At 41.8% G+C, this 144,179-nt stretch overlaps 2 protein-coding genes across 7 annotated transcripts; one reads left to right on the forward strand and one right to left on the reverse strand.

Annotated features, from left to right (window-relative positions):
- The first annotated feature begins 17,511 nt into the window (after window positions 1–17,511).
- On the forward strand, window positions 17,512–18,866 carry POU3F2 (POU class 3 homeobox 2). Its single transcript, XM_065632340.1, has one exon. The coding sequence runs from the start codon at window positions 17,512–17,514 to the stop codon at window positions 18,820–18,822; it is 1,311 nt and encodes a 436-aa protein (XP_065488412.1). The 3' UTR covers window positions 18,823–18,866.
- A 3,332-nt stretch (window positions 18,867–22,198) lies between these two features.
- FBXL4 (F-box and leucine rich repeat protein 4) lies at window positions 22,199–104,909 on the reverse strand. Of its 6 annotated transcripts, none has more exons than XM_065631351.1 (9): window positions 104,839–104,909; window positions 98,684–98,928; window positions 97,298–97,887; window positions 87,502–87,847; window positions 79,562–79,806; window positions 68,973–69,186; window positions 54,678–54,749; window positions 53,164–53,476; window positions 22,199–22,286 (listed from the first exon to the last, which is right to left on the reverse strand). In XM_065631351.1, the coding sequence occupies exons 3-9, from the start codon at window positions 97,804–97,806 to the stop codon at window positions 22,273–22,275; spliced, it is 1,713 nt and encodes a 570-aa protein (XP_065487423.1). In that variant the 5' UTR covers window positions 97,807–97,887; window positions 98,684–98,928; window positions 104,839–104,909; the 3' UTR covers window positions 22,199–22,272. The 6 variants fall into 6 exon arrangements, with proteins under 6 accessions (XP_065487423.1, XP_065487422.1, XP_065487417.1 ...); XM_065631350.1 differs by lacking the exon at window positions 22,199–22,286 and adding an exon at window positions 34,094–35,893; XM_065631345.1 differs by lacking the exon at window positions 22,199–22,286 and adding an exon at window positions 42,137–45,036.
- Between the last annotated feature and the right edge of the window lie 39,270 nt (window positions 104,910–144,179).

The raw sequence follows: 144,179 nt of genomic DNA on the forward strand, positions 1-144,179 counted from the left end.
TTCATACCCCTCAGACAGATGGAATTCAGGAGGAGGAAAACTTTATTACTTGTTTTAAAATAAATGTATCACTGGGTAGAAGAATTCAGTCCTCCACTCACAATTAGCTCTGAGGCACTATTCCTTGCTTGAAATAATGGCAATAACAGGATGATGTCTTTAATGTGGTGCTCAGCAGAGACATATGAGAGCGTATGCAAGACTAGTGTGCCCAATGTGACTTGCAAGCCAGAACAGGAATGCTGAGAGGTGGCACTCTTGGATCCTGCCCCGGGTCCCTTAGAGAGCTACAAGCCCTTTGGCCTCTCTCCCTCTATTCCCTTTCAACCTCAAGTTCTGTCCTACTTTTGGCCCTGATGCTTCCCTCATCCTCTTGATCTCACACCATTCCCGCTCTGCTTTCCCCTTTCTCCTCTTTTCTCTTGTCTGAATATCCCTCCTCCCTCCATCTTTCCACACATCTTCTAGTTTCCACCCCTCCATACTCCAGCCTCATCCTGTAAGACGAAACACATGAGATCACAAGAGGTTGATCTTTACTGACAGTTCCCCTACCCAGAAATTACAGAAAGATAAAGTAACCATGAAGAGGGGTTGCAGGCAAATCTTCCTTCAACCCACTCACTTGTGATCTCCTTCTCCATCCATGACCTGGTCCTGACTGAGTCTTGGGAGAAGTTGAAGCATGTTAAATGCATATGGAACCTGCAAGGGCTGTGCCTAGACAAGGCTAAAAAAGCTTCTGTAAACTGACATTTTCAGAAATATTAGAGTTTGGTTAAAGGCACTTCCCTGCCCTACATGATTTTAAATTTCTGTACCAAAGCATGTTGCGCTAGATCTGCCCAATGAAATAATTGTAGTAATTTTTTAGGATATTCAAATATATCATTTTCCCCTCATTTCATTCACTGAAATGAATGAACCACAAAACCGACTTGCTTCCAGGATAGTTTGCTTTGAGTCAGAGACTAGCATGAAAAAAAGCTCTTTCATTGTTAAAAGTTTGGCAAAACTGTAAACAATACTGCCAGTCCTGAGCATTAAGAAACTACAAATCAGGCCATGCACAAAAAACCTCACAGATTAGCTGTAAAACTGTAATTTTCTTCAAACAGCAGTAAAAGCGGGCACCTGCAGTTGAGGTGGTTTAGCTTTCTCATTGCATTTGCAAGACTTCCCTTGCAAACTTTGCAACTTTGCAAACTTGAGAAGCTTTTTGTTTGAAATGAAAGATGGGCTGCTTATATTTTCACTTGTCTCCTAGATCTTGATCTGGATGAAAACATCAAGCACTGAAACACTCAAATCAAGACAGATGGCAAAACTACATAAGCAAGAGGAAGCAGCATCTTATGATGAAAAGCATGAAGGAATGCATCTATAGGTGACAGCACCAGTGTGTCTATCACACTCCTCGTATCTCTAACAATAAAATTCCAGCCAATGAATCTTGACTCCGTGGTTAGTCATGCGCTCCATTCCACCACTTCGGATAAGATTCCATGGCATGACAAAGCACATGGTTTAGGTGTAGCAGTACTCAGAAGAGCGAGAATAGAGTTTAGCTTCTTGACCTGATCTTTTTCCTACCTTGCAGCATGTCTATTTTCTTACCTAAAGCTATGATTAAAAAGCCATAATATTTGTAAACAGGCAGCTCCCCTAACAATTCCCCGTGAAGTCTATAGGAGAACACGTAAACAAGGGCATCAAGTCTGGGCCAGCAGCTTACATGAGAGGGGTCACATCTTTTTGGGCCCAGGTTCTGTGGAGATGCATACAGCAGCAAGCACACCTATGTGCAGCTCCAAGCATGCCAGGGGCTCTCTGGTGGCTCCAGGCTGCAGCAGGGACAAGAAGAGCACTCCTGTCTGCCATGATGATCAATGACCTTGAGGGTGTCTTCCAACCAAAATGATCCCATGGCTCTATGTTTGCAAGAAAGGGCACTGAGGATCTCACCAGATGAGCTGCTTCCAGCAATGCTGTACCTGGCTGCCCAGGGGAGTGGAGTGATGCTCCCTGGAAAAGGGACCGCGAAGGGAGGTCTCCTGGGTATGCTCCGCTCCAGTCCCACCCTCCTGCTCTCCAGGGCCATCACACCAGCTGCTAAGGGCACTTTTTCCTCTGCTGGCTATTTTCCCAGAAAGTCAACCTATGCATAACACAGTATGTGCCGACTTGATATCCAGAGGAGTTGCTAAGAAAGAAAAGACAATTAGATGGACGTTTGATATTCCTGAAGCTGACAGAAGAGTTTCCTGAATATGTGCCTAATGCCTTCCCAGCCCACTTTTTAAACAGCCCATTGACTTTGGCAACTGCAAGGTTCCTATTGCATCTGAAAATTCCCAAGGCATATATGGTATGGAACTGATATCACTGCCAGCAAGATATGGGCCAGCAGTCGGATAATAATAAACTGAGCTATATGGGCATAGAGATGGAAAGAGAGATGCAAAATGTACAGGGCAAGAATCCCAAGTCTTCTTTCTTAAAAAAGGGGAACATTTCAAAGTGAGTATCAGGCACCTGTTGTTGTGTGCTGAAGGGGAAATCTTTCCACTGGATCCACAGGGCAGGTCTGAGATAAGCAGCTGGAATGATAAGTTATCTCTGTTGCAATTCAGGAAATATAGATGCTTCAGATGCTAATGGTGTGTCAGCAGGGAAACAGACACACAGCAGACTCGTGTTAAGTAAGCCTAGGAAGGTGTTTATTCATGTATAACATTTGCAGAGAAGGTGACTCCCTACCTCGCTCCTGGCTGCCCAGAGGAACTGCTTATAACCAAAAATATGCCTAGAGAAGTCGAGCAGAAAGGTCAGGCGGGACGGGGGGCGAATCCCAGCCGTGACAGCCCTACCATCAGTGCTGGAGGTCCCAGCAGCTGCATGTATCCTGGGAAGGACGGCAGCCTGTCCATCTGTCCCTGCCGACTGCAGAGCCTCGGTATAACCCGGCTGCTGGTGAGGGCGGAGGGCGACCACGGCCAGCTTTTGGAGAGCTTAACCTGCTGCAGCTTGGAAGAATTAGAGGTCACTTGTGCATCCTTTTGCACTGGACTGGATTGACTGTAGCTGAACCATTCCCCGCAGACATTTGTCCAATCTATTTTCAAAATCCTCCCACTGCCACTCTAGGCAATCTATTCTTGTGCTTTCCAACTGAAAGTTAGAAAGCTGTTCTTAATGTCTAATCTAAATCATAAGTCAACTTTAAAAATGACAAGTACGGTTAAAAGTTTCAAGATTTTTCCTAATAATAAATGTGGTTTTCGTTTTATTTCTCTGTTGGTTGCTGCACACTCAGGGTACCTTCAAATCATTTTTTAAAGCATCCCTCTAGAATCATGATGTATAGAAACCATATTTTTTACTTTTCACAAGAGCTGAGATTGTCATTTAATTACATAAATCCAGGAGTAGGAGATTTAAGGAGCAAAAAAATTGTGATAAAGTCTTGTGAGAGATGCCAACACTTAATTTAGCTGTAAAAGGCGCTTTTTTTTATCCTTATGCCTTGCAGACCCATTGCCCAAAAATGTTCTGAAGTGACAGCAATGTCAAGCAGAAAATACATCTCACCCATAACTAATAGTGTAAAATATCTCAGGTGTGGGAAAGACGTATTCCTATGTATATGCATACATATTCCTTCATTTATGTCTCATCAAAATCCACTTTAACTATCCCAATCATGTGAACATTGCCTTTCAGTAGACATTTTGCAAGATCCCATTCAAATAAGTTAATAGCAAGAGAGGCAGTTTCCTCCTGCCTCACCAAAGACGAACCTATAGAAAACTGCTACTCTGTTCTGGTGCTTGAATTCAAAAATATTATTCAAAAATAACTGAACTCACTTTCACCATCAAGGTTTTTGAAAGAGCAGCCTAGAGCTGCTTACCAACCACAATGCAAATGCAGAAACACAATGAAAGCACAAATAGGAGCTCTGATATTTTATGTCAACAGAACCAGATACGAAGGAAAACTACACCACCACAACCTTTTAGATTCACATGGCTGGGCACTGAAATGTCCCTGGAGATGACCATATTCAAAATTTACATCCTCAAAGCTTGTTATTTATCGTTGGAAATGCCTAGCTTTTTAACTAGAGTGTCACGATTATTTTGCTTAACTTCAGCATCCACGGCGTAGTCAGCTATATCTGAGTTACTTACCCCAGATACTGCATTACATCCCAGAGCAGACACTTGAACACAGCAGATGAACTGTGTCTCCCGATGACTGCAAACGGCCTCTGCATTGCAGACATCTGAAGTTAGGCGACACGATCCTCACCCTCTCTGCCTGCCTCCTTCTCTCCAAAACTACCCAGGGAAGACAAGAAAACAACTCTGGATAAGAGAAGTGCAACTGCCTCTGCTTACCATTTTCTATCAGCAGGTTTAGGTCAGCCTACGTGCCTCTTCCCAGGTGCCCACTTATCAGGATTGCAATTACGATAACCTGGAGTCCAGTCCCAGGCTGAGGATTCCCTTGGAAAGCAGAGTATCTAAAAATTAGGCATTGCAACACTGAGCTTCAGGCCTCTTCTGGGTATCTGGCCTAAACTGCGTTTCTAGGCTCTTTTCTATACTTTCAGCAAACACAAGGGAGGGAAAAGGGTCTGTGGCTATCCTAAGCAGTTTAACTAGTATGTTTTGCCACACCACATATAACACCTGGTATGCAGCTACCATCTTTGCATGTCTGAATAAAGAAATATATATATTTAGATATGTGTAACATGTGCCTTTTTCTTTATGGACATAATAGCAAGTTACACTTAAATCAAAAAGCCCTATCTATGGTCTTGTCTTTTGCAGCCTAACCTAAGACAATAAATACAGTCCAATGTGAGGTTCAGGAGAGTTACCTTTCCAGAAAAGAGGGACCATTCCATTTCCATTCATTGCACAGACAATGCACTTACAATCTGAAGTTGTGTAATTTCCAAATGGCCCCGATTTCCACTCTCAGCATGTCTGCAGGACATAGAGCATCATGCTGAGAGACCTGAGCTATGTCTGGAAGAGCTAACTCTGCCATGGTACTTGCTCCATCTGAAGCCAGTCCTTCTCAATCCATTCCCCGCTCCTTGGACTTTTCTCTTTGCTCTCCCATAGATGAAAATTTTGCCTATGCCTGCTTTCATACCATGCCCCAGTCCCCCGCTGCATAGCTTAAGAAGTCCAAGACTCTTTTACCCACCCAGCCCTAGGCACTCCAGCTCTCCACACAGCTTCTTGCTTACTCAGAGTGCCCTCAGTAAGCTTTTCTTTTGTCTTTCAGACAGCAGGATCCTCCTCCCAGTCCTCAGACCCAGATCCCTTCTTCACCCAGCTGTAGTTTCTTTGCCAACTCATTCCTACCCCACATTTCTCATTTTCAGCTCTCACTCCTAATCTGAAATCCAAGTCATAGTTTCTCTCCCCCTATCCAACTTCCAGAAGTGCACCTGAGTCTGTGTCTCCATTTTCTCTTCTCCTTCCCTTTTCACCCCATTCCTTCCCCTCCATTTCCATGCCAGGGAGCTTTGCTGCCTGGCCCCGGTGACTGACAGTAATGAGTCTCAGGAAGCAGCACAGAGCAGCCAGGAGGGGAAGATGCAGGCTGGGTGCATCTCCAGCAATGTTGCACTCAGTTACTGCTTGTGAATGGTGCATTCATGCATGCATTCAGAGGGCTGGGCAAATTAAGTTTTTGTAGCGAGGAGAGAACCTTCAAAGATACTGCTGCTGCTTTGCTGCATACATACAACCTATTTGGTTGGGGTTTTTCACAAACTGTTTTTAAGTAGACCACATTGGCATAATGGCTTTTCTTTGTGGTCTGGAACCACAGTGCCATGATCTTTGCTCTCATTACTGAAACACTGGGTGACAACAGAAAAAAGTAACCTTGTTGATACAACACTAAAACCACAATTTTTTTAACTGAAAGTATCAAGCACCTATAACAAGAGGCAGCCCTCCCATTCCCATCTGTAATGACCAGAATGGATTCAGATAGGAGGCAAATTAAGAAGTGAGGTCTTCATCTCTTACCCATAAAACTAAAGCATGCAGATTTTTAAGTTTTTTCAGCAGTCATGGATATGGACCACTTCCAAAATAATGTATGAACACTGAATATTGAGCAGATTTTTCTGGATGTTTACTGGATAAATATGTTGGGTTAGTGTAAAAGATGGCTGTAAGAAAAAGGAAGAAAGGAAATAATGTGGGAGAAGCACAAGAAGCCCTACAAGAAACATTTGAGGACTGGTAGAAGACACTAAAGCCACTGAATCGTCCTTGAGTTGTCCAGCCAAAGTGTGATGCACCAACCCAAGAGATTTGAACCAACAATGCCAAAACTCTGGAGTGAAGGACTAACTCAGAGACTCTTTTGGCTGCATAAAGACCTCTTTCAAAAGGAGAGTGAGTTGACAGGAAGCCATGGCAGGGAAAGCAGACTGACACAGGGTCTCCCAGGATTATCGGTGCCAAATGCAAAAGCTACTGTCAGCTCAGAGAATGCTTTACTGACACACAGAAGAAAAAAATTCTGTATTGCCAACCACCCTCACCACACATCCCAAAATGTGCCATATGGCCAAAAGTACTACAACTGATTTTGCTGTTCCTCAGGTTCTGGTGTGAAATGACAATGAGTCTAACATATAAATTACATCATCTTTTAACTTTTTGTGATGTATAACATCAGACAGCTTTGTCTGGGACAATCCATCATGAACTAGTCTTGTTGACATTTTGGATTCTCTCTTCTGACCTTGTCCTTTCAGCACAGGCATAATTGTGCTTATGATAATTTTATTCCCAGTTAGGCAGTGATTTTGCACACCTTTGAGTTACAGAATAACTAAGAAGCCAGTTCTCTGTACAACTGCTGAAACAAGGCACCTTGAACCAATTTATGCTGAAGCTCAGCCCGGTGGTGTAGCAGTAAATAAAAGTAGGTAAACTCACTTCTCTCAGTGTGCATAAGTAGGTTAACTCTCTTTAGTCATGTTTACTGTTGACTGTACCACAGGTGCAATCTCAGCTGGGGGCTCTCTACTGAGGAAACACCAACCATATATTAGCTCAGCAGACAACAGAGTGTGGGGAGGAGTGGATTGTACAACCCAGTCCTCAAGATGTGAAGGATCTAGTAGGCAAAGGAGAGGGACCCAGGCTCATTTCTGCCGCCCAGCTCACGTGCAGAGAGCCTTCAATTTCAGTTGGGATGCTCTAGGTTCAGGAAACTATTACTGGTTTGTCCATACCTACATAACATCATGGGGGTTTAGGGATGTTTAAAGATATGTAGCAATTGTCTGGGGTGATGGGCAAATCTTTCTTCTTGAAGAATCGACTGTTCAGTGTCACTTTAGTGGGAATATACAATTATTATGGTACATGAATTATTTGAGCTGTTCCCTAAAAGACTGATTACCTTTCACAGGCTGTGTGTGGGAGCAGCAGAGAAATCTCTGCTGTTCTAACTGGTGTTGGCACCCCCAGACAGTCAAGCACAGCTGCAGAAGTGCGACTATCATTTCACCTGTAGCACTGCTCGCACCAAGGTCTCTGCCTGTCCTGCTCTCAAAACAAGAGGCTGATTTAGCTCATTTCAAACCACTGCATTTTCACAAATGTGAGAAAATCTGCTGGACCACAAATCTTGAAAAACAAACTTTGAGCTGTCACTCACCACACCAAAGAGAAAGGGACATCACACCACTTCCATGTCTGCATTTTCAGGGAAGAAACAGCTACATTAACTGTAGCCTGTTTTCAATACAAAACTAGTACACAGATTGTTAGATTGTCATGACAAACAGACTGTTACACTCCCAGTGTGACGACTGGGTAACCAGATGAGTGCAGGGTGCATTTTAGTTGAAGACCACAACTTCCCAACATCAGTCGCTTCTGCCCTCTTCAACACATTTTTAAGCCCCTTTCATTTCTGCCACTAAAGCCCATCTGAGCAGTTGGAGGGACAGATCTTGATTTGACCAGGGGGGGAAAAGTAACCTTCTATAGAAACAGTTGTTGTAAAGCTGGAAGAAGTAGCGAACAGCGGGAGCTTTGTGGGCTGCTACATTTTTTTGCTGCTTGCCACAATATTATTTTGTGTTGTTTCTGGATCTGCTTCCTTTACACATGTTTTTCAACTGTTTTCGAATGGAGGTTGTTGTTACTGGAGCATGGATATGTTGCTGGAGATGCTATTCAAGTTCACAGACTTCTTGCATGCTGCTAACTTCCACTGTCCTCAGAGCTCTTGCTTCCCTTTATTGCCATCAAATTTAAAATAAAAGGTAGCTGTTATTTAAAATAAAAAGTACCTGCTACTTAACAGAAAGACTAGCTCCCTAGGGAATAGTGACTTGGTTTTAGCATTGGTCTTGCTGCCTGGGTTAGGCTTCATACCTGAAGGACAGATGCTTCTGGAGCTCAGGGAGGAAGCCCAAGAACAAGACAATTTCCTCTTATCTCCTCCACAGCCTCCTCACCTACTCCATTTCTGGAAGCTGTTATTATACTTAATATAGCATTAAATGTAAATGGTTATCACTCCAGTCCAGAAAGTGAGCAAGAGACACTAATAGATGAGACATGGATGTTTTAGATGAATGCTGAAACTCGTGGAGGAGCAGTAACCTCACAATAACAGAAACTGAGTTTCAATTGAGTTGAAAAAGCAATTATCTTGTACTATGGAATGAAGTGAGAACAAGGTAACATTTTGTGATGCTAGGATTCCTCTTTTCCACAGCTTTCTCGAGATGTAGAGGGGGCTGCCATGACTTTCGCGTGTAACCATGAGGCCACCAAAGGCCACCCCAGCTCTGTTGCGCTTCTCCACTCACAAAACAGACTCTGAATAGTAACATTTGGTTTAGCCCTGGCTTACGAAGACCTTTTTTCGTGTGGAGGCGCGGCACAGACGTAGACCTGGAGAAGGACCGTTCGCGGGCCCCCAGCATCCCCCCCACAGGCCGGGTATGCTGCAGGGAGGACGGGGCTGCCGGGTCCACCTCAAGCAGGGACGTCCCCACCTGAGGTGACCCCGGTGGCCGGCAACCCTCTTCACCCTCCGCCCATGGGTGCGCTGCCACATAACCCCCTTCCCGCACATGCTACCGCTTCTTCTTCTTTTTTCTTTTTCTTTTTTTTTTTTTTTTAATTTATTTTTCCCCTGCAGAAGTCGAGGTTAAAACCCTGAAACTCGACGCTCTGAAACCGAGCTGTTTGGCCCCGCCGGTGGCACAGCCCCCGCCACTCACACTCGTGTCCGCTCCGCGGCCCGGCCGCCGCTGGTGTGTGTGTAGGGGGGGGCGCTTCGGGCGAGCACAAGCAGCAGGCGGCTGCCTGGGGTGACCGTGCCCCGCGGGTTACGCGTGGGTGACCGCGGAGATGCAGGAGTGAAGGAGAGGGGGTTTCTCAGCGATTTCCGTCTCTCCCACGAGCAGAAACCCGCGTGGGGGAACAGCTGAGGTTCTATTCTAGAGAGAAGCAATTAAATACAAATTAGTTTCACTAGTGCGGAGGGAAGATAGCCCCGTCTCTCCATCCTTACTCCTTCGGGGAGGCCGGCGGGGCCAGCGTGGATTCCCAGGCACCCCCTCGGAGCGGCCCCAGGCGGCGGGCAAGGCTGTCCCGCATCCCCCTCCGCACCCGCGCACCCTCCGCGTTCTCCTGCCCCGAACGCCCTCGCCGCCACGTCCGGGGCGCTGCGTGAGAGAAATTCAAGTTAAAGAAGCTGTTGACCCGGCGCTGCTTCCTGGCCGCGCTCCCAGCCCCCGGTGAGCCCCGGGGGCCGGAGGGAGCGGGACGGGGTCGGGAGCGCTCGGGGAGGCCGGCGGGCGCCGGCAACCGAACAAGCCTGGTCTCCCCAGTCTGCATTTTAATCCTGAAATCTGGAAATGGAAATTGTTTGATGTATGAGGAGACGTTATCTAATTAGGGCGTAAGAAATTTAATCTTTCCAGCAGGCAGGTCATATAATTAATGTTAATTTAACGCTCAAATTCTCAGTCATTAATTTTTATTCTCTTAAATGTAGTTTGGCAGGGCCCCCTGATCCATGGCAATGGATTTTACTGGATGTAAGAGCACACTTGGTCTTTGGAGTGAATTACTGCAGCCCTTCCTATCCCAATAACAAGATCACATCATGTATGCATTATTAAGCCATGTAATTGAATGGTCCATAGTTTGCATATCAGACTATTAAAATAATGTGTTTTGCTTTTCTTCCAACACGTAATGTTAAAGCCTTTGCGGATATTTGGTGATTCTGATAATTATCACCAAATTACTACAAATGTTCTCTTCATTAAGGTGATTTCTTTCAAGCATTTTTTAAAAATGTGAATAATGCATTAAGTGGTGGCTTGTAAAGTGTTTTTAAATAAAACTTGTCAACTACAATTCGAAAATGAGAGAGAAGAAAATAAAAAGAGAGAAAATTAACAGTTGCACGGGAAGAGAAAAATTCTCCTGTAAAACTGGAAAAGACGACTTGCCTTTTTTCCCTATTTCAGATAAGCGACTGTACGTCTTTAAAGTTACACTTCATCGGGAGTAAAAGTGCATACAGTCTAAAGAACTGTCGATTGCAGATGATACAGAACAGATGGAGGAACAAAGTTGGAGTTTTTCCCTTTGCAGGGAATAGATGGGGACACAGGCAGACAGACAGAGAGATTGATTTGAAAAGATACTGACCTCTCTCCTCCAACTGCAATTTAACTTGTCCTGGAAAGAAAAACCGAGTGAAATCTGCCTCCTCCCCTGCCTGCCTCCTGCCACCCCCCGCCCCAAGTTCGCACTGTCATCTGAACAAACCGCTGCGCCGATCTCAGAAGGTGAATAATTCTCAATTAACTAAGTAACTAACTTTCTTCTTGCCATCTTGAATCACTCATTTAACTAAATCTTAAGCCTTCGAGATCCTTCATTATTGCCTTCCCCTGCCACACTATTTTCAAAGTTCAATAGCAAGGCAACAAAAAACACTGCTGCAAAATAAGAGTCTCTTTTAAAATTAAAGAGCTGTTCATTTGCATCCGAAGAAGGTATTTTCTCGCCCTCCTTTAAATTATTTAGGCACTAAAAAAAAAAAAAAACACCACCAAACGACCCCCAAAACCCCACGCAGCTCGTGTCAGGATCAGTGTCATGGATGCTCTGCAGGGTGCGAAGCCACCGTGACCAAGTGAGTAGGCGCTGGATCAGGTGTGGTGTTGGGCTGTGTGACTCGGGGCATCCCGCAGCGCTACGTGTTTGCTGCTCTGCAGCCAGAAGCGCCCGGATCCCGCCGGGCCGACCCCGCTGCTCCCCGCGGGCGGCCGGCGGAGGATGCGCGCCGGCGTTCGCGGGGCGGAGCGGCCGGCACGGCTGTTCCGCGGGGCCGGGGCCGCCGGGGCTCCTCGCCCCGCCAGGAGCCCGGGACAGCCCGCCGGGCGCTCTTATTTTGGTTGGGAGCGGGCAGCGCTGCCGGCTGGAGCCGGGAGAGCGGAGGGAGGCGAACTGTGCTCCTCTGTTTGGTTTAGGGTTGGTTGTTTTTTTCTTTCCCTTTCCCTCCTCTCTCTCTCCCCTTCCCTCCTCACTATAGCAACCAACGCCAGCCTGACAAAAATGCACCCTCTGTGGACAATGGCCCGGCCTTTCTGCTCGCCTCGCTCCTCTGCTCTTTCGCTGAGCGAAAGAAAGTTTCCAGCCCCCCTCCCTTCTCTCCTCCTTCCCCCGGGGCAGGCTCCTGCGCAAATCCCGGCGTGGGGCGACCGGGCCGCGCTCAGCCCAGCCGGGATCGGGTCGTGCCCCACGTGGGGGCCAGGGGGGACACGCACAAGTCGCCCCCCAGCCGGGGGCCCCGCTTCCCCAGCCGCCCTGCCATCGGAACGGGCCATTTCTGCCCTGCCGACGGGGGGCCGGAGGGGGCTACCCCCTTTGCATTGGGCTGGAAGGAGTTGGGGGGCGGGGGGGTGATGCGGGAAGGGGGGGCGCTGGCAGGACGCCCCTGGACCGGCCCCAACCCCGTGTCCATGTGCGGGGCAGCCCTGCGCGGCCGGGGGGCCGAAGCGGTGCCGCCCGCAGCCGCCGCGGTGCTCAGCCCGGCCGGCTCCCAGCTGCCGGGCTCGCCTCTTGGGTGGCGAAAAATAGCATCTCCCGCCTGGAACCGCTTCTGTTTCCCACTGCGAGTGCCTGAGTGGGGCAGTGGCCACCGAGAGCCCTTTGGAAAGACGGTTTCAGGAGAGGAGTGGGAGTTGTTCCCAAAAGTGCCCTGAAAGCTGGAAGGGGGGAGGGATGATCACGTCCCCCGATGAAGCAGGGACATGATATTATCCCGGGGTGTCTGCTTGTCTCCAGCAGACGTGATCACTGAACGAAACAAACAAACAAAAAAGCAACCGTTAGGTTTGTCAGAGAAGGGTGGGCACTTTCGTCTCCCCTTATTTTGTCCTCTTTTTATTTTTTTCCTTTTTAATATCTATTGCTGGTTTTCTTCCTGCACAATTCTCGGGACAGTGCAGGCTTTGGAAAGACCCGGTTGAAACCGCTTTCCCGTGCCGGAGATGCTGGATCGCCTCCCCTCTCCCACCGATTCACCTGCTTTTCAAGCCAGCAGAAACGCCCTTCCAGCCCCATCGCGGGGCGGTCAGTTCCCAGCCAGGCTTTCGAACACTAAATTGCAAACTCCGCAGCACCAATCGCATCTGGTTCTGTCTCCGAGAGTTCAATAAACAAGCTGTATTAAGTACAACCAGAATTTATCTCTTCGACTGATGGAATTTGTCTTTTTTTCTTCTGCTTCTTCTGCTTCTTTTCCCCCCAAGGCCTCATATTCACCACTCAAAATTTAGCAGCCTGCCTTTGATAAATTACTCAAAGTAATCCCTGCAACAGCTAAGTCTGACTGGTTGACGTTGTGTTAGAAGTCTTCATAGCGGTATCTGTCTATAAAATATTCACTTGCGGACTACAAAGGGTGGATCATTTTTAATGACAAGATTCAGTACTGGAGGATGAAGGGAAAAGATTAATATCCGTGAATTCAAATAATTTAATTTCAAATACTGAACTTAGAACATTATATCCGACTAGTTTAAACAGCGATGCAGATAAAATAGCAGAGTCTCAGATGAATGAAGTGGCCGGAAGAATAGAGTTGTGGGGAATGTTGGAAATGAACGTTAATACAAACTTTACAGGAACTCTTTTTTTTTTTTTTTTAATTCTACACCTTTCTCTCTTCTGGGATAATCTGTATTGTGGCAGGGCAAAAATGTATATGATATTACACGCATGTGTGTGTATATCTAAATATACAGGGAGCAAGATTTTCTTTCCACTGGAGATAGTTGCAGAAAACTATTTAGACGGCGGATTTTAATTTCAATAGGTAATGTGAGCCTGTGCAACCAAAGTTATCAATTTCTGTCCTTTTTGTTTAGATTTCTTAGTTAAATGTGTTTGTTATATCTACCCCGAGGAGAAGCAACTTGAAAGTGTAGCTTTTGAGTCATCTTATAAATACATCCCTGAGGCTGCCGTTCTTGCAGCTTTAAGCAGTTTTCATTAAAGCAGCCAGCTGCCTCTTTGTGTAGATTGGATTTTTTTAAAGCAATCACTTGTGAAGCCCCGGCCTCAGTTTTGTCTCTCCGCAGGCCCTTAAAGTTGAAGTTTCATTCATGTCTTCGGTCTCTCCACCGAATCAGAGTCTCCTTGGAGCAACACTGGAAAGAGCTACACGAAAGTGCAGGCTTGAATACCTCATAGAGAAAGGTTAAAAAGGAAGCAGAGATCAAAACAATCCCATCTCACAAAAGGTGCATTAAATGCGCCCCAGCAATAAGCACAAATCTTCCAAGCTGGCCTTTAAAGGGAGCACTAGGAGCCTCACGTTTATTGCACCCAGCAATTCTCTGAGCAACTCGGCGCGTCTTTGCACTCCTGGCGCATTTCCTCCTAAAACAACATCTAATGGGAAGATAATAGAGACACAGAAACGAGGTGTGGGGATTCCTTCCCCCCTCCTTTCTTTTTAGCTGCGTGAGTCTATCTCGAGGCTTTGAGACCAGAGTTCAAAATAAGCTTTCCACCTCTAAACAGAACAGGTATATGCAATATATATTACCCATCCTACAAGCGCACGCACCCAAACGCAGGCAAGAGCGTGTGTTTGAAGAGCGCTCCCCCGGCCCCCAGAGCCGGGGAGCCTGATGAGCAGCGGCAGGGAACCGAGGCTCGCTAGGAATGAGCTCGGTTTTTGCTGCTGGAAAAGCGTTCTTTCTCTACGGCATGCACGGAGTTGAAACGCCGAGAGAGCCCAAGGTTTTGCAAGCCGGAGCCCGCTGCGGTAGCCCAAAGAGGGTGGTGGGCAGGAGACCCCCGGGCGAGGGAGTGGCCGGGCAGGGGCTGGACAGAGGGCTCCCGGAGCCCGGCAGCGTCCCTCTGCATGCACCTGATGTGTATGCAGCACCTCGCCTCCCAGCCAGAAGAGAGCTCCAGTTAAGTGGCGCTCTATGTATTTTATAGCGAATATTCTCGAGTAGCTGCACTGCAATGAAGGAGATATCAAGGAGGCCTGTCAGTTCAAAGCTTTTGGGGTTGTTTGAAAATCTTCTTCACGTCAAAGTAAGCAGCCCTAGTATTTGAACAGCTGCTTTGAACAGTGAAAAGGGCTGAGCTGAATCAAAACACTGCAGTGTCTGCCCAAGACACCGCATCACCTTCAACCTGCTTTTATACGAGCAGAGAAAAGGAAAGAAAGGCTGGTGAGACCTCTAATCCCGCGGGGTCAGCTCCGCCAGAAAGGGGGCACATGACTGTCTCTTTCACATCCCGAACACCTCGGACCCGAGCGGGTCCCCGAGCGGCGGCCGGAGCCGGAGCCCGCGGCGGGCAGCGGAGCGCGGCGGTCGGGTGCTCGCTCCCCGCTCTCCGGCGCTCCCCTCCACGGGGGAAGACGGGAACGAAGGATGCTTAAGGAGCGGTATTAATGACAGGGCTGACAATGATGGGGAGGACGAGGAGGTGGAGTCTGCGGCGGCTCTGAATGCACCGGCCGCGCTCCTCGCTGCTCCCAGCTGCGACTCCATAGGCGTGCGCTCAGCCGGGGAGGGGGCAGGAGGGACGGCGAGGGGCTTTGCTATGGGGGTCGCGTTTTGTCCGCCTCCTAATGGCCGTGTTGCTACTTCGGTAATTGTGTGATTACCGTTAGCCTTTGAGATCTGCCGCCGCGGCGGCGGGGTAAGAGGCACGCTGGACGGTGACCGCTGGCATCACCTGCCGGGAGCCCGGGCAGGACGGAGGGCGGGGGAGGGAGGGGAGAGATGCACGACCTGGGCAGGGCTGGAGGAGTTTTCCCCCAAAAAAAGAGATGGCTGGAGCTCTCTGACCCCCGCGTCCCGTCTCCTCGTCGCGGCGACTTGCGGAAAGCGCGGCGTTGCCGACACCCCACGGAGACCAGCTGTCCGCGGGGCGCGCATACGCCGTGGGGTGGGGGCACAATGGAGTTCCCTCGGACGGTCACCGGGGTAGCTCCGTGCTGGCCGAGCACCGCACGCTTGGAGGAACCCGCGTGAAAATCCAGCCCCTATAATGACGCGTGGCGTGGCCCCTCGTGTCGCGTCCACGCACGAACTTCTGGCAGCGGATCTGAAGGCGGGCTGGCGGGAAAGCCGACCCCGACAGAGCTTCGGCGGCCCCGGGAGCGGGGCGGGAGGGCTGGCCCGGGCGCGGAGAGCAGGGCGGCTCTCCCAAGACGGCCCCCACGATGCTTTGGTGGAAGCCTGCTGAGGGCTTGTTCTGTTGTTTTGTCTCAACTCACTGGTCTACACCTAATTGGGAGGAGAGACAAGAGAAAATGAGCATCAAATTATAAAAATTCCTGGGTGCCCAGTTGTTTCCACACGGGAAACACAAGGCAGTGCTTCACTTCAGAGGCACTGACTTCCCTCCCCGCGGCACTCTCAGAACAGGCTGTATTGTTCTTCCCTTCGCCTGCACGTCGAAGAGAGGGGGGAAAAAAAACCCTTAGGAAGAATCTCCATTCTTTCATGGACAAAGTTTGTTTCCCCCCGCTCCTCCTCCTCCTCCTCTCTCCCTCCTTCCCCACCCCCCGGCAGAAGGAGCTCTTGATACGCCGCTAAACTAACGAAACGAGGTAACTCCTGCTGCGCCCCTTGTCTCAGGGCACTGGATATCCTGTTTATGCTGCTTCTGTGTATATGTTTATGTGTAGCAGCCCATCCCCCCGCTCCTCCACACCCCCACGCAGAGGAATATTTCCAGGCGAGGAGCCTTTCCAGTGCTCACGTTAAATACGATGATTTATAAACAACTCGCAGAAGAAAGCTGTTTCTTGTTAGTAGTAATAAATTCCGCGGTCCGCCCTATTGTATTATTTCGATGAAGATAGCGGGAGCCTGCGACGCGCACCTACCCCCGTGAGCAGTTTATTTTCGAGACAAAGCTATGGCTTCCAGCTCAAAATCGGGCAGCGAACTCTTTTCGCGGCGGCCAGCCCGGGCGCTGCTCATTCCTAGGAAATCCGGATCCAGTTCCAGGCTCTCCTTCCTTCCTGTCCGGGCCGCAACTTCTCTTCTTTTCCTTTTTTTTTTTTTTTTCCCTATCCCTCTCCTTTTTCTTTTTTTTTGTTTTTCTTCTCAATCATCATTCCCGCCCCCCCGCCCCGAAATCTTCCGTTTCGATGCAGCGCCGCTCAAGCGGATCCGCAGGCACCCCGTTCCCCCGAGACGGGACAAGTGGAACAACACCACCTCCGCAGTGCCGAGGTGCGAAGCCCCGACATCCCCGGCGGAGCGGCGCGCTCCGGGGAGCACCGGGTGCCGGGAGGCCGGGGCCGGCGGGCAGGGAAGGGGCTGCCCGCTCCCCGCTCCCGGGGACGCGGCGCTCCCTGGTCCCGCCGGCGGGCGCGGGTGTGGGGTGGCGCTGCGTGCGCTCGGCCCGGCGGAGAAAGTTGGTGGCGGGCGGACGGGCGCCCCCCGCCCCGGGGCAGCACGGCCGGGCTCCGCGCGGAGACCCGCGGCGGGGAGGGGGGCTGCGGCTGGGCGCGAGCAACAGGAGCGGGCGGGCGCAGCGGCGGCGGCAGCCTCCCGCCGGCGGCGCGATGCGGCGCTGGCCCGGCGGGGCGGGGCTGGCGGCGGAGCTCCCCCCCGCGCCCCGCGCCCCGTTCTCCCTCGGAGTTGGGTTCCAGAGGGCGGGCGGGGGCGGGGCGGGGGGCGGGGCGCCGCCGGCGGGGCGCGCCAATGGTGGGCGGTGGCGGCGGCGGTTGCCAGGGGCAGCCGCGTCCGTCAGGGCGCGGGGAGCCAATGGCGTTCGGCGGCGGGGCGGGGCGGCCGCGCGTGCCTTCGCAGTGGGCCCCGCCGCGCGGGCCGGGGGGGCGCGGGCGCCGCGCGGCGCCCGAGGCGAAAAAGTAGCTGTCAAATGCGCGGCGCCTTTAACCGGCGCGATCAGTGCGGCTCGGCGAGTCATGGCGACCGCAGCCTCCAACCACTACAGCCTGCTCGCCTCCGGCTCCCCCATGGTGCACGCCGAGCCGCCCGGCGGCATGCAGCCCGGCGGCGGCTACCGCGACGCCGGCGCCCTGGTGCAGGCGGACTACGCGCTGCAGAGCAACGGGCACCCGCTGAGCCACGCTCACCAGTGGATCGCGGCGCTGTCCCACGGCGGCCCCGGCGGCGGCGGCGGCGGCGGCGGTGGCGGGGGCGGCGGCGGCGGCGGCGGCGGCGAGGCGCCCTGGTCAGCGGGCGCGCTGGGCCAGCCCGACATCAAGCCGGCGGTGGTGCAGGCGGGCGGGCGCGGCGACGAGCTGCCGCCGCCGCCGCAGCACCCGCCGCCGGGGCGGGCGCCGCACCTGGTGCACCACGGCGGCGGCGGCGGGCACCACGCGGCGGCGGCGGCGGCCGCGGCGGCGGCGGCGTGGCGGGCGGGCGGCGCGGCGCACCTGCCGCCCGGCATGGCCGCGGCCAACGGCGCGCAGGCGGGGCTGCTCTACTCCCAGCCGCCCGGCTTCACCGTCAACGGCATGCTGGGCGCCGCGCAGCCGGCGCTGCACCACCACGGCCTGCGCGACGCCCACGAGGAGCCGCCGCCGGGGCCCCCCGGACCGCCGCACCACGGCGCCGAGCACCCGCCGCCGCCCCACGGCCCCCACCCCGGGGCGGCCGGGCCGGCACCCACCGCCGCCGCCGCGCCCCCCGGGCCGCCGCCGCACCACGACCCGCACTCGGACGAGGACACGCCGACCTCGGACGACCTGGAGCAGTTCGCCAAGCAGTTCAAGCAGCGCCGCATCAAACTGGGATTTACCCAAGCGGACGTGGGGCTGGCGCTGGGCACCCTCTACGGCAACGTCTTCTCGCAGACCACCATCTGCCGCTTCGAGGCCCTGCAGCTCAGCTTCAAGAACATGTGCAAGCTGAAGCCTTTGTTGAACAAGTGGTTGGAGGAGGCGGACTCCTCCTCGGGCAGCCCCACCAGCATAGACAAGATCGCGGCGCAGGGCCGCAAGCGGAAAAAGCGCACCTCCATCGAGGTGAGCGTCAAGGGCGCGCTGGAGAGCCACTTCCTCAAGTGCCCCAAGCCCTCCGCCCAGGAGATCACCTCGCTCGCGGACAGCCTACAGCTGGAGAAGGAGGTGGTGAGAGTGTGGTTTTGTAACAGGAGACAGAAAGAGAAGCGCATGACTCCCCCGGGAGGGACGCTGCCGGGCGCCGAGGACGTGTACGGGCCCAGCAGGGACACGCCGCCGCACCACGGGGTGCAGACCCCCGTGCAGTGAACTCGCGGCGGGGGCGCCCGGCCCCTCCTCCTCCTCTTATGCTCCTTCCCCCAACTTTTGATTGTCCTCCTTTTTTTCTTACTTGTTTTTCTTTTTTTTTTTTAATTATTATTTTCTCCCATCTTAACAAAAAAAGGACAAAAAAAAAAACCGCGAAAAAGAAAAAAAAAGAAAACAAAACAAAAAACGAGCGAGCGAGAGGGCGAGCGCGAATCACAGCAGACAGACAGACAGACAAAGCACCTGCACCGGACTGTCCCTTAGACGGTAGCAGGTGCGATGCTGTATTTTGACCTTTCCAGGCGAGTGCCCGTGCACCGGAGTGGAGTGAGTACCGCGCACAGGCAGGCAGGCAGCGGCACCGGCAGGGGAGGCGCAGGGCGAAGCAGTTCGCACAAAACTCCTTGGCTCGCTGGCGAAAAAAATACGGCGCTGCCCGGCCGGGGAGGGGGCGGGAAGGGAAGAGGAGGGCGCAGCCACCTCGGGTCCCCCTCCGCATCCCCCTTCTGCCACAAAAAGGGAAGATTGCATTGTGGAATGTCGCTCGGTGTTGGCACATGCTGCTGTGTTTATTTTCTGTGGATCCCCTGTAGGAATATATGGAAAAAAAAAAAAAAAAAGAGAAAGGAAAAGCTCTCCCTTTTGATGTAGACAGTATTTAACCGTACCAATTTGCACTGCAAGAAAATTGAAGTTTACATAAACAATTCTTTTTTTCTTTTCCCCCCCACCTTCCTTTCCGACCTTAATTTTGCAAACGACTTGCATTTTCCACGGTGAGCGTTAGTCAAACAGTGACCGGTCTATAATATGTTACTGTGGTTTAGCATTTGCTTTATGTGTATATGTGAACTTTTGTTATAAACAAGTCTTCTTAAATATGTGTAACGCTTATTTTCTCCTTTTACCGTAGCAAAAAGAATGCGTATATCTGTATGTATGTATACATATGCATGCGTGCATAGACGTACATATATACACATATATAATCTCTCTATATACACATATATATGCACCGCCAGCTTCCATTCTCTAGAGACGTGACTCTCGTAATTGCTTAATATACGCCTTCAACGGCAAGAATGGAGTTTGGAGAAGGGAGAATAATGCAAATCGACAAAGTAAACTTCATTTTCAGGCAGTGTGTCCGAGGGCCGAGGCGCAGCCAAAGTGGGAGGAAAAAAATATTTGTAGCCCTTCCAAGGTTGTGTCCGTGCGGACGAACAAGGCCCGCTGTGGGAAAGGCAGAGACGAAACAACGTGTTTCCAGAGTTTTGCCGGAGAAACTGGCACTTCCTTAAGAGGGAAAGGGGATTATTTAGCTTCGCCCCCACCCCTCCCAGCCCCCTTCCCTTCCCCTCCTCCCCCGGGGGCTCCCCGTGCTTTTTGGCATGCCCGGTCCCACTGCCTGGGCCGATGTCAGCCTCCAAACTTTCTTTTATTGGGCAGTTTCGCAGTGAGGCAGAGCCAGGGAGAGCCCGAGGAGCTGCTGGGCCCGAGTGGGGGGGTGTCCGGGTGCTTACACCTGCGTGTAAACACACGCTGCACCCCCTCTCCGTAGAGACATTGTGCGTTTCTTTTTCGCTTTTGTTTTTCGTTCTTTTTTTTTTTTTTTTTTCATATCTGCCCCCCCAACCCCCCACGTCCTTTGGTCAGATTGCGGTATAATTTATTGAAAGAAAGGACCAGTTTTAATTTGGGCAGCCTTGTGTCTTTCACTGGGGAATGAAATGAAGCGGGAAAAAAAATATGCCATTTTTCAATTCGTCTTTTTTTCCCCCTTTCGTTAATAGTTTTAAAGTGCATTTCGTGACATTATCTCGATCGAAAACGTTTAACTTCCAAAAAAAAAAAAAAAAGAGAAAAACCCACGGGGACCAAAAAAAAAAGTTAAAAAAAAATGCAAAACAAAAAGCTCTGAAGGGAAGCAGAGGAGCGGGACCTCGGAGCAGCGCATGTATATGCGTTTGTCTGTGTGCGTGTGTTTGTGTACTTATGCACACACACAGCTATGCATATACATTAGAGGAACTTTAAACTATGGTAGTTATAAATTCATAAAGGGATCATTTAGTCAGCACAAACGGGTGCTATAGAGACAAAGCATTTTTATAATCTAAAAGTTTACTTAGTTGAGTGTTGGACTGGAGAAAAAACAGTGAAGCACTCTCTCGCAGAACTCTCCTATAAATATTGCATTCAGTAGCTAAGGCTTTAGAGTATGTTTCTCATTGTCTTTTAAAGCGCCTGTGACATTGGGTTTTCTTTCCTTCTTTCTTTCTTTCTCCCTTTCTTTCTTTCTTTCTTTCTTCTTGGTAAGACAGATGATGATTTCTAAGAGGCACATGCATTAGCCCTTTTCCTAGTTTTCCAACAATTGTTACGAAGATACGGGCACCAAGCTTTTCTCTTTTTCTTTTTTTTTCTTTTTTTTTTTTTTGATATGTATTGAGCTGCTTGTTATTTAAAGTGTTGAGGACTAGCGCCTAGTGAAGTGAATCAGATCAGGGCAGATCCAGTGGTAAAGGGAGGAAATGAACTTTCAGACACTTATTAATATGTGTGTAAGGTCAGAAAACGGAGTCGAAAGGATGTTTGAGAAAAACCTCAAACTCCAAATACGTTTACTAAAAAAAAAGTTACCACACAAACCTTACCACTATGTATATATGTTTAATATTTGTCATTTGAAATGCAGAAATAGTTTCAATGTTTTCTTTGTCTATTTTTCTTTTCTTTTTTTTTAATGCTACCCAGGGAAATATTTTCATATCATTTTTAAGTGGCCTGCCTCAATGTATATTTATTTCTTTTAAAGCAAACAGGTTCTGGAAACTGTTTTTCTGTAGCTTTAAATGAATAGGTGAACAAAATCTATATGGGATGTAATTTTTTTTTTGTTCAGTCTCTTTAAAAATACTTCGTTTTGGTACATTTGGATGTGCTTGTGGGGAAAAATAAAAACGCAGAGATCCTTATATATTTATGTTAAAGTAATATTTTATTATCTACATAAAACAGAAATGCACAATACCTTCATAGTTTGTTCTAATTATTGAAATATCTTTATTTTATTTTTAAAGACAGCACAGATTTGCATAGTTCTTAAGATTTGGAGGGAGAACACCCCAGTACTTATACTGAGTTGAGTTCTGTGTAAAAGCACCGCCATTCCTTTATATTTAATGGAAATTTTGGAATAAATTTGATGCCTATACCGAGAGGTTCCACGTTCCTAACTTCCGGGGTCTTGAAGGAGAGCCCCAGGAGCTGCGTTCATTGTGTCTCTCCGCAGATGAACGGCAGTCCTGAGTTTTGAAGCATTGACTTCTGTGCGAGTAGGGGCGTCCTACCTTTGATGCTGGTGGGGAGATCTGCTCCTCAAGCTGGTGGCGTGTTCTGGCGAAAGGCATGGGGGACAAGAGACTCTCCTCCTTCCCTTTTGATAATTTAAGGCCTGACTCCTAAAAAGAAAAAAAAAAAAAAAAGAAAAAAAAAAGGCAAAACAAAAAGGCGGGGCTTAATTACAAGGAGTTCTGCTTAAAAGAGAGAGGAAGGATGCGGCTGCTGGCGGGGGTGCGGTCCCGGCTGGGGCCCACAGGGCTGCGCATCCCCGGGCCGGGCCGGGTCCCGGGCCCCGCGGCGGCGGCACCGAGCGGGCAGGGTCGAGGTTTTCACGTTCGGCGTCTGCGGCTGCGTGTGTGTAGCGACCCGGTCGGTTTTACCCGTAGGGGTCCCCGCTGGGGACCAGCGGGGCTGGCGGACGACAGTGCTCGCTCATGCGGCGGTGTGTTCAAGTCCTTTTTGGCCGGCTGGGTTTCCTAAGTGCAATATCCTGCTCTCCTCCCCCCTCTCCTTCACCATAGTTTCTAGGCTTATTAGATTTAATCATCTTTTCTAACTCCTAGTCAATATTACACTCATCCCGAACAGATTCAGCTAAATGATCTTATCAATAGTTTCGAAGAGAAGTGACAGAAAGAAGAAGTGTTTTGTGACCGCAGACGTGCTGACGGGTAAAATGTTGAAGCCGGGTATGGATTCAAAAGTCCTTGGTCAATAGCCCGCGGAGCCGGCTGCCGAAAGCGGGCAGCCTCTGCCCTCTGCAGGACACTCGGCTGGGCTCCGAGGGAATATTCTGCCTTTGACGACAGGGCCCCGCTGTCGGCGAGCGCTACCGTGTCGGGTGGGCAGGAGGTGACTTGGAGAGATGGTGCCTTGCTCGGCGGGGCAGGCCCGGCGCCGCGGGGATGGCCGCCGAGAGCCGGTGCTCCAGGCCCGGCCGCTCGCTGTGGTGGCCCCAGGGCTGCTCCTCCGGGGCTCTTTGCCCAGTGAGAGGCTGACCAGACGGGAGCGGCTTTTCTCGTCCTTCCCGGCTAATTGCGGGAAGGCCGGCCGGTTGGGAGGTCCTTTCCCTGTTTCCTTCTATCTCTCTTTTAAGAAAAAGAAGAGGGGTAAATGGAGTAGCCGTAGGATGCACCTTCTGCAGGTGGATGTCAGGGTGTGAGGCAGCTCCCTGGATTCCCCCACCCTCATTCCCAGCAAGGACTCTCTGCCGTAGATCAGATGTCAACAAAAAAAAAAGCCCTATTTCCTTGGCTCGCTCCCTCTGATGGAGGCCGAAACTGGAAGGCGGGAGGAGATTGTCCATCCCGAAACCCTTGAGTGGTGATTGCTTCCCCCTGTGTCCCCGGCTCCGCGGATGTGAGAGGAGCGGTCGGTGCCGTCCGCCCAGGGGATCTCCTGCCAGGGATGCTCTCGGTTTGGGAGACTTGTGAGAGCTCCGACGGGGCAGAGGCTGCGGTCGCCTCCGGCTCCGCCCCGTCGTCTCTTTCTGTCCCTCAGGTTTTGCTGGCGAGAGCTCAGGGTTCCCCCCCGCCATGACCCCGTCTCCAGTGCCTGGTCCCCTAGGCGGGGTTCCGGGCCGCACCGCGCCGCGGGCGTTCGGCGGGATGGGCCCGGCTGCCTGCGCCTTCCCGACCTCCTGCCCCCGGCCTCGGCCCCGACCCCCAGCCTGGGGTGCCCCCACCGCAACCCTTCCAGCTGCTCAGCTGGGGGAAACCCTCCTCTCTCCTCTGCCTGCCCCAGCCCGCCGGGGCGGCACCAGGCCCCTGACTTGTCCCCAAGCCGCGCTGTCGGGGGTTTGATGGCTCTTTTTTTTCCGGTGCCGTCGGTGCGGGGTTTCTCCGGTGCGGGAAGAGGAGTGACCCACTCGGGGAGAGGAAGCGACGGCGCCGGCTGGGTGACGGGGGAGAAAGAGGCCAGAGGCGGGCGGGGACACTGGGCTTCGTCCTGTTTAAATCCCTGGGTTTAGATAAAGCCATCGGGAGGGACGCATACAGGGAGTGTTCCCCCCGGCCCAGGCCCGAGAAGCGCCTTGCGGGCCAGGAGGGTGAGAGCAAGGGGTGGAAGATACCCGCCGCTTCTTTGTAGGGCAGCGGCGGCCTTCTGCTGCCTCGAAAAAGGAGGTTGGGCGTTGTGGTCTGTCTTGCAAAACGTGGTGTCCCACGTCCTCTACTCCTTCGGGGCTTATCTCGTTATTTGGTGTTTCGGAAGGGGCGGGGGCCTGGGCTGCCCCTCCGGCTTTAATCTCGATATAGAAAAGAGATAACTATTTTTCAGAGTTGCAGGCTTTTAGTTGGTACTTTGTGCTCGGTGCATGGCCAGGTTGTCGTCGGGGATGCCCCCAACAAAATGAATTTCACCCTGGCTCGGCGGGACTGTCGTGGTACCGGGCGGTTACTTGGAGGAGCGGGTACTTCTCCGGGGGAAATTAGATCAAAATCAAAGAGTGCTCTAACAGAAGTGTTAAGATGAAAAGCAAGAACTCCTTCCCAGACCCGACTTTTCATCAAATTATTAAACCAAACAAGTGGGCTTTTCGGCAAGCGACTCCGAATCACAGTGCTTGGATTCCCACGCCGCACCCGGTCTCATCTCGTGGCCTGATCCACGCTGCAAGTCCCTTTCCTCGAACGGCAATGCCTCACTGCAAAGTCTGCGTAAATACCGCCCCCCGAAACTCGACCGAGTGTTCCGAGTGTGTAGGGGTTTCGCTCAGCGGCCTCGGGGCCGGGGAGGCCGCCGGTGCGGGCACGGAGCTCCTTCCCCTCGCACCCCCTTCCTCCCCCGGCCCCCAAAGCCCCGCGAGGCCCCGGCCTCCCCGCAGGGGTGGGATCCTGCCCTCCCGTCGGCAGCAACCGAGAGGGACGGGGCGAGGGCAGCGGCGAAGGAGCGGCGGAAACTCCCTTGCCGGCGCTGCCGGGAGTCGCGGCGGGCGGCGGGGAGCGGGGCCCCCGGATCCCTTCGCCCTGGGAAGGGGGTGAATTTGGGCGGTGTCTGCCCGGCCCCGTCCGTGCACAAGGATCAGTGTCCCGCCAGGGCAGAGCCGCTGCAGCCAGGCTGCCTCCACCCAGCGAGGGTTACTGGGCGTGGGGGGCGAGGCGGCCGGGGCGGTGCGGGCTGTCCCGGGGAACCGCCGGGGCGGAATGTGTCCCCGGCGCTGGGCCCCGGCTCCGACCCGCTTGCGGCTCTCCCGGCGGCCCCGCAGCGTGCGGCCCCGCCGGGCTCAGCGGTACTGCCCCGTTTAGCTCCGGGAACGTCCCCGCAGATGTCACTTTTAAGGCTTAAAAAGCGAATAGGCCGGCAGAAAGTTGGCGGCCGGTGTTTCTTCCCCTCCTTCTCTCAGGGCGGTAAATCCTGGCAGGAAAACCCGGGCAGGGGCAGCTCGTAAAAGTGCTGGCGAGACCGCTCTCTCCCTACTCTTCCCCGTCCTGTCCCGGGACTTGTAAGAAGCTCTCGTCTAGAAGTTAGGACTTGTTTTTAGCCAGCCTGACTCATTCATTAATTCCCTTTCCCTCCTTGGTTCATTCATGTCTACAGTCATTCATTGCCAAGTCCATGGAGGCATCAGCTCCTTGGTCAGTAGGGGAGACGTACAAACAAGGATGGTGCTATTTATTTCCCTCTGCCTGTGGATTTCTAAGACATTCAAGCAGGCACAATCATTAAACTAATTTGTATTTGATTGTTTGGGCGGACGGGGGTGAATTTTATTGCACTAAGCATTCAAGCACGCACGCATCGCTGATTACCAGTATACATTAAATAAAGTTGTTTGTACACATTGTCTTACCACATATAGGCAGTCTTATTATTCTAATTACTCTAATTAGTGCATTGAAATGTTTTCTACTTGATTTGAGGAGACAGTGATTAGTTCTATTACTTCTTTTAACTCTTATTTCATGGAAAACTGTTGATGCATGTTCCAATTACCTTGTTTTTCTCTTTAATACAGCGTGGGCCAAAAATATGATGAATTGACACCGTTGGAGAGCGGAAACTTTCATCTATTTTCCCTTTTTTAAAAAAATACTTAATTTTTTTAATATATCCCCCCCACCAGACAGACACTTTCCTCCCCCCCGCAAGCGATCACAAATAATTATTTCTAGCCAAAGCATCACGTTCTTTCTTTATAATTTCTTCTGTTAGTTATGGTGGCATTTACTTTTTTTTTTTCCTCTCAAAAAAGGGGAATCTGAGGTATATTTTCTGCGTAACTATTTTATAAGTTTTAAATTAAGATTACTATTAATCGATAAGATCAGTTCATCAAACGCGTTACTTCGATAGGGAACTGTAATTAAAACCTTAATCTCGTTTGAGACTTATTTTTTTCCTCAACACTTTCTTGAGGGATTTTTTTTCCCCCGTTTCTGTGGCGGTTGCCGTTTTAAACACGGCGGAGGTACGAACCGGAGCCCAGACCCCACCAGAGCAGGAAGGTTATTTCGTTATCAAAATACCCATCTTCACTATTGAGCCAATACAGGTTTTGTGTCGGGTTTTGGGATGTGTATGTGTGTGTGTGTTTGCCTTTTGTGTTGATGTGCCGGCCACTTCAGCCCAGCCGGTGACAAAGCAGGCGGCGGGGACAGAATCTCGCCTTCCTCTCACGTTACAGACAGGGAGACTGGCTACTTCTCGGCCATAAAAACACTGCTTTTATTGTTGGTGTCTTCCCCCGCCTCCCCTTCCCGCTAGTTTGTTCAATAAATATGAATGGGTGAGGAAAAAAAATACAAAAAAAAAAAAAGGAAAAAACGAAACGCAAACCGTCCCGTAAATTCTTAGAAGTCCAGGTCTGGAGGGAAATCTATGGAGTTACATAGGTAAATACTGGGCCCAGGCCGCTTATACTCTTAATATTTAAAGTGGGATTATAGGGGATCTACAGACGCCTTCCTAACCTTTGCCAATTGCCTATGCAAGGAGAAATCCCGCAAGATGCACGAAGGGGAGAGTCAGCTTCCCACTGCCTCTGACAAACGGTTCCGCGGTTGGAGACCGAGTGTCCCCAAGGGTCGAGGTGGTGGGGGGACATGGGAACAGAGGGGGGAGGGTGGTGTCCTGTTTCTCCTTCCCGCAGAGCCTCGCCTCGCCCCGCTCCGTGGACCGGGTCCCAGCGCCGGCAGCGCTTCGGCCCACGGAACACGCCATCGGCCCCAGCTCCTGGCTTCGGGTCCGGCCCCGTGCCGTGGGTCGGGGCCGGAGCCCGGGCCACGCGTGGAGTGCTGGCGCCCCCCAGCGGCCACCGCCGCCACCGCCACGGGGACTCCCCGGGGAAGGGCAGAGGCGCAAACCCTCCCACCGCTCCGAGACCACTCTCTCTCCTTGGACGCAAGGACGACGGGGCCTCCAAAAAAAAAAAAAAAAAAAAAAAAAGCTCCTACCCCTTTGGGTGAAACCCCCATTTCCCAGGAGTAGAGAACCAGAGACAGCCCTGGTCTCCCGTGGGTTATTTGGTGCTGGCTGGGTGCTCTCTCCTTTCGCCCAACACCACCTCAGCCTCACAGCACAACTGCGACACCTTCCTCACGCTGATTGACAGCTGTCAGGGGTTCATCTCTTTACCGGACCCAGACCCCAGCAGCAGCACTGGCTGGTCAGACCGTACAGGTTTACATCTTGTGTTTATTTCGGTGCTACCGGTTTCGTAACTACAACTTGCCGCGCTGTATAAGTAGGTGCTGAAAATGTTAAAATATTGTGAATATCAAGAAGTCAAGCCATTCAGACATTCTGCTACAGCAGACTTTAGTGCACTGAAAACAGATAAGTGACATATCACGATCTCAGTCTTGCTAACTCAACAAGCAAATTGAGCTGAAACAAACCAAACCAAAACAAAACAAACCCAATAAAGGTTAAGTTTTAGAAAGAAATGAGTGTTCTGTGCAGAACTACTCAAACTACAGACAGCTGATACTGTAGCACGGAGCACACATGGGTAGAAAATAACCTGTTTTCCAGCTGAACATCAATTGTGGGCCTGTTCAGATAACTGAAATAAGATGCTATGCACATGGCTGGAACAGGAAAAGTAAGCAGTGGCTACACCTTCCACTACAGAGGGAGCCTGTGTCAGTCTTAGCAGTGGAGATAGTTCTGTTCACAGTAGGCAGAAAGCCACGACAAAGGTTCAGCTTCTAAAGGGAAAAGCTGGCTTTGTTTCAAACACCCTTCCTAAACCAGCAGAGAAGTAAGGATGAATTTATTTGTTAATTGGGCTGGGGAGCTGGATAACACTGACTTTTTGCATACTAATTTTGCTGAACACCTTCAGCGTATAAACCATATCCCAAACCAGACAGTTTTAATTTTGGGTGGAATCTAGGCCCTTAAATCAAGCAGTCCCTTATTAAAATTAGGAATGTCTGGCCCTTTGAATTGGGCAAGAAAGAGGCTGGAGAACCCAGCCTGCCTCCGTGCCTTGTTTGACCGCCTAAGGGAGGGAGGTGTTTCGGAGGACCTGCAGAGGGGCAGTCAGTCCATTCGGCTTTGGTGCTGCCACCTCTCCAGCTGACCATTCCAAAATACAGGCCCACCGGCCACAGGGGTCAGCCCACTTCAAGTTACATATCTATAAGTGTAGGTTAGATTTCACTTCTCTCCTGCCTGTGGGCCTTATGCACAAGACTGAAATCAATCTCCCTCTTCCTGCCTGGCCCAGCACTGTGACTCTTGCACTCCTGCCTCTGCATCTCCAGTGAAAGGGCAGAAGGGAGATCACCCCGAGTATCGCTGTGTAACCCAGTGGCTAAGCCTCAGCCGCATCTTCAGTTCCCCTTGGCCTGAAGCCAAGGCTTCCCACAGCATAGAATCATAGAATAGTTTAGGTTGGAAGGGACCTTCAAAGGTCATTTACTCCGACCGCCCTGCAATGAGCAGGGACATCTTCATCTAGATCAGGTTGCTCAGAGCCCCGTCCAGCTTGGCCTTGAATGTTTCCAGGGATGGGGCATCTACCACCTCTCTGGGCAACTTGTGCCAGTGTTTCACCACACTCATAAAAAATTTCTTCCTCACATCTAGCCTGAATCTGACCTCTTCTAGTTTAAAACCATTAGCCCTTGTCCCGTCACACAACCTTCTAAAAAGTCTGTCCCCATCCTTCTTATAGGCTCCTTTTAAGTTCTGAAAGGCTGCTCTACTACCAGATTAGGACCTAATACTTACCTGGTCAGCTAAGGTTAGCTGGAGTCTAGACCAAATCTAACTTTGGGGTTCTTGCTGGGGAAGCTCTGCAGAGTCCAGATTTTGTTCACCTGAAGCGGGATTGCAGCAAAGCAATAGGTCAGAAGCCAGTGTTAGAGCATCCAGAGAACCTTTACACAAAGCAATGTAATCAGCCGATTTAGGAGCCCTCTGAGTGAGGTAGTGCTAATTGCAATAAAGCAGAGGGAGACACAGGGACTTCCACATGTGCAGCTTTCCCAGCCAACACCTCAGGAGCACTTGGAGCCCTGACCTCAGGCTAAGGCTGCTGTTTCACCAAGTGATGCTGCGTTCTCAAGTGTTCAGCACCTACTAGTCCCAAACACACAGCCACAGGCTGTGGGAAGCCCTGTCGTTTAGACGTCCCAAACATTTTCTATTTAAGATTGAATTCAGCAGAGTCCAGAGAATCTGGGGTAAAAATGACACGCTGTGGAGTTTGCAGGAGTCCTTAGAGGCAGCAGCTGCGACAGCAGCACATGTCAAACATGAGTAACAGCCTCATCGAAATGCCACAATCCTAACCCATTACCCAATACAAAAGAGCATCCCAAGTGAATACGGTCCATTTTTTCATTCCTGTTAGTTTTGAGACAAAAGATAGCATTGCTGTTTCTCGACCAAAGGGAACAGCCTCCCTGGCTTCCCTGGACAGGTCCTGCTCTTCTGTGTGAGCAGGCCCACGACAGGTACCAACTGTCCGGCAGAGGGAAAGGTGCAAGAAGGAGCTGGAGGTCCCTCACTCTTCCAAATTTAAACTCATTATGTGTAGGAGACTTCTGGGAAAGTGTTTTTATAAGGAAACAGTGTTGTTCTGAGATATCAAAAATAGCTAGGGAGCAAGGTAGTACACTTTCTTGCAAAGAGGAGAGTGTACATTTTCATGCAGTCTCTTACACTGCTTAAGGAAAAAAATCTGGTTTTATTAATAAACTGCATTAAACATTTTTAGATTATAAATTGTGGTAACAGTGAAAGTACAGTATGATACTTGCCACAGATGAAGGTGCTTCATATACTGATGTGCGGCACTAAAATGCTCCAGTTCGGAGCCACAGCTGAATACGGCAGCTCCAGCTGCCAGAGCTCAGGTTCAGTTCCTGTCAACTGGAAGACGTAGAAACCACCTCAGGACTGTGTATTTAGGAAAACGCAAAAAGGTGGGTTGTGACCCTACCCCCTCGCAACTGCCTTCTTGCTATCAGGTGGCAGATAGCACCTGATCATTAGCTGGAGATGATTGATCTCGATCCATGCCTCCTTTCTGAAGATCTGCCACTTTGAGTGGTGGAGGCACAGATGTGAAAGCCTTTGCGCCTTTTGGAGAGCACCAGCACACCCATGGATCAATACTTTAACTTGAAAGCTGCTGCCATTCTCTGAAGAGAATGAATTATTTAAAAATATATATTAAAAAAATTAGAGCGGTATTGTAGATCTCTAGGTTTGATCGGTACCCACTGTATTTCGCTCTTACAAATCCTTTCTCTTAGCCAACTAAAAGATAACGATTTACTCTTGCATAATGTTTGTTTTCCATGAATCTCATTAGTACGTGATACAGTAAATATTACCTGATCACACACAGATGGAAAGTGATTTACAAGACTAGTACCTTGTCCTCAGGTCAACCGGCAGGCACAGCACTGACAATGACACAGTTCAGGGTGCCCACCTGCAGGCTCTGTACCCACCCATCACTTTTTTTCCCTCCCCCCATCTCTTTAAAAGATTAGTATCTTATACTCAACCCTAGGTAGCATTTGCAGACCTCAAAGTAAAGATGTCTGCTGGAGGAATAAAAGTTACTGCAAAGCATCCTATTGAGTCTATCAATGCATTGCAAAGAAAAAAAAATGCTGAAAATAGCATGTCATCGCCTTCAACAAACTCTCCATATGATGGTCAGACCATTTTGCACGCAAACACTTTGCAATTACTAAACAGAAGTGACTGCAAAAACACAGTAAAGATTTCTCTAAACAGAGATACCATATAGTAAGTTCTCTAAAGTTCATCCAAAAGCACATGCATTTTACATATTTTCAAAATGCCCAATTAAGCAGTTTAGCACTCTGACATTTTACCACAGTGACTGCAAGGGAACAGCTGCTCCCAGCAGCAGCAGCCCAGGAACAGGTGTTGGGAAGCGACAGCAGACACCAAATCCAACCATCTTCAGCAGGATCTTGAGGCAAGAATGAGAATTGCTTGCATCAATCACACGTTTTTAGATGTAATGCAACTTTTTATTTTAATTCCTGTTCCAGTTTTCATTAACTCTGAGCTGCCTTGGATACTTTTTAGCAACTGTTAAAATGACTAACTTAGACAAGGCGCTCTTGATCCCTCTATGAGGTGTCTCCTGTGCTAAACCAACAGGTCCCCAAATGGTTACATTTACTATTGGATACAGGTACTAGAAAAAATAACCGAAGTGGATTGCCAATTGCATCTTTCTGTCACATTCAGTATAGTTTTTAAATGCAAGCTCTTTAATGTCATTATTTTTCTTTTTTTTTTTAAACTTTTTTTTCACCTGTGGTGGACTTGGAGCCCTGAGCTTGTAGCCAGTTAAAAGCCTAATTCTAAGCACAATTTATCCTTTTCACAAAGGAACTATGCGGACTCCATCAGTGGGCTCCAATCGCACTTGGAGACCTATTGGCATAAAGTTTAAACTTAAATTGTTTGTGCATTTGCATCCAGAGAGATGGACATGATTACAAAAATGCTGCTGCACTTATTTTTAACTCCTAAATATATTTAGCAGTTAAAAACCACCTGGTCACAGCATCAGAGCATTTTTATTGCTAGTTCTTCAAAACTGCGAGGGAAAGTGTTACGTTAAAATCTGTTTGTAAAAATAAATGCCTACATTGTATGTGATGCCATTTGATTTTACAAGTGAATAAAAACAATTGCAGCAGGCATGGTATCAGATCTACAGTGTTCTGTTTAAATTCCATGAAGATGGCCAATTGCATGTTAAAGTAACAGAGACAAGTTCTCATTTTTGAATGTTTTTGTGCAACACTACTTTCCTCCCTTCCTCCGTCTGGACATTACATTACATCACGTAAAATTACGTGAGTACAGAGAACATGTAACTGTTTTCACTTCCCCGAATAATAATGCACTCCTGCCAAATAATAATGTAATAAAATGTCTTACAGGCTCTCAGGTATTAGTGTCTCGAAATCCTGAAATATTTTGTAATCTGTCTTTATCTGTGTGCTTTTTAAACCGTTCGCATGATCAGAAGTGGCACACAGAGGAACAGAGACATCTAACGATTTTCAGTTACATGTGTGAATTTTTGATACTGCGAAAGCAGCGCTGAGAAACAGGCACCTGTCAGGAACAGGACAGTCAGAAGCAACATCTGAAACTGCACTTAGCACGTGTCAAAAGGCAGCAACGTTTTATCCAAGAGGCACAGAAGCCAGGTCCAGTCTCGTTCCTTCTCAATAATCGGAAGCATCAGCAGCTCTAAGTTGGGGCTAGAAGAAGGTTTTGGTTCGTCTGAAACGATACTGGCCTGAGGCAAAGTTGTGATACAAAAGCTGAACACTTTGGTAGGTGCTGGAGATTAAAAGTCTTAGCAAAAGCTTTCTTAGAGATGCAAGAAAACAACTCAAAGCTTTGTATTTGTTTTAGTAGCAGCGTTGTCTCGAACAATTCACACCATCAGGTGAATTTAACACTGAACTTTGTTTAGAAGAAAACGGGCATTGATCAGATCAACATCGATTTCTGAACCAATAAACTTTTTAGGTAATTCATGGGAAAAAAGGGACAAAGCAGTTACTCCTTTCCAATTTAATACGTGGGTTGTTCTGGACAAGTCAAGTCCAACCGATCACCTGTCTCCTTCTGGTTCCCACTTTCAAAGCTGTAGAACCCTGTAACATTTTTGCTAAATTTAGAGTTTATCATACTACCTAAGTTCCACAGCATTTAAACACAACTATATCACTACCTATATAATTAAAGGGATTAAGAAACACATTATTGTGACTTAAGTTCTGCTGGAGTAGGAAATTATTCTTGAAAGAAATTCAACAATTATTTTTTTTCTTGGAGGTCTCTCTTGGTAAATTGTAATCTCCATATTCTGCTTATGTCCCATCTGTCTATACACATCTGTTGTCTCTTGCCCTGTACCTAGATCACAAACCATTTCAGGCAGCGAAGCATCTGTTCTGTGTAAGGCACCTAGTTCCATGTGCTCTCACAGGGCTACGGTCAGCTAAATATCAGACAATAATACACTTCCTTAAAAAAAAAAAAAAAATGAGCTCACAAATTTGTATCTCAAAACATCCAGGGTAGCTTATTTCAAAATGAACAGTGATAAAAATATGACCAAACTGTTCCTCTGAATGCATCATATTTTGTGTTTTATTTCACTGTTTTTTAAAATGAATGCATAAAAGGTCAATGAATGTAGACAAATAATTTATTTTTGTTTTATTTATTCATTATTTTATGTACACTTGGTATTTTTCAACACAGTCAAAGGGAAACAAATTAAGTGCAAAGCAAGATAAATATTATAGGTTGAATATATTTTAACACATTTCTGTCATCTCTGAATTAGCAGACACTGACAACTCAGTGAGGACATTAATTTCTACTTCTTTATACTGGCAGTAACAGAATAAAACTGTACAACACAGTATTATGACACTTTAAATGATCCAACATGTCAGAATAAAACAGGCTTAATTTACTAAATAAAAATAATTGGTGTGTAAATATGTCATTAACTTTTTAAGGTAAAAAGAAACTATCTTTTAGTTAGCAATATAAGGCATTAGATGATTTCTCTAGAATAAATTCAGTTGTTTATAAATATAGGGCTATCATCTCTGGTTTGTGCGTGTTCAAGTAATCCCGTACCTTATACCACAAATACATATTTAGTGGCACGAGTCAAAGGTGTTCAAATGAGGAGGAGCCGGGTATCTGTGCCTGAGCTGTGTCTGCACATGCACAGAGACCTTTGGTTTACACAGAGAGAGAAGACGCCGTAGTCAAATCTGAACAGAATACACTAATAACATATCTTCCATTTCCTATTGGTCAAGCAGAATGTTGAGAGGGAAAAAAAATTAAAACATAATCAAGTACTTGCATAAGTATAAAAAATGCGCAAGCCTCAGAGGAGAATATTAAAAACAAATATGCAGAAGATGCTAAGGCAAACACTATTAGTATACCAAGAGGAGCACAAAACAAAAAATGAGGTTAATGCTGAATGTGTACGACTTACTGAATGACAGCACAGAGAACAGGTTTGGGATCTAAGATTGCACAAACAGACACAGCTCTTGGAATATTGACTATATTTAGGACTGCAATGGTGCAAAGTAGTGGATGTCAGCATTGTGGGCCCATGTAGCTTAACATCAGGAAACAGCCCTGAAAAACACATCCAATAACTGCTGCCCCTGCCTCCCACTTTCGGCTTTGCTAACCAATGCCTTCCTCATGCTTTAAATATGCCCTTATTAGCCTTTCTAATCTAAACCTTCCAACCTCTGTTTCTCAAAGGATCTTAGTTAGGAAACTTATTGGAGCCAGTTAGGACTTGCATGTTCTCCTACGTTCACAGAAGCATTTTATACTTTATTGCTTAAAGCACCATTATGAGGTGAAATAAACAACCTTGTTTTGGACATCTTTGTGACACAGTACTGAGATGAACTAGCTAAAAGTTAAGGAGCCTTGGAACATCATCAAGTGTAGATATCCTCATTTATGCTAATCGAAGTAAAACAGTCGTACAACCAATGTGCTCCCACCTGCTGCTCATTATTCAGTGATGTATTAAAGGAAGAGAGAAAATTCAACCTTATTGATTTCAGTGGGCCTCAGGATTCAGCTGCTGTAATCCCCGCTAGTAAGTGTGTATTAAAGTTTCCCTTTACTTCCTTTAAGATGCTGAGGAGGCGAAGTACAGAAGAGGCCTTCTAGGTCTTAACCACACATCCTGTGCATGACGAATGAGCAGCATTTATGTTGTTTCCATTTAGTCTGGACTCCTGTCCTGCACCCGTGCAAATGATAGCTCGGGAGGTGGATCCAGAGTAGTGCACTGGCTCAGCATGTGGCAGTGAATCAGGTTGGCATTAGTACAACTGCATGTCTGGATGCTTCGCAGCACTTTTGTCTGCCCTCGTGCTTCAGTTTAGAGATAGCAGTTCAAATTCTTTTCAGCGCTGAAAAGCTTTAAGGGCGAGGAAGGTTTTGAGTAGTCCTGAGGGGCCATATTGACTCCATGTATGTGACTCTCATACAATGAAAGGTTTAATAGAGTTTAATAATAAAGCCCACAGCGTGAATCACTAATGCCGTTGCTGAGTGGCTGGGATCCAGGCACAACTCCTGCATTTCTTGAATGTCGCTACTACATCAGCTTCTCAGGACATTTTGTCCAAACACTGGGAGGTTGACAGACAGAAATAAATGCCCTCTTCCTTCTGCTGGCTTAAATATCTGACTTGGGAGGGTAAGAAAAATTAAAAAATTGAAAAAGAAAAAAAAAATAATAGAAACAACCCTCCCTCCCCCAAAAAACGCTAAACCAAACAAAACAACACAACAACAAAAATACTTCACTCAACTATGAGAAAACAGAATCATAGAATCATAGTATACCAGGTTGGCAGTGACTTCAAGGATCATCTGGTCCAATGTTTCTTGGCAAAAGCAAGAAAGGTTTTCTAGATTTAGCCAAGATATTTTGTAGGGAGCAATCAGATACCATTCAATCAACAGAGCAAAGAAAGTGGTAGCCTTTGGTAGAGCAAGAGAAGCCCAGGGGCTAATAGGGAGCAGCACGGGGTACGGAACCTCTTACTCTGAATCCACACATGCTAGGATAGCACACATAGCTCAGGAAGCTGGTTTCCACTATAAGTTTTACGTGCTCTACATGGACCTCAGCTTCTCCAGAGGTCAATTCAAGATCTCAATTTAAAACTGATCTCCTGATCTGAACTAGCCCATGGACGAACCTATTAGAGTGAAGGTACCCTAGAAGACTAGTTTCCTAACCTGAGTACCTATCCTAGATACTTATAATTAGACTATACAAATATGCTCTAGCTACAGAAAATGTGCTTAGAGGCAATTATCCCTTCTGTCCTTCTTGACTTGTTATTAAAAAAAGGCATAACTTGCTTCTGGTGCTTACTGGCTTAGCATGCACAGCAAAGTGATTTACAGATAGTGTCAGAACTGTTTCCTCTATTGCTGCTCTTCCACCTTTTATAGAAATTAGTCCCTTTAAAAGGTAACACGGTAGGAGTTTGTTGCAACATTGCTCAGACTCCTCTTGTTGCAGCAGAAAATGAAGCATATTATTCAATAAAAAATACAGCAAGGGGGGTGTCAGTCTCTTCTCCCAAGTAGCAAGCAATAGGACAAGTGGAAATGGCCTCAAGTTGCCCCAGGGGAGGTTTAGATTGGATATTAGGTAAAACCTCTTCACAGAACGGGTTGTCAGGCATTGGAACAGGCTGCCCAAGGAAGTGGTTGAGTCACCATCCCTGGAGGTGTTTAAAAGACATGCAGATGTGGTGCTTAGGGACATGGTTTAGATGTGGACTTGGCAGTGCTAAGTTCATGGTTGGACTCGATGATCTTAAAGGTCTTTTCCAGCCAAAATGATTCTGTGATTCTATGATTTTGCTGCTAGTTATTTGAGGGGGGGATGGGGGCAGAGAAAGAGCTATTGTTTTTAAATGAATCCAGGTGCTGGGTTCAGGGATTTAAATTTGAAGGTCTGGAGAGGCCTCATTCACACATAAGAATAAATGTGGGCAGGACATTTCCCCGGACAATTCCCACACCTCACTTGCAAAGATCCAGCCAATTTGGACACACCTTAACTCCACCATCTCCCTGGTAAGGAGATTAATGCAAAATGCCAGAAGATGCTCAAGAGCTATAGTGGCTTTATCCTCATTAGGAAGAACTAGAATGAGACCATCACATTGATTTTGCTAAGACGACTCAAGGGACAGCTGGTAATTAGGATTTGTCTGTATGCAAAAGTTAAATCAGAAAGTGCAAGGACCCCCTGCAAACACACCAATTCCTGGTTATTTTAATTCACTTTCAATAACTCTTCCAAAATACCTCCAAGCATAGACTAACCCTTAGTTTCCAAATCACAACCAAATGAGCTGGTTTTAATTTGTCTCTATTACTTTCAGGATAGTGTATATGTGCAGAAATCTGTGGCACTGCCCTGAAGAAAATAAATCTAAGGAGATTAAGGTCCAACAGACAGAACCCATCTCCTGATGGTGAGTAGAGGACTGTACTCCCAACAGCTCTTGACAATGGTATAATAGTAAATAAATACAAAAAAGATAAGAATTCGCTACAGTTATACACAGTATCTCACTAAGAATGCTCAGACAGATTCAGTGTTTCATAAACTTTGTCCTCTTTTTCACCTGAATTCAAATTTTCATGTTTTGACACTACGAACAGTTAACCACTATACTCAATTTCCAATAGAATAAGCAGAAACAATTGGCCCCTGAGCCATAGTAATCCAAATTTATTATAAGATCTATGTAAACAAATACTAAAAATATACAAACTAAGATGTTCCTAATGTATTACAGACAACTCATTTTCTAAACAGAAACTATTGTCAGTAACCAAGAACAGGGATATTTATCTTAGTTTAACTTGCAGACTTCAGACTGACAATATTAGTCCTGTAAACTAATCATGTATGTTTTGTACATCACGGAACTGCATGTCAAAAACATTACCAAAATTTTATTTTAGTAAGTTACATTTAGATTTTCCTACTAACCTAAACCAGGAAAAAAAATTACTTTCCTTAAAAAAAAAAAAATGAGAAAGAACAAATGAACTGTTCTTGACACTGCAAGTTTCTTAAGATAGGTATTATTTCTCCCCTCTGTCATCTTCAGCCATCAGAACACTGAAACAAACAGAACAAGCAAAGGGCAAGTCTCAGATCACAGAAACACAGCATGGTTGAGGCTGGAAGAGACCTCTGCAGATGTCCTGGTTTCAGTTGGGATAGAGTTAATTTTATTCCTAGTAACTGCTATAGTGCTGTGTTTTGGATTTAGGATGAGAATAATGTTGATTATACTCTGATGTTTTAGTTGCTGCTGAGCAGGGCTCACACTAGGTCAAGGACTTTTCAGCTTCTCATGTCCTGTCAGTGTGGAGGCTGGAGATGCACAAGAAGCTGGGAGGGGGCACAGCAAGGACAGCTGACCAAAGGGATATTCCACACCATATGACATCATGCTCAGTATTATAAACTAGGGAAAAATTAGTCATCAAGCCACTGCTCACGAACTGGCTGGGTATCAGTCAGCAGGTGGTAAGCAATTGAATTGTGCACCACTTGTTTTATATATTCTATTATTATTTTCCCCTTCTGTCCTATTAAACTGTCTTTACCTTCACCCACAAGGTTTACCTTCTTTTCTAATTCTATCCCTTATAACTCTGCGGGGGGAGGATGTGCAAATGGCTGTGTGTGGTGTTTAGCTGCCTGCTAGGTTAAACCACAACAGGAGGTCATCTGGCCCAGCCCTCCCCAGCTCAAGCAGGGCCACCTAGAGCTGGTTGCCCAGGACCATGTTCATGTGGCTTTTTAATATCTCCAAGGATGGAGACTCCACAGCTTCTGTGGGTAACCTGTGCCAGGGCTTGGTCACCCTCACCATAAAATGTGTCATCTTGTGTTCAGATGGAGTCTCCCATGTTTCAGATTCTTGCCTCAAACCTGCAGTTTATTTGTCCTCAAAAAAGGACCAATTACAAAAATCCTAAGCAATTAAGTCTTACATGCATCTGCGTGTCCATGCACTAAACCATCTGCAAAAATGCAGATGGGCAGTGGTAGGTGAAGAAGAAATAGTTTTATGTAGTTCATAAAAATGAAACAAGGAGACATCAGGAATTACCACACAGGCATGTATATGAAAGGTCAACATTAAGAGCATCTAAATGCTAAATCTTGACTTAGAGCTACTAGCATGTGAAATTATATGGGAAACTATTTTCTGGGAAAGATAACAGCTGACCTAGAACAATGGAATCACTTTTGTCATGTCTGTAAAAAGCTATGGCCACCCTTTCATGAGTTTCCAGATAAATTTGGCTAAGTCCTCTTTGCTTCTTTTCTCAACTTTTTTGACATTTGCATTTCTTTAGCACCCAAGGAAAAAGAGAGAGCTTTCAAATGGTTGAGCGTTATTTATTTGTTTTTAGAAAAGGGGAACAAAACACACAGGAGAAAAACTTCATTCGTCACAAAGGATCCTCTCCAACTCATGATGTCTGTCCTAACTGTGCCATCATTTATCATTATTGAATGAAAACAAGACAGGGAGAAACCAGTACTTAGTCCATTACCTAAAAAGGAAAATCTCACCATTTTCTGCTATTACTGAGGTTGAATCTTCTTAAAAAGAGACACCTCTTGCTGTGGCCCTTCTTTGAAGATCATGAGGGTCTGTAACACACAAGACTCATGCCTCAGCCCTTCCTAATGTCTATTGTCACAACTTGTCCCATGCCTGGTAATATTTAATTAAGAGCCCTTCTTGGATTTCAAGTCAGAAATCTAAAAATCACAGAAATCATCATCTCAGTGAAGGAAAAATGCCTTAATTTGGGAAAAATGTTGACTGTGTCTAGCACAGCATGTACAGATGCATTAAACTAGGAATTTCTACCCTAGTAATTTCAAAAGCTACAACTTAGGGAACCATTGCAAAACAGTAATAATGAACAAGTAAATCAATATATAAAGTCACCCCCATACTCCACATAATAAAATGCTACATTTTATCTAGTTTTTGTAAATTTAGTAGTCCTGCAGATGTGATGTGGGAAACATATCCCATAAGATGCAATACGTACACACAGTAAGAACCAGGACTAAACACACATTTTTTGCAGATGCACAGTGGGTAACATTTCTGATGACAGGAGAGCAGTTAAACTAGTCATAGTCTTAATTATAGCAATATGAAAGATTATCAAAATAGCTGCAATACATTAATTACATTTTCCCATTAATTTCATGCATTTACAGAACTATACATACAGCCAGTCAGGTGCATGAGATTTCAGAACAGGGAAAGGGGAAGCATTTCCACAAAAAAAAACCCAAAACAAAACAAACAAAAAAACCCAATCAAAACCACCACAGGCACTGGCAAGGGACTCAAGGGCAGAAGTAGATCTTGGCATTTAAAACACTGACTTTTCAAGGTGTCAGCATCTCTGTAATTTGATTTTTTTTTTTTTTGATAGATTTTGGAGAGTTCTGAAGTTTGGGGATTGATGTTGTTCCAGTCTTGGTTTTTGCTATTCCAAAACAGGTACTGCAATGCTGGATGGAATGAATCTCAGTTTAGTATTCTGAAGCCAAGCATCTAACTTGAGCTAAATCACAGCTTCCACAGTCACCAGAGAAGCTCTCCAGAAAATTATTCATTCTAGTCTCCTTAAATATGTATCTTAAGAGGAGGTCAATAGCTCTCTAGAGGTGCCCAGATTCCTCTCTTGTAACTAGATGTCTAACTTTCACAGAGCTATCAGAGAGATGAATTCTACTCACTGTGCTCCGTGATTACTGGACATCTTGTATCTGGAAAAGTTGACATGAAAGCCACACGGAAAGGATCAGGCAGGAAGTAGAAGGGTTTGCTTGTTTATTTGTTGGTTTTGTGGTTTTTTTTTTTCCTTCAGACTGAAATTTGGACCTCTACGTACATGGGGATTATAAGGTCCAACCTCCTATGCAAAAATGTTCTTCCATGTAAGTCCTGCTCTCTATGGTACTTAATCATGTGCACAATTTAAACATCAGAAACCTCATCTATTTTCATAGAGCTATCTAGCCAGAAAGCTCAGGATTATGAATACATGTAAGTACACTATTGAACTGAAGTCTTCAAGAGTTGAGAAGAGGCTTTAAATAGTAAAATTATCATACTAGTTTTTAAAATGACCGAAAGAATGACATATCTACCCACATGCCATCCCACGCCAGCTTCATACAGATAGTACAGAAGCCCCTCTTCAGTTTAAGAACAGGAGGACTTCAGGGCAAAGCTCTTTTTTTTTGGACATGTTAGCAATGGTTTTTTAACATCTGTTGCCAAAGTACATCTTTTACAATGCTTCAGAAAGACAGATAAGATCGAAGAACAAGATAAAAAAACTGAACGTGCTTAAAAGCAGAATTTAGATAACGTGGCCGAGGGATGATCTAGTGTTGGAGATGACAACCCACTTCCAGAATAATGAGGAATTGGCATCATTCATTCTGGATTAAATGAAACTAGAATAAACTTCCCTCTCTACAACTGCCTCACAAGGAGACAGTCCACAGTAGTTATCGGACTTTGCACCCACACACGACCTTACCCTGTAACACCTTTCACATGCAGACAAACCAAAAGGCACTTTGGCGAAGCAATACAGGAAACCCCGCTCAGCTCCTGCCCCGGCTTTTCCTGCCGCACGGGTGGAGAGAATCTCACTCTCCAGGTACAGTAAAACAACAGTTTAAACCAGAACTGCTATGAAACATCTTCTGCTATTACATTCACTTCACAAAAGTAATTCCTACATGAAAAAACTTTGAGATTCATATGTGTAACTATATACACACATACAAAAAATGTTCATATATATATATACAGAAACATATGTGTGTATATATATAATTTATACACACATACGTATAAATAGAGACACACACGTAAGTATAAAATAGCAGAACTAAAAAGACAGTGATCTATTCTTGCTTCTTTGTGACGTATAAGGAAGGTCTAAAAGCATGTGGTTTTCTTTATCCTGGAAATATTAAAAATGTCAAGTCTCATCTATCCTCTCTTTGGTGGAAGACTTCTTGGACATACAAAACCATAGCTAAAATTGCGTCTTACCCACTGATGGAAGGTTAAAGTCTACAACTACAGATGGAAGTCTTTCCCAGTTATTCCTCAGCTATTTGAATTATTTATGTGTTAGCAATAACTAAGTTTTAAATAGTCCAAATTAAAAGTAGACTTAGAATTCCTGACAAAAACCATTTCAAACAGAAGGCACAACATAAGAAAAAAAATCCTTTAGTATGAACAAAATCTCAATTTAAACCTCCTTTATAACACCTAAAAAGCAATAGAGAATGAAATCCTTTACATATACATGATTACAAAAACACTTGTTTGATCCACTGATGCTGTAGAAGTGAAACTGTATTATTTACCAAGTTTACCAGTTTGAAGGCACAATGGCTAACACTTCATCCACATCCCATTCTATTTACAGTGAAAAACAAACAAGAAGGATCTATAAGAAAAAAATAAACACGGATGCACCCTGAGAAGAAAAAATTCACAACAAAAACATTTGTTTTGAAATACTGTTCTTCGTAAACTCCTATTATCTAAACCTGTGTTCTCCTATAACTAGAATAATAATGTTTGATACTCAACTACACTGAAAGTATTACCTATAGACAAAAAAAAGTTAGAAGTTAAGTTCCCAGAAAAATAAAGCAACCCAAACCTGATTGAAAGAAATGAGGTCTCACAAAGAATCACACCATCAGTGTGGAAAAAAAAAAGGAAAATCAATCTCAAAATCTTTGACAATGTCCAGTCTTCTGGAAAAAAAAATGGAATGGCATAATCTAGTTGGAAATCCCATAGTGCCTTCTGTGTGGATGAAAAAAAATCAAAAAGCCAACTGTGCATGCCCTTCTTTGGATCTGGAATTCCCAAAAGATTCTGTAAAATGTAAAAATCTGAAGAAAAAGATCTTTCTATAAAATCAGATAAACGTTCTGTAGCTGTTTCATGACATGGTTTACAAAGTATTGGCACCAGCACAAAGAGTTCAAAGTGTTCATTCAGGAGTCACAGAGATTGTCAAATCTTTAATGATTCGTAGTTGTCCTCTAGTAGCGGTTGGTTATTTACTGCATAAACTGAAGTATTCTTTGCCAGTTGATCTTCGGTGTGATAATGTACTTCTGCCAGACAAAATATCTTCCTTCTTATTCCAGTAAGTAGGAAGTGCCATCAATACAAGAATAGTGGAGCCAACAGCAAATGACAGACTATATTTCATGGTCCATATTCATTGACAATGGCTAAAAAAGTAAAATTCTAAAGTCAAGCTGTACATAGCAACATACGGTAGCAGTGGTACTCAAAAAAAAAAAAAGATAAAAACTTAATACAAGGAAGTGCAAAAGGAAGAAACCTCTAGAATTTGTCCACTGACAGTTTTCCTTCTACAGAGGCTAAACAGCATTAAAAAGAGACAGTGCAACAATACTTTGAGCGATCACCTCTTGGAAAAAACAAACAAAAAAACCCCCCACAAAACCAAAACAAATCCAATACTTAGGTTTGGTGATTATTAAATCACCAAAACATATTGCCCTTGTTTCAAAGTCACTATATTTTGATTGCTGTCTTACTGAACAAAATCTTTGTTTCTACACTTGACAGTAGATTTGACACCAGTGTAAGGGACAGTCACTAATGCATTACCCTAAGGTCTATTCTTTATGGTAGTTTGCGTGATAACCAGATGTACCACAAATGAAGTCTAGATCACGACAAATTTGAAAAGAAAATTGCTCTTGAGTTTTCTACATATCACCAGTTAGGACACTAAGTACCTGGCTCAAACTTTATATCCAATAACAAGAAGCATCTGGCAATTTTCTCTTTTGTTTCTGCTCTAAGTTCAGGCGGAAGGGTCTTGCATTTATCTGTTGTGTCGCTTAGGCTGGACTGTAAAACATCACTACATCTATTTTAGGTGGACGAAGGGAGAAAAATGCATCAGATACAATTCATTGCCAAAAAAATGAAGATGACAAAGTGTCTTTTTAATCCATTCTTCTACAAGCTTAAATAGCTTTTCAAACAACTAATTATAGGCCAGATCATAACATCATATGCTGCAGGCCAAACTAGAATGCTATGGTATCTGTGTATGTATATACAAATACATCTGTATAGATTTATATATACACACACAAACACGTACAAATAAAAAAGGAAGCACCCATCTTTTTCTTACTGCTAAATATTGAACTTCTGCTTTCACCTGGATAATAATATAGTTTATTGTGTGCAACACTCTATAAAGGGACATTTAAGAAGACGTTATTCATTTTCTTCTCATTAAAGCCACACATATGGCTGGTATTTAAAAACATGCAGTGCCACCAGTTAGCAGAGAGTAAAACAATTCTTAGGTACAATATCAACACTTTAAGAAATACATATTTAAATGTATTTTACCCATTTGTGTAGATAATTAATAGTTTCCACTATTTCATAGGGCATTTATATCCTCCTTAAAAAAAGTCAGCACGAATTGACAGGGAACAACTCTGTCAAATGAATTCCACGGCAGCATATGTAGTGAGTCACTGGGTGAAACTCTTTTTTATGAACACATTAGGAAAGCTGGCATTCAGTTCTAGGACAACTCTATTATCAATCTGTGAACAGAAGGACACATCGAGTAAAGACAGATCTTTACAAGACTCCAGCAATTTCCTTAAAGATGCAGGGCTTACCATCCTCGTCCCTGTTCAAAAACAGAAAAGAAATGAAACAAACTGTAAGGTTACGGAGAACAATCTATTTTTTAAAGCTGCTGATACTGTGTCATGAAAAAAATAACTACTATAATGCAATTTTTATTTAGATTATTTCCAATTAGATTTTAAAATTAAAAGCTTCTCAGAGACAGTGCAGAATTTTTGCCTTTAAGAAGTCTGTTGTATTTCCCTAACGCCATTGCTTAAGCAACTCCATCATTTTCTATTTGGGGGGCAGCTTTACGACTTCAAGGGGAATTTCTAACTACAGAAGCTGACCCCAAGTACCCACAGCTACAAGATCTCCCAGTGATCAGCCGATGGGCTTTGGGAACAAGCAACAGAGTACGCTATGCTTGTGCTCTCATGACTCTCCTGCTGACTGCAATGACCGGCACAGCACATGAGCTATTATGGGCTACTCCAATTCCAAATAAACCGGCAAGGTTTCTAGAACTCTAGAGTGAGTTTGGGTATCATGCACATTCAGGGGCAGTTGTTCAAAAGACTACTAATCACACATATATATAGGTATATATATACTAACTACAACAGAAATCACACTATTACCCCTGCTAAAAACATGACCACAGTGACTGAACTCATGTCACACAGGCTCAGATCAAGCACGGGATTAAATCAGAAATCAAACAAATTGGCGATTATAAACATGCATCCACAGACCCATTATAGCTGATGGAAATCTAGTCAGCACAGTCCAGGCACTCAAGCACATGATTCAGCTGACTGGGCACTGGGATATGATTCAGTTGCCTGAGGTGCCCCTTGGGCTTCCTTACACCGTGTAGGACATCCACACAGAGCTGGCAGACAGGACACTGACCCACAGGAGGAGATCCATGCCTTACTGGAAGGGCTAGAAGCTGGACAGGTTACTCCAGGCAAGAGAACCAAGTCTGGATGTCTACAGTGGGCTAAACTGCTCATCAAGTTCTCCTGGCTCTAAAAGGAGTTTACACATCCGACACCATATATCATTAACATACACCTGCTGGTAAGACACTTCAACTTGCACAGCTCCATCTTGAGCTGAACTGCACCCCAAAAAAGCCATCTAGTCCAGGATCTTGTCTATGGCCAGGGCCAATAATGCTTACCAAAAAAAAAAAAAAAAAAAAAAGGCAAGAGCAGCTTTTTAAAGCAGCTTTTCACTGGTGGATCTTCTCAACTGCCAAAAATTATCTGTTCAGGGATTTCTGAAGCTACCTTTCATGAATGCTACTACTTTTCTGAACTTCTTTACAATTATGGACCCTCCATGAGTTCTACAGTTTAACTATATGATGTTTAAAAAAAAGAAGAAAAAAAAAAAAAAAATCACCCTTAAACCCACTGCCTACTATTTGCAATAATTAAGGGGCAATGAATCCTAAAGAAGCAGTGAGAGATCATTGCCAGTTCACTGTTTCCACACCACTCATAATCCTATGGACATCTCTTCTGTTCCCTCAAGGCTGTCATAAAAACAGTATGATAAGATCATTCTGCAATTTTTGAGCATCAAGTTCTTCATCTTAAGATTTTTCTACCCTGAATATCTCTGCATTATCGTCTAGTACAGCATTATTCACTCCTTTGCCTGGATTACTTATAAACAGATCAATACAGACTTTTGGTGACCACAGCAGTGACCTAAGTTCACTGTGAAAAGAGATACGTTCTTTTCTTCTGTTGTCTATCTTTGAAAGACTCCTTACAAACCAGGAGAAGACAGCTAAGTTACAAAAGCAGAACCACCCTGGCTAAAGCTTTTGACAATCCAGTCCTCTACGGACTGGATCAGTGCTCACCTCCACCAAGAACTCCAAGGAATTCTGAAAGATTGGAGAGGCATAACCTACCCTCATGGGGACACAGCTCTCCTTCAAAACATCAAAATGACCTTCATGTTCACTGACTGACTGACTTTCTTATGGCTGCAACTGGTTTCCACAGAGCAAAAGACAATCTTACTGTTCTGTAGCTTCTAACCTGCACCCTTTACAGAAGATTTTGCCATGTTTATAACTCTTCATTCCTCTAGTGCTGAGGCTGATTTAAGCAACAGATCACACACCAAAAGTAAGTTTTCTACAGCCCTGTATTCTAGCTCATTTAGACCTGCTGCATAAATACCATTTCATCCTAGCAATCTATTATCATTCAGTGCATTGATTTGTTCAAAAGCTTTCTGTATTGGCATTCCAATTTAAGGCAGCTTTCCAGGCTAATCTCCTGGAAAGAATGGCTCTGATGTAGCAGCCTACCTGATCCCCCTTGCCATGAACACTAATGGATGGACAACAGTTCTCCTGCAATGGCCTTCTCATATCTGAACAATCCTTCACATCTGGAGTTTCTACCAACCTCAGTAATCTACTGTAAACTACTTCTAACATATCTGAAATACAGTTGTAGCACCTACCTTTAGCTAATGGTTCCCTAATACCTCATTCTGCCTTACTGTGATTTTGTTTCTCTTTCTAATGTACAGCTTCCTATTTTTTTTCTCTGCATAGGTTTCATTTCCAGAAAGACGCCTCTGTTTTTAGTAGTCTCCTGTACTCTTCTTTTAAGTATTTAAGTGTGGTCTTCTTTTACGGTAGGCTCTCAGATTAGTTGCTTTGAGACATCATTTAATATCCCCTGAAAACAGTCTTTGCTATCATGCCCTCAAATTTTACCTCCTGTACACAAATGTAATCAAAGGTTATCATTATTATTATGGATTTTTAACTCCCCTATCATCATATTATTATTGTCACCACAACTGTCCAGTGGTTGATGTAACAGTCCCTACAGCCATACACAGAAGTTCTGTAATATGCTTTAGTTATTTACTTCACTTGACCATAATTTTACCATAGTACCACTGTCCCACCAGCAGGATCTGCTCTACCATTCCAACCCAAACTCCAGGAACACCACATTATGCTACTCATCTCTTTTCTACCAAGCCTTAAAACTGCTACTGCATCAGCACCTTCATTTAAAATGAGTCTCGTTTACACATCTCAGATTTTAAGCTTCAAGATCCAAATGTGTGTTTCTACAAAAATGCTAGATCTAGACATCTAGCCACAGATTTTTTTTTTTTGTGTAGGATGTTCTTCATTCCTTCCTACCTGAATTTCAACAGTTCTCTTGTTTCATCTAAGACTAAGACTTAATGGATTTGTAACTAAATAGGCCACCCTAAATTACATGCTTAACTGCACCTGTTTCTTTTTTCCTCCTCAGACTTAAAATTTTATGTTAGGAAATATCTTTTTCTAAAAGCTAAAAAACCCACTTATGTACTTGGGGTTTGGTTATTCACACCCGGAGATAAACAAACATCATCGGCAGCTTTACTTTTATTTATACAATGTAAAATTAGTGATATATATTTCTTAAAAGCACATTCAAAAGCATTTCAGAAGTGTAATATGGCACATTTCCCTTTGCCTTTGAAAGACTAACAATGCATTCTTCTAGTTACCTATTCAGTGCATTCTTCTAGAGTTTGGAAGCTTTGTTACTTACTACAACTTTTCCTACATGGACTAATTGGCCATTTCTCAGAATAAATACATAATCAGTATATTAAAATCTGCTATTAATTTTGTTGTTCACTTTATTCTCTGGAAAAATTATCTGGTATCACCTTTGTTAAAAGACACTTCTGAGTAATGATTTCTTTGCTAGAACAATTCTTTTTATTATCTGTAAATTATTTCATTTATATCTATCACATATATGGAATCACAAAATCATATAATTGTTTAGGTTGGAAAAGACCTTTAAGATCATCGAGTCCAACTGATAACCTAACCCAAGTCCACCTCTAAACCACGTCCCTAAGAACCTCATCTACACGTCTTTTTAAACACCTCCAGGGATGGTGACTCCACCACTTCCCTGGGCAGCCTGTTCCAGTGCCTGACAATCCTTTCCGGGAATAAATTTTTCCTGATCTCCAATCTGAACCTCCCCTCCATTTCCTCTCATCCTATCATTCGCTAGTTGGGAGAAGAGACCAACACCTTCCATGCTACAACCTCCTTTCAGGTAGTTGTAGAAAGTGGTAAGGTCTCCCCTCAGCCTCCTTCTCTCCAGGCTGAACAGCCCCAGTTCCCTCAGCTGCTCCTCATCAGACTTGTGCTGCAGGCCCCTCACCTTGTGCTTCTCTGAATTCTCTCCAGCACCTCAGTGTCTTTCTTATGATGAGGGGCCCAAAACTGAACACAGCATTCAAGGTGGGGCCTCACCAGCGCCGAGTACAAGGGGACAATCACTTCTCCAGTGCTGCTGGCCACACTATTTCTGATACAAGCCAGGATGCTGTTGGCCATTTTGGCCACCTGGGCACACTGCACATCAAATAACATTTGAGAGTGGAGACCTTGAAAATAACTATCACTATTCCCTCAAATGTTTTTACTTTTCCTTCCCTCCCCTAGACCAACCAGAGTAGCCTTAATTTTTTACATTTTATTCAATCTATTGCACACAACTCGAGTTCTAAATTTTAATGTGCTACACATTTTCATGTTTGAATTTACTAACTATGTGTTGATGCTCTCAAGATAAAGCTGAACATTTTGACAGCTGGCAAGGGGGCAGTTGGGTTTTCTGTTGCTCAGGAAGGTGTGGGAGGTGTTGGTATGTAGATGGGAATACATGAATTTTGCAGTTACAAGGGTGTCTACTTTTCATTACTCTTTTTGTGCAGGACAGACATAGCCAGGACTTTAGGGGAGCAAGGCTAAGACAATTTATTCTTCATCTTTGACAGCAGTTGGCAGTGCCACAGCAACATAACTAAGCAGCTGATATGATGTGCAAGAGAAGATTTTGCATTGCCAATTCAAGCTTGTCATCTGACTCATCACATTCCTCAACGCTGATCACAGTTTGAAGACCAGTTTTTAACTACAGGCCTAGAGGTGTCCACTTAATTTTTGATAGCACTGGATGATGTACTCCATCACTACAAAACTATCAGATGATCACAGCCGGATCATTCTACTGCAAGGTGGGAACCCACCATATCAGTCAGAGGAATGGATGTGGGCAGAGAAGGAAATGATACTTCTAAGCAGGCAGCTCAGTCTGTACCAGGTAAAACAAAGCTCAGAACCAAAACTTCAAGAACCACACCCCCATGTGCTCAGTGACAAACTTAGGTCATGCTTCCTCTTCCAAACTGTATTATACTACAGCAGATAGGGAGACAACTCTTGATTCTTTTTTTTTAACAGAAATTTACTTGCTGAAATGTGTTTTACACACCACAAACACAACCACACATATAACAATGCTTTACATGGGCCAATAATTTTATGCAGCCCTTGAAAACTGGCAGTTTTAATCTTCTATGGAGTCCTATGATTCTGTAACAAGGGACTTGCCAAACAGCAATGGAGAGACTAAGGAAAGGACAGATAGGTAGCAAGCTGCAGGACCTGCCACTCGAAAACAGCATCCAGGATGTATAGATAACATCCATTTTGTGACACTTAAATGAATGACACACAGTTCAACAACATTTCTTTCAGAGGCTTAGATTCCTCCAGTCCTGAAGCTATTGTGGCGATAAATAATCTATAACTGAAACAAGAAGTTTTTCCTGGCAAGTTCATAAGTTCTAACAACTGCAAATAGAAAACAGTACAGTGTTTTCAGTGCAGGTGACTGCAGTGCAAGTAAGACATTCTGATCCCTACTTAAGTAAGTGCCTGTATATAGCAAGAAACCTCAAGCTTTTACACTGCTTTGTTGAAGCAAAAGAAGTTCTCTTACAGCATGCACTGCTAACCTAACAGCAGTACTTCTATGCCCTTCACAATGCATGTATAAGCCAGACGTTTCTGTACTTTGGAGATGACAAAGGATGTAATGAGTACATCTCCTTCATCCACATCACAGAGAAGACCCGCTGTTCAAGGTTACTCTTGCAAAGCTGAGCACTGACCTCAGGCCTCTAAGAGCTTCAAACCCGTTGTCACACTTCTTCAAAAGGACAAAAACATATCAAGCATTTATGTAGCTTATAGTAACAGGATGGCCCTACATCAGCTGGCAAAAGTTAGAGCACATACAGAGATTTATGACTTTCTTGATACTCCTGCTCAGTAAGAGACAAGCTCTTTAGTTCAGACAACTGAGACTTCTGCACTTACACTGCAACACCTGGCAACTCTACCTCCAGATGACCCAATGTGGTTCTACTTGACAACTCTTTCTTTTAACCACAGAATGTAATGGTTCTCCTATTCAGACAAAGAAACAAACACAGTTTCCTTGCTGTTGAGAAAAAAGCTGGGTAACTCCTTCACATATATCACCTTGTACTGACTTGTTTACAGCAGAACACAACCTTCTTTGCTCCTACTAAGTATTCCTCTGAAGAAAGAAAGTGAGGTCTGGAAGGTGGATATTAAGGTTTTTGGTAACATCTTGCAGATAATCCAACTGGCTATTCCCTGGAGAGCACCTACCAGAACCCAAAATGCAGTCTCACTGGGAAAGGTTGACTACAAATCCAATTCACTCAGGAATACCGGTAACTACCCGGGGAACGGAACAAACTCCTTTTCCATGTTCACACGTTATTTTTCCACAAAAACATCAATAAGACATCAAACTGAATTCAAATGTGAATTCGAATGCTAAAAAAGCATGGCAACAAGCCTTCATGGCCGGCAGAGAAGCAAGAGGAGTATTGGAAGGCTTAACAGGGCCCAGATATTCACTGGGCAGCCCTGGTGCAGAGAAAAGGTCAGAGCACTTTGTGGGCAGACACAACGCCCTTGTAACAGAAACGCATGGAAGTGGGTGGTCAGGAGAACGTAAGTGTTTAGGAAAGACTACATTTGCTGTGCTGTTCGGAAATTTTTCATGTCTGAATAGGGAAATGTGCCCTTGATTATCAAGCTACAAAATGGATTTCCTTAAGGATACACAAAAGAAAGTTTTTATCTGTCCATTCTCCTTTCCCATGTTGGTCAGAAGGCAACTTGCTCAGTCAGAGATGAGCAAAACCATCTTTCATGGTAGAAGAGTGTATTAGCTACAGTGGAGTGACACCATACGGCACATTTTTTGTAAAGAAAAATACTAAATGCCAATAGCCTTAAACTTGCTTGGAACATTATTCAAATTGAGGGCATTCAGTTCTTTCTGGCATCTCTGTCAACCTAAATATAATATTTGCATTAAAATTATTAAATATTAAAAATACACAGTGCAGCTACTTTCTTCCCTTTAACTTAAATCTTTCTTTTTCAACTAACCCTGTGAAAATAAGACAGTAAAAGCATGAAGAAATTTCTCCCACCTTGATGTCACAATTACCCCTGCTGTCCTACATTATTTTAAGAAGAAAACCTCATATACCACCATAAAAAGAACAAATTCAGTATCATGCAAAACTACATTTCTCAAAACCCTTACTGAAGAGTCCAAAGTATATTTACTTTAAATTTCTAAAAATATTTTAACTACAGAAGCTGCAGAGGATTAGAAATTTAAGATTTGCTATGCTTTTTGCACATCATCACTTCCTACCTTCGTAGAAAGTCCGTTTTAAGTTTGCTGTTAATTACCTTTTCCTCTTTAACGAGTTAAATTCACTCCCTGGTAAAAGTGATAAAGAAATTCAGTATTGCTTGGTGAAAGTGTATTACGTAAAAGCAGAAATCTGTTTATTGATCACAGACTTGCACCATTAATATACTTTGGCACACTTCACAGAAATAAAACAACAATAAAAGTGGAAAGAAGGAGAAGAAATTTGATTTTCTGATAGTCAAAAGACAAAGATTTCAGGTAAAAAGCCAATGGTCATGAAACCAAAGTTACAGGAAAAATCTCACACTTAAATCTCAGCCTAAGCAATTAATACTAAGCAGTCAAATTACATGGTTGGTATAAATGCACTGTGTTCTAAGTCAGAAACTCACTGCAGCGAGTAAAATTTCCCTCCATTTTTTCATATCTTAAACAATAATTTTAAGAAACGTTTCTTTAAAAATTTGTCTAGAAGACAGTTTTGTCTTAAGGACTCCATTTTAACCACCAGGTTTTTGAGACGCAGTGAGAAATACACCAATAGCCCTATGTTTTCTTACCCAATATATCCAGTTGCCGTAAATGCGTGCAGTTAGCTGCCAGCTCCTCGATGTCTGTGTCACACACAGACCTGTTGGCCGTAAGAAAGAGCTTCTGCAAGTTGGGGAGTTTACGTGCAAGGTTAGTGAAGCAGCCTGTACTGCTCTGTAGCGTAGGGCACCAGCCTAGATCGAGTTCTTCCAAAAGCTGGCAGCCTGAAGCCAATTCTGCTATTCCACTTTCGGTTATGTTTTTACATCTCCACAAATCCAGGCTGCGAAGCTTTTTGCATTTTGCTCCCATCACGCTTGCTATAAGATCATAGTCTTCAATCTGCAAGGAAAGCAAACACTTTGTCATGTATAGCATCTTTCCAGACATACATAGGTGTTTCAAGATTTGCTTGCTAACACACCTACAGATCTGTCATAAGCATTTTTCATTTCTAAAGAGCTCTGAGAGTACAGTGAGGTCTACTTTTACAAAAGACAAAAAGAAAATACATTTCATATCAACCCCCAGACATAGGTGCTTTTAAAATTTAAAAAAATTTAAAAATTTTAAAATTTTCACTTAAGTGAATTTAAAATTTTCACTTTCACTTCAGTGAAAATGCAGTGAAAAGTTTGTTTTCATTGAAAAGCCTCTATTTTATTTTTCACGGTAGTTTTTCCTTTAAAAGATGATGAAAACTGTTTTTACAAACCATAGGCACTGCAAGCATAGGCACATGCAGATTGAAGAATGTGTTTATTTCTTTTCTAGGTTGATCAGTTGCTTCATCTCCTCATGGAAGTTTTATTAGTTACCTTGGGCAAGCCAAAGGGACTGAAAGAAGGTCCCACACTACAAGCAGAAGGAATGAAATCCACTATCAAAAAATCACAGGCATACAAGGACTGTTGGAAAACTGTAGTCACGCTGCCTTCCTCTTCTGTCCGTGAGTCAAAGCAAGGAAGGCTGAGCCAATTCTGCTTTGTCACTTGCTTCTTGACCTACGAGGAAGGTCAGCTAAGTCCTCCTGATGAGTTACCTGCAGCGAGCCAGAATCCCACCACACACACCTCTGTGCAACCCAGCTTCACATGAGTGCCCTGCAGGAATTGCTATCCCTGTACTCTCTTTAATCAATGTGTGCACCCAGCAAGACTATGACTCAAATGGCTTTTGCTAAAAATATTTGTGCCATGGTTATTAGAGTCAGACACAAGTGTTAATCTGCTAAGAAGGACAATTTGGGCTGAATAAAAATACCTAAGTCTTTGTTATTAGTTTTAGAAAGAAAAAGTGATCACGCATATAAAGAATGCCCCAAAATTTAGGAAGAGGCTAAAGAACTAGGAGGAAGCCTACAAGCTAGGTTTCAGGTGAACACAACTGGCATGTAACCCATAAGTATATGGACTAATCTGCATCCGCCTTGGACATTGCAAGACAGCATAGTTTAATATCAACCTAGCATTTAACATGTCTTTGTGAAACAAACTCAGGTCTAGTTCCAAGCCGAGCGTCCTCGCGTGGTGTAAGTACTCACCATGACGCAGCTGCCCAGGCTGAGGTGCTGCAGCTCCGAGCAGAAGTTCAGAATACTGAGCAGGGCTGTTTGCTGCCACAGGAGAACATGGCAGAAGGAAATACGGAAAGTGAAACAAAGAGAAGAGGTCAATTAGACATTAAAGGCTGTCACTGTTTTTCCTGAAATACAGCTCAAAACTCTGCTACAGACACCACAAATGCCACTTAATGAGTCCCTGGGTACTTTACCCATCGATTAGCTTAAAGCAATGGTAATCGTTACAAACCTTTATGCAAGTCACTTTGGATATGGTTTTGCATTGCCCTGAAGATACCTACACGCCCATGACCTATCCGCTCATTTCCCACAGGAAAGCTGCTGAAGCAGTGTGGCAAGTTCAAACACCAGGCAAGGCCAGCCCGAAAACACAGAGGGCCGGCGACATACTCGGAGAACAGCGGAGGCTCTGACATTCGCTGATCGGCTGCAGCCTGATGGAACTGCCAATAGAGCTGGCAGCATCAGGATCGAGCTGGTGACTTTAATGTCAAAGGAGTCTCCGTGCTGACAAGGATGCTGACAACCATCGAGCACCTGTCACTACTTGCATGCAGACCGAAACAGATAAAATGTGTATTTTACAGTTATGTTCCTGCCATTCAACATGGCCGTTCTTTTCAGAAAGTACTGCACATTGCTCAGCCCGAAATTGGACTGGAACATCAGATGCATCTTACAAAATGTAAAGTACGCAGCTGTTCTGTTCTACAACAAGGGAAAATTCATGGGTTTTTATTTGTGTTTCCAAGATACAGAAAAGACTGTTCTGCGTTGTCTGTAGCCGTATTTTGTTCTGTAGTTGGAAATACACACAGTGCAAAAAAGAAGGTAGTCTGGGATTCACCTCACAAATAGCTGTGCGTCACACTTAGAACATTCACCACCTTGTTAGGACTTTGTAATCTCTATCAGCTTGAAAATACGAACAAGTTTCACAACATATTAACAATATAAGTCTGTGGATGTCTACAGTTTCTACAAGTTTCTAACAAAACACCCCAAGCAATACACAAGGGACAAAATAACCTACTGCTAATAAGCGGAATTCTTACAAGAATGTTAGGCAACAATATTTGTACACATGGCTCGTATAATTTATACATATTTTATATATATATTTATTAAAAATATAAACATACTTGATTTTGGAACATTTATGGTAAAATGCTTTATTTAGTTTCCTCAGTTTGTTATACTCTAATGAAACTTGGCAGGAACACGAACCTTTGTCATGCCACACTGAAGAAATATCTGATCTGTCGCACTGAAAGGCTGGCAGACACAAAACAGGGACATAGCATGGGGTATTCATGGAAACCATGTCAGACACCTCATTTAGGTGTCTCTAGGGAGTAATTAGAAACACCCAACACTTTACATGGATGGAACCTCAGCTTCCAACCTGGCCTTCTAAGATTTGATTTCCCAAAGGCAGCCTAAAAGCAGACACTATGAGCAAGACTTCCTCACATATATCTTTGCAGAGGCCCTACAGAGCCACTGTCCACTTGCTTGCTTTACTTTCATTCATGTTTTTAAAGAAAAGGGTAGCTATGGAATTAAGCACAAGCATTAAATAGATAACATTTTAAAACATTTTAAAGATAGTAAATGTGTAAATATCCAATAAGTTTTAAATAACATACTTATTAGACAAATGCCTCATTTGGATCATTAAACCTGAATAAATTAGTAACTCCAGGAGAATAAGACAATCTTTACTGTTTAACTCAGTTAAATCTATAAGGTTTAGAAACTACTCAGGTGCACAAATTAAAAGCAAAATCCCCAAACCCCTCTCCAAAAACCTTAAATATCAGAGCTAAAGAAATCAGTCTCTGACAGCACACACAGTTCTAAACAGGGTTTCTGCAGGTATTCAGGCAACTCCCCAGGAAAGCTGAATACCTTGACGCATTCCACCATGGTTTTCAGCAATGGTTTCCAGACTGGAATTTAAACACCGGATTGAAAGGATGGGAAGCAGCAATATGTTTCCTTAATGACACAAACGGTGAAAAACTGAAAAGTGATTCTGAACAGCTTGTAGGATGTGAGATCAATTCCATACTTTCTCTTCTTCAAAGAGGGTTGAAATAGGTAGGGAGACTAATATTCGTAGTTACCTTGATTAGATAACCGAGCTATAATACTTTTGTTGACTTGAACAGGAATTTGATCCAGCTCTTAGAATAACTTTTTTAGTCCCTCTCTAATTTGAGACAGTCCTTCCTGTATTGATGTGCACTGAGTCCACATTTTCAGAGGTATTATCACAACCTATAAAACCTAAAGTATTATTTTAAACAATTATTTAAAAAAAAAACAAACAAAAAACCACCACCAGCAAACTATTTTAAAAGAGCACTAGGAACATGGGTAAATAGAAGGCAGCTTGGTAGAACACCATGTCGTGCCATCACAAATCATGCCAAGTCAAGCCCAGGAGTAAACAACTATTTACTCAACATTAATTACAGAAGCTATATTAATTACTCTTCTGGGGTGCATATATGTCCATACACAAGAACCAGATTTCTTTCAGAAGCAGTGCATGTTTTTCTGTAGCTGAAGTGGGGTTTGCATATGCCAAGAAAGAAGAAAAAACCCTTTGTGCATGCCTAGTTGTGCCTCAGCCAACTGACGATCCAGGTGGCAAAGGACATGAAAATAGCAGAGGAGAATGGCAGCTCACAGAATCCATATGCACCACATACAGAAGGACTATCATTGTAATAACCTGTCTGTTTCAAGCCATCTGTCTATACAATTCATCTCTCTGACTTGCAACACAAGATAAGTGATAACACTCCTATGTAAGCAGAAGAGAGCAAGGCCATCACCCGACTGAAGCTGTAACACAGGCCAAACTTCAGATGTTGGACAGCTTTGCAAGAGGAGCTAAGAGGCTGTCTAAATGCTGGATCAGCATACTTTAATCTGGAGAGAGTGTAATTTCACTTTCTCTGAGCCTAGCAGCCAAGACATGTAGAGTTTGGAGATTTTTTTGAGTTTTTTCCTGAACCAAAGGTAAGGTTTGGCTTTGTACCTTCTCCCTTTTCACTGGTTGAGAAAAGAGTAGACGACGTAAACAAAACACCCCACTCTGGAAACAAACTTAAAGTAAGAATTACTTTTTCTTTGTGCAGTAATGTATGGCATGGCTTCAGTTGTCTACATTTCTTCCACCATCCAAGCCAAAACAGACACTACTAAAACAAGCAAATTCTATAAGATGGCATAGACAATAGGAAGAGTCCAAAGAGGCCAAATAAAATGGTCTACCCCATTTTCCATTCCCAGGAAAGGTGTTTTCAGCTCAGGAAAACATACAGCTGAGACCGTGCAGGAGTTGCTGTAAGAGACAAGACCCTGACACCAAACTGATTAGAAGGATATGATACTGCTGCTAAACGCAACCTTACAGAGCAGGTTACAGAAATATTTTGAGGCATGGCTGTTAGTCCTAAACCTCAGAAAAGCGAAGCAGACTGCCTGAAGAGTCTCTGAAGTCTTTGTGAACAGGTCAGACAAACACCTGTCAGAAAGAGCATCGACCGAGTTGATCCTGCCTTGAGCAACAGAAGAGATGAGATTACTGCTGGAAATCCTAACCTACTGCACACAAGACAGGTGGGAGGTTTGCCCAAACATGCAAGTCCTTCACTCCGCAACACAGGCCAGCCTGGAAGACATTTATGTGTATTGTATAACTTCACCTCAATAGCTGATATTGGACTAACTTGTATCCTACCTGTCTTTGTAAAGACCCCAGACATCACACTGAAGTTTTGACTCAAGAGTGTTGCTGGTTTGAACAGATAACCCATCAGTAGAGAAACCAAATACTGCTGCCCAGAGTAATAAACTTGGCAAGACTGAATCTTGCTTGACTTTTTTCAGGATTTTTTGCATTCACAATCCAGCAGGAAGTGCAAATTATTTCTGATGTTAGTATGATAAAGAGGGCGTCTAAGAGATAGCCTGAGTTCAAACAGAAAACCCGTCTGTCTGTGACAGATTTGGCTCACCTATGCAAGATGAACTTGGAATATTTGACCATTTACACATTGCAGTTTCATTGCCAAGTAGTCCAAGATTAAAAAAAAAAAAAAAAAAAAAGTTTTAAAAACCACAAATGACGCACTGTAATATGGCTAACACATAATGGTTACACTATAATAAAAGCACAAAAATAAGTGCAGCATAGTGTGCCTCTGGAAGATTAAAGAAGAGCTTAAGAGAAACAACACTGGTTTACTTTTAGGGTTGGGATACAGAAGAAACAGTCTGCACCTTTTAATAAACTTTCTTTTTACAGAGAAACCTTAACAACAACTTTTTTTAATTGTTACTTTTTATGCTGGGAACAAACAACAGGCTGTTTTTTCCCCTTCTGAGAACAACAGTGTCTGACATAAGTTTGGAATTCTCCCAGCCCCTCAGTGAAACAACTTGAGAGCCTGAATCTTTTACAAGACTTTTATTCTCTTGCATTTTTTTCTTCAAATTTTTTCAATGAAGTGAATGCTGAAAGTAATCTTGAAGTCTCATTAAAGACTGCTTCCTCCTTTCTTTAAATAATGTTTCGCTTGCTTGCTATGTTTTTAATAACAGAGTTACTAATTCTCCAGTTAACTACTTTGTCCAACAACAAAGAATTACACAAGACTTAAATTTGGGGGGTTTAAGCATTAAAATTTAAGTTACGGGTAGCAAAAAAAAAATCTTTTAGTCCCCACCTCCCCAATTACATTATATGAAAGGACAACCAAAGTTGTACTATTTTTTTCTTATCATTTCCAAATGACAACCTCATCCCTAACTCTTCCTGCCCTATCTCCCCCAAAACTCTGTTGTGTCTGCTTAGGTTCAAATACTTATATAATGTCAGCTGCAGGCAGATATCAGATAAGGTGCCTACATCTGCAAGCTCTCTACAACAAAAATATTGCATTTTTCCACCATATTGAATAATGAATGTAACAACATTCCTAAAAACCACAATTTCTTTTGCATTTTCAGTTACTTATGTATCAAAAAAGGCATCTTGAAGAGTCTTTGTGGTGAGTTGCCTTTGCATATAAATTTATGAGCTTGTTATATTTAATAACAGGTTCTCTCACAGTATTTACCCATGTTTCTAGGTTGCGTTTTCATCTTACTCTACAGACTTATGTTAAAATATCGTAAAAAATATTTGCTTTTAGGTTAGAATCGGGGTCTTTAGGATTATATTAACTAATGGTACTGAATATGTATTTAGAAAAGCTTATTCCACAAACAATCACCTTTTCATAAGAGAAAACATTTGATCAGCTGCCTAGCAAAGAATTGTGGAACCTAGAATATCCAGTGCCCAATCAAGAGCTGCCACATGCTGTTTGTGTACAAATCAAAATTACATTTCTCAACACATTTAGTTAAAAGTTGACATAGCAATTAGGCAATTACTACAGGACATCAGTCAGTATACATTTAATACTACACAGTTATATTTTGGGAGCCTATTTATCCGACAGAACACCTGGCAATATTATACCATTCAGTAACAACTAATAATCTGCATGAAAATCCAGGACAGAAGATTCAGCCTTGCCTGAAGGAGGAAGGGCAAATGTGGTAAAGAGGAAATAGTTCCGCAGGGTACTCTAAGTATTCTTTCTCATAAAAATTCTTGGAACCCAAGAAGCAGATGGAAAGGAGAACTGGAGAACTACACACTAAGGTCAGGACAATGAAGTCTTCCATGTCTCTCTTGGTCAATCACTCACATCCTTATTTTCAGAAATCAATCCTTCAGCAGAGCTGCATCTGCTTCAGCAGAGAAAAAAATCAAAGTATTCTCAGAATCGCGCAGAAAGGTTCCTCTATTCATGATTTGGGCAGGAGCTTCCCTTTTGTTCCCAAAAAGTTTAAGTTTACAGCAAAGGAGGTGGGAGCCAGCTGACTCAGCCAGACAAATGCACAACTGTGGGAACATATTAGGCCAAAATGTCTCAAACTTCAGCACACACATCATGAGAACCATTTCCACTGCTGCAGACACAAAACCCCTTCTCGCACAACTGCCAGAATCAAGGCCAAACTTTTTAGAAGGGCAGACTAGTGACTGCAAGTTTATCCCCTTTCCAATTTCACACCAACAATTCAAACCTCATTTGGTAAGAACCATCCTACTTAACAACAACAGCCATACCCTGCTTTTCACCAAGGATGTGTTTCTGAAGAGTGCAACGGTTAGTCATTCTGTGGGAAGCAAAGTAGTCTTCCCTCATAAGAATTAATGTAACAGAGGAGATGTGTGCAGGGAGCTAAGAAATACATGTTGGTTTAATACAGACAGGTCACACATGCAATGTGATCACTACCTAGAGAGACATGATGGCTTTTAAGCTGGCTTTAAAACATCATCCACGTCATACGCGGTCTCCAGATATTTCAATGGTGTGCATTAAGTCCCTGCATACACGCGCCCGCTCTGAATTCCTACAAGAAGTATTGCTTTATCATCAACCAAATTCAACTGCTTCACCTGCAAGACTGAACACCTGACAGAAACCTACCAGGAACACCCTCACTGACTCTTTTGGGGCAGTTCCATCTCCATCGCTATCACTATCCTCCTCAGATAACTCAGTCACGTTAAAGAGGTAATAATAATGGCTAGCAGAGCTCAAGCAATGGCCAGAGAAGCAAGACAGCAGAGCACTGCTGTAGCGGGGCATGGCCCCACCACCCAGAAGGGTCTCCTGAAGCCCGTTCACCTCCCTCGGGGCAGGGGCTCTCACACAAGGGCTGGCAGGAGGAGTTTAGACTTTTCAGACAGAAACAGGCTGTGGTGGGCTGGTGCTGAGGCTTTGGAGGGAGAGCCCTTCCTCAAAAGGCCAACCAAAGGTAACATCCTCACCCGTCCTCCTCCAGCTGGCAGCTTCCCCTCTATACTACAATCTGACATGTACAACTTTTGCCAAAATATTTCAGAAAATGAACCAAGTTACTTCTAATTTCAGGGAAAATAATTGAGACCCAACTAAATGTTAATTCAGCTTTGGGACTTCCAGGAATACCTTAGTTAATAGCAACTGCTATGTGTTCCTGCGTAGAGACAAGAAAACTTGATGGCAGCACATCACTGGGTTCATTTTTATTATATTATATGACTAAGGTGTATTTGGAATGGCAATTGATTTCCATATGTAAAACTGCATAAAAGGAGGTTCTAGTAAGATTCCCTGAAAAATAAAAAAAACCACAACCAATCCCCTCCCCCCAGCCCAGTAACACATTCAGCAACAGAAAGTTATTCCCTTCAATTTTGGCTTCTAGTGGCAAAAATATTGCAAAAACATTGTTACTGGTGTTTTCCATCAACTATTTGAAAATATACAATTATAATTTATCACAGTCTTTATCTTAAGCCAGTGAAGTTCTACTTTATAGGTACTGCACCGAAAAAATTTTACCATACTAGAATTACAAGCACCTCACGCAAATGTAAAAGGTAATCTTGTAAGACTGTCAAAGAGAATTCAAAATCTATATAAATCCTGAATACCCTTTTTTTTCCTTCCCTTTGGCACTATATAGCACAAGAAGAATGCCAAAAATCAATTTTTTGGATGTGGGGGTTCTTTTGGCACAATCTGTGAAAGAACTATGTCAGAAATTACTTGGCATCTGCTATTCTAATACAGTAATTAAAAACCACATCAGATGCAAAGCCAGAATTCTGTAAATTTCTATTAAAATGTTCATTTTGAAAGGTATGACAGGGTCAATCAGTACTGCCTACAAAAAGGTAAAAAAAAAAATCTACTTCACTGAATTTCAAGGTCTTGTATCTCAACATCTAAAAATCAACCTACAATAAAAGTACAATAGTCCCAAAAAGCAATCCTTCTCACAGAAAGAAAAATTTAATACAATTATAATACTGAAACGAAAGGTATAGTAATGGTGAAATACATTTCTTATTTAAAGCTGCTCCAGCAAAGAAACCGTAAAATATGCTTCCGGTTACACGATATGTGTGCCTATAAACACATAAGAATCATTGGTTTAACCAGTTAAAAAAGAACACAACATGAAGTTTAGATACTTACACAGTACTAGCTTTAGTTTCAGGAATGTGTTAGCTTCCCAGAAAGTACTCATTTTCAGATTACCCTTTATTACCATAATCACAAGTGTATTTAAGTGATACCTTCTGGATTAAGACATTAATGTAGACAATCTACATTTATAGATTCAAAATAAACATGGTGGCAAACCCATTTTCCTCTACAGTTTAAACTGGCAGGAAGTCTGCTCTCCCTCAAGCATCCATCCAGCTATCAACATACATGAGAAGAAATATGATGAAAAGGGTGAGAATTGGAACATATTTGTTAAAAATCAGCTCCCCCCTCCTTCCCCTTCTAACGTACTTGGATTATTGGACCATTTTTGAGATGAAGAACCGGACAGTGATAAAACTTTTGCCTCCAAAACTTTATGGCACAGATTTAAAAACAGATGCAATATGGACATTGTATGAGCATCAGGTAAGAGAAGAACAAGAGTACATGGAACAGAAGGTGGAATGAACCTTATTATTGAGTGCAGATGTAACCTTTCAAAAGTCAAAACCCTTGCCTCCTCACAGACAGGCACAGTGTCATCTGCAAGCTGGGATTCAGGATGTACAGGGGGACATTTTTGTTCTCCACAGCTTCTTGGTAGTGCCAGGGACCAGGACACAGCAACATGGCAATTACTGAATTAATTCAATGAAAGCAATCATCTCTGTAGTTAATTCAATCACTGCATTTTGGTTTTGCTTCATTTGGCCAAATTATGCCCTCCCTTGTGTCTGCAAATGTGCTTTACACCTTCATTCTTCCCCTTGCTCTTCACTTATGGACTCAAACGACCAAATGCAGCCCTGTGAGCTTGACACGAGCCCAGAAGGCCCTGTATTGGACGATTATGCTCAACCTCCTTCCAAGAATCTACTTTCTAGCTAAAGGCTTTCACTTTCCTCCACCCCCGCTATTTTTTTGCAACTCTTAATCCTACAGATTTGTACCCAAGCCAGTGAAGTTTCATCCAAGCTGAAAAACCTCAGACAATAGCTCTCAGAAGTATAACATAACTCCTAAGAGGTTATTTCTGAAAACTCTGTAGAATGATTTTATGGCAGCGTTAACTTTTTCATTACTCATGGCATAAGAAAGTAAGAGCTGTTACATTTACTGATAAGGTTCTTACACTTCTTCTGGTATCTAAAATTTCCAATGCCCTCTCTTACAGTTGCGCAAGTTCCAAGTTTGCTCTTGTTCAAATATATCAGAGATATAATTTATGAATAAAACACTTGCTTTGCAAAAAGTCCTTTGCCCATCGTAATTTGATTTAAATTTGGTTCATTTTGTATTTCAATTATAATTGTAATACAAACTTAACTTTTTATTCACACATTATGAAGAATTGAGAACATCACACAACATCAAATATATAATCTTACATTAAAATTTACACCCAGCAATAAGGAGATGGTCAAGTTCTCCTACTGTAATTGTGGCTTTGCTTTCTTTAAAATACAGTTTTGGCTGCATTATTTATATGGATGGAATACTTCATAATAATCATTAAATCAAGATAATATTCATACTCAAACCATGAAGATGTGCATTGCCAATTACTGTGTACAATAATACCTTCATTGTTCATTGTATTCTTTACATGTATCAATGCCAAGAAGTGCTTAATTTATGCTGTGAATACACTCCAAATGAATAAACATTAAGGAGTCATGTATCAGCAAATACCAAAACCACCACAAAAATCCCACAAGTATAATTAGTGGTCTTGAGCTAGCAGAAATTAGATTTATAAAATGTTGGGATTACTTTCTCAAAGCAAGTTACAGATTATTTCAAGCATATACAGAATCAAACAAGCTTTAAGTACAAACTTAAAGCACTGAAAAAATGAGCTGCATTTAGTAGAGGGGAGTATAGTGATGCACGACAATTTTTTTTCCTCTTTTCTTTCTTGTTTGTCCTGGAACAAATTACTGAAAGCCACTGTACTTTCCTCCTTGTAACAGAGAGGCTGGAATTATTCAAGGGTGTTGGAAGCTTCTCTTCAGAGGTCTGAAACTGATTTTGTACGCAGAAACGTGCATTCAGTAAGTCAAGGAAATATAATTATATATGGCCTTAAGAATCAGCAAGGTTAGGACCAAAGGCCACAAGCTCCTCCAGATGGTACAGCTGTCTTCCAAAATAGCAATGCAGTGCTTTTGGTGCCAGATATAGTAAGTAGCAGAACACCAGAATTGCCTCTTACATTAAAAACGTACACTTTGCAGCTTTGATTACAGAGACAATGGGAATACTTTGCAGTACAAAGAAAACAGCTAAAATAACAAGAAACTGTCGTTAACAATTGCCCGGATGTTACATAAGATGTTGCCAATTTTATTAAGTTTCCATTTGCTTCAAAATCTGTTTTTCCTATACCTACCAGGTAAAAATCATTAACAATAGTCAATTTTCTGCAGAGCATATCCTCAGAATTCATCCATTGGTGTCATAATAATCATACACAAATACAACAAATACTTTAAATCTTAAAAGCAATTTTCCTCTCTTTAATTTTTTTATTTAGCATTAAAAAAAGGAAAGAGTACTGCTAGATGTAGTCTGAGTAGGGATATCCTACAGATTGGGCAGGTACATAAGTTTGGGTTTGTTTAATCAAAATATCATTTTTTTTATTTACATGTTCATGCTGTACTTCGTAAAGCATCATGCAAAACCACAAACAGCTTTATCAACATACTGACAAGAAGGATGGAGAATCCTCATACCATATCCTACGTTATTTAATCACATGCCCAAATTCACAACCAAAAGAACATGTTGTACTATTTACCCAGATGTGCCCTAACAACACTGTATTTGCAACCGAGACTGACAACTGTAGCGTAGGAAAATGACCCCTTTTTCACTGCCATCACAAATAACATGCAGAGAGGGGCCCTCTTAAAAGTCCTATTTTGCTTTTCTTGTTCTTTTCAGCATTCCCCTTTTTAAAAAACATGATCACTTCCCTTAAATCATTCAACTTAAGTGTTTACCTTGATCAGCCATAACGATAAATTCATCAGTGTTTACAAGCATAAGAGGTAGTCCCACTGCTCATTAGATCTAGTTTTACTATGCTTCAACTCCAGTGACTGCCTCTAATTGTGCAGTAAGATACAAAGAAAATTACCATACCCCATTAGAGAACTCATTTTGGGCCAACCTTTTACCTACTTGTTCTCTGCATGTTCATTCCCTCTTCGTATTTTGGTAATTATCTCAAAATCCCCACTAATATCAAAAGCATATCACCTGATTTTTTGAATCAAGTTGGTTAACACAGGCTGAAGAAGAATGCCATCTTTCTGTCCAAAAAAATGACAACACATTGATAATTATGGTAGGACTTGGACTTTTCCCATTCTATTATAGAATACGATGCAAGAAGAAAATTTAGATCAAGAGACTCGGTACTTTACTTTGTTCACTCTTTGGTGTATTTTTAAGGAGAAAAAAAAAGAAAACCACTGATTCATTTAGGAAAACAGTGGTCTAAATGGAAAAAAAAAAGGTTTCCTTTGATTTCTTTTTTTTTGATTTTGAGACAGAACTTTTACAGAGGACCATAACACACATTAGCTCTGTTCTTCTCACCTTCTTACTAACTTTCTCTCAATAATCACATATTTGTTATCAGTTAGCAGTTTTCCTTAGTGGATTCACAGCCTCAGATTCTTTTCTCCAAGCAGGTCCAGTGGCAACAATACACCACCAAGCTCTTGATTAAACATTAGCTTTGTTCCCTTGTTTGTTTCTTAAAAGCTCCAACAATGAAGAATCAGTAGTAGGAAAAATTTCACCCAAAAAAAAAAAAAAAAAAAAAAAAAATCAAGAACACTACTATATTACAGTTCTTTGGTAAGTTTTAGAGAAGTCTAAATCACTCCAGAGCATGCTTGATTAATTTATCTATCCCACCTTTTTTGCATCTAGACATCAGTTACTACTTAACATCTCTGTACCGGCTGAAGAGTACAGAAGGAACAGCAGCCTCTTTTGTACAGAAAAACAAAGATTTGCATTAAGGGAAGCTAATGGAGAGAGAGGTAATGTTATTTCTGTAAATCTGTGATCTTTGTAACTCTAATCCTCTAATTTAAATCCTATGCTACATCTTCATCCTGTCTCTCTTACTTTTCCACCTGTGACACACAATGTATATTGTTAAGTGCCTTCATATTAACAAGTAACACAAAAGCATCCTCTCTCATTTACCTGTTTAGATTTCTGGAAATTTTTCTTCCATGGTTTGTTAGGAACAGTGCCTTTTATTTATACTGATGTATAAAATGGAAGCATAGCCTTAAGTAAGCTTGATTATGAATGAATGTTCTTGTCAGCTACAAGCAGATGCATGTCCACACACACGAAAGGCAGATATGAATTTTCACAATTTAAGGGTTTCAAAGTCAGGAAAACTTCACCACCTACGTTCAGTCTAATCTCAAGTTCTGTTCAGCAAAGTGATAGCTGAGCACTGAGAGTTACCTATCATTTTCAGCGTATACCTCAGCTGCTGCACTATTACAGACATGAAGTCTCAAACTTTAGAAGTTACCTGAGTAGAATCAGACAGATTATGATCAGTCAACAGTAGAAAAAAATAAAGTTATACAATCTTTACCTCTGATACAATGATCTTTTTTTCAGATCTTAAAAAGCCTTGTGAAGTACAGAGCACACACTTAAAGTGAGGTAAGGAGATTTATCAAGATTTACAGAAGGTCTAGCGAGAGACAAACAGAACAGATGTGCCCAAGGTACTGACTCAGAGCTCTCTATAAAAGGCACTTGAAAGCAGGGCTCAACAAATTATTTTTTAGTTTGAAGAAAACAATAATTGCTTCAATACACAGAATAACAAGTTACTGAGGAGCACTGGCTTCATAGTGACTGCTTGCTTACCCCACAGCAAATGCCAATCATTCCAGGTAGCCTACCCTTTGATTTAATTACCATTCGTTACCAAATCGCCCTTACAGACAGCTAGCTAGACCCTGGACACAAACATACATATGATTTACCAAAAAAAGGGACAACAAGATGCAACAAACTTTGTAGCATGTGTGTTCAGTGTGAACTGCTTATAAACAAAATAAGGTGCTACAACTTCGGATGCCCCTTAGACACCTCGTGAACAGAACCTACTGTTCGAGCTTCAGTTCTTCTGTTAACTTACAGCTTAAAACCCCACACAATCCAGTGTTATAACCTCACTTCCATGTACCAAAAGCATAAGTAGAAGTAACACACACAATCAAACTTTTCTGAAAATGTTTAACTTAGAACTAAAAGCTAGAAAAAAAACCTGCAGAGACACAGTTTTCTCCTCATTTTGGAGCTCTACTAAGGAGTACCTTTTGCAACAAGAGAAGCACAAGTGTGAGAACATCCATGTAAAACAGAGTAGCAAGGTTGTGATACGTGAGTAATGTAGCTAGTAAGAAGTAGTGGAATTGCTTCCGATTCGAATTGCTAAATTTACCAGGATATGACATCTGTAAAATGTAGTAAACTACGATGATGTCCTCAACTGTAGGATGTAAAACCATTCCATCTTGAATAGGAAATATGCTGCAGCAAACAATAATAACCCTGATTTGTTTAGTTGAGTAATTGTATAAAGAAGTAATTTTTACACTGTATTTTTTTTTAAATGTGTTCCATGTCTCAAATACTGCTAATATACAAAGACAGTAGGGATATAGCAATTAGTAAGTCATTCTAAAGGAGAAAATGTTGACAATTACAGTAGGTTACTAAATAGGCTAATTTCCCAATTACATTGCCAAATACAGTCTGTCTAGAATATACTTCAAAACAAGAGAAAAGCTTCCACATTCATGATTTCACTATATTCCTTAAGACAGCCAGTGAAAAATCACCAATCTTCCACACAAGTTAAAACATGCAGGCTTTTAATTTATTTTCGTTAAATCCAGAAGCTATTTTGAAAATTTAAAAAAAAATACTATGTTTCTTGAAACTACATTTGAATTGTCTTAATTTACTGTTGAATTTACATGCAAAATTCTTCTTCATTAATGAAAAACAAACAAACAACTTTACCAAGATTGAAAGTCTTTATTGCAAAGGTTAAAAAAATACTTGTTCCTACCTCCACTTTTGTTCGGTAGAGAATGAGACGCTTTAGGTTGCCCACTTTCGCTATGTGGTTGAAAGCCTGAGGTGGTATTTTATCACATGATGAGAGATTTAACTCCTGAAGATTTGGACACGTTTCAGTGATGACCTCCAAACAAGTTTCATTGAGGAAATGGCCACAAGACAACTCAAGACGTACTAGTTCAGAGCCACAAACTTTCAAGAACCTGTAAAAAACATATTTTAAGTGAAAAACAAACGTACTTTCAGGTGAGAGTCTGAATACCGTCAAAACCTTAAGCACGCAAACCAGAAAACAGTTCCTTTAAACGAAAAGTCTACAGACCACAGCTCTTATGTGACCTCAGTTAATTAACAGAAAACATGATTAGGTAAAAGTAAATTAATCATCACCACTCTGAAGAAGTTATTTCTGAATCAAATCTGTACAATTCCAGAAGAGACCAAACTAATTAGGTTTTGAGTCAGAGAGCAATATTCAAAAACCAAAGGCAGCCTGAGAGTCAAGTCTGTTTCATCAACGTTAATGTGATACTGTACATAACACAGTTATTCTACAGTTTGTACAAAGGAATATTTGACTACATACCTTATAAGAAACACAGAAGGCTATATAATGTTATACATGGCGTAAGGAGACTAAGGTCACTAAACAGCCTTAAAAAGCCATTCTGTCTTGAAAACAAATTGCAGAAGAATCACTGGAAGTGAGAACAGTAGAGTGTGGGCTGCTTATTAAATTAACAAGTCTTGAAAACTGTTTTGGTTCAGAAAGTTGGAACATGCTTTCTTCTTGCCATTTACTCTGAGACAATGGAGCAAAGTACCACATAGATAATGCTTGAAATGCTTTTAAACAGTCCCAAAGCAAATTTTGACAATGGTCTGCAAGTTTCCACCAATAATTTCATATTTATCTAAGAAAAATCTGCAAATGCAAAAATGAGGTTAAACAAATACTTTTAAATGGATTAAATATCCAGGATAAATATTTTAAGACTTTCAGAGAAACTTCTCATTCCTTTCATTACCAAGTAAGTCAAAATCAACACTTTGTAGTTGTTCTAGTACATGAGATTCCTGAGGACTATTTCCCATTACTTTCATTTGAATTATAAAAATTTAAGATATTAGAAGACAAAATATCCAAAATTTAGAAACTTTGATGGTCTCTGCATGAATTACACCTTCTGTCAGAGATCTTGTGTCAGAAATTCAAGCTCTATTATATCTAATCCAAGCTTTAATTAAAAACACAAAAGCTTATGTCCCTTTTTAATGCAAAGATAACCTTCAAACTGTGAATCAATCCCTAGGCTTGTAAGTTCGGTATTTAATAGGAAAAAAATCCCACACGTTTGCAGTGATTTTGTTATACTTTAAGTTTCTCCAGTAGAAAAAATCTAAGTTTCTAACCAATGGATTGCAAAGAGTCCCCTTTTTTACTTGCAAGAATTACAGAGCTACTTGGGATAGAGCATGAATTAGTTTCTCGTAACAAATATTCTGATCTGCTCTATTACCAGCTCTGTTCTACAAAAAAGCTTCATGCAAACAAAGCAGCTTTATGTTCTGACATTTTCACTGCAAATGTAGTATTACTTTGGGGGTTTAACTGAGAGACATGATGCTTCTGCTGGCACAAAAACTCCTACTGCTACAACTGAACAGGTACCAGCCTTCCCAAGCCTTTGCTCCTGCTGAAACTTAGGATGAAAGAGCTGCTGGTCTAAAAAGCAGGCACATTCAGGTAGGCATTCCTCAATGACACTAACAGTAGTGCAGGAGTTAAAGCCCATCTTTCAAGATCCAAGCTTTCAAACCTTTTCCTTTCCTTCTTTTTTTCATTACTCACTCAAGTCATACTTGCCATTCATCATCACCTTTTTTTACTCCTTTCATCTTGCACGTTACACAGCTTTAGTTTGATTACGCAGATCCTATGCAATACGGAGGGAAAAGGAGATGCCAGGGTGGCATCTCCATCTCTGGAGGTTTCCAAGAGTCACCTGGAACCTTGACTGACCTGATCTAGTGCTGGGGACACTGGCACTTCAAGTGGGAGCTTGGAGCAGACGACCTTCAGAGATCCCTAACATCCACCATTTCTATGAGCCTATGCAAACAGAAACAAAGAGAGGGTCTGAGACATGAAAGGGGGGGGCATAAGCCCCAGAGCCACAGGGGTTTTGCTAAGTATGGCATTAAAATCTGCTCTTCCACTACTTGTGTCTAACTCTGCAGTCTCTCCTTAGAATCTATTTTAGCTTGTAAAATCAGAGTTTATCAAGTATCAAGCACTTATTTGCTGTTTTCATACTGGATACAGTGAATTCACCTAGTCCAGTAAGCCACCTTCTGGGAGTGTCAGAGCTGAAATGACACAACAATTCACAACAACTAACATCAGGTATTTAAACATCAGACTGCTATGTTAGGCTAGCAATAGAGTTCAACGCTGCCACAGAGAAATACAGGATGGAAATCCCCTGGAAATCAGAGTAGAGACATATGGATTCATTGCTGATTACCAATTAGCCAATTCCTCTATTTAATGAGTGCTTTAACAATATTCAGACAGCCTCTTTCATCAACAAATTATCAGGTTTGTTTGAATGGTGATATTTTCCACAAAACCTTGTCAATCGCCACTTATAATACCTCTAGCTTTTAATTTGCTAACAGATAAATATTTTATGAATTACTCCATTACAATAATGGATGTTATGTTAACTGCCGTATAATTTAGCAGGGCTTGGCTCTTACAAATGTTGGTACAGATCAATGTTTTTCTCCTTCTAAGACCATTAAAAGTTAACATTACCAGGTCAGGGAAACACTCATTTAACCCCCTAGACTTGGAGAAGAACTCCAGGCTCACCAGCTCGAGGAGTTGTTATTCTCGTAACTTTTCATTTAAATTCATTACACTTGAAACACGCAGGCAGAGCAAACACAGTGATAGCAACAAGCATTGCACTTCATGGCTTTGCTGCCTTTTTGGAAAACGTTATTTAGGAGACATTAAACAGAAAGGCATGGGAGATCAGTGACACACAGTGGGGTAACAAGAATGAGCTGACAGGCGTGAAGTAAAAAGATGAACAGAAACAGGAGGAGGAATTTGTGGAAGTCACCAACCAGCACAGGGCGGAGAACATGAGGCAGAACTGCAGAGTTCTCTGAAAGGATCCAGGCACCTCAACCTTTGTTTGCACTTAGCAAAAACCTCCATCCTGAGCAGCCTGTCACCGGCTTTCTACATGGAGCTGCAAAGCTATATGACAAGGTAGAACGTGGGGTCTCACACTTTCAGAACAAACGTGGCATTGCCTTCGTACTTCTGAGACATGACACTGAATGCCTGGCTCTGACTTGGATCATTTGAAAACAACCAACTTCCAAAAAAGCACCTTCTACTCAAATCAACATTTCTTCACATATCTTTCCTTTAATCACCAAGGACTGACTGGTTCCTGTTTTTAGTCTCTCCTCCTTTCTGCACACTCATCCATCCCTTTAGTTTTGCTTTTATTATCAATATTTTCTACACAAAATTTCTGAAGTTATTTCCCTTTATCCCCTCATCTTTGTTACGAAATATAACTGACTAAACCTAGAATAATGTGAACATGTAGATTTATTTTGCTAGATGCTGCATTGGGTCTTTCCCTCTTAAGTTCATCCTCATTCTAGACTACAGTATTTTAGGGGGCTTTGAGGGGTATTTTTGGTGGTTGTTTGTTTGTGTGTCTGTTTGTTGTTTGGGGTTTTTTTTTGAGGGGGGTGGGGGGCGGTGAGCAGGGGGTGGTAGTCGTCGTTTTTTGTTTGGTTTGGGATTTTTGGTTTGTTTTTTTAATATATATTTTTTTTTTTTAAATATCACTGTCTATCACCTTCTGCCTGCTCTCAAGAACTGCTGGGTATTTCTCCCCCCTTCAGCTTCAGCTTTTGGAAAGTTAGTCCTAGTGAAATCCTTCTGAAACATCAAATATGTCTATCAGCAGTTAGGACGCTATTTGCTCATGCTGATGTTAAACCCATCATGATCCCAGGGACACTTCATCTACTAACAGCTTCCGATCTTGTAATTCGTGTCTGTATCATAAGCGAGCCTCCAAAATTAAAATATCAAGGTACAAGAGATAGCGCCCTTCAGGTCATAGCTGGCTGCAGAAGACCTCCCGAACAAAATCCTTAAAACAACTTCAGACATATGCTTATGAGGGTACCAAACACATCACATGTGCTCCAGTAGTTTCTAATAGAATTGCACTGGATCCAAAATCTCCACATCACTGTTAGCATAATGATCCTCACTTACTTGATAGCCCATGGCTCAAAGTTACTGAAGATTCTACAAGTAGGGGTCACAGTCCAGTTCTTTCTCATCTATCCATTCTTCCTAAATGCAAATAGCTACCAAGTTTTATATTCCTTTAGGACAATTATCCCAACAGGTTTCAATCATGCTGATTTTACCCAATCTATTTTCAATGAAAATCGTAAGTGCTCATTTTGTGGTCACTGACATGTAAACCACTGAATTTGGTGTCCAACGGTGGGAGGAAAAAAGAACAATATCCATTTATTAACAACATAGGGTTGGATAGATTTTTTTTTTCTTTAGCATTTTCTGTTGTAGTGTTACCTTATGCTAGCATCCAAATCAGGGATGTTACCTCCATTACTTGAGAAATATAACATTGCCCCATTTGCCCAGCCCTTCTTGAAGCAATATTTCATTAAAACAACCGCTGCAGTTTGCATCAAGTCTATTACACACTCCCTCTGGCTACTCAGGTCTCCTGCTTTCCAGAGCCTGCCACCTGGCAACAATAATGTCAAAAAAACCCCACAACAAACCAAAACCAAACAACAAGAAAAAAAACCCAAACCAAAAAAACAACCACTTGGATTTTATTCTCTCTCATCTTGAGGTCTCTTCTTTCTTACTGTAGTTCTATTAATATTATTACTCACACAGACTTGGCAGAGGACTGCTTAATCCCAACCTGTCTTGCAGTTACAGTCTTCCACTTAATCCAAGGCCACACCAGAGGTACCATTCCTGTATCCCTGGCAGATTCTATTGTCTACTGTTCTAAAATCTTCTACTTTTGCTCCAGCCTTCATAATGGAGACAGTTTACTTACTTTACAGAGGAGGCTTACATATTTGAACAAAAGCAACATCTATCGTGCTATGCAAATTTAAACTTCATGCACTTCTCCATTTTCTTCCCCCAAACACCAAAGCACTTTCCTTCTCCTTTCAGTCAGTGAGTTGTCTTCTGCTTTAAGTAATTTCCAAAGTTGTGGTGACTGCATTTTTCATGGGGGCTTTTGATACTTCCATTCATCAGCAGACACCAGCTTCTAGGATCATGGTCTTTGCACTGATAGTGCAATTAATATAAAAAATTCCAAGTGCCTAATTGACTCTGGATAATAACATGCTACACCAGCCTTACGGCAGAGATCTGAGGACCTAAAGAAACTTACAAATTTACTTATGTAATTTAAAAAAAAAAGAGATTTGGCTTGTGGAATTAAATTTTAAAATATTTCTTAAAGTGATGTCCAGATATTTTTATACTCACCATGATGTTTTTCCTTTCTGAATTGCTGCATTATACAACAGCAGCAGCATGTAGTACAGAAAATTGTAATAAAGGTGTTCAGACTGGTATGACGGTAGAACAAACGGGTACACACAGGTGCAGAAGGATGAGAAAGAATAAATGGCAACACGAGGGCTGGTAGTGCAGTGTGTGTCCATGGAAGTTAGAGTAGCAGGTCATCAAGATCCTTGAACAGACATACGTGCAGTTTCTCAGGACATGCAGATTGGGACACGAAGGATGGAGGTGGCACAGAATAGTGAGACTATAGGCTGGGCACATTGGTTTGGACACATATCGGTTGTCTTGGTGCATGTGAGCATGCACGTAAGAGAGTGAGACTGAGTAACATAATTTTGTTTTTAAAATGAGGTCACCTTCCCTTCCTCTAAAACATTCTAATTTTTACAATGTTATTTTCTACTCTAGCATGTATTAAACTTTTATCTTTTTTTTTTGGGTCAGGAAACCTTAAAACATTGCATGCAAGTAAGGAGAATATTAACTACCTTGATCTTGTGCTTTTCTCAACACAGATTAAACTATTTCAATAAAAACATGCAAAACAAACATTAGCTAATCTCAGTTACAGCAACCCCAGGTTTTACTAAAAAAATATGGAAAATAAAAAAGAGAGACAGATGTGATTTTTAAATTGAGAATCCCTGTCAAGTCACACATTACTCCTATTTTCTGTGATTGAGTCTTTTGATGCATGTTTCAGTAACTTCTCTGACCTTCTTGCTAGTTTGATTTGTTCCAAAGCCTCACCGAGTTAAACCTTGTCAAAATATGCCTCTATTAAATAGCAACTAAAGCCTTCAAATGTTAACAGCAACAAAATTGTTATAGAAATATTCCTGGATGTGCTTGACATGCAAACACCGCATCATCAACCTGAAAATAAAACACTATTAATTCATTTTCACAGTATAAAATGTCAGAAATAAAATCCTTACACCTCAGATATTTAAAGCAAAAGAGTCTAAACAATCTAATGACATTATCAGTGATACAATGAGATCTGCATGCAGAACTCGTTTTTTAAACTGTCATTGTCCTTGAGCTGTTTAAACCTCAGAGCATTTATTCAGCATCTCGATATTTAGTATACCTCCAGTCAACTTGCCTCACTTTTCCTATATAGGTGTTATCCTCCCAAGCTGATATTCCCCTGGCATGAAGAAATTCACCACATCTCTAATGCCAAGAGAAATACAGTGCTGCTTAGAGAACGCTTGCTGGGAAATCTTTGTTTATTCCCTGTCACTGTGCATTCTAGATACCTGAGACTGCTCTGATACTCATTGAATTTGCCTTTCACTCTGCTGGCTACTTTTGAGTTCAATCTCAATGACAAAGTTCAGATAATTTATATTATATGCCAAAATGAAAACTTCATGATAGCCATTTTTAGCCCTAAGGAGTAGATGTTATCAATAACTTAAAATACCTTCAGCTTTGCCTCAGGATGTTCATATGCCTGAAGCATTCTATCATCTCATGATAATACAGTATTTGCTTCAGTCACATTTCTAAAAATTACTCTTTTTACAAATTTTCTACTTTAATATATTTTTGAAAGAAAATATATTTTTTCAACTACTTCTTACAATCATGTCTATATGAACCTTTTACAGCAACACACAAATTTACACAAGCTACTTCTTTTAAGACTGTTGTAAGAAACTACAGATAAAAACAGTTTTGGAAGATATTTGCCAAAATAAAATTCGAGCAAGAGTAACATTTAAACATGCCCTGAATTGCAGAAATCATAACATAAACTGTACAATAGTAAGAATGAAACGAACTCTGTCAGTTTATAATTGAACAGTGCCAACTGTAACACAAAATTCTGAGAAAAGTGCAAAAATAAAGAAAACAAAATAAAAAATGGGCCCTGTAAAAGTGAAATGCTGTTATCTATGAGAACAAGGTATTCTGGTTTTAGCGTTCTGCTGCTTCTATACTGCATCAGTTTGTACTGTTTGTGAAGCTATGTACAAATTTCACTTAGCAAATAATGGGGTTTTTTTGCCTGGAATTGACAACCAGAGGCTGGCCTTTTAAAAACAGCATAACGGATTCCTTCAAATTGTTACAACTTCTTGGAAGAATTCTCTATACCTCCAAGTAGTTGGCTTGACAGCCATTCATGGTCAGTTATGCAGCAACTTATCACAATATTTATAAACTTGAAGTATTGGCATAGGCAATTTAGGCTCGTTTCAACTCAGTCTCAAGTTACGAGAAGAATTTTTTCAACAATTAAATCCAAAATAAAATATGCAGCTTGGTACTCTATAGGTACAGCTCACTGCCTTATTTAAAAATTTCCATTGCAGAAAGAAATAGAGAATACCAACACCAGAGAGGGAGGCAAATAGAGCAAGACAAAGAGGAACCAACAAACTGATTCAGAAACATTCACACAGTAGGCAGTAAGAGAAGATTTTACACTGATAAATGTAGATGTGCATGTCTTTTACTGTTACACCTAAGTATTTAATTTCTGCAAAGGACAATTACAGTCTGAAAATTCAGTTGAGTTTTTATCTACAGTTAACGTCTGCAGGTAACCGATAAAAGCCGCAACACACTCTCCCCAGCCAACTGAGAACCTCCTCTGCAATATCCATATTCCTGAAGAATAAACTAGAAAGAAAATTTAAGTGTGAAACAGAATTCCTAGGAAAGTCAAAGTATCTCAATTCTTTGGAAACTGTGTTGCATAATATCTCCCAGAAGTCAGGCTGGGTGAGGAACACTTCGAAGTTCAAAAGGAGAAACTGTGGTGGGTCACGACTATGTGTCCTGGATGCTAGAAACCATCATGGTGTGGGTGGTGCAAACGACAGCCAGGGCAATAGAACTAAAACATTACTTGATGGATTTCTCCTGTGAGGAACAGCATCTCTTACCAGGAAGCTACTTTTTTGGAGAAAGTTATGTTAATGCCTTTGAAAAGCAAGTGGTGTTCTAATACGTCTCTTGTATTAATAGACGCTTCCATAGCACACGAGAAGCAAATTTTCCTTTCCTGAAGGTCAGCAAATTCAACAGACATGCTGATGAAGAATATAAAAAAGAAAATTTGTGTTTGGAAATTCTACTAGAGAAGACACTTCCACAGAACAAACTGTTGCAAAATTATTTCTACATTACGAAAACTTTCGAAAACAGATCTAGTTACAGTGGAGAATTTTTGATTCGGAGGTGAAAATTCTGAGCAGAAGTCACACCTGAAAATTATTTAGCTTACAACTTTGTTTCAAAAATTTACAATTGAACTGCATCTCCTACTCCCAGACTGTGCATATCTCTTCAAAGAAACACCTTTTCCTAGAAATACAGATAACTTCACAATTCTATCAGTGTCCAAGAACACTATTGCCCTTTATTAAAAATAAACATCTCCCATTATAATAAACGTAAATTGATCATGTTTAGTCATAGATTTATTATTAGTCAAACAATGAATATTTATTATTTTAGAAATGCTAACTACAGGTTAGTGGTGCTCTTAGCTCAGCACTGAAGTTAAAAAAAAAAAGTCACTAGCAACAAAGCCATTTTCAACTAACTGGAAATCAGAAAAACCATAACTGCAAAGTTTATAATTCTCTGAATTCAGATGTTCATTACTTTCAAGAGTACAAAATTTTTAGCAGTACTACATGTTCCAAAAAAATCATTAAAATAAAAAAAAAAAATTGCCATGAAGATGCACATACTTAAACTTTTCAAAAGACATTTAATAGCTAAGCATCAGAAAGCAAGCGCTTCATGATTTCAGAGTTGAATCCTCAATTAAAGCTTGCATATTTCTCCTCTGCATAATGTATCTAATATGAAATCCAAATTTAGGAGAAATGTTTGTATCTCAATTCAATGACTAGCTGATGTTTATCTCCTTTTTCTACCAACAAGCACAAAAGAGCATAGGGCTCACGGATTATACTGGGAAGTCAAGAAAAAAGGAAGTAATATTCCCATCTTGACAAAAATATTTCTTTAAATTATTTTACTTCCCCAGGGAAGGCACCGAGGCACCAAAGGTAATAAAATGTTTGAAGACTTGATTTAAGATTTTTATTCAGAAAACAAATGACAGTTAAGACGACTTTTTTAGATACATTAAACATTTCTGTTTCTTATCAGTCAAGTTCTGCTTTCACCAGCCATTGCTGATTGCCTCTTAGTTGAAGTAGCAATTTTTGCTTAAATGAAATGCATTGATAGATGCTGTTTAACTAATGCAAACGAGCAAAGAAGCAAGAAATGATATGTTACGAAAGCAAAGAACATGGCTGTTATACAGAGAAGAATCCCTGCAAATTTGCTATTTTAATGACCTACAGCACAGTCATATTTTCAGCTCAGTGCAAGATGCACACGCAAACCCCTTGTTTCACAACAGGGCTAATGTCATAAATCATTTTTATGAAAATATTTGCATTTACATTGCACTCCAGTGATTACTTAGGGCCCATACCTTGCAAGCATGCACTGTAATCAGTGTATTACTGCAGCCACTCCAACACAGCCCCACTGATGACTCATCTGTACGAAGAACAACTACAGATGTTGTCTTCACGAGACAGACTTTTGCCAGGCTGGTTCTAGTGGAGTCTTTTAGAAGCCCAGGAGAAAGCAAAACACTGCTCCCCCTGGAAGGAGCCTTTCAGTCACAGGCAGTTTGGCACATGCAGATGCTACATATTGAAACAGGCTTCTGCTGCTATATCTAGTATCGCTTACTGGCTTAGTTGTTGGGGTTTTAAAATTATTTTTATTTATTTATTTATTTTTCTACATCGTAACAATCACACCATTTATAGGAAATAAAAGACATTTCTCGCCTCTTATTAAGGTTTCAAATACTTAGTGAAACTACTGTGCAGCCGGTCCGCAAACAGAGCTTGTCAAAATACTTGTGTACGTTTAGCACTGACCTGCTAAATCCAGAAACAGAGATGGCTCCCCTGTTTCCAGTCCAAGATAAATTCAGCCACTGGATGAGAGTGCAGCGAGACTGTAGGTATTCCAGAGATGTGTCATTAATCCTTGCCCAGTAAGGTTGTAAACTGAGATGAATGTACTGTAGAGGGTCACAGCAATGTTGATATAGTAGCTTACAAGTTTGCGCTAGTCTACACAGGTCTGGTACTGTAAGGTGACTCAAAATCAACTGGATGAGCTATATTAAAAACAGAAAAAACACAAAAAACAACACAGATGGTCATATACCACTTGAAATGTTAGCGGAGAAACTGCAAAGGAATGAGAAAAGATGTTCTAACTTCAAAGAAAAGTAAATCCTTTTACTGAAAAGTAACTTCTCAAATAAATCATTGATTAACTATTAAATAGGACTGCGCTTCCTTCTCAATCTGACAACATATTAAACAAGAAAGGAAAAAGCAGATCAGCACATGAAAGTGACAGGAAGCTTTCAAATTAGAAGTTTCTTTACCCATGCTAATTTAAACAGCGATATATATGTAAACACTGTGTTTACATATTTCCCTTCACAGTGTCTGCACTGCCGTTGATCACAACACTGAATTGGCATCTTCCTCCTTCTCTGGATTTGGTTTTTAAGATGGCAGCGAATTTGCAGAGTACAGGAGAAACCCATACCGTGTCCCAGTTTCCCCACAAACCGAACTGATTTCAGATTTATTTGTCTGCTTCCTGCTTTAAAAATCAGTGTTTTGTCTTCTACATTATACCCTCTCCCATCCATACGGGACTATGCAACCAAGTAAAAAATTCAACATATTCACATCTCCTTTTATGAAGTAATTTCTTTCTTGCTGTAATACTTCGACAGCATTTTTGTTCTACGCCAGAGTCAAATCTGAAAGGCAAAACCTCTTTTTACCTTTACCGGATTGAATTATCTCAGCTTCAGAATAATCACCAGCCCTTCTGACTAGTACCACTATATATGTTTTCATAATAACTTATTTCATACCCAGAAATGAAGAAATATTCCCCATCTCCTATCATGCTCTGTTTTCCTTTCTAGAGGAAGACCAACACACACAGATACATAAATACTCACTTTAGGAAATAACAGAAATGCTAAAAAAAACCCAAAACAACCAACCAACCAACCAACGACAACAAAAACAAACAAAAAACCAAAACAACCAACCAAATCAAAACAAAAACCAAAAACCCATCCCCACAACTCCTTTAGCTTAAAAACAGAACGAAAATGCACTTGAAAAATTAAATTGAAAAAATAATGTTTATTTTACCAGAGCTGTCTTTAGCAGCTATAAGTACCCACACTCAGCTTATATAACTAAAATTGACTAAGCACTTTCAAGCAGAGTGGGAAACAACAACTCACTGAAATGAATCAGTGTAAACCAAAAAAAACCCCCAAAACAACAAAAAAAACCACCACAACTAAAAAAGCCCCACAAAACAGCTTAAACTGAAGAGAGTCCTGTGGCCCTTTCGAAATACCATAATGCTTCATTTTAATGTCTTAAAAGGATTCATAGGAAAAAAAAAAAAAACAAACAAAACACCAAAAATCTGAATAAAACGCTTGACATAAAATGAAAATGAAGCTTTTCATGAGATCCAAACAGATTGTACTTCCAATGCACCAGTTTATTATGCAGCTTGCTTCCGCCTCCCCTCCTCCCCCCTTCATTTTTGGAAGAGAAGAAGTAAGAAAACAATCCAACTTCCTGCAAAATGAAAAATGTTACTTCCTACTCAGCTCCAGATTTAGTATTTGGATTTCAAACACTATCTACCACTCTTCCAAAAAAATATAACTTCAACTCCAAAGCCAAAATACAGTGTTTGCATATACTGCAGTTTCCCTCAAGTCCAATGTCAGGCCTCCCCTCCTCCCTTCTCCCCAAGAACAGCCCAGGATTTTGCCTCTGCAGGTGCCTGGAGCTCTCACCTCAGCTTGATGCACAGGATCTGTGTAGACATTTCAATGTGGTGGCTATATATACATATATATATATAATATACATGCATATCTAATAGCTACTGTTGTTATAATCAAGCAAGCTTGCTCCCAACTGACTTTTAGGTTGTTAGCATTTTGGTATCTGAGAGAGAGCAAACTAACTAGGAGCTAGCATAGATGTAATCCCAAGTTAATGCCTTGATTTTTGCTTGGCTCAGGCCCATCCTTCAGCTTAAAAATTGCTTAACAGTTTTGTTTGTCACTGTAATAGTAGATACCTAAATACATATCTATTTTTCTAAGACCATCAATTCACTTTAGATAGTTTTCTGTATTCCGAAAGACAGCTTCCAATTATTTTGCAATCTTTCAGCTATTCCACGCTCTGCAAGCCACCTAAATATCTATTTTATCAATGTCTTTTCCCATGCTCATTTAGCAAGTTTTCTAGAGCAGAGAGCTCAGCAAAGGCTGCAGTTACCTAAATTTATGTCTACAATTAATGTAGCATAATAATGTCTGATAAAAACAAAGCAACGCAAATTTTCTTCAGTGGAAAAAAAGTGATTTTGTAACTTCTGAGCAGTAAAGATAATGCTGAATGAAGCTATGAATGCCTCACCAATGTCCCTTTACACTAACTGATCACTTCAATTAGTATTTCATAACATACAGGATGTTGAAACCCTTCCCCACCTGAGATGAAATATTTTACCACGTGAATGTCTTAATCAGAAAAAATAATCCTTCCTTATTTTTTAGTGAAGTTATGCTACTTCGTAATATCTCGAATGAAAAAATATAGTGAAATGTCACTACTACAACATCAAGATATAAAGTACTTTTTTTTCTGACTTCTGATTAAAGATAACAGGTTCCACACCTACAGGCTCATAACCATTAATCTCTGTTAGTGTGGAGTCTGGTGTCTGTCAGAAATCCACTTTTTATGTATGTGTATCCCAGCATAAAGTACAATTTGATACCATAATGAGTATGTGACATGATGTGCTGCATTGTGCTACGCTGTGTTCATGCTGGATCCAAAAATGCTGCAGAACTGAGTATCTGCTTTGAAAACTACTTTTGTAACAGTTTCTTGCAAACTGGTTTTATTCTGCATTTATGAAAGAGTATGGCAACCATTATTGTTTCACACTTTCTTATAAATCAATCAGTAAAAACAAAGATTATTGGGGAAAAAAAAAAACCAAAAAACAACCCAAAGGAGTACAAAGAAGAAAACAAAATATAATTTATATAACACTGATCACCTTCTTAGGCTATGATGGCCCAAAAGTACTAAAGTATTTCTCTCTCACTTCTAGGGCAAACATGGCACATATCAGCTTTAGAAATGTGGTGGGATCAACACTCACCACAGTGAAAACCTCCAAAACCTGAAGGTTTCCAAATCATAGTTCTTCACAGTTCAACAAGCAACAGTGTACAAAGTCATTGTGTTCTGTTTGCATGCAAAAAACGTCCTGATTCATACCTGATCCACGTGTGTTTTATCACCATAGTTCTCAATTGCAGCATCTTACATATATGCATATATTTTGAATTATGAATTTAAAAAAATAACATAAAAAACCCAGACATCTCACCCACTGCAAAAGTTCACTTATCAGCTCAGACAGGATCTCCATCACACTCTCCAATACATGGGGTAAAACTTTACTAGTGGTGTAGCTCCTAATAGTACCTAGCTACCAAAAAGTTTCCCCAGCTTTTAAAGTTTTTTTGCTGCATAACAGCAAGCAATAACTAGTTGTACCCAATAAAATACTTTCTGTGGCTACAGCACAATAATGCAGAACTTGATTTGGTCAGAAAATAATGCTTGGATATCGGTCAAATCTAGAATATCTGCACTTTCTACAAATTTACTCTTTCAGTTCTTCAACGTGAGTGCCTCCAATATGAAAATACATTGGTCTATGCATACTACGCATTCAGAAACACGCAAATGAATGACTTGCAATTTTTTCATTCCGCAGCTAGAGCTGCCACAGTTTAGCCTCTAATTAATTAGAATTAATGCTAAGACATGCTCAGATAAAGGACAAAGCATGTGTGCACAAAAAGGCAAAGAGAGAAAACGGGAAGAAGATCATACCCTAGGGCTTTTGATATTCCTCAGCGTAGTTGAAGAAAACACAGTCCCTAATTCCATGATCATATAGCTTGCACCAGCAAATGCATAGACATTTAACTGTGCACATGAACATGTGAAAAATGGATCTTGCAACTGTTTCATAAAAATCATTTAAGTCTCTTTACTTACATAACAAGCTTTAGCAGAGAGGGCTTTACTTCACCAGGCTATAGGCTCTGCTCCTCTCAAAAACGAATGGCTGTAGCAGTTTTAAGCCCCTTCTTGATTCAAAGAACAGAAAAGGATCTTAGTGACATACTGCGCAATCAATTAATCAAGACTCCAGGAGGACTAAAGCTTGAGAGATCTTCTCCATGTGCCATTGTCCATAGCCCAGTCTGCTATAGCAACTACCAGTACATTCACCAATAACTGAAGGGAATCTTGTGCCATATGGTTAAAGGCTGTTAAGACAGCTTTTAGGACCCTCATGAGTTTCTTTTTCCAAAGAGAGGCACATAAAATCTTGCTGATTATCTGAAAGCCTACAAATATTTGTTCTGGAAAGATGCAAGAAGTTTACTTGTGAAGGAAAAAAAAGTGTATGACACTTAAAAATGCTGCTGCTTATTGCTCCGACTCGTCTAAGTATTAATATAACTTAAGGGACGCAGATCTTGCATTCAAGATCCGTTTTCCTGGAACATAGATGCCAAATCCACATTTAGCAGTGAAATTCACTTCCCCAGTAGACACGAACAGCCCATAAATCTTGCAGGCAGCTGTAGGAAAAATTGGCGTCAAGGAATGACAAAGATGTCATTTATATCTTTTTATATCACAATATATATAAAAATTTTTTTTGGACTGCAGAATGCAGGACTTCTCCCAACTGTCCTCTCTGAAGAACAAAAGCTAGGTTCTTGGTACCTGGAGCATGAGTCTCAAACTGCACAACAGCTCTGCTGTGGCAGGTATTCCCCACCTTTTTCAAAGGCTTTTAACTTATTCAGGCCTTCAGGTCTCAAACATTCCTGCAAACCCAACTAAGACCGAGGCCTTATTCCTTCCACTTTACAAGCAGCGCAAGTTAGTCAAAGATAACTGGAAAAAAAGACGAGGATGTGAAGTGTCTCCTAGAAAATCCCTCAATTTTAAGGTAATTCCGGAGAACAGATGATAGTACAAGTACGTCACAGATACTACAACCTTTTAACACTGTCCATGAGCAGAGAAGGAAAATTCTGCTGTCTAGTTCATCCAAGAGTTCACACTTTCTTCTAAGGAAGTCTGTGCACCAGGAGTCGAGAATTTTTCTCTTTTGTTGGCAGGAGCACTCTAGACTCTTACGATGTTTTTGGAGCTCACACTGCAGCAAAGCCACTTTGAAGAGCAAGTCTATGAAAGGATGTCTTCAGAAAGACAATGAAAGCAAAACAAAGGCTAGAGGAACTGCTGCCTACTTTAAAATTAGCACAGAAGACCATTCCGCCTGTATATTTTGTGAATTACAGAGGGTAGTGTGAAGCAGCCTGAAACAGCTCAAATAAGGTATAGGGCATGTGTATGAAGACTAAGGACAGTTAGACGTTCACAATCAACATGAACAGATAAAAAGATACAATTTTTCATGTAATGTATCTATCAAAAGTGGAAGGAGTTGGGTTTGCCTTACTTCATCATAAGGTTTGAACACTTCTTCCCAGAAAAATCTGACACTTGTCAGTCTTGAAGACAGCATGCAGAGTACCGTTCCCATATCTGAGGTGCTAAAAAACCATCATACTACAAAGTACAACATTTTTGCTGTTCTGATACCCAAACCTTCCAGCTGGACCAAGAAAGAGAGAGACTGGGATTTCTGCTGTCACAAACCATCCCAGAAATAGTGCTTTGTAGTTTTTTCTGATAAATATTCCATCCATATTTTCAGTTTCTTTAAATCAAAGGAGAAGAAAAAAAATGTGCTTGGTATTGGTAGACCATATAAATGCATTCATGAAACCAAACATGTTAAAAAATGGATAAAAAAGGAAGCTGGTACAAAAAACAGGAAAGCAGAAAAGCACAATACAGTACAGGGAGGCAGAAGTTCATAAGAGTAACAGGACTACGCAAACACTTCCTAATTTGTAATCTTAATATCACATGGAACAGCAAAGAGATTAATCAATCTCTCTGGTAAACTACTATATCACAAAACAATTTATCGAGCCTTTTCAAACAAGACCTCCTAGATTTGAATCAAGTTTTCTCTACAATTGATTTCTTTGAATGACTAAAACCAACACATTTTCATACATGGTTATACTTTTTAAGACGTTCTGGAAACAGCTGCACCTTTGCATATGCAAAGTATTTTCTTCACTTCAGTACTGGTATACAAGCACTGACAGTAAAATATATTAAACACTACATGGACTCTGGGGGGAAAAAACAACTCAAGATAAAGTTAGTATCCTCATTTACTATTCCATTGCAGCAACAAAAACAAACTCAAGAACTGAAAAATACTTAAAAGAGAAGAAAAATACACAGGAGAAAGATGGAAAGAGTTATTACATTCTCTTCTTCTCTCTTTCCTCTTTACAAGCACAGTAAAGTCCTGCAGGCTACTGGAGCACACGGGCACCCAATCGTGGCCTTCACGTGCCAAACTGGGGACACTTAGAGACAAAAAGCTGTGACAAACCAATCTACTATTTGATTAGATCACATATTTCTGAAAGTGCCCTGCAATCAGTGACAGCATCTCTCACCATCCTCTCTCTGCTTTCAAAAGCGAGTCTGATTGAAGCCACAAGCACTCCCAGCATTTGATGAGTTACCACCATAAACAAACACTTCTTTTGCCAGACTGCAGTGCCCTGAAGAGCAGGAAGAACCATCTCTCTGCCCAAATCCTGAGGCCTGACCAGCAAGTAAGGGCTGCTTTCCAGTATGTGCAAACCCGGGTTATTTCAGCAGAGATGAAGACAACTATTTTGTCCATCAGTTCTCTATGGTATTTGCCTCCATAAAAAGCTACACCCCACTGAGAATTTCCTGGCCTGCACACAATATTCAGCAATGATACTTCACAATCTCATTATATGGGAAATTACAGGAAAGAAAATATTTATCTGCAGTGACTCTGAGCACACTTCCAACTGCCCTACTGCCAGGGGATCTGAAAGGAGTTTCTTCACAACTGTTTTCTGTGCTAATGATAGAATAAAAAGGAGCAAACACATCAAAACAAAGACACTGTACAATGTCCAGCTATAACACTTTTTACTTGCACCATGATTCGAAACATAGCTGAAAGAAGCTTGTGTCATAATTAATGTGAAAACATTACAGCAGTTGCAAGTAAAAAGTTCTAGGATTTTCTAAGAGAGATAACAGAAAAAAAACCAAACCAAACCAAACAAACTTTTAGCCTATTGCAAACTATTTCTGCTTCCAGATCTTGATTTCGGTCTTTTCATATCTCTTTTATATATCTTATTCGTCAAGCCTGAGGACTAAAACTACTGGAAAACTGCCAGAAGCTTCTAAGTTCAAGAGCTAGAATTTCACAGCTAGAATAACTGCTGTAAAAATTGTGTGGAGTGGACAAACCCCTGAGAAATAAAAGTGCAATAACTACACAAATACCAGCAAGGTGGCTTGCTAATATCTATCCATGGAAGTAGAGAGACTTACATAATTCAGACATAATTATATCATAACCGCAGGAGATTGACTAAAGAATGTAAGGAACTAACTGGAAACAACAATAATCTCAACCAGTACCCTGTAAAGCACATTTGCATCCCTAACAATCAAGACTAATACATTGAGTATAAACATGCTTTTCTTACCTCATAAGGCAGTTTATCAAAATACCCATTAGTAGGCCATTCCCTGAGGGTAACAATGCTGAACTGTTTATTAAGCGTGTCCATTCCACAGCCATACTTCTCTTCATCCTCATCTTCATCAATATCGTTCATATCAATCATGGCAGTCTTAAGTGAAAGCACAGGTCTCTCTTTCACACCGTGTAGTACTACTGCATCCAATTCAGTGTAATAGTCTAGAAGAGAGCTGTTTACTTCCAATCGAATTAAGTTTGTGGGAAAGTTTATCTGTTTGATACAAGGTGTGAACTGACGAGCCTGGGGACCATTCACCTTTGTAGGTGCCTCAGACCAAAGGATTTCCCATCTGCGAAAAGAAAAATTACACACAGAGACAGTATAGGCATTAAAATCAAAGTTACTAAAGTAATTTCTGAACCCAGTAAGAGTGCTTCTCTGTCAGAAGTATTTAACAAGTGAGAAACATGGTTGAAAAGACAATGAAAATTGTTATGGTAAATATCCTAAGGATGAATTTAATTGGGCACACTAATTCATGACCTTAGCATATTTTCTTTGCATTTCTAACTAACAAAATGAGCTGTATACTCCTAGTCACACACTTGTCTTAGAATATTGTTATTCACACACAAGTTGTTCAAACATTTCACAAGTAAGGTAATAATAATAAAGGGATTACAGATGTTTTCACAATGACAGCATGTTCATATAAGTTTGCATGGAATAGTCTTGCCATGTAACCCAAATATATGGTCAGCTGACCTTTCTCGTTTCCCACAAAAGGTTTTCAGAAAGAAAAAACAAACAAACAAAAAAACACATCAAAAAAAAAAAACAAAACAAAAAACCCCACCACAGCTCAGACTCTTAACATCAAACTTGTTTAAATCATGGCATTGCAAATTAGAAAAAAACCAAATCTATAATTTATCAGCATAGGCAAACTATTATTTTTAAAAGTAAAGAAAATAGAAACTCAGAGTCATTTTTGAAAAGGTCCTTTGCAAAAAACATCAACATTTCCAAACTCCTAAACTGAAAAGTTTTTCTCCTCTTTGGTCCAGTGACAGAAGGAGGTTCAGGGCACACACAGAACTTCCATACACACATCCTTACTTTGACACACAGACCTCAAATCTTTTCCAGTAAATGACAGTGAAACCTGCTGCCAGTTGAGTAATGTGGAGAATTAACTCTTACATTTATCAGGTGTTGAGTGCTCCCATACTTGTCAAAAGGCCTGAACACAGAAACATTCTTCATACCTGCATGGATCCTCATGCAGTGAATGGATTTTAGAGCTCCTCCAGTCACTGATGCCCATCTTTTCATCCCTCAAGTCTAGTTAATTCCTAAAGAAGGGAGCCTCCAGCAGCCACTGCTGCTGCTCCCTTTGACAGTATGCTTACGGTCATCTCTGCATCCCTTGTGCAAAACCCAAGCACTTCTTCGTCTACTCGATCTCTTTCCAATCACCCTAGTCCCAGCTTCAAGGATTTCTCCCAAAAAACACATAGGAAAAAAATAATTTAAAAAGAAACAAACAAATGAACAAACAAACAAAAAACCCAAAGAAACAAAAAAAACATGCTTTATTTTCCAGACCCAAATGTTTAAACTTCGTCCATCATGGCAGATATTAAAACATATGTAAGGACCTTCCTTAAAACATAGCACGCTGTATGAATAGGGCTTAGAAGCTTGATATTTGCTACTGTTTCAAGGATAGGAAAATTAATATCAGCTGAAACTTTTATTTCATGATGGATTTTTTCAGGTACGTACAAATAAATTTTCCTAACCTACATCATGCCACCCTCCACAAATACCTTACAGTAGAATGGGAGGCCTGCTGAAGTCTTCTGCCAAAGAAAACAAAAAAAGTCATGAACTAAAAACAAACATGCAGGACTGGTGAATATATGGCACCTGAGAAAGTAACAACATAGGAGAGTGGACAGTACTACCCTAAGGTCAACAGTTTTTATAAGAAAGACTTACTACTATGAGAAGATTTCATTTATTTAGGAAATGAATGTCAACTCATGGCAAAAAGTAAGAGATGTAGTCCCACTGTCACGCCCTCACACACAGGTCAATTCCCTAAGCAAATACTTAATGTTGGCAATGCACATGACCTTTCTTGAACACATCCAGATCACCATTTGACATTTTGCTCAGACACTTTGATGTACCCACTCAAACCATCCTTAGGGAAATTCATGGCTATTTTTTCACTAGTTTAGCACATGCCGGACCATCAACTTTTAACAGAATGCGTCTCAGTTATTGACTTCTCTTTAGTGCCCTGGAGAGAGGATTATCTACCAGTAGCAGAGCTCTGGAAAAAATAATGCATCTGGAGGTCTAGGTTCATCAAATTGCACAGTAACAACCTCCTTCAGCAAGCAATATCTCTAAACTAAAGGAAAGACATGTAGCACTGCTTTTACAATCTTGTGAAACTCCACGTTACATATCAAGTGCTGATGAACAACAAGACTGGTGACTACTTTCCACTGTCCTTGTCATACTGTTGTCTTTTCATCAACAGCCCACCAATCTAACTTTAAGGGGGCTACCTTTTGGTTCATCTGGAAAACCTCAAGTCTGACAGGTTGATTTGATGTTCATCTCTGCCCTGGTGGCACTGCACACAAGAACAGGCCATAGCAATTGCTCTGACTCAGGGTTGGTAGATTTTGCTTTAGTGTAGGCATACTCTTCATACACCCATTACTGCAAGTAGAAGCGTTGTCTTCATCCAGGATCAGCATTTTGATGCTTAAATGTATGCTTAATGATGCTTAAATGCTACATGTAATCTCAATGGGAGTGAAGACTCCACAGTTGGAAATGGATCCAAAAAAGTCTATATTTCCAAGAGGCTTCAGTAAGAACTGCATTTCTTCTGTTCTGGAGCACTTTTTTGGTTACAGCCATCCATTTCAAAATCCTTCAGAAGAAAGGCACTTTGACAGTCAGCTCTGGTTTGAGGGCATGTACCAAAATCAGCTTCCCTAATAAGGCTGCTTGGATTTGGTCCAAGCTTAAAATGTTTGATAAACTGTTTAACCCAAAACAAAGAGAAACTGAATCCCCAAAAATACCTGTAAAGAAGTCAAAGGAATTTTCCCTCCCTTTTTGAGTTAATTAGGTGACTCTCAAGAACTCTAGCAGAATCAGATGACTGAAGGTAGGACATTTGCTTGTCCTCAAGTCTTGCAGACACACAGTAACAGCTGATCAAAGATGTCATAATGAGAGTGCTTTGATAAGATGGTTTCACCAGCAATGTGCTAGAAAGTTGCAGTCTTTACACTGCCATGCAAAGCCTGAATGAGAGGCAGAAACATCTGTATTATTTTCTCTAGTGACTGAAGAAAATGAGGACTTTAAGGGAAGTTTTTCCATTCAGCTTTCATGGATTCAGTTTTCCTGTCAGATTTCTCTCTACCTCATGAAGATAGCTAGGAACTCATTCTGCTCAAATTTCTGATAGTAAAGACTCCATACGCCTATGTCGTAAAAAAAATAAATTCCCATTTTCCTTCCCTCACCATGAAGGAAAATACAGTTTAGCGATTTTTAGGTTGAGAAACATACTTGTAAGGTTTGTGTCAAATGAGAGCACATATTTAATGCTTGTTTAATTTTTGTTGACATAATGCTGTTGGAAAGCTTTTTAATGGCTAAGATGATGCCTGAGCAGACCTGGTTACTTCTGAAGAAAATATATAAGAAGAAAGATTATTTAGAAAAGTGTTTCCTTGGAAAAGAACCAGATTTCTCTCCAGTGAGACAAGATTAAACTTTGCCTGTAATCTGCTGAGATTTCTTGCATTGTAAAATTGAGATTGGTGTAGAAAGAGAATAAAGCACTACATGCGATTCAAGCACAAACAAATAAAATCCCTGACCTAAGAAACTTACAGCTGTGTTAAAAGACAAAAGAAGGGAAAGTTTCAGATAAACCAACAAATAGAACATAAGGAAACTCAGAGAACAATATGACCACACCTTTGCTGAAATTGCAACTTTTGCAACACTTATAATCATGATATGTGATTATAATACATTCCATCTGCTCTTATCCAAGCAAGTGCTCTGTAAATAATATGTAGGCTACCTACAAGGTCTCCTGCCTTCTAACATGCCAGGGACGTTTCAGCACACCAGGTTCAGCATAACCTGGAAAGTGCATACCTGACCACAGCTGTGAGTTTGTAAATACAAAAGGCAGGAAAGTCTGATTATGAGAACAACTTTAGAACCATTCAGATCAAGGTGATAAGCAGAGTTCACGGTAGTCTAATTACTGTGGGGGAATATGCAACAGATTTTCGTTTCCAGTTTGAGAGTTCAATTTTGAAATACCAGAGAGAGCAGACAGGACTCCAAGAATGCTCAGGGCATTTAAAATAGCAAAAGATATTTCAAATAACTGCCCTGTCCACATGAGCTTTTATGTGTTTCTCAAAAATGACTGTGTCCCATGAACCTAAAATTCATTCTTCTGTGACAAGTCATCTGGACAAGAAAAAGCTGCTTCCCTGAAGATGTCATAACAAGTTATAAGTAAGGATGCAAATGGTTAGAGCTTAAATTGTGTGTTACACATAGGTGAGATACAGCCCTGAAGGTCTCTTATCACTCTTTAATGTGTTGATGGTATCAGCAGTGTTTTGGCTGCCTTCATCTGAGATTCAGGGGAACAAAAGGTAGATCAAAAGAACTATCTGAATGCCACTCCCTACATGCAAGAGACTCACCATACTTTACATTCAGTACACTGCATTTCTGGTTTCACTCCTTTTATCAGAAGGGGGTATTTTTCTTTTTTTCATCAAACATTTTGATCCCAATCCCAGCTGCCAGCAAACAAATCTGCAACGTTCCCACCTGGATGAGACTGGCAGAGTCTATTGCCTAAATACAGCCAACTTCCTCACAGAAGGAGAGGGAGCCTTTTCCTTTGTCCATCTTGCTCAGCCTGCTCCTCTGGTTGCAGCAGCTTCTGCCTCTACGGGCTTCAAGACCTTCAGAAAGAGAAAGGAAGGTCGCATGCAGCAAATACAGCTAAGCTAGGAAATACTGAGCCAAGCTGTTCATCTACAAATGAAACTCAGAATCTTCTCAAAAGAGCAACTGGCAAAATTCTAAGTGACATGAAGGGAAAGAAATGGAATTAAACAGAAAGAAATGGTGGAAACACAAAAGGCAGAATGCTGCCACTGGTACTTCTAGAACTACTCCCAGCCAGTCCTGGTATCTCACCTGTGAGAAACAACCTAATCAGTTATACTTCATCTGTGGAAAACAACAACCAAAAAACCAAACCAAAACCAAACCAAAACCAAACAAGAACAACAACACCACCACAACAAAAACAAACAAAAAAACCCCACAAAAAACACAGAACAATCTCCAATCCACCAAAGAAGGAAACATCTCATAGCAGTAAGGATATAGGCTGTGCAACATCACCCCAAGCACTGCCACACACCCCAGGCTAGTTAGGAATCTCTGGTTTTGAACTTTTATAAAAGCACATGAATATGTGGTGTCACTATAACGTACATGAGATAAGAGAAACTGTCAAAGTAAGTTAAAAAAAGACCACGACAGAAGAAGAGCAGGGACCAGTGTTTTCTTTTATATTCCAAATTTTAAAAGCGAAGTTATTTTTGTAAAAGGAAGAAGATGAAAACCTTCTGAAAAAATCATTTCTGACTTGAAAGCTCCCATTTAAACACACATGAACTCTCCCTGTCTGACAGCAACTAACTATTAGGAGTATCAGAATGTTTCAAAAGGGCTGACACCAAAGAAACCATTACAGAATCGCCAAGAGTAAGCCTTCTGGGTAGCTGAGGAGAAAAAAAAAAAACACACACAAAAACCACAGAAACAGAGGAGAAAAAGAAGCAGAAAATATTTTCCTCATCACAGAAGCTAGCTATATCTTATCCATCAACCTGACACACTATGAGAAACAAAGAAAATTCTCTTGGCTGGGTTCAGCTCACGCCAGGGTCAGGTGTCTGTGCGGAGCTCTGCCTCTCCCACTGGCCGAAGAGGGAGTCACCATTGTCACCAAGCCCTAAGCACACAGAACGTGCATCACGGTACAAAATCTCAAGGCTACACTGTATAATCCTCATAGTGTGACACAATGCAAAAAGGGGAGAGATTTCTTCACTACATAAAAACTGAGATTATATGCTACAATATTCCCTTAATCTCAGATTAATAATTTTTCCTTGGATTTTCTGCGCTCGGATAACTCATGTAAAAAAATTTGTACATGGATACTAACATATGTTGGTATAGTTTAAGAAATTACCAAACACTTCTCACCAGCCAAGGTGTGAGTGACACTAATGAAAAGCACAAAAGGTCTCTGCAGTTTCTCTGACATTTATGATTTTTAAAAATTGTTTTATGTCAAGGAGATTGATGTAATGTCTGCTATGTTTAAAGCAGCAAAAGATATGAGAGGACAGAGAATCCTCGAATTGGTGTAAGTTGGTTAAACCACAATGAAAAAACTTCAAATTAACTGTCATGTTTTACGCATTAGAATTATTTAGGAACAATTAAATTCCATTCTGAAAAACAGATGCTTATTCCTGTTCCATGAAGAGCTGATCTCACCTCTAAAAAGACTCTGAATAAAGCTGATCTGAGACAGTGTCATACAAAGCTGTAACTGATAGCAGTATTCAATGCACCAGCAACAGTGGAACGTGACTAAAGACCTTTTTCTGAACACCTGCGCGAGCTGTTCCTTCACACAACTGAAGCACAAGTGAGCAACAGAGAAACACACTGGCCAACTATGTGGGCTATAGCGTCTTTCTATAAGAATATATAATTTTCTCTTGAGCAAGGACTGCAGTACACCAAGTCCTTACAGAGCCTCTGGTAGGTGAGCAGCTTTTTCACACAGCAAAGTCTTGGATGAGCTGATGTTTTAAATACTAAACAAAGAGAAAATAAGATTACTCTGCTGAACTAGTATAATTCACTAAGCATAACATTTAAACAAGTCTCAGCAGACTTTTTCCTCTCAACAGTTACGACTCCACCATTAATTTGGCCTTCTTTTTACATCAAAGCAAGAACCGGTTAAAAGGAACCTTTCTAATGACCTGCCTCTTCCACTTTGGTGTTCAGAAACAGATCCAGAGTCGGCAGATAAAACAAAGCAGCACTTTAAGGTTTTTAGGTGATAAGGTGATTTAAAATTAAGTATCAAAATAGTCAGAAGAGGAAAACAAGGTTCTAACTGCCCTTTGAGAAACTGGGCCATGGTCTTCTTTACAGAAGAAAATAGTATGGCAGTTCTTCAAGTCCAAAACACCAGTTAAACACAGAATCACCTGAGATTATCAGCAGCATTCCACCTTCAAAAAAATAATTCTTAGTTGTCATTTCAGAGAATTTTTGGAAGTGATAACAAGGGACCAAGAACTGAAGCAGCAAAGAGCCTGCATTCTTGCAACTATCCATATTCCCCGCATAAAGGCAAGCAAATGAACAGAGAAAAAATACTGCCTATCTCATGTGGAGAATGAGTTCCTTCATCTTCCCTTCAAGACACTGTGCATAAGACATGTTTGTCTCAGAAGAAAGGAGGAGACAAGCCAAACATGAAGCTCTGAACAGACAAGTCCTGCTGAGGAAAAGTAAGCCATAAAAAAGTCCCTCTAACACTTCTCTAGCATCAAGACTGGCAAGTACAGGAGATGTAGCACAGACAACTGGTTCTGAGGCTTCCTGGGACAACCTTCTTCTAACCAAAAATGTTGTTAACCTAGGCAGGCAGAACAGAAGATACTCTTGCCTACAAATTAAAAAGCGAAGTCCTACAGAAACTTCATCCATTTTTATGAAGAAGGGAAAGTCTGAGCTCTCACTCTGACCACACCCCAAGAAGAGTTATAAAGCACATCCCCAAAAGTTTTAAATTAGTATTTTCATTTCCATCTTCTTTTAGCTCTCTGAACAATTTTATCTCTTTTTAAAAATTTTTTATTTTTAGTGCACCTTACTAAATAATTCCTTCAACTAACATTTCTTGAGCTTTCCTTCAACACTTCCTGGTGTTTACACAAAACTGAAAAAGTGTACCAAAGAAGAAAGAACCAAAGAACCTAAATAGAACCAAAGAACCAAAACCTAAATAGACATTTATGACATAGCATTAGCCTATTACTCAGAATTATATCCTTCTATTGCCCTGTAGCACACTATCTTACATTCTAATGCAATATTATCAATAGTTACAGAAATAATCTCTACATAACTCTGTGCTACATCATAAAATAAAAAAGTAAAATGAAAGTTCACAGAATAATCAGCCAGAAGTCATTTCATATTAGGTTCTAAGTTCAAAGTCTTCAAACCTGCCTTCATCACATACCATCCTATAAATAAGTTCTGCATTACAGTGCTAAACACACCCCTATTTCTGAACTTACGCGGCCTATTAACTTGACCTATCACCATTCCTTGAATTCAGATGTTTACTTTAAAGCTACACAGTACAAACTCATTATATAGCTGTAGAACAAACAACTGCACTAAACAACAGTATATGACAGAATCATAGAAAATACATTAACTGGGAATTTTGAATATATAACATGACACCTGGTTTTCTAGGGGTTTTGAATAAACATCAATGCCTAGTATTAGGAAGCATGGGATTCTAAGTTAGACCTAAAAGTATGCTTTTTAGCAGTATTTGTAAAAGGTTAGGTCAGGGAAAAACCACCCAGTATCCACGCTAATACAGCTTATACTGCCAAAGTGTGCATTTTAAAGGAATACAGTATTTGTTGGCATATTATTTTCTATAGGATACATTTTGTTAAGTCTTTCTTCTATCAGTTCTCCTTTCCTTTATGGGTTCAGTATCATCTAATCTCTTTTGGAGGTATACAGAATACTTTCATTGCATATACTGACAGCTTTTTCCAATGTTTTTCCCCACTATGCGCTTTTTACCTGGTCTCTTTCTCCTTCCATTTCTATTTCCTCATCTCCTCACCAAGAGCTTCACACCTCATACACTGTGCTTTTCTCTATTATCTTACCATTCCCTAGGTCCTCACCTTCCTGCTCTCCCAACTGGAATTTCATCAGGAGTTCCTACTATGAGGAAAACCAACAGGATCAAATCAGCTTCTTTTAGCTTATGAAGAGAGCGTAAAAATGAAGTACGGCTCACACCCCTTGATCAGACCAAAAATAAAGATCAGACAAACGGCATCACCTTTTGCCTGACTGTTGTGTGCTTCTGGTTTTGGCCCATTTCCATATGAATAGTTGTAGTGCCTGACTGTACTATACATACAACCTAACGAATACAGACAGTAGAAAGAGTTTATAGCTATTCAAAGCAGGATGATACAGTAAACGTGAATCCTAAGCCTCTTCTACACAATTTGCTTTTCTTATTGGAGAAATAGAAGAACTCCAAACTGCCATTTCAAAAGTGATTTTTGTGCATAACTAATAATTGCTCATAAAAATTCCAACACAAAAACTATCATTACACAAATTAAATCTGACATTAGGATCTGCATTAATTCCTACAAAAAAATCCACATCTCTGAAGCTGCTATAAAAACATGTCACCACAGTTTTAAAAACATGCAGAAATAAAATGTTAGCAGGTCAGATACAAAACAGAGAAATACTAGGAAGTAAAGTTTGCTAAACAGTATTATTTGTAGCATTTAACGTCTTACAAGAAAGCATAAAGGAGAAAAAAAAAAAAAATTACCTTACTTCAGCTGGTGGATTCTGTGAGTAAGGATTTGCTGAGCATGCCAAAATCCTGACTACAGCTCCGGGATGATACGTTTCCAGAATCTGCACTGCCGTGGGATAAACCGGTTCCTCAAAAGCGAGTTCCACATAGTCTTGGCTGCAGAAGGTGGGTGGTGTCCTCTGGAACGGCAGCCGAGCGCTGGGGCAATGATCCCACCAGGTCCCGTAAGTTCGAAAGACGGCAGTCTGAGTAAAGTCACCAGAACTGGGGTAGACGTTTGGAATACCTGCTAAATTCCACATGGTATATGACATGCTGTTTTCACTACCATAGTGAGAGCTGAAATCCAACACTTCTTTGGCATACTGAACTATTTCAACATTGATAGGTAAGGCTCGGGTGTTTGACTCAATAGCCCTCCGGCTGTTCATCTCTCCTCTCGTTGCTGTCCTAGCTCGGCGCCGAAGGCACATATAGTAAAACATGCTCAGAACTGTTAACATGGGAAACACTGGTGACATCTAGATATGACTTGGGAAGATGCAAAAGGTCAAGAGTCGTTTATAAAGTGCAATAGCTGCTTGTGGCGTTCAGAAAAAGAGCTGACAAAACAGAGTGAATAAATAACAGAGTGAGCAGATAAAATATTCTTAGAAAACAGACTGTATGCTGTCAAGTACCCTCTTAAACAAAGTACTGCTACTAAAGCATTAATAAAGTATCACATTTTATTTCCAGTTACTTACTTGGAAGCTACTAAGTGTAGCTTTCCATTTCCTGTGTCTAAAAAAAGAAGACTGTGAAGAAACCTTAGTCAAAACAAGCCCTCAAACAACAAAAAGAGTAATGGTTAAATGAAGTATTATTTTCAGGGATTCATTAAGAGAAAAAAGTCTTGCACTGACTTACAGAAATGAAATTAAGTATGAAATGAAATCTGGCCCTTGCAGTAAACAACTGTAGAAGATGATCTGAAGGTACAGCTAAAATTACCTGTAGTATAGCTTTGAAATACTCCAACTAAATCTGACTGTAAACAAAGCATTTGGATACCTAGTCGGGCTGCAGCAGTTCACAGCTCAACAAACCTAAGTTACTTCACTGCTTGAATTTTGCACTAAGAAGTGCAACCAGGAGCCAAACTGGTTCATTTCAAGCTACCTCAAGTACATCTAGACTACATTATAACCTGGAGAATAAATATACCCTTAGAAGACAGCTCATCGAAAGTTGGACAGCTACTCAAACAATTGTTTCCTCTAATTTGTTCCCATAATTTGTGAATGGCTTTAAGAGTGACAAGAGTTTTTAGCAGTTAATCTAAACCAGAAACTTAACCCAGTGCTTCCTATACCAGAGCACTAGCTTGAAACAGTCTCATAAAAATACTGTCTTTACCCTTTGAAGTTGTCCATGACAGCATTCACCAATGATAGAAGGGTCACCAGCCTCCTGAAGGACGCTCAGAATTCATTAACAACATCATCTTCCTTTAAGCCGAGCAACAAAGTAAGTCTTCAAAAGAGTCTCGGCATCATAAGCAGAAGTCTCCAGAGACAGCATTTTACTTTTGATACGAGAAGATATTTTCATTTATGTAACAATTCAGTGGCAAAATGTACTAGATCTGCACACAAGGCCACCTAAAAAATCAACACAAAACACACCAACAATTAAGGATACTGATGGCCTATATCATATGGCCTATATCAAATCACAAGTAAAACAAGCAAGGTTTAACTATTAGAAAAAGCCAAATTAAATGTCTCTTTACCAAAGTTTTCTGTTTACAACGGTGAAGGAATATTTATAGCTGAATGTTGTCTTCAGGACACAGAAGCACTGTATCGTATTCCCTACTGATAAAGATTGCCTTACATATGCTTGTCCCATATTTAGCAGCCACTTCATATCTGCACGATGTAAACTGTTAGATTTACCAACACAAAACGAAACGTGGAGCATACTCTCTGATTTCTGCTAGCACTACACAACACACTCGGGCAATAGTACTCCAGAATTCACATTCTCTGGTACCACAGACTGTTTCTCACAAACTGACCTTCAGATTAGCTTGTTCATGGGATTTACTAGGAAAGAGTTAGGAGCAATGCCTGTAACCTGTCAGAGGCCAAAACAGGGATGACTAAGCATGTCTCAAAATAGATTAAATGTTTCTTCAACAGCTTGTAGTAGAGTTGCCAGTTAGATTATCACAGGATACATATTGTGCTAATCACTGAACCAACAGAAGTGACTCTTCTATTGCACAAGACGGAACAAACAACAATTAACATGGTGCCTCACATTGCCTGGGAGACAAATCACATATTTAATGTTTGTGATGGGTACAAGTGAGACCATACTTTATAGAGGTTTTTGGAAGTATGAGCTTAGGGTAGGGTAAATAATTAAACAAATGGAAATGAATCAAAGTGACTTTTGTAAGCCTCGATATAAATCCACTGTGCATGTTTCTTGGGTAAATTGCCTGTTTCCTGTACTTATGAAATGCACATAGATGTACAAACAGCTCTCTTTCGCCTGAACATTGCCAACAAGAAGGTGCTTGTGGTAGCAGATAAGGACAGACTGCATCATTTGACCCTCTTACTTGTAGACTGATTACTAACGAAGTGTTCACTTCTCACTTTCTTGCCTCCTCTATTATTAGCTTTTTGTTTAGTTCCTGTCCTTTATTCAGCTTCACATGTTTACATAGCTGTCAACAACATGAATTACTCCTGACATTCAGTGCAGAAGGGAATGCATAAGATGATATGCTGGATCCACTTCAAGCTCTCCTGGAATGCCAAAACCCAATAATGTCACATTTCCCCCAAACATCCTGTTGAACCACCTTTTTGAAAAGGCACTGGGAAAAAAAGCAGCACAACCCCCAATCTCTCCTTAAAATAACGCCCCAAAATATCAACTCCAAACTGTAAATTGTTATTTTATCTTTTCAGTGTGGAGCTGTTGTAAGATGTAAGTGAAGATTACAAACACATTGTCCTTCTGGATTTTACCCTCTTAAAAATAAAAAAAATCTATTTGCAGCATATGCCAACAGACACTAAACTTCAACAAACTTACTGCTGTCAAGTCCTGGAATCATGTGCAGACCAGCATATACACCAGCTTCTAACTCAAAATTTTACTGATTAAGACGGTTTGAAGGCTGTTCTGTGGAAATGATGGCTTTACAGCGCTCAATTTTAAGAGTCATTCAGCTGGAGTGCTTCAAGACCAGGTGCAAATCACTGATCTGACACGTGTATCCTACACACCTCGATGTCTGCCCTGCAAACTCCAGGCTTCCTCTGGCCACAGCCCAGAGCTCGTACAGCACTGCTGTAAAACCCAGGTCTGCTGCCAGCCAGCTTGTCAAAGTGCAGCAGAACCACCAGCTGGTGCAGAGCTGGACATCAACTAGCTGGCCAGATTAAGTCAGGTCTAACATAGCAGAAAACTTGCAGTCACGTTGCATATTTTCCGTCAGCAGAAACATTAAATTGGGTCATTCCGCCTCCATCAACCTGATTATTTTCATAAAACCTGTAAATACTTGATATCCTTGTGACTCATGCTGCTTTGTCAATTTTGGCTGGCATCAGTCAACAAACTCAAAAATTAAGTAGGAAGGAACAAGGCACAGCATACAGCTTTCAGAAAAAAATGTTTTAGTCTAAAAACAATACAAGTGGAGGAAAATTGCTTTTAAAGAGTTAAAAGTGATATAGGATTTAGTAGTTTATAACGAGTAAGAGGAAACAGAAAACTATTATAAAATAAGAATAAATAAGCATTAGGACTACAATAGAAACTCTTCTTTTAACACTTTAAAAGAAGCACTAAGAATTGTGTGTAGTTAAAAGACAAATGAAAAATTGCTTGGGAGGTTGAAGGATAACAAGCTAGTGAAAGTATTACATTAAATACAGATCAGTAGGGCCAGATTATATGTAGAGATATTTTTCAGGAACTACCACAGGTCAAGCTGATTTTCAATTAAAGGGATCTAACTTTCCAAAAAAGACAAAAATGCAGACTCAGGCCTATACAAAGCATCAAGATAAAGAGCCGTGGAATGGAGCAGCTCATGTGCATGCAAACCGCCCTCCGCCCAGACTGCCTGATTATTTTTAAGAGATTCATTTGAGCCTATGTAACTATACCTTCCAATCTCTGGAAGCATCTTTATCCTCTTGCATATTATCCATTTTCTTTTGTACAGGCATAATTATGCCAAACTGAAGCTTAATAAAGGTTTCTTTTAAGCGTATCTTATTATCCTCCTCCAAAGCAGTAGCCTTCTATTTGGTTTCTTTCATATTTTTTCTGTCGAGATATCATTAAATGGACTGAAATGGCACTACTGAATATCAAGACCCTCAGCAGCCACCACAGACCAGCGCAGAGGGTGTGATGGTTTGATTAGAAACAGAAAGCAAGATGCTATGAATGTACAGCGATGTTGTAAGGCGCTGTCCTACGCCTACATGCCCATTTTGCGCTTCCAGACTGGATCCCATCCCCAGGCTCTCTAGGGATGCCTGAGCTCTGCCATCCTGTCCTGTGCCCCAGGCAGCCCCATGCCCCCCTGCTCCACAGCCCTCTCTCCAGCCAGATGAGCCCTGGGGCTTGTCCTGCGTGACACCAACCACTCTTGCAAGCAACTGTAGCATTCAGCCTGTTTATCTCCTCGAACCAACTCACTGCCAGTTAACATGAAGTCACGGCTGGTTCAACAAGACTGCAAGAGCCCCAAGCTAGACCAGCTCCAAGCGCCATGGAAACGTTACCTCCGGTTTTACAAAACAAGATGGGACTCCAGAGAACCAGACAGGACTAGACCTGCAATATAACTTTCCTAAGAGAGAGAGAGATGCTACTTTCTTTCAAAATACATTACAGTACCTCAGATTATTTACAATGTATTCTATTCACATCACTATTTAATTGACAACTATTTCAATTATACAGGCAAATTCCCTTTTCCTATATGATTAACCCTTCTTCCCTTCATACAGAAAGCCTTCTAATACTGTAATTCACTATTCCCTTCTTTCAAGCACAACAAACCTTGATAAACGAAAATGACTTACAGCTTCTCTACAGATTTCATGGGAACAGGCACTAATTAACCGGGCAAATTCAAAAGCACTAGATGTCTTTGGTCTATTTTGCCTCTCTTTACAGAGAGTTTATGTACACAAATCTATTTTCCAGCTTCCAAGCAACTCATCCTGTTAATCATTATTGTACTTATTTATTTTGGTTGTTTTTGCAAATTCGGCTCCCCATTATTCACAATTTTGTCCCATGAGTGCAGACACAGGACATACGTACATAGTTATTCACCAACCAGAATGCTGAGCAAAGGTGAGAAATACGCAGAAAAATAAAGGGTGCTTGGAGGGGCTGCAAAGTGAAGGATGGGTGTAAAAACAAGTAACAGATATTAGACACAGAAAAAAAATGAAAGATGGCAAATTTCATCCCTGAGCCATCCCCAGCGATACATGTATTAGACAAGAGTTCGTACTGCTTCAAGAGAAGCAAATGTTGTATATACAAGTCATAGATACACTGGGTTTGATTTTTTAAGCCAGACAGGTAATAATTCCTCTTTACACCAGTTTTGCTAATTTCACACTTGGGAGTATTGTGTAGAGTTTTCTTTCATTTGACTACAAAAGAAACGGCAATAGTGGCAAATTACAAAGAACGTATAAATGACAAAAACAATAGATTGTATTCTCTCTGAAGAAAGATTAATGCAATTTAATATATGCATCTTAGATAAAACACACGAAATGGGAAATCTCTTAATTATATTTGCACGTTAATGCACAGAGGGAATACTGGAACCTTACATTACAGGCTAAACCAGAGTATTTTTACCACGGGTTAGCATTTCTCGCTATTAATTACCTAGATTATACCAACATCTACAATCAACTTGTTGAAACTAGAAGCTAATATTAATTAAAAATTAATAAGCTCTTACAGCATACTTTAAACTCAGGCCTCATTTGCTATGTTTCTCCCTGTAATGTGTTCTGGCACTAAAAACATAACCATTTTACACATTTTCAACTTAGAAATTTCCAGCTGGAAAAAAAAAAATGAGCATTATGACAATTCTATTTAAAATGTTGCTTGTGTTGCCACCAGAAGCACCAAAACACAGAAAATACAATAATTTTGGATTACTTCACTGATTGCCTGTTCCTTCCTGCTAGGACCAGAACTCATTGCATGGTTTACCATCACGCTATAACAGAGAAAAACGTTCCTTAGGCATCTATTACATGGTGACCATCCTGCCTTCTGGAGCCTGTCTTTACATATAGCAGGAACTGTTTCTCAAGCTGTGTAAATCATCAGGTAGCCCCTTTTAAAAAGGACTCGCTCTACACAAAGCCTAAATTCACCAGCATTATACCACTTCGGTTTGGCCGACTGCCCTTCCAGCTATGGTCAAACTCTACTCCTCATGTCAAAAAAACCCACCAAAACCAAAAACCTTTCAATAAGCAATTCCAGTGCATTCGTCTCCTCATTTTTCTCATCACACCATTGTACTACCTCGCCATACAGTCATATTTTGCCTGCCACTTCATTGCTGGTCAGCTGCCTCCTCAATGCACTGATCGCAGCTATTAGGCCACGCAGCTGTCTCCCACTGTCTGTTCATCAGCCTGCACTGATAATAAAAAAGAGACTGGACAACGTCCTCAGACACATGGTGTGAACCGTGGCGTTGTCATACGCAGGGACAGGAGCGGGACTTGATGATCCTTGAGGGTCCATTTCAACTCAGGACATTCTATGATTCTAAATAACAATTCGCATGAAGTGAAGCACCCCAAAGTACGTACCTACCTAAAATAAATAAATAAATAAATAAATAAAACCACTAGTTAAGCTCCTACCCTGCTTCTGCTGTGTTGTGATGGGGCAACTGGGATGACCCGTGTGGCAGCACAGCGACCGTGCAGCAGCGGGTGCCTGTGACAGCCCGGTGCTCCCGGAGCGGACGAGGGAGATGCTGCACGACCCCCGCCCAACGCTGCCGCTTCCCTCTGCCTTCACCATCGCTCCTCCCGGTCACTTCCCGCCCCTCGGGCACCTGCGCTCTACCCACGGGGAGGTCTCGCCGAGGCCCAGGGCCGCGGGTGGGGCACCCCCGCCCACAACCAGGCGGGACTGCCCGGGACTCCCCTCCCCGACGCGCGGCCAGCAGCAGCCCGCCGCGGCCCCGCCAAACACGGCCGGGGCGCCGGCCCCGCGGCCCTACAGCCCGGCCCCCGCCGGGCGGGCACGCACACACCTGCGGCCGCGCAGGACCGGCAGCCGCACTGGGCTGCTCCCGGGCCCGGTGCCGCGCTGACCGTCTGCCAGGCCAGGCGGGGGCGCGCAGTGGGGGGGCGCCCGGTACCTACCGGCCCACCGAGGCACCCCCCTCCCCCCCGGCCACGTCCCGAGGGGAGGGGCCCCGGTGGGCAGCGCGGCCCCCCCGCGCCCGCCCGGAGCCGCCACCCTACCCCGTCCGGAGGGCGGAGCAGCTCGGGCCGCCGCCGCGCCAGGGGCCGCCGGAAGCTCCGCACGGCGGCGGGGGCGGGGCGGCGGAGGAAGAGGCGGGGGCGGGCCGGGGCGGGGCCTCGAGCTGCGCGTGCCCGCGGCGGAGCGCGGGGCGGGTGGGGCCGTTAACGGTCGCTGCGGGAGGCGCGCTGGGGGGGCTCTCGGCTGGAGTACTTGACTCCGTGTCCCGGTGTTTATTTTACTTGCAAAATCAAGCGGAAGGTGGCGGAGGGATGTTGTTTGTTGGGGCTCCAGCCGCCCCCGGCCCGTGCCGTTTTGTCTCTGCAGCCGCGAAAGGCTGCGGTGGGGCGGGCGCTGCCCTGGACAAGCCGCAGCCCGGCTTCCCCCACAGCTTCTTAACAGGCGCCTTCTAAGTCTCGCCCTAGCCCCAGCCCAACCGGGTCATGATTTTTAACCTGGTGTTTTGAGTCCCCAGTCCTGATTTCAATTGATCATGATGAGTGCTTGCTCCAGCGAGTTGTAATGCCTGTTGGGTCCCTAACTGGCATATTGCGAAGGAAGTGTCATGTTTTGCTTCCGTACCCTTTAATTTGGTACGCGTGCACAAGCATTTGTGCTTACTCTCTCAACCACCGCTTCCAATTCCAGCTCCTGTGATAATCGTCAAAATTTCTGTCTGTCCAGTCTCCTCATGTCTCCAGCGATGCTCTGTGTTCATTTTCATAGAATCATAGAATGTCCTCAGTCGGAAGGGACCCACAAGGATCATCGAGTCCAACTCCTGTCGCTGCATATGACAACCCCACAGTTCACACCATGTGTCTGAGGGCGTTGTCCAGTCTCTTCTTGAACACTGTCAGGCTTGGGGCCGGGACACCTCCCTGGGGAGCCTGTTCCAGTGCTCCACCACCCTCTGGGGGAAGAACCTTTTCCTGATGTCCAACCTGAACCTCTCCTGGTACATCTTCCTGACGTTCCCTCAGGTTCTGCCACTGGTCACTAAAGAGACATGTTCGGTGCCTGCCCCTCCTCCTCGCCTTGTGAGGAAACTGTAGCCACCATGAGGTCTCCCCTCAGTCTCTTCTTCTTCAGGCTGAACAAACCAAGTGACTTTAGCCGCTCCTTATACGGCTGCCTCTCCAAACCCCTCACCAACTCCGTAGCCCTCTTCTGGACACTCCCTAGTAGCTTAGTATCTTTTTTATCCTGTGGTGCCCAGAACTGCACACAGTGCTCCAGGTGAGGCTGCACCAGTGCGGAGTAGAGCGGGACAATACAATACAATACAATACAATGTCACATGGTACCTGGGACCGTTCAGTTATGGAGGAAAATAGTGATGCTGGCTTTGACCAAATGGTCAAAATATAATTCTAAAAATCCAGAAAAGATTCAAAATACTTGATAACTAAGGTACTTTTTGTATAGTGCTTTAATGTAAATTTGATACATTTATGATAAATTCCAAATATAAAAATCTATAAATTTAGGATAGAGTGCCTCTCTGTTGTTAAATGTAGTGGCAGACAGGCCACTACACAACCCTGCTTTCCACAAGCAGACATACCAGGGTGACCAGTTTATAGGTGACTCACATACCTGCATGCACTTGTGTGCACACATACAGAAATACACATACATACATAGATATTTTATAGGCACAAGATGCCACTGTACTATTTTAAAATAACAGTTTAAGCCCCAAGTTTTAAGGCACTACTTCTACGGAAGAGGAAGATAGGCTTTGCGGGTTCCAGTGCCAGTGGTGTAGTGTGCCCTTCTGCATCATTTAGCCTCACATTTGTCCTACAATCGGGTGCTAGCTACAGAGTGTTTATGAAGGTGCTTTCGATCATCAACTTCCCAGGTAGTGGCCACCTCAACATTTGAATTTGTAATACTAATTAAAATTTTTTTAAAAGTTGGGAATAAGACTATGAATAAGTTTGGTGAGTCAGAAAATAGGTGAGGCATGAAGCTGAATTTTTATGTCTTATTTTGTTTATGTTATTGTTTTCATTTTAAGTTTTGTACATATCATGCTACCTTCCCTTTCTGAATGAAATTAAGAGACTGGGAACACTTGGAAGGCACAATTTAGCTAACCCATTTAAGACTTCTACTTTAGCATTAAATGTATCACCTGAGAACAGGAACCTAAAAATTTTTATTTCTATTTGCTATAAAGAAAAAGCAGGCAACTAGCTGAGATATCTGTACAGAGGTCTGTGTTTGGCCAAATCATTCCTGTCATGTGTTCATTTTAAGACTGTATTGAGATTGAGTTCTGCATCAGCACAGAAGGTAGATGGATATGAAAAGTTTGTCTCTCAGTCCATTCCTCTGCTATCTCTCAGAGGCTGAAATTATCACAGGTTCATCTTAACTAAACTTAGCTTTGTAAAACTTGTGTATTTGATCTAGACTGCTAGTCTTATTCTATAATCCATGGGAAGACATGGGTACCTCCGGGTGATCCAGCCTGTCCCATTCACTCCCATAACAGGTAGCTAAGATAACCAGAAGATTTAGAGGTGCACCTCTCTCCACTTAGCACAGACCACTCCCAAGCTTTCAGAAAGCAAGTAGGATGCGCTAGGTATGAACACATCCTTTCCAAGCCAGACAAATTACAGACCTTACTTCATTGTTATTCACAGAAGTTGTCCGACAGTAGGGAGCGTTTTAAAACTGCAGAGAGACTAGTATTTATTGAAGGGGACAGAGGACATTGGGTGACAGTGTCCTTTTTGTCTGGGCTGCTGTGTCAAATTCAAGATATGTGCATTCAAGATGTGCTCCAAATTACTGTCAAATTGTCATTCCACAGCCTTTGTAAAAATCAATTGATGATCTGTTTTTATTCAACAGTTATCCACATCTGGAGCTGACAGATAATTTCTAGTGAGCTATGCCACATAAACACTTTACACGTATTTCTATATACACATCAGCAGTAAAACTAGGCATAAAATATGTTCCAGAAACTATCCTGTGTGTTGAAAGGAAATACATTGGTAGAAAAGTATAGGAAACCTTCTGTTTGTAAAATAACAGTGAGATTTGTCTTTGTGTTAATCAAGCTTTGTAATCACCAAATTCATGTTTTAACAGCATCCTGCTTCTCCTTCAGCTTATGCTCAGGATGATCAGCAGTGCTACGGCTTGCTAACTAGGGGGAAATCCTGCTGCAGTCAGTAGGAATACTGTTATTTCAAAATGAAGTATACAGAATGGCAAGGCCTTATAACTGGCTTGGTTAAATGTGATTGAGTTATGTCTGTGTCTATACCAAAAGGCATGTAAGGGAATGATGTGGCTAGTGACAATTACTTTTGACTCCCGAGACATGTGGCTGGATCTTGGATCCATGGTCATGTACTTTAACTCACTTGTCACCACAAGACACCATTGTGATGACCAATACATTGTCCAAAGGGAACCTTTCCATAGGAGGAGGTAAAGATCCTACCACATCAGCTGTTGTGTCTGGTGGTTGGAACTCCAAGGCTCTTTTAAGTTCTGCACTCGCAGAAGATGTCCAGATCCACTGTTCCAGGCAAGATGATCACTGAAAAAAGACGTGTTGTAGCAAAGGGATTTTTAGTGAGAACGAAGAATCTGCTGATTAAGCAATGAAGCTTACCTGAGCTTTGGGTAAAAAGTTAGGAGACAGCTCCTCCTGAAACCAGAGTAACGCTTTTGTTAAGTCTGCAAAAAAAGAGGCCTGTGTTGCAATTTCTCACATTTTGGTTGTGGAAACATTTGGTAAATAAACAAATAATGCAAAAAACTACCTGGCTTGTAAGTCACCATTTCCTGCTCCCAGCAGGAAACTGATCTGAATTTTGTTATCACTTTGCAAAGCTTTATATTTTAAAGGGTTAAACTGAATCCTAAAAATAATGAAATTATTTTAATCAGTGATTTATTTTTAATACAACAAACTTAGCCAAGTGTTAACTGCAAAGCAGAACTGAGTGCCTGTGCATAACACCATTGCCCTTGGTGCGAGTTGTTCTCTCTGGCTTCCTCTGCATCCCAGGATATTAACCCAGCATGGGAAACATCTCACTGCCTCTTGGACCAGCATTACTGCTTTTTGATATGTGAAATTGCATATACTCTTTGAAGTGGAAGAGAAAGTATAGTAAGTCAATGAGACTTCTCACTGAGTAAATTTAAATATGTTTGTAGGAGTTTCCATGAGCCAGGCCTATCAAGTCATTGGTGCCTGTGTCAGCTTGAACTCTGTTTTTTTTCAGAGGAAATTTTTTATTCCCTCTGGGGTTTTTTTCCATGTAACAATATTTTGTGTTAGCATCCTCTCTCTGCTATGCTATATGAAAGTGCCATATTGTGCAGTTATATACTTGCAGCATTTTATCTTTATGTTCCTGTATTTTTATTAAAAGATAAAGGGAAGAATGTGTCACGGTATAAGTATGTGCTTAAATTCTATACACAATTAAACTAATGCAGTATTTCATCTGTGTCTCTGCTGCCTGGAACTAGTTCTCAGTAGATCATATAGAATTTATACTGTAGGCTCACTGGGGCAAGGGCAATGTCTTGCCATGTCTCCTGTGAAGTCCCCAGTATACATTACCAAATTATATAACAGTAACAGTTTCAGCATTTGAATGGTTAAATACTGCCCTTCCTGTGGAAGCACTCTGCGCGATATGTAATTAAGCTTTAAGAAAAAAGCATAAAGAATGAGAAAATCCTAATTTATCGAAGTACAGTATTACCTGGACATATCATTGTTAAAAATCTTTCTTCTTTTTTGTCTTTCTGCAGAAATATGAGCAATAATCCTATAACCTGGAAAGGAGGTGCTGACTGAAGTTGTCGTGAGGTTTTTAATGAGGATTAGGGAATCTGAGATAGTAAAATCTACTGTATACAAGGAGGTTGTTGTGAAAGAAGCTTCAGACAAGTTTTAAATCAGAATCCTTTGTCAGCAGCAGTAGGATCCAGTAAGGATAATATGCTAATTTTAACCAGCAGTAGGCTTCATATAGGGATCGAAAGAGACAGAGATAGATACAATCTTATTAAGCTTTTGTGTTGACACTGCACAGCTTGTTACTATATTCAATTGAAATTTAAGAGCGGGAACGTAAAACCTGTATAACATTTTAGCAAGATATACAGTAACATTGAAACCTGAATAACAATGGCAAGAATAAGTAGGAAATTCCCTTAGCCCTTGGGCTACCGCCATTTTTCTGTTCCAGCAGACAAGTAAATGCTCTAGGTGTCTATGCCATAGAAACTTTCCCGGAGGCAATTCTGGCAAAGCACCTACTTTCTTCAAATGGGACCCGTTGCTGTCACCTTCTGAATGTCAGATTTCTAAAGCTTAGCGCTTCTGGTGCACTGTCGGCTGCTTCTCGTCTCTAGGCTTTCCTTGCAGCCCGCTAGGAGTGCATAAGAGTATCACAGGCATGTACGCTCAAGGAAGAGGGACAATAGATTCCTTCTTCATAACAACTAGAGAGCTGCAAGGTACATTTAAGCAAAGTCTTATTGTAATTTCATCATGAAAGGAAAGTTCTAATAATTAGCAGGGCTCTGTGTCTTATCAGGCTTATGATATAGGTTGGTAGTAACTGCTAATCAGCTTGAGTGTCCTTTATCATGCCAATACTTTTTCTTTAGAAATGTAGCAGGCATTTCATATTTTCTTGCATAACGGACTATATGAGCTGACTGGCAGCAAGGAGCAGATGACAGGTAGTTTTGAGATAGTCATGTGCAATGTCCACATTGCAGTTTTTTAGCACAAAAACCAAGGGAATAGATACAGCTGCAGTGCAGTACTTCAGTATTTGCAGATCCGAGCCATATTGATTTCAATAGAGATGTGTCATTTAACCTCACAAAAATACATTGTTAGCCTCTCATCAAGCATCACATAACTACTTTAAACCCTTTGTAATATGTTCGTATGACCAGAGATGTTTTTATAGGTCACTTGTGTTCCATGGTTACAAAGCCGCCTGTGGCTCATCCACCGCTGCCACGTTCCACAATGGCATCATCAGTCAAAGCAGAGCTCAGCAGAGCTGAAGTGTTACAGATGCTAAACAGTAAGATGATTCCATCCAAGGGTTAGAAACCTGGAAAACTATGAAAAGTACTGTAAAGTGCCTATTGCTGTTCCAGTCAGATCAATGTGAGCATTGTTATCAGTGGCAATGAATGGAGAAGTTGGTGGTGGTGCTTCACAACTGATGTCTTAGGCTTCCAACACAATGGATCAAATGTGCAAAAGTTTTCTTTCAGAAATAGTATGTGCATCCACTGCATGCAGAAAAGCTGCTTTCAGCCATGTAAATATGCTAACAGTAAAACCATATGCTTATTTAGTACTTTTCTCCACTGCTAAAGAGATCATGCAAGTATAAAAACTAAAAGTAGTGTATTACAAGACAATATACCCATAAAAATTAAGGAGGCTTTAGTGCTTACTGTGGGGTTTTGTTTTGTTTTGTTTTAAAAAAGGAGAGGAAATATACAAAGCATGTTGCAAAGCTTATTCTGTGATGGAACAGTTCAGAGTTAACTGTTCGGCAACTTACTCAGCATCTTATTTTGTTACCTTCTTCTAAAACAAAATTATTCCTGAATTTTGGTGAAGGAAAGTCTGGGAACTCTAAACATATGCAAGCCTTAAAAAGTCATGGGAAATCCACCACAACTTGGGCAGTTACTGATCTAATGACCTCTTGGTTAACCTAATGAGCCCTCTTCAGCAAGTAAGGGCACAAAAGAGGAATATATCTTCTCAAAGAGGTAAGGTCTATTAATCAGCAGAAGTTCAGTCCTCCTAGAGTTGAGGATAAATGGTTTCAGGTCATCCAGCTGAGTTTGTCATTCAAACATTTTTCCAGAATGTAGAGCAAACCAGGAGAATGGATTGAGAAAGAGGGCTCATATTGCTAGGGTGAGTGTGTAAAACTGGCAAGAAGTCTCTAGTTGTGTTCTTTTTGCTTTTTGTTTCCAGCAGTTAATGTGTAAGAGAAAAGACTGTCACTTCCCTAAATACATAAGCTTTTAGCAGCCAATTTCAGGAAAGACTTAATGAGCTTCAGCTTCTAACTAGAAGCTTGTAGCCACCTTCCTTTCCCTGCTGTAACAACAGCTAAAAATTACACTGTGTATGCATGCTTGTAATATGCATTTGTGTACATAGACACACCCCTGCGCACCCCCCGCCCTCTTTGCAGGAAACACTTTTGATCTCCTTAATTTGTGGAAGTCCCTTAGGTATGGATATCGTGCAAGTACAAAGTAACACAACCAGGTGTCTGACCCAAGCATTCTCTGTTTCTGAATGAATTTGCTACAGCAATAGGAACAACTGGACTAAGTCACTTCTGAAGTATGCATGGATACTGTGTTGGCATTCAAGCAATCAGAATATAAAAGCCAAGAATGTGCTGTTTGGTTTTTTGTTATTTTGGTTTGGGTTTTTGTTTGTTTCATTGCTTGGGGAATGGTTTGTTTTGGTTTGGTTTTGGTTTGTGGTTTGTTTGTTTTGTTTTTCATTCTTATCTACTAATTATACTGGAATTTTCTACCTTAGTGAGCTGGATGCTCTATTTCTGTCTTACAACTAGTCAGAAACAAATGAGCTGTTAGTTACAAGTAGTTCTCCAACCCTTGGGTCTTAGTTTATTTAGCTAGCTACCTTCTATTTTGCTTTTGAAATCATCATATTTTGTTGCAGGAACTTGGCTGGATTCCATAGTTGATGAAGTAGGTTTGTGATCTAGGTAATATTTACAAAAAGAGGGTGAATAGGCAGCAATGTCAAGCAGCAGTGTCGTACTAGTACACAGGGGAATCGTAATGGGCAGGACAGCCACATATAAGATCTTCGTGCAGCATTGCCAGGGAGAAATGCAGTGAAGTGGGAATAAATGCTTGCTGATCCCAAACAAGAAACACTAGGCATCCTTTTAAAATAATTCCTTTTCCAGATTCACACATCATTATTGCTTTGGAAAGTGGACTCACATCATAATGGGAGGTGATGGTTTCTGGCTGTAAAATTACTGGTGTTATGAAACTTTAAAGACACAGATGTGTTCAGACTGAGTTAAGTATGATAGAGCAGCACACTGTTAAATCTGCATAGTCTGTGATTTTATCAGCTGTGGATTGATTCCCAGTATGTTAATGAAGACCTATGTAAAGTTTTCTTGATTAACTTAAGGCTTCTAACTTGTTACTTTAGCACTAAACAAGATTTAGTTTTTTGAGCTGTTGCATCTGATACCTCAATTATTCATCCTGGGAATTAATGTACAATTAGCATGAATTCCTGCTCACATGGAAATAGATGGTTATGCTAATTTGGATGCAGTTGCTGAAAGAATTCTGAATAATGAAAAGGATGATATTAATATCTTTGTATTGGATAAAGATCAGACTGAGTAAGGAACAATTTTTTTAATGTAGAAATATCTTTACAGTCTATTTGTTCCATTCTCCCTTAAGTTTCAGGCTATTCGGCAAATCTGCCAATGATTTCACATAATCATGACTGTTAAGTAGTTTTTGACTACAAATATATATAAAATATTTGGCCTACTTCTGTACTGATTTGTATACTTCTGAAGGAGGGTAACTCCTTTGAAGTTACTGGAACTACCCCATTTATAAAGTCACTTAAGGAAGATTGTAGGTAGGTCAGTTCTTCCTGGAGCTTTTTCCTCCAATACATAATGCCTGAAATTTGCCAGTGAGTTACTGGTACTGTAATTAATTAGTTCATCCAAAAATGAAATAACAGTATGCAGTTGCTAAGAACACTGGAATACGTTTGTCATGGCAGAGCAATTTCCTTCTTAGATTTAAATACAGCAGTTTCACCAGAAGAGCAGTGTTCGGTTTGAACCTGTCTTTTCTGATCAATTGATTTTTCTGCTTCCTGGCACCAAAAGCTTTCCTCACTGTTTGGAGGACAGAGCTAGGGATCATCAGCCCACATCTGAAGCTGCAGTGACATCTGCAGCTCCTGCATGGGTTGAGGAGGCTTGGGATGCACAGAAAACTGCTTATGCGCATGCAGCCCACTAACCTCCACGCAGGGGACACCAAGTTACTTGGAATAACCGGCAAAATGAAATAGGGTTTTTTTGCTGCCTGCTGCTAGCTTCCAGTATGCATTAATGAAATATATTAAGCCTTGTTAGTGAGATTTTCCCCTTTTCTATTATTGTAACCCTTTAGACTGAGTGTCGTCCTATCCCTGGCTTCCTGATGATCGCTTATTCTGGGCACATAGTTGGTGCTGAAGGTGGCATTGTTATTGACTGAACATAGTAACTGCTTGAGAAAATGTTGATTACTTCACATTCCTGAAAATTAATCCTGAAACCTTCCTGAACTATATTAATCAACTCCTTTAACTTTTCTTCTAGCAGAGAAGGTGGAAGCCAGCAATGTCATTGAAGAGCAGGTGCTCCTCCCTGCCTCATTAGCACCTTGCCTTCCTCAGTTACAAAATCCTCAAAACCGAGAACACTGGTTACAGCTTTTACAGAGCTCTGTTGGTCTGTCCTGTCTCTGCAGCTAACCATTTGTCTGCCTCTTCCACCGTGTTAAATCAGCCCCTTGTGACAGCACCCTCAAGACCTGCAGAAACAACAGCTCTGGAATGACGTGGCAGGTCTGAAGGAGATTGATGGCAGCTAGAATGGTGGGCCGATGGGAGCATTTAAACACCCCAGCTTCTGAGAGACTGAGGAGGAAATCAGGAGCGTGAGGATGATAAAAGGGGAATATGAGGGCATAGGAGGGAGGAGAAGCAGAGACTCCCATAAATAAGAGCTGGCCAGATCCCAAGACAGGAGGGTAATCTCAAAATGCCTATAAAGTGGATGCTGGTAGCAAATGAGTTTTTATTTTTCATATGTGTATTCAGACTGCATCAGGAACAGAAAGCAAGGGGGCACTTAGATCTAATAATAGAAGTTGCGTTAGAAAAAAAATAAAAAGGACTATTTTCTTCCCTGTATTTGCAATAATTATCTTCTGACAGTCATCTTTGCATGATGTCACAAAATCAAATACTACTGTTGGATTATTTTGTGATCAGCAAGGATGTTTGTAGTCCTGTGTCTGCAAGACATATCTCACTGGATGTTCTTGTGGTTCTGGGAGATCTGTGGAGAATTTTTCCTTCCATATGCAAGGCAGCACAGCCCAACTGGCCAAGGATATTACTCTGAAGCACCAGGCTGACCTGCCTCCACACACTGGATACTGGAATTAAGAATTGTTATTTCAGGTTGGAATGGAAAATCCTACATTTCTAATGACAGTAGTGATAGCCATGATGACAAGTGCTTTTTTATGCTGTTAAAAGGCAGGGACCTTTAAAAGTTGACAGCAGAGGTATGCAGTGGATGTCAATGCTGTGGTGATCCATTTTCAGCATGTAGGAAATGTCTCTTTACATACTCCTGGCATGAAGTAGTAGTTTTGCACACAAGTGGAAATCAGATGCTCTAGGTTGTAACACCTAGGCCTGCTGCAGCCAGCTGAGTGACCTTAAACATCTATCTCCTATCTATGTATGCAGATGCTCTCTCGTCACAAAGGAGGATTAATGATGCTACTTCACAGAGCTAATGAGAAAATGAATCAGTTAATGTTTGATTCACAAGAGCCATAAAGCATTATATAGACATTGTTTGTTTTTATTTCCTCCCTCTATCATGCTAGCTAATAAGCAGTATTATTCATACTCATACTATTATTAAAATCACATTATATTTCCCAGATAAGCCAAAACATCTTTCTGATATGCTTTTTCTTGCTTCTTTTCCACTTAGTATTTCTCTTCCAGGCTATCTGGATTGCAGAATCTCAGCTATATGCTCAGGTTAGAAGATTTAGGCAAGTAGGATCATGTGCCCCCTGCCCCCCGAAAGTCATGATCAAAGAGCTTTATTCTCCTCTTAAAATATGTAATGATGTCTCATTTTTCCTCAGCTTCAGGATCTCATTCTTGAGACTCGGTTTACTGTTCTGGATGTAAAAGCTTTAAAGGATCTAACTCAGAGTTTGTCCTCCTGCTTCTATGAAACTGAAAGAGATCATTTTCAAACAATCAAACTGTACTTTCACATTTGGATAGAGCATACATGCCTTTTCCATCTGCTCCAACTAACAGAGGTGAAAAGACTTAATCAGTAAATGATGTGAAGCATCATTTAATCACATGTAATTTTGTTCTTGTTTAATACCAGAGAATATATGATTTTGTAAGTATTTATACAAGGTCTTAGAGCCACCTGTATAATAATCAGTTCACATCCAATAATGACAGATCACCAACACAGAAGCCTGTACTTGTTAAAATTAAAGACAGCAACAAATATGCACTCCTTATACAAATAAAAATTATGATTTGTGCTCCTGTTTGCTTCTCTTTTGTTTGGGTTTTTTTTTTTCAGTAGTATTTCTGGTTATCAAACCCATACATTCCTCAAACAAATCTGGCTATATCCTGTCCTAATACAAGCATACATGTCTTAGGAACATAGTTTGAGGATAAGGCAGATCCTGTTTAGATCCCTCAAACTGCTATTGTATTTCCTTTAGGAAAAAAATTAATAAACCACTCTTTTTTTTCTTCTGTTATGTGCTATTTAGCCTTGCCGATGTTAGATGCTTTCTTGAAGCAACTAAGACAGCAATTCGTTTGAAGTCTCCATTAAAAACATCTTTCTACAGTGCTGTGTGAGTCTTTCCAGTCCACCCAGTTAGAGAGTTTCTTTTTACTTGTAACTTTCCCACTGGATTCAGAGCTTTCTGAAAAATCAGTTCTCATTCTTCCAAGGGTTAAATTTCTGCTAACAAATATGGACTATTTGATATGAGAACCATTATTGTTTGATATGTCAAATAAAACATTTGTCAATCAAAAGTCTTTAAGCACTGGGCTATGTGACATTTACTCTTTTATAAACCGACAAAGTCCCTGGTGGCATGCCTTTCTTCCTCTCATTTAAATAGTGGTAGGAGAACAAATCACACTTCAGGGCAAGTTGATAACTGCCAGTCACGATTTCTGCCTTGTTTACTATAATGAGGAGGGTAATAAATGCATCTGACCATTTCAGCTGGCATTTGCATAGATGAATGATTTGTCCAGTCAGTCGCTCTCCAGTGATTTGGGCCTTTTTGTCAGCACAAAGAGCATTCAGTCTCCCTGGAATTTACAGCAGCCAAGCTCTCATTAGCAAACATCCTTTACCATGAATGATTCAAATAATTACCACTGAAATAATAAACTGTTTCACAAAAACATTTTATTTGATGGCTCCAAACATCAACTTTTCTGAGTTGTTGACATTCAAATAAGTCAGAGAGCTTTATTGTTGAGCAACAATGGTCCCCTTGTAAAAGGGTGGGCATTGTTTTACCTCCAGCAGACCTTTAAACTTGGCCAGATATCAAATGTGTCCCTCGAACAGCTAGCCAACGTGCTGGGTAATCAGAGGGCACGTACCAGATGGAGCTCTAGTAAAACTGTATGTTCAGGCTCCTGACTAATTTTCACTAGATTTACTTAGGATATTGTGAGCGTAAAATTCCAGACTAATTAGCAGCAAGTTGTCTATTTGCATCTACAGGAGTTGTGTAATTATTAAGTGCTTCTGCTTACACTGAGCTCTCAGTTCTGAGTTCTCTTCTGTAATGATATTCTATGTGTATAATTAAGTGTTATTTGATATAGTTTTGGAGTTCAATGAAATGAGCAAGCAACAATTATATCCCATTATGATCTCCTCTAGTGCCTGGCAACAGGAATGATGTCACTGTATTTCCAAACCCGTAGCATGAGGCAAAAGGAATTTCCTGCTATCAGTCTCCCTTACCCATTCTACCGTGCATAATTAGAAAAGTTTTATTAGTTAATTTAGAGTAGGGCTATTTACTACAGGTTTTCGTAGGCTGGAGGAATGTATTCAGTTTTCATTGCAGCATTGTTTGTATGGGGATGTCTATGAAATTATTATCTTAATATCAACCAAACAGGATTCAATTGCACATTTTATGCTTCTCTTAACTGCAAGGAAACAAAACACAACAGAAGGGGGAAATATTTCACTCATTCTGGCACATTCTTCATTGAATGATTTCACTTTCACATTAAGGTAGGGTAGGTAACAATAATCTCAAACAGCCTGGTACCTGAGACCTTGATGTTCAGAAATAGAATAAGTGAGCTCTGATTTTCATTTACAGACCCTTTATATCCCTTTGGCAAGATACATTTCTTATACTGCCAAGGAGAGGTAGAGAGCTCTTAAAATATGTGGAAGTCAGGCCAGTAAAATTAAACACATTAAAACACATGGCTGTTATTTGCAAGCTATAAAGTGTACTCCTTAAAACATAATGCCTGATAATTGTTCTGAGCTAGGAAGACAAATATTTAGGACCTAACTTTTCATACTTAGGTATTTGCAATAGAAGACACAAACTCTGCCTCATTTTTATTCACCCAAGGATAATTACGTGTTATAACACTCGAATTTGGGGCTATATATCCTATTTAAGCACCATGCTTTGCAAGCTGAATCCAAGTGAATAGAGTTAGATAAATTTTACACCATCTTTGAGTTTTCCACATTTGTCCATGGGCATTTCTTCTTCACCCAGCCAAGACCATTCAAGTCCAGCCTAGGCCAGTGTTATTTTTTATTTGCTCCTGCTATTTGTCTAATCTGAAGTCAGTACTCAGATGAAATAGACTATTTCTAATTTTTCTTCTTGGCTTCTCAGGTATAGCATCAGAAGGAAATTAAGAAATCCTCTAATAATTAACTTCAGATTTTTTTTTTTTTCCTAATCCAATTTGGTGTCGACAGAGCTAAGAACAAACAGAACTGGCTGGAGCCATGTACAGATGACCAAGTGCAAAGAACACTTTTTATACCTCCTGGTATTCCCATGTTCTGTTGGACTGAGAGAAGCTTGCTCTCTTGCAATGAAGAACAGTAAAAGCTCAGTTAAAAGCAATCCTGCTTTCCAGAGCAGTCCATTCTGCATGTCAGCAGGGAGAGAACCTGCACATGCACAAATAATTCATAGTTTGCTCTCTGTAGTCTTCTGTAGTAAGTAGAAGACAGCGTTACCATATTGCCAGCATGCCACAGGTGAATGTAACGCTTCTCCCACCATCAAGCTAGACTTTAAAGTTGACTTAATTAAGGAATTATTTAATTTCAAACTGCATAGATCTTAGACATCACCACAATTTTGACAGCAAGAAAAAAAATGCCGGTTTCAATGAGAACAAAACAATTTAAACCAGATTTTGGAGTGGGATTCAGCTCTGGATATGGTTGCATACATTTAGGTGACCGTGTAGGAGGCAGGTATCTAAACTCTTGTCTCAGTAAATAGACACCCTGTCTGTGCTGTCAATGGACCATGGAGAACAAACTGAGGTCTCCATTGACCTAAAGAGTGCATCTCCACAGATTACAAGTGAAGATGGATCGCTTGTAGAAAACTCCATGTAGACACTTAAGGCTCAGTTTAGTTACCAAAATATAGGCACTTGGTGTTATCTGAGATATTCTGTGGTATCTAAGGCATCTGCGCATGGCTATGAGCAACTTGCACCCCTCCAGACCAGCAACTGGAGGCTTAGTGCAAGCAAGATGCCACTAAAACTTATGTCTGCAACTGTAAGCAGAAGTATTTAAGAGCGACCTAAATGCTTCCTCAGATCCCCAAATTCAGAAATGCTGAAAATCCCAGCTCTGACAGAGCTGGATTACCCTGAGCAGTGCTGGCTTTAGACGTAGGCAGAATAGAAGTCTGCCTGATGCTGCACGCTCCTGCTGGCAGGAAAATAGCGTGCAAAGGACCTTTTATGTATACCTCAGCTTCTTGGGCATCTAGCACTTTCCTTGCGTCTCCCCACTTATCCTCCTCTGCTGCTGCCATTTCTACTTTGTAGTAGACTATGAGATCTGGTCCCGAAATAAGAGCTATTTACAGAAAGTTTTATTTTTCCAGCTCACTTTGTTGTGCTTAGACAAGCTACACAATTTAGCTCATCAAGCCATTATAATTCCTTGTAATTGTAATGTAATTTTTTTTTAATCCAGATTTAAGATTCTAAACACAAAGACTTTCTGTAAATGTATTTTGTTTGCAGTTATGTTATCTACACCAAAACTGGTTAATTAAAAATGAACTTGCCAAGTATCTGAAAACTGTCAGTCTGGAACTGTTGCTTTTAGAGTTTGACTCTTTCAAGTCATATTTCAGTGAAACAGCAATAATGTGCAGCCTGTAATTTTATAACAAGCAGATATCAAATCATTCTCTGTCCCAAGTAAAAGGGGTTGTTCTGGAGATGCAAAGTGTTATAGAACAAACTACTCAACAAATCTGTTATATGACTTCTCGAAGGGAAAAAAATATCTATATATGTTAAGCAATTTCTATCCTTTTAATTCACTGGGGAAGTTCTTAAAAATTGTAGAGTATAATCACTTCTAGTTATTATAGCAAAAGCAAACATTTCATTAGAATTACCACATATTACAATATCCCAAATTTCAGGCAAACACACCTGCTAATTTTCAGTGGTATCTGGAGTAAGTTGTGAGTTTATTCTGACATACATAGTTTATGCTGTGATAAATACTTGAAGGACTTAAGGTATAAGCTATTGCACAGAATGGTGAAGAATTTCAGGGGAATGTAACTTTAGATTTCTGCTCCAAGTAGTCCATTGCATTACATCTTACCCTATCTGGCTATTTGTATTGGATGTTCGCATTTTTATCAGCGCGGTCTTTTCCAGAACACTGTGGTCCTTCTCTAGCAGTATATTTAGAAACCATCAGAGTTATGAATACACTAAGTACATTAGGGGACTCTCAGTTTTGTGAGACCTCTTTGGCAAAGCTTCAACTGAAGAACCGAGGGAAAAAGGAGACAGTTTTCATAAGAAGCAGACTCCTCTATTTCAGGATGGATGCTTTTACAAATGATGAGTTTATAACCAGAGGCAAATGCTCAGCTTGCTATCTTCACATAAACAAGTATCAGGGTCTTATGATCTGGGCAACAATAAGATTTTAAAAACCTTCTTCCTCTTCCTGTGGGTAAGTCACAACCAGTGACCATTTAAGAAGTCTGTCCTTCAGCCTCATGAGTCTGAAGTCTGTGTTCTTTGTGTATGCAGATTTACTGTTTAAGAGCTAAAAAAAGCCCAACAAGCCCTGAAAAATAAATAAATCTCAGCTACTGAATTCCCTTGTAAGTTATGTCCTCTGAAAAGCTTTGTCTGACTCCTCCAGAGGTGAGTCATTTGGCCCGAAATCTTTTTGTCAGTGAGCCAGATAGTAGTTCCTGCCTTCTTTTATATTCCTTCTGCAGAGTAAAAAGCCTGTCATGATCTCTGGCAATACCCCAGGTGCAAAAAGAGTAAATCAGCCCTGTGCCTGTGCCTGTACCGCTGGGCAGGTGCCCTCGGGGGCCCTGCTGGAGAGCATCAGAGTTCCTTTGCTTCTGTCCAGTCCAGACCTTGGTCAGATGCTAAGCCAGCTTAAGACCTGGGAAGCACTCTCTGGTCCTGCAGTCTCAACATTTCCTACATTTATACCGCTCCTATGCCCGTGCCGTATAGTCTCAGATGAACAAATGTAGCCAAGAGAGGGAGACGGTGGCTCATGGGTGGGAGAAAATGTATTTAATGTGCAAAGTGTGCATAATGACACAGACCATAACCAGTATGCAAGGCTGTCAAAGCAGAACAGCTACAGACAGCGGGGAGCAGAGGAGCCCCTGTGGCCCACAGATCAACTGGAATTTAGAAGTGGCAAAATCAGAATATTGTTTATTTTCTTTCCAGTCCAGCACTCAATAGTTTCTCATCAGCTTCCAGAGCTTTTAACCTGATTCTGGAGTCAGAACAGTACTGGAAAATAAAAGAGGAGCTATGTAAAAAGCTTAACATGAAGATATTACGCCTGATCCTGAAGAGTACAAAACTTGATCTGTAGCAGCCTATTAAGCCTACAGAGGCCTTCAGCCTCAGAAAGGTGCATCCAGGGAGCCCTCCCTACCCAGCACCACAGTTACAGCTGCTGTACAGCTGCCCTGGCTATTTTGCAGTGGTGAGAGCGATGCTCTGCCTTTCCGGGACAGAGCTGGGATCACCGGTAAAGCCTCTTCTTCTGCCCTTCCCTTTGCCCCCTCTCCAGGAGAGCAGCAGCTGCTGGGCTTTCCCTTGAAACCTTCCCCTCCCCCTGAGCATCTATGCTGCAAGATCCAGAACTCTGACTTCATTTTGCAGGAGACAGTAAGGAGTTAAACTCCCACTATACTAAATGAAACTGTACGAAAAGGATGTGACTCCCACATATCCCAAACTTTCAGATGCCGAGCATATTTTCTTGAATGAAAGCCCTTTTGGTATTTTTCATTGGAGGGAAAAAGGCATTTCAGAAGAATCAAAATCAACAAAGAGATTATAGATAGCAAATACAACACTGCACAGATTATAAGGGACAAGTACAGTAAACATGGATGGCTAATTAAGGAAATTCTTGAGAATGTCTTGAAACAGGATTGCTATATACATTTCCAAGGAGCCATCCTTTAAAGGCATCGCAGTCACGAAGAGTAATGGAAAATCTTGTCCTTTCCTACCAGAACTGCTTTATCAAAAAGCTAGCGTTGTTTTTGTTATTTGCTAGGCTTACAGTAGTGCTTTGAGTTCCAGCTGCTTAAAAAATATTGTTAAAGGCAGCTGCTGACTCAGATTTCTCAGAGAGGAAAGCAGAAGGAGATACTCCTCTTCAGCTCTCTCCAGATCATCCACACAACACATGCATCTCTTCTGGGCCAAGTGATGCCTCTGCAGATTTTAGATGTAACCATGACTCCATGTTGCTTCCTCAATTCGAACTGCTGGAATAATATGAAACCTGCATGTAGCACATCCTGGAGGGTGATGTGAGGGTGCAAACTGGGTGAGATAGTGCTGGAAAATTGAAAATCCACGCACAGAATGGAACCCCATTTCTCATATGACAGGTGTGATTTTGTGACAAAAGGCAAAGCGCTAGTCCTTCCCAGATATAAGAGGCAGGAACAAGGGGCATTGTGAGGACATTCTGAGTAGGATATTTTGAATAGGGTTTGTCTGATTACACATCATAAATTCTGAGGAAGAAACGCAAACATGTACTTCTGAGGAAAAGACCCAGGGCCCTCTAGAAAAGAGTAAAATGTCATTATCAGGATCTAATCCACTCTGAGCATCATCAAACTTTTCTACTTATAGGACAACTTTGAGAATTTAAACTGCTATGGGTTTACACCTGCTCCCCACCTCTTCGACTCTAATGGATATAAGGTCCATCTAGCCCAAGACCCCATTTTTAGCAATGTCTCAGGGAAGCTGACAACAGAAAAGTATGAAAATAGGAAAAACACACAGTGATATTTCCCCAAAACACTCTCCTAGCAATGACAAATTTACATTGCAGGGGCTTTCTGAGCCAGAGGGTGTTTTGGTTTTAACAGCCCTTGGTGGATTTCTCTTCCATGGATGGCTCCAAAATAGAAACAAGAAACACTATAGTGGCAGAGACACTATATTCACCTGTCTCAATGCAGGATGAAGTCAACTGAGTGAAAATGTCAAGAAAAAATTTAAGCTAATTTTTCCTTGTGTAGAGTACATTTTTTTCATGCTGATGGTGTCACAGTACACACTCAGCTGAAATTTTAGGTGTATTTTGTTAATCTACATAAAGCAGATACATCAGAAAAGTCAGACTCTAGTAGTATAAATTGTCAGAGCCTTCATGAGGTCAGTGAGCTTCCCCACTTACACCACCAGAAAATTTGGCTCACCATAGCTTCCCCTGCTTGAGATTCTCTCGATAAACAAGGCTGTAAAGAAATATTGCATGTATTCTTGGGTTACAGATATAAATGATGCGGTTTTTTGAAGAGAACTTGCTCAAAAATGTCAAAGAAAAAGAACTACATGCTCTATGGTGCATTTAAAGAAGTTAAAGAATATAGTGGATAGCCTCGTATGGTATTAGATAGTACAATTTCATTCTGTTTAAGAAAGTTTGCTATCCAACTTTATCAGGCTCCATAAAATTTCAGTATGATATTTTAAAATCTATCTAAAACAGCAAGAACACAGATATGTGCAACACCATGAATATAAATGTGAGCCGTTTAAAATATATCTAAGTGAGCAATCCAGGAACAGTCTGATCATGCAGGAGAAAAACAGATAATCTGAATTTGTCTATATCCATGTCTCTCTGTGTAAATATCTATCTATGCATACTCATAAATATTTCATCTGGATCTAGTTTGAATTTGGATTCAGCTCCTAACCTAGATAGGCAGAGTTCACAAATTGCCTGTTCAGTGATCCTGCTTTGTTTTGTAAGTGTGTAAGGATGTGACTCTCACAACCAATACAGGAGCAAAATACCTCAAAGCAAAAAAAAACTCTGAAGGACAATACCTTCAGCTCTGAATAGCCAAACACCCTAGATTCTTCCTGCAAGGTGCATTATGAAGGGTAGTCAATTCACTGCTCAATTTCGTATTAGAGGGATTGAAGCGAGGGCCTGGTTTCTAAATAGCTATTTCTATTGACCTTTGCAGAAGACCATCCAGAGCACTCAGTTATAACGCCGCTGAGCACCTCCCATGGCATGTTTGTTCTGTGCTTGGGAAGATTTTTCCTAAGTCAGGAGCAGTATCTGTAGGATGTTTTTATCCCCAGGGAGGCTGGGGGATTTTTAATACCTAAAAATTAAGAACACAAGTGATGTTTTTCTATTTGCTTATATAAAATTAGTTTTCATCGGTATGAAAGAAGAGAGAAAGAACTCTGGCCACATATCCTTAGTTCATTTTCTTCTATAAGCTTTTTCTTTAAAAAATTATTTGATGCAACATATATGTTCAAAAATCTGGATCCAGGAAATACAATGATTGTGCCTATGAAAAGAATTCCAGAGTGAAAATCACTGGTTTTCTATATTCTGTTAATTCCAGACAGGTTTAGGCTAAGAAGAGATATTTGAATTTCTTTCTAAAAGATGATTTTTCAGGCGGGTATAAGATATTGAAAACAAGAATTTAGCAATAACTGCCTGCTCAAGCATAATTATAACATGCTGCTGCGATGTTAACACAAAGCCTTTCACCCCTGCATGACCAGCCCGACTCGGACAGGCAGCGCCCACAGTGCTGCCCTCCAACGTGCTGCCCGGGTTGAGCTGGTGCCTGCGAGCTGTCACGCTGTCACCCAGGCGGATTGTCTCAATGGGAGAAGAAGGGACCAGGCGAGATGAGAATGTGGCTTTCCTGGGTGACTGGTGTTATTGCTTCAGAGAAAATATGGACTTTGCTGCTCAACACAGGACCGTAATGTTGCTTTAGACAGTTGCTTCTCTTTGCCTCACTGTTCCTTGACTGTGAAGTTGGTATGAAAGGGTCTAAACATTAGCATAAGACAAATAGTGATCATGCTTACATGCTTTTCTGTTTTCTCAGTGATGTGATCCACCTGAGAAGCTGGAGCCACTCAGGCTGTGGATTTCGTTTGGTTTCTAGGGAAAGTGAACGTGATGCACAAATGCTACCTGGAAAAATGAATATAAATTCCTTCTTGTTGACTTGATCATCATTAAACAATTTTTTTCTGATGACTTCTAGAAGACCTATTATGTATACATCACATAGATGTGTAACAGTAAGCAAAAGTATCAACATCTGGAAAAAAGGTTAATGTTGTCCTCATAGAGCTCCACAGAGAAAAGCACTTCAAAAAATTGCCCAGTTGTCTTTTTAGAGACCAATTTGTAATGATTTTTTTTCTCCTCTTACAATTTAAAACAGTCAAAAACTGACTGTGCAAAGTGTACCTCCTGTTACATAGTACTACCAAACTCTTGAGTAGCTGAAATGACAACACACATAGGTAGCCACAGCACAGAGAAATCCAGGCAAGTGTACACACAACACAAATGTCACAAATATAGGTCCTGATTCGGCAAAGTCCCAAAAACATGGGTATAGTATTAAGGATATGAATAGTCCCAGTGAAGCTAGTGGAATTATGTTCCTCCTAGTTAAGCGCTGTAGTCTGAGGCACATGTGCACAAGCAAAGCTATAGAAACTCCCATCTATCTTTCCAATAGCCCCTGTTGACAGCTGCTGAATGCAAACATGTATGCCCAGTGCCATTCTGGCTTCTGCCGGTGTTATTGCTTGTGTCACCCCAGTGTTAGGCAAGGGGAGCACTGGCAGCTGCTCTGGGGGGCCGAAGGAGACTGTAATGAACAGGAGGGAAGCAGGGAGAAGGGCCACATGGAGCTGTAAGGAGCAAGGGAGGGAGGTGTGTTGGCTGCAATAAATCCCCTCGCTGGAGCCATAAAACTTGGATATTCCCCTTAATAGGGCTCTCAGTTCCTCTTTAATGTGATCTGAAAAGAATTACAACATTAGAGATGAAGAAAAGAAAGCTTCTTGAAGATCTAGGATGATTCTAACTAATATGACCAGACTGTTTCTTCATTAAGAAAATATTCTCTTAAATCCACTACAGAATATTGATTCCCGTGTTGTGTTCCTTTTAAAAGCATATGGTCTCTTCCTGAGCTCATCTGTGTACACCAGGAGAGGAGGACTGGAACAAAGATCTATCACAGTAATCTGTGAAGGGATACTTGCTGTAGGGTTGTAATTCACCATGACATAGAACAGTTAGGCAGGTGCCTCTAGCAACCCTGTTCCCTCAGGGAAGAATTAGATAAGGCTGCCAGGGCGTCTACACTCAGACTCAACCTAATCTTAAGATTGTAGATATATGTCTTGAATGTACAGTGTGAAGAAACTCTACCTTTGCTGTATTACCCTTGTTTTCAAAGGAAATTAGAACTATGTTATCATGCTCTGTATTTGCATGTGCATCTGCACCCTCTCTCCATCCCCAGCACCATTTGAACTTAAAGTCACAGCCAGTTTTGACCCAAATTGACTGAGGGGCAACAAGCTCAAAGACACAAGCTCTTGCAGTTCTGTGAAAACAGGCAGCTGCCCAGAGAAGAGAGATCCACCTGAAAGAAAGGCAGTCCTGTGCATTCAGCCCTTCCTCAACATGTGGCAGAGGGAGGCTTGGGGTGCCCAGCTGCGACAGAGGCTTGCTTGGAGCAAGTCTCTTAGTAGACACTTGAGAATCCAAGCAGGAGACACCCACTGGTCCCTAGGAAACCAGGCTCTATTAGTCCCACCAGCCAGGGGGCCATGCTGCTTCCAGAAAGGAGAGCAAAGCACCAGTCAGAAGATAATGATACTTGTTAATTGTTTTTGTTTCTTTTTACTGGTTAAATCTTAGCAGTTATTACAGTTGTAACTTCCTAAGGTAGGTCCTGGGATCCACCTGGCAGTGCTGCTCTGCCTGCCCGCTGTACAGCTGGGGGAAGATAAAAGCAAGCATATTCTGCACATCAAGCTGGTTCACTTCCAGCATGGAGCGTGGACCTGCCTGAGTGCAAGTGGAGCTGTCAGCTCATACAGGCTTCACTGTCAAGGGCTGTGTCATCTGTCAGTGTCGGTTCCAGCTCACTGTACCACATAGAGGCGATGCACTGGTGCCTCCCAATTGATAACACGCTGCCAGAAGCATGTTACTTTCTCATCTGTCTTCTTGTAGCTGTCAAAACTGGAATCCATTAATTAGTTTGTTCTTGTGAATTTTAGTTGTTCTGAAGACATGTAAATTTGAAAGTAAGACACACACGCACACACACACACACAACTCCAAACAAGCCACCAGGAAAGTGCCAATAGGGGGTTCACCCACCCTAAGTGGCAGTTTTTATGAGCAGTAAGTGAGGGCTACAAGAACTCCATCTAAGTGAGTATAATGATGTGGCTAGTTTCACCACATTGCTTTTAATGAGACTGAGCTGCTTACAGGGGGCGAGATGCAATGACAGCTAAAGAAAGGGAAGAAAACAAGGCACCAACTGGTGAAGTCGGCTGGGTCAAGAAGGCTCTGCTTGTTGTTTAGTTGGAGATTTTTTTCTATTTGACATGTTACTTACTGAGAGTGGAGGAAAAGTTCGACTGAGCTTTATTTCCCCATATTTTGCATCTCATGAAAGAAAAATTTTATTTCAAAAGGAGATTTTTCCAGCTCTGTGGGTTTAAGGCGGGATGCTTCTCACTCTAGCACTTGAATGGACAGTGCTACTTCTAAAAAGAACAGTGATTCCATTGAAATTTCAAATATTAAATATGTATATTTTTATTTTACACAGCTCTTGCATATGTTCCCTCACTTTCTCAAGGTGTCAGCAAAGAGACTTAAGGTGAAAGTTTCAGAAGCATCCTAAGTGAGTCTTCAAAAGTGAGTAAGGGATTGGGGAGCTTGCACTGAATTGAGAATCAATGGGACTTCAGTGCAAGTAAGTAAGGTATAGAAATCCCCAAAATGGCTCCACCTGAGCACAGCCTTCAAACCAACCTTGCCAGCAGGTATCGAGAGCTTCCTAGCTCCACCACAGCCATTCAGCCACCACCAAGCAGAGGCAGACCCAGGCAGATGCCGTTGCAGCCTGAGCTGGAGCAGCCGTCAGGCTTCGCTGCACCATTGCCAGCCTGCGCTGCCACACGCTCTTGTGTTTCTGAGCCCAGCCACTTTCAAAAATGGGAATTAAGCTCACGTACTGCTTAGTATTTCTGAAGTTCCCATCCTAGGGAATCTCACGTACAAGATAACTTCAACTTGGCTGTCTCAGTTCCTACAAAACTCTATAAGGTAGTCTACCTATAGGAAACCATGTACTAAAAGTTCCAGTACCGTAATTCTTTCTACTAGAAAGGCAATTTGCTAAAGCTCTGACTAGACATGATTTGTTTCTACATTTTCTTTAAAGAAATGTCAGAATATTTCCCTGGAATTGGTCCTTAAAATAGCTGATTCTCTCTTAAAAATCAATATATCTCCTCCTCTTTGTCCCAAATTATGCCAACCGAGGACATACAAATATATTTACCCAATGCAAAAGGTGGGACTATATATTAACAGATAAGACAAACCTGCTTCCAGGAAATCAGATCCTTTCTTTGCTTTTGCACTGGTTATAGAAAAGGAAATGAAGCCAAAATTTGCAATTCAACAAGGTTACTTCAGTGTCAATAAAATACCTTTCATCAACGCTTTATGGCGATTGTACTTGGATATCTTCATTTACATGTATTTACCTCTTGTGGCAATGTACACTTTCCTAGGTATGTGTATGTCTTTTTTAATATCCATTGAAAATTTGACTCAGAATCAGCTGTTTAGTGGTTTAAGGTCATTCACTCACACAGGTAATCCATGGAAGAACAAGCATTTTAAATGTTCGTTGGAGAAATAAATAGCTGCTTTATGTGTGTTGTGGATATTTTAGTAACTCACATAAAGAAAAATAAATACCATTTATGATCACTGGTTATATACTTGTAAGAAGCCATTTCTGAAATCCCAAAATCTCACAACCTGGCAACAGTGTCTCAATGCTGTGTTCAGGAATTGAGCCTTATGCTTTTTCACAGTGTTTGAGCTCCCTCTGAGCCCTTGCTGTTTTCTGTGGTTTCAAAGCCACCCAAATCCTGCCAGAGCAGCAGTTTGCACACATAGTCAAACCTGGGGCTGGAATAAGGGTGCTAAAATACAAATACTTGCAGCAAACAGTGCCAGGAGAGAAGGGGCAGCTGGCTGCAGCCTCTTCTTGGTCCTGCTCTTTGCTTCTGCACATGGGCTGTCACTGCTCCTCTTCTTCTCGCCAGCAGCTCTAGAAGACAAGGGAAGTGTCCCCCTGCCCATGCCCAGCATCTCAGCCCTGGGCAGGGTGTTTGGCAGGCAGGCTCCTTCCAGAGCTGTTCATCTGCCTGAAAGACGGACTCAGAAGAGGCAGCAAGCAGCATCCCCCCTGGTTGTGGGGCTGAGGATTACCACCTCTAGGTGGGAAGGAAGCACGGAGCACAGCTGGGAGGCTATGAACACAGAAAAACCTCTCTACAGGGCTGGCTAGACTTGCCCTGTTATAAACATCTACATTTTTACACACTGTAGTGATGATGCAGGACCTCCATATTGCAGGTTCTTGCAAAAATAAGCAACAGCTACTGTGGATATTTATTGCCTTATTTGGGGAATCTTATCTCTCAAGTGGCAGCAAACAAAGCCACTTTAATACACCTGCTTGCTGCGATGCATGCAAAACCAGACATGTTTGGTGGGCAGGCTCTCTCTGATGTTAAAAGCACAACGGGACTTTCTGCAGAAGGACGGGGCAGAGGTGCTCATGAGGACAAGCTGGCTGGCCCACAGCGAGGAGCAGGCCCCTAGCTGGGTTCTCTGATGAGAGCCCCCCAATCTGGCCAGAGCCATGAGACTGCCTCCGCATTCCTCATGCATGGGGTAAGCATGAGGACAGACCACCTTACCTTGCCCTCAGGGGGAGAGTCAAGTTTGGGGAGGCTTTGTCTTTCAGCTAAACATCATAGAATCATCATATCGTAGAATCATTTCGGTTGGAAAAGACCCTCAGAATCATCGAGTCCAACCATAACCTAACCCTAGCACTGAAAACATCATACTTTATCTAAATAGACTCTCTTGCATTTGAGGAGTCAGATAGTCATTTACAGTGTAAACATCCTTTCATCTCATTCATAGCTGCTCACATCTCCACCTACATCAATATGTGGGGAGAAAGCAGGACCAAGGAAGGAAAAGGTCACGAGCAAGGCTGTGAGAAACAGATATCACCCCCAGCTCTAAGTACAAACTTTTGGCTTCAGTTGTCTCTCCTGAGGTGGCTGGTTTTACCGCAGGATACTTGATCGACATAACATTAGTGACTCTGTCACAGGCTGCCATAGCCAAAACAGGGATACCAAAGCTCTATCCCCATGGACATCATGTGGTCTTGTGGGGATCCTGAAGTCTGTGACCATCTTCTTTGTCCAGACTCAGCGTAGATTGTAGAGAAAGAAATTCTGGAAAAATCCTCCTGAAGGGGATCTGTGCCCAGGACTGTCTGCACCACAGAAATGGTAACATTTACAGCTAGATTAGAGATAATGTCTTCATGGTCAAGTAGTATTACATAGGTCAGATATCAATAGTGTAACCAGTTGTTTTATTGTAGAAGGTGGAAACTAGGTTGCCCTAAAACAGCCCAACCTCACTCTCCCCAAGAATACAGAGGTATATGCTTCCAGCTGTTAGTTTATAATAAAGTCCTTCAGGAGACCATATTCCTGTGAATACTTAAAGAAAGCTTCTGCTTTCTATGGTGGATGGAAATTCATACTTTTATTCACACTTTTTTCTTAATGACCTTCTGCCATAAGAGCAATTTGCTTAGTCCACTCCAGGTGATTTTGCATGATTTGCAAATCTAATTTTTATCTCCACGTCTCACATTTGAAAATCTTTTGCCACCATATTAATTTAACATTTTTATCTTTTACCCACCAAGACAGCTCATCGTGACCTTTAAATTCACTTACAAAGGATAACCCATTGGTTAATCTGGACCAATTGGCCTCAGTTACACACTTGGTGACAAACCATTAATTCTACCCCAGTTCTTTAATTGGCCAGAATGCTCTTTTTTATCAGATATATTAGCTGTCAGAAGTGCCTGCTAGCCTTTGCATACTTCCTGGATAGTGTCCAGGTCATTAAAGCAACATCTTCTGTTCCAGTCTGGAATATTTATCCTGCACCAAAATCCTAAATTTCTCCCTGCTTTTAATTAATTAAAGCCTGAAGAATACTGGATGGGTCATGCTACAGGCGAGGCTTTTGAAATGGAAAAATTGATATAAAATCTTTCATGCTTCTTTTATTCATTGGGCAGTTTTTCTTCACAAATCACGATTTGATACTATTTAAATTTCACCTGGTTGAAGTATTTTACTTTTATTTCTGCTGAATTATTTTGCACTACAGTAAGGCAGGTACAATTTCATGGGCAGGGAGGAATAGCATGAGCTGAAGGGGCTGTAACCCCCAGCACAGGATGGGGGAGCAGCTATAGCTCTCTGTAGTTATCCCCCCATCTCTCCGGGGATGCAGTCTCATCAGAACTGCATCATCTGAGGATCAGAACCAGCTTTTGAGAAAAAAATAACACCCCACAACTATGGCCAGAGTTCCCACAAATCTCTATAGACCTGCCCACAGGCAATAACCAGGCAGCTGAACCCCACCGTGTTTGCTGTGTTGGAAGAACCAATACAACTCTTCAAGGTGCCTAGGCACTACTTGTGACCCACATGCCATTCTGTATTTAATATCTAACAGAGATGCTGGTAATGTTATCAGTCCTCGATCCCTTCCACTCATGGAGCAATAACATCAAGATTTTGACTGCCTTTGTGCCATAAGTATTCTATTCACCAACCAAGAATACCTGGCTAAAATAATATTTTAGAATTATTTTTTTAATTGTTTTATACCACTGTGTTTATTGCCATTCATACTCTAAATTCTCTGTCAGTGACTATCGTGGTTTAACCCCAGCCAGCGACTACAGCCACACAGCTGCTCATTCACTCCCCTCCAAGTGAGACGGGGGAGAGGCTCTGAAAGGGAAAACAGCAGAATCAAAAGGGATTTCTTTAAAGGAGACATGTGTAAGTGTGGTGTTTTCTTTATATTTATGTAGTAAAATATTGTTCATTTAAAAAAATCTTGTAATATCTCTTGATATCTCCTTTATTCCAGTCTTCAACATAAAATTCCAAAGTCATCCTACGATTCAAATGGGATGACAGTCTTCAAGACGCTGAAAGTTTCCTTCAGTTTTGTTGGTGTTATGTGAATTTGAAAACAGGCCTATCTCAGTGAAAATATGCTTCTTTACAAATACTTCTTGCAGCTTTATGTTCTTCCAGCTTTAGTATTAACACCCTCTGAAGTGTTAAACTAATGTCTAAAGGTATGCCAAATGGAGATGTTCTTTGAATGGCAAATGATGAAAAATTAATGTAATACTTCTATTCCTGCTTCATGATTCTGGCTTGTGAAGCAAAATCATCATATTTTTAAAGTAACATTTTTGCTGGATCTCTTCTTCCTGTGCATATTTCATATCTGATTTATTTCCTATTTAGATTTTTAAGAACTTTCCTGGGAGAGCACCGTTTCTGCTTTGCTGAGATCAGGGATCAAACTTCACTATTGTCTGGAGTTTACCCACAAAAAACCTGTTTTTCAGGTAAAACAACAACCCTTAGGTAAAGTCACAGAAGCAGCATGACCTGTGTGAAACATAAAGGCTCTACTAGATGTACTCTCTATTGAAACCTGCAGTGTCACCTATCAGCAAGCCCTTCAATCTCCAGCATATGGTATGTTTAAATGCTGCGTAAATATAGCTTTCGCCCATCCATTCATCTTTGTCTCTCTTCTGCTGCGGTGCTGCCAAACAATGCTCGTCCCATCCACGACAGGACCGAGCGTGCAGGCGCGTACAGGAGCACATCTGCCAGACGGCTGATTGAAACGTTCAGGAGGAGAACAGCGGCCTCGCCGATGAAAAGCAAGTCCTGCAGCTCACAGAGTCTGTCTCAGCCAGACTATGACGATAGGCTGTTCAGGTTTTTAAGCCTACTGTATTTTTCACAAGCTGAGGTCTTATGTTTGCAAAGGGTCAGAAGGCGCAGTTGGATAGATCCTATTCATGAGGAGGCCCTTTACATGCATTTATTCTTAAGGAACAATTTTGCAGTAGCTCAAAAGGAACAATAGCCTGGTTATGTGTTTGTTTGTTGTGGTTTGGTTTTGGTTTTGTGTTTGGGTTTTTTTCTTCCATGTGTTATTGTAAGTATAAGAGTCTCTGAATTGCCTTTCGTTTTGGCATCTAAAGCTGGGGCAGACATTTTTTCTGAGGACATGGATTGTATGTCTGTTAAGTTTTCTTCTTTTGTTCATCGATAAACAGTCTACTTGTTGCACAACCATTGAATAAGATTATTTCAAAGGTGGGAAAATCCAACTCTAAAAAGTGGGTTGTGCAACAGCTGAGATTCTTTGAAAAACCCTGAAATTGAACTCTTCATAGTTATCTGTAGTAAGCATCACTTATGTGGCTGCATTTTTTGCCACAAGACTGATGCTACAATCAGTCAGAAGATTTTGAAACAAGCTTGTTTAAAAAAAAGGTAAGTCTCCGGATTACTTCTGCCTCTTCTGCTGTGGAAGTGGTGGGGTAGTGATAAAATAGCAGATCTCAAGAAGAGGAGTTGGTTCCCAGGCTCTGGTGGTATTTTCAGTTCTCTTTTATGCCAATAGTGTTGCAAAAATTAAATTTGTGTCTGGAACATGAAGGGAGACCCATGAGAAGCATCTTGAAAACTATGAGAAAGTCAGAAAGTTTGCTTTTAACCAGAATGTGAGCAACATTTAGATAATACAACATACAGGAAATAAAGCACGCCAAACAAGGGAGAGGAAATTAAACTGCACATAGTTGCTGAGGTAGTTGGTCTTCTTCACACAACGTTTTGTGTACATTGGGTGGGCAAAGGAAAATTAAGCTTCTCTGGGTATTGTCTAAACTTTGAATTCATAACTTAATGCTCTTTCATATATTGTCTTTGGAAGTGAAATACACATGAGATGAATACTACAGCTCAGTGGCACCCAAAATCCAAATAGAGAATGAATAAAAAAGAAAACTAAGAAGTCACCGAAAACATCCCATGTCAACATACTTAATAATTCTGTTTAAAAAATCCCAACAAACTCGTATGTTAGATGTCATGTATTAAATGCAGCTTTTAAAAGACATATGCATGAGAATATTCAGAATAACTGAAAACCTCAAATATTTTGTAGAAAAGTCATGCACCCTGCCAAATTTGAAGGCACTACTCCTGAGTATTTGCTTTAGCGGTTTCCTCCAACATATTATTTTTTTAACACAGGAAAACAGTCATTCTAGTAACCTGTCCTCAGAACTAGCTGAGCCATTTTAATTGAATTCTATCAGCTCAGCCACCTCAAAATAAGCCGCTGAATGAAAAATTTCCACTCAATTACCATTTCTCAGCTGAAAACAGAATCTGTCCATACAGAGGATCAACATACCCAAAGTGTAGCTGGAACTTACACTATTACACTTCTGCAGGTGGTGAGTGCTCGGATCAGATTCAGTCACCTGTTGGGATAGAACCCCATTCAGCCGTCATCTCCAAAAGGACTTTCTTCCAGAAACTGAGGAACAGTGCTTTAAATGGTGGCACCTTTGCTTTCCATAGAGCTGAATACAGTGCTGCATCTCTGGAACAAGAGAGGTGGAGGACTACGATCCAAAATGTCAGTTTTTAGCACCAAATATGGAAGTCAAGTTTTGGTTCGAACCTAATTATTCATTATTTCCACTCCAGAAGCTGATCAGAAATTGAATTGAGGAGCCTCTCATAGGCAATTATAAACTATCTTCTAAATTATCTTCTTGCAAAGAAGGGGAATAAATCCCCTTCAGTGAAAGCAGGATAAAAACAGGGTTAATTTTATGCCAGCTGGGTCCACAATAGTTTACTCTTCTGCTTGTCAGCTGAACTGCTCAGTTATTTGCAATGTATTAGTACTGCAGTCTCTTAGGATATCGATGTGCAATGTGCTGGTATCCCAGCATCGTGTCTGATGTGAAACCAGCTCTGGATAAAACTGGCACTAAAGGTAGGAGTGACAGCAGCATTTATCAGGCCATGCTCAGTGTCTACAGTCTCCTCAACATTGTTAGCTGTTGAGCTCTTGGCTTGTTTGGCTGCTTTTTAAACATGTTCAGCTTATGAACTCTTCTGGATATCAAACTGCAGCCCCTGATCTGCCACTTGGAGCTGGAAACATTTGGTGGGATTTTACAGAGGCCTGACATAAGTAAAGTACCATGGAAATCAGGTGCAAACTGTTGACTTTGCCAAGAAAACAGCTTTAAAAACTAGTGTCAGGTTGGGAAACAGGGATGTAATCCGGGGACAATATTTGTCCATTTCTTTGTTTGTCATTTCTGATCTGTATTAATATTCATCCTAACCCATCCCCGGTGGGAAATTACTATGCGTTTGCTCTAAATCGGTCAAAACTCCTGAACCAGCCATATGGTGTGAATCCCTGTTTGTCTGGTAGTGCAGAGTCTCTGTTTCACAGCCCTGATGCAAATACAAAACTGTCTGCTTTCACTGCTTTCTAGCAGTGTTGTAAATAGAACTGAACTTGTGAAAGAAACAAGGTGTTAATTGATGGTGTACATATTCGCCCTCATAAACGTCTGCTCCTAAACTACTTTTCCCAGTTTCTAAGGAAACCCTTATTCCTTTAAAACCGCCAAGGTTCTTGCTCACAATACAGTTTAAATTCTTAATCATCCACAGCACTTCTCACTGCAAGGGGAAAGGTGTAGTTACGGCCCATCTGTATATTCAACAGTTACTTTGAACTAGGAGGAAGGGAAGATTTTTGTCGACAGTGACTGTAGGAAACCATCAATTCACACATTGTGTGAAATGTGATACTGTATTTTCAACTCCAGCTCCTGACTTTCTTAATTAAGACTGTGCTAGACATGCCAGAAGAAGGGGTCTGTGTGTCTGATCATGTGCAGGCGGTTGAAAACGTTTGCCTGTCGTTGTTCCACTCATCATACTGGTTCATTTTATAAAGCTATACAAATATGGGTCATTATTGCAACAGAAAGGCCGCCACCGATAACCCCAGTGCCTTTCCTTCAGTTGGGGCTCGTGTTGCTTTGTTTCCCCGCTGCATCCCGTAGGACAGGTTGAAGCAGCGTTACCAAACTCAAGGGGGAAAATCATAGATTCATAGGATAGTTTGGGTTGGAAGGGACCTTCAAAGGTCATCTGGTCCAACCCCCCTGCAATGAGCAGGGACATCTTCAATGAGATCAGGTTGCTCAGAGCCCCATCCAGCCTGACCTTGAATGGTTCCAGGGACAGGGCATCTACCGCCTCTCTGGGCAACCTGTTGCAGTGTTTCACCACCCTCATTGTAAAAAATATCTTCCTCATGTCTAGCCTGAATCTAGCCTCTTCTAGTTTAAAACCATTGTCCCTTGTCCTGTCACAGCATGCCCTTCTAAAAAGTCTATCCCCATCTTTCTTATAGGCTACTTTTAAGTACTGAAAGGCTGCAATAAGGTCTTCCTGGAGCCTTCTCTTCTCCAGGCTGAGAAAGCTGGGGACCAGCTGCCTATCGATATATCCCTGGGCAGTGGATCCTCCTGCATTTTTTACCAGCCTAAATCACACCGATTTAAATTAACTCCCTTGGGTAATGTCCTTTTTCTATAAGAACAATTGCTATGTTGGTCAAAACAAGATTAAGGTTTACAAGTAAGAACGTGTGCCTATAATGCTATATTTGATTTGCGTTTAAAAAGTACATGGTAACCGCTTTAACTCAGAGAATGCAACCACTGTTGCAAAAGCCAGATCAAAAAGAAACAGTCCTGTTCTAAACAAATCTGGTAGGATGGGTAGCTGATGAGTATGAGTCGTGTGCCTGCTGACTTACACTCTGCAGTGCAGCGACCCGTCCCTCTTGGAACACTGCATGTCCTCTCATCTGTTTGGATTGGAGCTGATCCCTTCCTTTATGAGGGCCAAAGGGAGGGATGCTTGGGAAAGCCATCGAGGGCTTTTGCTGCTCAAAAGTGACCATTCTTGTATCAATCCTCCTCACAAAACTGCGTGACATAGTCCAATAATAATCTCTTTTGTTATTTCAAGCAAAGCTTCAGATAAAGAATATGAAGAACTCTGATTTTGTATTTCCAAATCATTACTGAAAAAGGAGACCCGTGAAGCCAAACCCTTGGCTCTGCTAATGTCCTTAGGTTTCCCAGGGCTGTACAAGGGTGAGCAATACCTGCTGGCTCTCAGAGTCCTCACCATTTCAAGGCAAAAAATGAGGTACCCTGTATTTCGGAGACACAGAGCCCAATTGGCATTGTTTGATTTTTCCCATACACTGCTACTCCTTCCCAATTATTTTTTAGTTTAAAAAGGAGATAGGTAGCATGTTATTTTTGCTGGGATTATGGTTTTTTTTCCTCAGAGAAAAAGAGGAATTGTCCAGACTGTATCATAATGTCTGAGTCACTGCCAAGAAGGTTACAAAATCATGTGGATAAACCTGCTTGATTGCAGGTGGACAACTTGTTGTTTTTGTTATCAAATAACTCTCCATCAGTCCTGTCTTTCAGCCTCCCCACTCAACAACCGCCTTGGTAGAAATTACTGAACACATTTTCACTGCCATAAAAATTGGCCAGAGCTATATTTCTGGATTCCAAGAAAGCTTTTGACAGCCAACCATGATACTTTATGTAATAAGTTGTCAGCATACTGTGTATCACCTAACGCTGTCACTTGGCTTAGGTCAAAGCTGTCAAATTGCCAACAAAATATTGTTACTAGAAGCAGTAAATCTTCTTTTCAGCTTAGTCCTGTTGGGGTCCATCAGACATAGTCCTTGGTCTGTTATTGTTTATGGAGTGTATAAATGACCTACCACATGAATATGCATGAAAAACAAAGCTTACATATATGTAAACAACAGTGCCAGCAGAGGCTGCAGTCAGATTTCAAAAGGATCTGTGAACCGGCAGGAGAGGACTGCTTACAGTCTGCTTATGGTTTTAAAAACACACAGCTAAAATATTTCAGATCGGGGTCCAGACTCTGAGCTTCTCCGTTATACTTGCAGGTTACATTTACGTCATATATTAAATTAAAAACTGAGTTATGGATTTGACCATTTGACTAAAAAAGCCCCAGTTGAATAATGAAAAATTCTTGAGGCACGAGGGTGGGAGGCCAAGAGATGAGAGGCAGGAGAGACACCTGAGAGGGGGATTTGGGATGCATCTCTGAGCTGCCCCCATGCAGCTGATCTCTGAGGACTTCTCATCCTTTTTCCCTTCCTTTTGGGCTGTGGTGTAACTTTTGCTCAGCTAACCCTAGACGTAGAGAAAGGTGGGGAGGAGGAGAGGGAGCCCGTAATCAGGACAAGATCTCAATTGAGGGGGTGAGATCACAAAGACTGAACTGTGGGTGTGATGCTCACAGTGCAAGGCTGGCTTTGGTAAACAGAAACAACTTCATGTCTATTATATATAAAGAAGACTTAAAGGGAACAAAGCAGTGCATTGTCTTCTCTTTTCTCAAATACCTCTAATCAGCCTTTTAAAAAGACTGCCTTCCTAAAGCACTCCACACAAACAAGTAGTCGCAGAAGCATGGAGGTGTTTTAAGGATGTACACACATCCATCATAGCCAATACACCCCCACAAAGAGTGCAAAACAGAGTTGCACTGTCTTGCCATCAGTTTGACAGCTAGTACAGGGAGATGAGTACCAGTGGCAGTGTGATTTCTTCTCAAGCCCTGAAACTCTGGCCGTCTGCCTCTGATTTCACATGCATTGAGACTGAAACTTTACATCGATAAGACTCCTTCACCATCACTGGGAGAAATTCTCCTTTCAACTGGAATGGACAAGACCTGAATCAGGTTCATGGAGAAGTACAGTGGTGAGAGATTCTTACATATCATAGCTATGTAACATATAGGAAGCGAAGGGAGCAAGCTAGCCAGAAATTCAGGTCAGGAGTTTCAGAAGTAACCAATGAGCTGAGGTTCCTCAGTTTCTAGATGCCCGGCCTAGGGTCTATAAAAGGTCTTAATTTCCATAATGCTGAGCATTAATAGTGTCTGAAAATTAAGTTCATTTAAAACACCAAAATTCAATACTGAAAGGCTGATCTAGCTTAAAAAAAAATAAAGTCAAACACCTTTGCAAATGGGATGAGAGGTCTCATTGCATCACTTCACACCAGTTCATGTGCCTTTGCAGATGTATTCCCCATGTCAGATGTCTACACTCCAAGTCTCAGCATCTCTACCTCTGCTACTAAATTAAACAGGTCCTGAGCTCTGCAGTTTACCAGCTGCATGGCACTAAACTCTGTCTCTCCCTCGGGCACCGGGGGATGCTCCTACAGACCTAGATATAAATGTAACATTCTGGCTTCTTTCTTGCTGTATTTGGTGCTGAACCGTGAGGGTCTGCGGTCTGTGACAGTGATGTTTTCCTAGCAGGAACCTGAGCCATGAGGACACGCAGGGTGTTGGTGAGAGCATCCTGGATGCCCACAGGACAGAAGGAGCCGATCCTGTTGGATCCTGGCTGGCAGCAGCAGCCAAGCACACGGGTCAGCCTTGACCACGCACTCCCAAGGGAGAGAAGCTGACACTTATCAAGACCACGCTGAGGTGTGAGCTAACAGCTAATAGCTAAGTAGCCTGGATGGCCAGCAGTCAGGCTTGCTCTCTAGCTCTGCTTTATTTAGTAGCACAGACACAGCCTTTGACAACTTGATTTTTGCTTTGAGAGGGAGCGCAATGCTCGCAGAGACGTCCACGGGGTGTGACGTGTGACTGTGGCTCCCGGACCGCTCTGCCAGCGCAACCCAGGTGTGACACGGCCTGCGGTCCCCTCCGCTGCTGCTGGCAGCTTCCTGGGAGCCCAGCCTGACACTTGCCTGAGTCTGTGCCTAATCCTGGGGCTGCTTGAAATATGAAGAATAGGATGAAATCGTCCTATATGGCAGGTTTATATATGACTGGGAGGAAAAAAAAAAAAACTTGAGTCCCTTTTTTTCCCTTTAATATAAAGCAACTGTTAGAACCGTTTACAGATCTATACATTTAGGTTTTTATTGCTTTGGTCAATGATTTGATTTAAATGGCAGCAAAGGTTCTACCAGCTCTGCACTATTGATTATGTAGTCAATAACTGGATACAGTTATTATGTCAAAAGACATTCTTATATTAATGCTGATGTAAAGACATTTCAAAATATAAAGCAGCAGTGGATATGTTGTGACTCAAGCAGAGAATCAAAGTCACAGCATGGGATGACAATAAAGAAAAGAACACAGTAATGAGGAGAAAAGTCTAGGAGAGAAAAAAAGGCAGCACTTGACAGACTCTTTGCAAGTTAGAAAACAAGCAGTTCTGAGAGCCGTATCATTAATGAAGCCTAGTTTACTATGAAACTGTGTCCTATATTCCTATTCCCCTCCTCCTCCGCAACAACCACCCCAAATCCTCACCGTGTTCCCTATGGCCTCAATACCCTCTCACTGCATCATCCCCTTGCCACCTCGTCCTCCACCTCTCTCAGCACCATCATGTCTTCACCACCCCCGGTGCTGCCCGAGTGGCTGTGTGTTCCCCGGTTGTTCCCCGAGGGATGAGGATGCCGACCGGCTGGCCAGGGAGCACCTACAGCTTGGCCAGCTGGCAACCAAACCCCGCAGATAACTGCTGGGCTCAGGCTCCTGCCGCTGAGCTCCTCCCCAAGGAAATCTCCAGCACAGCATTTCCTTGGATCACTCTTCCCTTTGCAGATGCTGCTTTTCACAGTTTCTAATAAAATCACTTATCTGAGAGCTGCAGTTGGTAAAACTTGTTTATATCAATCATCAACAGATTACAGAAATTATGAGGGATGGGTTGGGATGGGATGAGGGATGGGTGGAATCTCAGGAAGTACAGGTTTACATTTTTTTTTCCTTGCAAAACTGGAAAACAGGTTCAAAATTCCTATCCTGTAACTATTTTTCCAAAGGAAAGCTATAAAAATACAGCTCTGACCAAAGGTTTCTGCTACAGCCTCTTTCAAATGCTCGTTTTCCCTTTAAAGAAATATTCAGGTTAGCTATGTTCTAGCATAATATAAGGACCAGCAACTAAAATTCAGCCTCAGTTTCCCTTGGCCATTGAAATGCAATGGAAAAAGTAGTGCTGCCCTCCATAAAATCTGCAGCTGTGTGTACAGCTCAGTCCGTGCCTTGGCTTATAGCAGTATTCCTTATTTTAACTGACGCTTGTGGAGTCAGGAGGGTCCCATTCTTTCATCCCATGACCCCTGGGGATAACTGGGGCAGATATGGTGCAATAAATAATCATCAGGTTTCAGCGTCCACAGCAACCTGGGATTCTGCACAGGACTGCTTGACGGTGTAATTAAAAGCCAGATTCAGAGACCAGAATTAGAGTTCACCTACCACTTCTACTCTTTTTCTCTGCCTTTGGACTTCTAATCTTGCTACATTGCAAATCTTCTAAGAGAATTCCTATGGAATTTTTTTTGGTATTTCTTGAAACTAACAGGACCTATTCTGCAAGGTACTTAGATCTTTTAGCACCAGGGCACCTGGTGCTGTTCAGGAGGTACAACCCGAGATTGAACTTTCTGCCTCATTTAATGTAAAATTTCTTGAGTTACGTGGGTAAATTTCCTGAGTCATAGGGATAAAACTTGGACACTGGTAGTGACAAGCATCTCCCCGGCAGCTTAGAGGAAAGCTTTCCATGCAACTCCAATAACCATTGAGCAAAGCAGGGTGTGATTTACATACTCCTACACTAGGCATTCCCACAGAACCACCAGGCTGTGATCACAGCACATCATTAAATGCAGAGAGCATGCAAAAAAGAACATTTTAAAAAAAAAACCCTTACCATTTTTTCAAAACACAGCTAATTTCCACCAGCTGACAGGAAGCAGATTTTGCTTTCCTACATATCCTGTTTCTCAAAAATGTCCAGTTTCTCTTTGTTTTGACAAGTTTGGTGTCATTTTAAAAAGTGTTGGCTTTTAAAAATGTTTTTTAAATGCCTAAGCCAACTGATTTTCTAAATAAATGGATAAATACATGATTTCAGAATTGAGAAAACACTGACAGTCACAAAGGAGGAGGTAAAGAGCAACAAAATTAGAAGCAGGTGAAAAGGTGAAAATGACTATATATTCCTAACTACAGGCGTTATAGTTTTGTTTATGAACATGTTCAACACACAGGCATATCAGACATTTGAAGTAATGATGGCCATATGGTGGAGAGTGGAACTGTGAAGAAAGTTCTGGAGCAATGACAACACGACTAAATCACGTGTGAGTATTTGACCACCACATTGACTGCCTGACCATCCATCCATCTCCTCTGAAGCTCTTGAGATATTCCAAATCTCTAAAGGCTTTTCTTCTAAACTAACCTACTAGAGCATTTATTTTGTATTCCCTGCACAAGGAGAAGGACAGATGCTTTATATCATTGGGAATGAAACCTCTCCTTCCCAAAGATGTAGAGGAGTCACAGAGGAGGGCAAGGCTCCCTCTGAGCCTGGGAGGAATGTAAGACAATGGACTTTCAACATAGGACAATTTTATGTGCTGAAAATCTATTGTAGGCTGTTTTAAGTAGCTTTTATGGCTTCCTCTGAGTTGTGCATCCATATTATTTGCTTCCTGGCTAAAATATCGTTCAAGGTCAGGATTCACATTGAAGTTTAATAGTTACTTCGACATCAGAAATATTTATTCAGCTTGTATCTCCCAGTGTTGTAGAAGTACAAATACTGCTGCAGCAATATTTTAAGGCAGAAAACTGAGTTAAAATTTTGAGGCCAACAGGTCAAACATTCTATCACTTAAGAAAAAAAAAAAAGGAAGTTGAGCACCTATTTCTTAAAAGATATTCAGAAGACCACCAGATCTCATACAGGAACTTGCTTTTCAGAAGATGTTTGTTTTAAAAATGCAAAGGAAGAATCCTAATCAAAGAAAGCCCAATGTATTCCCTTTCCCCCCTTTTTTAAAGAAAATAAAAAATGGAAATGCAAACTGAAGAGTGTGTCTGTGAGAGACTGGAAGATGCTACCCAAGGGTGTTTGCTGTAGAGAGGAGGATAGCTGTATTAAAATGAATAATTTTGTGGGGAAAGGATAGAGAGTTGTTGCTGTAAGAAAAAAATCTTTTTGATTGACATGAGAAATTGCTGCCACATGAAACAGTTCATCTTCTTTGAAGGGCTCTTTTGTCAGTGAGGTCAGGTCAAAAAGGTTTGAAAGGTCCTCATCAAAGGAAGTTGCCTTTCTAGGCCCAGTGCATTCCCTCGCTGGAGCAGTCTTGGCTTCAGAAACTGTATGGAGATGTGGGAAGCCGGGGGATGGCAGCTGCATAGCTAAGCAACCACGTCTGGCTGAGCCATGAATCAACACTGTCACCTGCTGTGGGCAAGATAATCTCCTCATCACCCAGGCTGGTGGAAAACTGCTGCACAAGGGTGAGTGGTCAGCAGCAGCTGTCTGACTGCAGCACGGGGCTGCCCACTTTGTGCATGTAAGTA

This window comes from Caloenas nicobarica, chromosome 3 (assembly GCF_036013445.1).
Source record: "Caloenas nicobarica isolate bCalNic1 chromosome 3, bCalNic1.hap1, whole genome shotgun sequence".
NCBI lineage: Eukaryota > Metazoa > Chordata > Aves > Columbiformes > Columbidae > Caloenas > Caloenas nicobarica.

What these genes read in the sequence shown, in the direction of transcription:
- POU3F2 (XM_065632340.1), top strand. Translation starts at nt 17,512, where the DNA reads ATGGCGACCGCAGCCTCCAACCACTACAGCCTGCTCGCCTCCGGCTCC.
- FBXL4 (XM_065631345.1), bottom strand. Translation starts at nt 97,806, where the DNA reads ATGTCACCAGTGTTTCCCATGTTAACAGTTCTGAGCATGTTTTACTAT. An exon ending in AATCCACCAGCTGAAGTAAG is followed by an intron (nt 87,848 to 97,297) that starts GTAATTTTTTTT and finishes TTCTTTTCGCAG; the next exon opens with ATGGGAAATCCTTTGGTCTG. An exon ending in TCTGTTTCTGGATTTAGCAG is followed by an intron (nt 69,187 to 79,561) that starts GTCAGTGCTAAA and finishes TGTTTTTTACAG; the next exon opens with GTTCTTGAAAGTTTGTGGCT.